Here is a 128845-nt window from a genome sequence, read left to right on the forward strand (position 1 = left end):
TGTAGAAGAAAATTCTTGCCACTCTGTTTTTCAGTAAGCAATGCCAATGTCATTGTGGTACGTACAAGTGGGATGGATCAATAGTCATTTGATCAGGAGTGCTGACCAAGGACATCAAGGGTAGGGAAACTTTGGCCTTCTACATGTTGCTGAACTACAACTCCCAACCGTCCCAGCAAGCATGGCCAATTGCCAGGGATGATAAGAGTTGTAATTCAGCAGCATCTGTAGGTTCCCCACATCTGAAGTACGTAAGTAATGAGAGTAGTGACATCGTGGGAACTGTGTGACATGAGACTTGGTACTTCATTCTAAATGAGAGGTAGCTAAAACAGAAAGATCTATCCTAGGCCACAAATGAATCACTTTTTGATCATGTTTCATACCAGCCATGTTGCCCACGCATGAAGAAACAGATGAGCCACCTTGCCATTCTCGTTCCAAGGAATAATACAGCACACATGGTGAGGGTTTAAAGTGCACACTTTTATTTTCTATTACAAAGGCTAAAAGAAGCAAATCTGTCTCATTAGGAACAAGAAAGTTGTTAGAACATCTACATTATTATCTTGGATACTAGACCTTCTGAAAGGTACTATGGATTTCTTTGTAATAGTAAAGCGTGGTATTCTTAAAATATAGTAATACAAAGACATTTTGAAGGACTCTCCAACTTATTACAAGATCAGCTTAGAAATATAGCATCTCCCTTCACTGGCTTTCCCCTATCACTCAATTTCTTAGGGATGGCCTGGTTGAAGGCCTGGTTAATCACTATCCCATTCAAACCTACCCTTCCCTCAACTTTGAGGATCTGGGAAAGGAGTCCTACCTCCTTTTTTGGAGCATTTTATAATACAGTGACTGAACCAATAACTTTATTTTATGTTAAGAAAGGGGCATTGCCAAGCTCTTTGTAGCACAGTTTGTTCAGTATTAAAAAACATAACCAGTGACCTAATTTCATTATAATTCTCAGATGTGTCTGCCCTCCTGAAAATCTTTCCCTTGCTAGGTCATTTATGGTAGTTATCCAAATGCTTATTTCTTTTATTCAGTTGTTCTGGAGCAGTGGGCTGACACCCTTGATTACTGAAGAACTGCTAGTGCTATGGATACAGTGAGATGCTATAGCACAAAAAATAATCCCATCCTATTTATATAAAGACAAAGGGGGAAAGATAAACAGAGGACAAAGTACCAGCCCCTGCTCTTGACAACGTCCATTTTCTTAAGAAAATAATCAAAAGGCTTTCTTTAGCACCTTATTTATTAGATGAACATTTCTTTCCATGGAATGGGCAGATATTTACATGGGTGAGTTCACCACTAATTGGAATAATGATCCCCTGTCAGGATAAATAATTCTTTTTCAATGCAACAGAACTATTCCTCCCCCCAACATCATTTTGTTTCAATAAGAGATGCTGCATTTCCCTAGCTAGAGTCCTTTTCCTTAACCCTCAATAAAAAAAGATTCCTTCAATACCACATACATATATAATATTATATAGAGTGATATATTTAATACCTGTGTATATATGTTTTATGGAAGGGTTACATATATACACACTAGAACAAGTCCAGTGACAAAATACTGCAACACCACATATCAGGTTATCATATCAGGAAAAAACAAAAGTTGATTCTCACTGCAATGCCCAGGAATATGTGTTCCCACCCCTATAAACTCTGCTTCCATAAACCACAAAAGCCCTTTTCTCCCCCATCAAAGTAGTCTTGATTGGAGTAAAAAAGGCTGCAAAGCAGTTTATTTTTTAATTAAAGAGGAAAGGAAACATTTCCCACCCCATAATCTAAATAAATTCACATATTATAACTCATGGTAGAGCATACACTTATATAGTTACATTTCTAGATGCAGATAGTTTAAGAATTTTAAACATCCATTTTCTTATGTGTGTTTTCCTCTGTCTGTCCCAAATAGGTTAACATTTCAACTCCAGAAGCTGGTCAATTGCTCTCATCAGTGTTTTGAGAAATAGGACCAACAGACTGAAAGCATAATGGCCAAGCAGACAACAAACACAGAATGCTTATGTGTGGGAAGGGGAGTGATTTGGCTCATTCAGTTGCAGTTGAATTTCTGTGGCTTTGCTTAATCCAGTGTCAAATTAATTAAGACTACTAAACTGGCAAGACAGCAGAAAATGACAACTCCCTTTTTATCAAAATTTAGGCCAATGGAAGACACATAACATGATATGAGTGGTTTTGTTTCAAATTCTAGAATAATCAAATCAATAAAAGGGAATCATAGCTTTCAAGAAAAGTATGTGTGGATTATTCCATGGAATGGTGGTGATCAGGGTACATGACTACCATTCATTGGGAGTCAAACACACAAAAAGCTATAACCTTCTCCTAGTAGATAGCAATGAAAAGTACCTACATCTCCTCTTTAGGAATATGAGTTTTTCGTCTAACAAAATAAGCCTATTTGAAAACAAGTAGCTGATTTTGCTTATAAAAAGAGCAAATATCTTTAAACTGGTTTTACAATAGGTACAAGTGGGTTAATAAGTGTGAAGGCCAGATACTGACAAAAATGAGTAATGGGGTATCTGATCATCAGTTAGAAAGAAAATAAAGCAACAAAAGGTTTCAGAGAACCCTAACCTAGTGATCTTATGTTCCCCTGCTCACTCTACTTCCCCTTCCTTATCACAATTATTTGGGCCTCTTCATGTCTATAGGGATAGCTTATATTATCTTAATTAATATTATTTAAGTAGGAAAGGGTAAAAACTCTTAGTTGGACAATTTCATAAAATAGATAGTATAATCAAGACTGCAGGTCCTAGATAGATACATCTCAGCATGAAACCTCCTCATTCAGATCACACATCATCTGCTTGCAAAACATAAAGCAAATATTCCAATACTGCATACTAATTTTTAATACACATATTAGTGCATTTCCTCTTAGACCCAAAAATAGAATTGCGCCAACTTGTTCAGTCACAAGTGCTGAGCATTTTAGCTTGCAAAAATATAAGTTGTGCACATTTTAGATCACCTGCATTCTGATCCAGAACAGATGTGTCCGACACACACATCATGCCAAGTGTCATAAAATGAAAGCACTTTCCCCCCCTTCTCCAGCCCCTATTTCACAGAACGTTTTGTTTAATGTTCCCATCATTTTTTGCAGACGTTTACAGCCCAGTGCTGAACATGCTTACCCCAAAAGCAGCCCCCATGGCGTTCAATGGAACGTAACTCATAGAAAGCATGCTTTGGACGATAGCCTCTGGAAGCTCACTTCAAAAGGTGTGTTAAATAGTACTGATATAAAAGAGATCATATTGCCTTCTAGGAACCTTGTCCACTGTCAGAGAGGGGACAGAATGCTGATTTAATGTGTTCTTGTTGCTGGAGGCTACTTGTAGATAATATATTCTATTAGTTTTGGAAATGAAACATTCATATGCAAGGAGGGTTTTATTCTCCTTCTTTGTAACCTTGGTTTAACCAGTTTCTCTTGTGGAAACATTTTAAACTTCTCTCTTTGCATTTAATTCTATCTTTGATTTCAAGTGTAGTTACATTTTTTATTATCTGAGTGGCACCACATATTTTACATGGCAAAAAAAAAAAAAATGGTTTCCAACCTGACTCTGCTTTTTATATGGCAAACATTTTTTAATCTAAACAACTGGATTCCTTTTACATAATTTCTGTCCATTTCTGCTATCATTGCTTTTTGGTCTTTGCAGACACACACATCTATCCAATACAGGGAGCGGGGGGCACCACTAAGGTGGAACTGACACACTTTCAGTAACAACCGAGCAGGCTCTCTGCACAACCTGCAAACATTAATTTTTCTTAAGCACATGTCAATCCTCAAAAGAGCATCTTGGTTTTAGGTGTCTCTACGGAGAGGTAAAGACTACATTGTGCAATTGCTCCAACTGTAGGAGGAAGAATCTTCAGTGTTATGCTTAAGAAAGGTCCAACACAATAATCTGTTATCAATTTGCTTTTTGGGTAACAGAATAAGCTATATGGGAAGGCAGGGAATATACTGTTGCCTCCATCTCCAAAGGCAACGTAGTGATAATCTTTCTAGCTGGACTAGAAATGCATTGTCCTCCCTCACCTGAGAGGGATTGGAATGGGCAGAAAGGAGGAGGTAAGTTTTAATCTCAGAATACACAGAGAAAAAATATGATCTTATTTTTTACTATTGCCTACAGCAACCACCGGAGTCACCTCAAAACTTTAAAGATAGGTTGAACTGGGCTTGTTTTAAGTTACTTCCTTATTCTTCTACACCATGATTTGGGTGTCTGTGGAGAAGAAGCACACAGCACTGCACAGTCACCAACACTGAACAAAACCCCACTTGCTCATCATTTCTCCACTATCTCTCTATGTCATGTCCATGATGCTGCAATATTCCAGCAACCAGGCACCCAAATAAAGTATCCAGGGGCTTGGGCACCAAAGTGAGAAGCCCCCTCCCTCTTATTTACCAAACACCGCAAAACAGTATCTTATTATTATTTTTTTTAAGTTGAAAAGTGGTAGATTGAAAAGTTATGTTTAAAAAGGGAGCAGGGGAGATAGAACAAAAGTCTAGGAGCATCATGTTCCCTGGCTATAGATGAATCAATTCAAAATCCCATTCAACATCAGTAAATCATCTTGATTATCTTACAAAGAAAGGTTTGTGGAACAACAACCAGTCTCTTTGTCACTGCCCTGCTCCTTCCCTTCCCACATCTCTGGTTCTGAAAACCTGCCTGTTTTCTCACCACCCTCAGTAAATTATATGCTATCCCGTAATAGGAAGCTGTATTTGCCAAAGTCGTCATCTCTGGGGCACAGCAGCATATCCTTGCGGGCTTTGGCCAGCTTCTGCTTCATGACTTCCCTCCGATCCAGCCACTCCGTCAGTTCATCCTGGCCATGAGCAGAGCGACACTTCTCCCCTTCAGGGCAGGATTTTGTCTTCTGGAATCTGCAGGAGGACAACACATGGCTTAAGAGACTTCAACCATTTCCCTCAGTTCTTCAGTATCTGACACCAGAAAACTAATTTCAAACTACAGAGGGTTTTTTCTAGGAAACATAGCAAGGGCCCAAGGCAAAAGAGGGATACTTTTTTGGCAAACAAGCCAGCCGGGTCGGTTGTCAGGTATGATGGGAGCTGGAGCTGAGCAACATCTGAACTGTAACTGTTGTTTAAAGGTATGATAACCTTATTAAAGCAAACATAAGTCTTAAAGAAACAACAGCAAACTTATCATGCCTTTATAGTTTATATTAAATTATATATTGTTACTTTTATTATCTCCTGCCAACCTAGCAGTTTGAAAGCATGTCAAAGTGCAAGTAGATAAATAGGTACCGCTCTGGCGGGAAGGTAAACAGCATTTCCGTGCACTGCTTTGGTTTGCCAGAAGTGGCTTAGTCATGCTGGCCACATGACCCGGAAGCTGTACGCCGGCTCCCTTGGCCAATAAAGCGAGATGAGCGCCGCAACCCCAGAGTCGGTCACGACTGGACCTAATGGTCAGGGGTCCCTTTACCTTTACCTTACTTTTATTATAAAAGTGTGTCTGGCCAGTTTTGTACCATGTCTGAATTTCACCAGCTATTGAGATATAGTTAAAGATGTTGGTAAACAATGTAGTACAGACATCTGGTGGCAGCAGTTAGAAAGTGAATTGGCAGTGGTAAATAAAAGCTGGCTCTCCGCCTATTAAAAATAAATAAATAGATGCGCCTCTCCACCTATTATTAATAAACATTTAACCTGAAAAAGTAAATAGTAGCTGTGCTGCCCCATAAGAAAATTCCAAATCAATATTAGGACAATAACTCTACCAGGCCAACCAAAACATGACAAAACAGTACATAAGCTTCTGAGTCCTTCAGAACTCTTCGTAAGGCTAGACGGCAATGGGGTGAGGAAGAGCTGAAGCCAAGGACTGTTCTCTTTATTAATCTGGAGTTACATATTGACTGCATATGTAACCAGATGAGAAGGGGGTAGTTTTGTGCACAGTACCTTTCACACAGCCGGAACTCCCCCATTGGGAAACGGTAGTTCCAGCAGCTGGAGTCGTTCTCCGATGTGAAGACTTTTTCTTTATGCTTCTCTGACTGAATGTGTTGCTGCCATTGCTTCTTGCTGTTGCTGTTCTTCCCACAAAGCCAGCAATGGTAACCCATCTAGCCATCAGATAACAGGAGAACACAGTTCTTTAACTTCCTGCTGTTTCACTGAACAACTGCTCCATAAAAGGGTTAGAAAGGGCTCCTCCAACCACCTCCACGCCTAGTGTTCAATAAAACCAATTTGCCCATGACTTAAACATTTCCACTAATTAAGCTGTATAGAAATAGCTCAGATAAGAATAAAAGAAATCTATTGTTCTATGTGTTTCATAATTTGATCACCAACTAGATTTTCCTTTACTATCCACTTTCCAAAATGTTTTGCAACTGCCAAAGATATTCTGGGTTTTGTGGGGGGAGTGGTGGAGAGAAAAGGAGAGAAAGGGAAGAGGGGGAGGAAAAAAGGGGGTGCATGTGAAAAGTTGGGTGCAAGGGGCTGCAAAAGAGAGGGAGTAGGAGGGATGGCAATGAGGATGGTGAAAACAGGTGCAAAATGGGGCTGCAGAACAGAACAGAAAAGTAACTTCAGAAATGGGGCTGGGAAAGTGCCTTTGTAGTTGCATGGGATGGGAAGGAGAAGCTCTTGGGGGTTAATGTGGGGAGAATGGCAGGGGGACTGATAAGTGAAACAGTGAGCAGGGGCACAGGGGTGTGTGGGGGTGTAATAAAATAGAGTCAACATTAAATCCTTCATATATTTCACTACTCATACAAGGATTGGGTCTTCCCAAGACTTCATGTCATTCCAGCAAAATACATGCAATTAATGAAGTGGCCCTCCATTTCTTTTTTTAAAATGGTACACTGTCTTCATAAAAAAATCAATATTTATTATTTGTTTGACTTAAATGCTTGCTGCTAAGAGCAATGGCGTAACGTACAAAACAATACCTCTCAATAAAAATCATTCCAACAACCCATGAAGAAACCCAGCATAAAAACAGCAAAATCTTCAGGAGCAGCAACATTCCACCCAATGGGCCATCAACCAGCTTATGGATGGCAAGCGACAGATTGCGCAAGAGAAAGATGTTACCATGTCAGCATAATCAGTGGGCATCTGGATCTGCTTCTCCCCTTCCCGTGATGTCAGAGGTGTCCCCTCACCCGGCTTCCCAGGATTGTGTTTTTTCAGCCACATGTCGTAGGTCTGCTGCATATCCAAAACTGCAATGAAATATCAGTTTGAGGAGCCTCCTTTCCATCATACCAAGCACAATATCTCCAAGAGGAAAGCTTTACAAGCTGCTTTATACCAAAATCAGAGCAAGAGCTCATCTAGTTTGATATTATCTTCGCATTCTTGTAGCTCAGCCCTTCAGCATTTCAGATGGGGGTCTCTCTAGAAGCCCTACCTAGAGATGCCTGGATTTGAACCTGGGACCTGCCACATGCAAAAGACGTGCTCTGCCACTGAGCCAAAGCCCCACCGCAGCTGAAAGGACTTACAAAAATACTTTTTTCTTTAAGGCAGGTGTTAGGAACTTCAGGCATGGGGGCTAAATGTGAACTTCCAAGGTTCTCTATCTGGGCCCTGACTCTCTCCACCCCCCACCCCTAGGCTACCCCCCCCAACCCAGCTTCAACACCCCCCTGGGTGTTTTTGGATGGGTGGAATTTGTCCTTGGACTCTGATAATAGCTCTCCTTTGTCTAGATGAAGAATAGAGAGGGGTAGGTGTCTGAGTGTAGAAACTAGACCACCGTACAAAGTTAAAAGCCACTTTTGCCTCTGGCCCTGCTCATTACTGGAATGTGGCCCCTGGAAGGCTGCCCAGAAGGTGAGATATAAATGCGACAAATAAACAAAATAAAAATAAAATAGCACAAGGTGCAGGACACTGTTTCAGCCGGCAGAGAAGAAGATAGCTATACATGCGTGTGACATTTTGGAATACAATTCCAGCCCACAATGGTGCGGTTCCTATTTAAAGCAGACTTCTGTAAACTGCAGGTATCGGTGGATTGGGAGTCAAGTCTTGTGCATGCACTCCTCCCTCCTCTGCTCTCTGGAGTCATCTGCACCCCCTTCCTGACATTAACCATAGTTTTAGGGAACTATGGTTTGTAAACCAATTTCAAGCCACAGCTTTAATCCTATCCATGTTTAGCTCTACTCAGACCTGGAACCTCTTCATAGAGGAGCAGAGCACCTTAGCAGATTTCACTGCCAGCAACCCTGCCAGATTCAGAACTCCTGGCCCCAGGACCAGAGCTCATAACACCAGTAGCCTAGATTCCTGAATAATTCTTGGATTCCATCCCTCCACCAATCATCACCCCTGGAGCTCCAATAATAGAGGAGACAGAAACAAGACAAGAACATGCTTGGCTAACAGCATGTTTGGCTATTCAGGAGGCAGGTAAGTGCCTGAAAACAGGGCCTGGCAGAGAAAGCCAGGCAGGAATGGAGTCTCCCACTGCTATATAAGCTCTCATTCTTAGCTCCCTCAGAGCTCCAAACTCACCTTCCTAAACTGGGGAAAGAGACAAGATTCCCAATTATTTTATACATTGGTGTCCTCATAATGCAGTACTTCAATTAGCACAGGGAAGGAAGGGGAAATTGCTCTGGAGAGGGGAAGGAAGGAGCAAGTTTCACAAGACCAGCCCTTGGTCTGGAAACTATGCTTTTCAGGGAGCCAGACTTACATCTTCACTAAGCCACAGTGGGTCCATCACTCTCAAGGTAGCTTTCCTAAAAACGGGGGTATGGGGAACTAGAATGGAAGAGAGATTTCCCCCTGCTCCCAAACATACATTCCACTCACTCTTATTTTCTTTCATGAAAGTCCACATCTCTCTCTCTTCAGGGCTGTGAGCAAAAGAGCAGTTTCCAACATACTGACACTTTCTGCCATTTTGGGCATGAATGCATAGCTGCAAAGAGATAGAAAACACACAAACACCAACCTTAAAAAAGAAGGAAAAAACCCTCCACCCTCAAAAGAAAAAAGGATGAAGTAGCCAAGAATAATGCCAAGTCAAACAAAAAGGGGACAAGCAAGCTTTGCGAATTAATTCTGCTTCAGGCTGTATCTGCAAATCTGTGACTAGGCACTGATAACAACATACAAATTTGTCTCTCCAGCTTGACAGGTGATAGCCTTCCAGCATTAAGGTAGTTGACCCCCACCCCACCCCAGCAACAAAAACCTGTTCTTTAAAGCTCAATCAGAGCGAACAGCAATCTCTGGAAAACCTGAACTGACGTTTGCTCCAATTGAGTGCTAAAGAGCAGGTATTCACTGCAACAAAACCAAAACCAAAAACCCACGCTCAGACACAGAGTTTTAAAGTTTTTAAGTGTGGATAAGCCCTGAGATCTGTAGGATTTAAATTTGCAATTATTGTTTTTTCGGTACAAGTTTATTCTGGTTTTTATCACTGTATATATGTTGAATGCCATTAAGGACTCTGTGGTGACAGAACCCACCTCCACCTGAAAGATGACAAGCAAAGAAGAAGAAGAAGAAGAAGAAGAAGAAGAAGAAGAAGAAGAAGAAGAAGAAGAAGAAGACGACGATGACGACTGATATACTGGGGGCTTATGGAGGTTATTCAACAACCCACTGTTATTCTGCGAAGACTGCTGTGGAATTGTTCCTGTGCTTTCTGCCAATTTTCCAGGCCCTCCTGAGGCTAGCAATAGCTGCAGCACTTCTGGATGAAGGCCTTCTGAGTTTCAGGTGCACTGCCAATCAGTGCACCTGGTTATCAATAAGCCATACAGACTGCAGCAATTTCTTCTTATGGATCACTACTATGGATCAATTCAGAACGGTTGTGTGATCCATAGCAGGATTAGGGTGGTGGTGGCATAGTTTCTCCCCTCACTCAAAAAGCAGCTGTTGTGCATAGCACTGCTAGTTGCTGTGTCACAGGGATTGGAGTCATGGGCTCCTCCCCACCTGCCTCTTATTCCAGAGTATCAGTACCACAGACTTGCTTTCTGCAAGTCCTGCCATGGCCACACACCACTTGTCTCACACTTGCCATTTCAGCAAGGTCTTCAGACACTGCCATCTTTCCCCTTGACACAGGGTACAAAGGAAAACCTACTACTCTTTAAGTCCACTTTCTCTCTTATGTCTGTCCTTGTGTTGGACAAGCGCTCCCAAGAACTGCAGGTGCATTCTAGCACATGGAGCTACACAGAGATCTGCTTTGAAATGGAAGGCTGCATCACGGAATTAAGAATAGTACACCTTCAATATGCTACATTCAAGCATGTTTTCAAGCAAGAGCATGGCATCACAGTGATGCTCACAGAGGGGAGTCTGAGACCTGCCTGCCATACCAACGTATCAGAAAGTTACTCTGGACCACATCCTCTCCCCGTTTCTGGAAATGGAGACAAATCAAGGCCAGATTTCTTGAATACCTCTCCAAGAACCTCCTAGATTGCAGAGTTGAATAGAAAACACTAAAATATAAATATAGGAGGAGAACCGAAGAAAAGCTTCTCCTCCAAAGACATACTGCTAACGTTTTCCCTTTCCCTCATATCTCCCTTTTCAGTTCTTGTTTCTACCACAAAGCCTCTTCATTTCTTGAAAAGACCACAACCTGAGCAGGCTACAGCACAACTGCCCATTCCTCACCCACAGTGAAAATCATGCTATGCTCTAGGAGAATGATTTCCAAAGCAATTGTTTTTAACGTCTCTTCCTCATCCTTACTCACTCATGGAAACAGAAGATGTTGGCTTTGTGCTCAAAGGAAATAGACAACAGACACTCGGATTAGAAACAGATTTAATGAACAATTCCAACAAAGTAAACAAAAACTATTCCCTTAGCCAGGGGTGGGGAACTTGTGGTCTCCAGATGTTGTTGGACTACAAATCCCATCATCCCCTGACCACTGGCCAAGAGTTGGAGTCCATTGGCCGGGAGTTGGATTCCAATAGCGTCTGGTGGGCCAGCGGTTCCCCATCCATGCACTTAGCAATCAACAGAAGTACAGCAGTAAAATTATTCACTTCCTTGTAGCAACCGTTTTTGAAGCACAGTTATTTCCTTTTGCAACAAAATACAAGTCTTTTTAAAAAGGGATTGGATGATTTTTATAGAAAACTCTCCTAAAGCAAGGAGGCATTTGACTCTAGGGGCACATGAAAAGCCTAGATACAGTGGTGCCTCGCAAGACGAAAATAATCCGTTCCGCGAGTCTCTTCACCTAGCGGTTTTTTCGTCTTGCGAAGCAACCCTATTAGCGGCTTAGCGGATTAGCGCTTTTAGCGGTTTAGCGGCTATTAAAGGCTTAGCGGCTTAGCGGCTAAAAGGCTATTAGCGGCTTAGAAAAAGGGGAGGGGAAGCGGGAAAAAATCGCAAGACTCGCAAGACATTTTCGTCTTGCGAAGCAAGCCCATAGGGAAATTCATCTTGCGAAGCAACTCAAAAACGGAAAACCCTTTCGTCTAGCGGGTTTTTTCGTCTTGCGAGGCATTCGTCTTGCGGGGCACCACTGTATGAACATTCATGTGCGAATATACACACGTGCATGTATTGCTTGCTCATTATTTACCAAATATTGTTGGTCGTTTTGAGTCTTCCCTCCCCTTAGGAAAAAGGGATACAAAAAAGTTTTGCAACATGTTCACCCACAACTGGGTTTAACATTAAGAGCTCCTCTTGATAGTTTTCTTCTTTTTTGAATGAGCAGTGCTTTCCAAATCCTTGAATTGACTTGAAGTCACTTCATCTTCAAGCCCAGGAGCTAGTGCCACACCTTCTCTGGCAGTAAACAAACTGAGGAATGTCACCAGCTTCTTTTCACACACACAGCACTCTGAATTAGAGGAGGGTAACCCAAGGTGAAATGCTATACCCAATTCCAGAGCCAACCAGTCTTCCATGGAACAAGGATTTTAATTAAAACCACCAAATTTGCATGGGTGATTTCAACGGGTGTCAAAATATTCTTTCATTATTGCACCACTGACTAATCTTGGCCTTCAACCAGCACCTGTTTTTTGTCTAACAACAACTCTGCTATTCCCCTGTCTAAAGAGCTCTTCCTCCTTTGGCTTCTGCATTCTGGCTCCCTTCTCACTCCATACAGAGCTCAAGTGTGAATGGAAAGAAAAGGCAAGTCACCTATAAGAAAAGGTCACACGACATTTGGGGCTTCTTAGAGAAAAGGCGAGTAAGATACACGGCAGATATAAAGAATGATGCACGGTGAGAAAGTGGATAGAGAAAAGTTTTCTCCCTCTCTCATAATACTAAAACTCAAGAGGCATCCAAGTTTCTGGGCAGCCAAAAAAAGGGCATTTCTTCACATTGCACTTACATTCGCCTGGCACCTTCATTATATATTTTTAGGCACCAGCTGATAACCTTCCTCTTTAACCAGGCCTTTGGCTGATTAATATTCTACAGCCTTTTAAATGTGTCTGTGGGAAGGGGGGGTATTGTTTTGCTGTTTTGTTTAAATTGTTTCCTCATTTTTATCCTTTATTTTATTCTGTGAACTGCCCTGAGCTGAGTAGTAGTAGTATGTATTATAATAATAATAATAATAATAATAATAATAATAATAATAATAATAATAATAATAAACTAGGGAATTCACGCCTACGAAAAGCAGTGGTGGCCATAAGCTTGGCTGGCTTCAAAAGAGATAAGTTCATGGAGGAGAAGGCAATCAACAACTAATAAGCAGGATGGTGATGGTCTACCATTGCTGCCAGAAGCAGTTTGCCTATGTATACCAGTTCCTGGGAAACACAAGTGGGGAAAATGCTACTATGCTCAAGTTCCGCTTGTGGCTTCCAATAGGCAACTGACTAGCCACTGTAAGAACAGTGCTGGACTAGTTGTGCCTGATCCTGCAGGTTCCGATGATGTTCTTATGTTAAGCGCCACCTGCAAAACAACAGGGATACTCACATCGTATTGCTGAGGGAAGTTGCGGATGGAAGGCAATGGTCGGACAGACACCCACTTCTTCTTTGCTTTGGACATCACAAGCAGGACACGGCGCTCCTTGGTCCAACTACGAGGGGAGGGGGAACCAAAAAAGATGCTCAGAAAATGTTCCATTATGAGCATTATGAGTCTGGCTTTCATGACAACTGGTGTACAGTGGTACCTCGGGTTACATACACTTCAGGTTACATACGCTTCAGGTTACAGACTCCGCTAACCCAGAAATAGTGCTTCAGGTTAAGAACTTTGCTTCAGGATGAGAACAGAAATCGTGCTCTGGCGGCGCGGCGGCAGCAGGAGGCCTCATTAGCTAAATTGGTGCCTCAGGTTAAGAACAGTTTCAGGTTAAGAACGGACCACGGGAACAAATTAAGTACTTAACCTGAGGTACCACTGTACAGACTGAGCTAATGAATCCAGAATTCCCTGCTAGAAAGAAGGAAAGCTCTGTGCCACGAACCATGTGGGCAGGGTGAGGAGGACAACACACAACAACTGATCGCCAAATTAAACTGTGTGAAGCAGTAGCAGATAAGAAAGCCTTACGAGGCTTTCTGGTCCTGTACCACATAGCTTGTATGATTTATAGACTAAGGAAGAGTTTTCAGAACTGCGTGTCAGGGCACACTAGTGTGCCATTAGAGAGAGAGAGAATTAGGCCTTGAAAACTTAAGCAGCTACTATGTCCAGGTCTGTGGCAGTGTGAGAAGGCACCTTCCTAAAGCAGAGTAGCAATGCCTGAATAGGAGGGAGACTATCTCTTAAGCGCCACAGAGGAAAGATGGGATATAAATCTAATATCTAAATAATCATTGGTGGCATCTATCTCACTATATCCTTATTTGTTTACCCTTGCTACTCCTCAAGAGGCATCTCAAAATGATTTACACTATAACAACAAATATAAAACTTGGCTACAGTCATACCTTGGTTTTTGAACAGCTTAGTTCTCGAATGTTTTGGCTCCCAAGCACTGCAAATCTGGAAGTGACTGTTCCAGTTTGCATACTGTTTTTGGAAACTGAACAACCGATGGAGCTTCCGACTGGTTGCAGGAGCTTCCTCCAGCCAATCAGAAGCCACGCTTTGGTTTCTGAACATTTTGGAAGTCGAACGGACTTCTGGAACGGATTCCATTCAACTTCCAAGGTACGACTGTATATAAAAACAATTTAAAAAGCAATTGTGTATGTAAACAATTTTGAAAAACAACCACTATAAATATAAAAGCAGTTGAAAACAACAACAAATACACACAATCCATTCAGGGCCAGGACAGGCACCAACTAGGATAAAGATTTTAGAAGGCTTATTGAAGGTGTGTGCAGGCACTGTGCATACCTTCTGAGTGGGGAGGCAGCAGACAGCACCCGTTTCCGCCTTTTTGCCAGAATATGATCATTGACATAACCCTGAAGGACGGACTAATAATGCACAAGGATTCCCCAGATGCAACCTGTGCTAGAGCTGTCAGGCATGGGGGAATCCCTGACACATTGCCTACTTAGGGAAGCAACCGTGCTTCCTAGGCAAAGGAAAGGGTAAGACGTTGGGAAGCAGAATCAAAATGGGCTGGCTTCAAACTCCCTGCCCATCGCTTTACAAGTTAATCAAGCAATTATAGTAATCTTTTTTAGTGCAAAGCTGAAGTATACTGTAGTGATCAGGTGGGATTGCTATGAGGAATTATAAATATAGAGTAAGCCATCTGTGTCAGCAATGAAAGCATTGCGTTGACTGGGTTTAAACTATTTTGATATGATTCTTGATCAATCCACACCTCTGCATCCCTGTTCCATTTCTCTTTCTTGACAAGTCACGTCCTGCAGGCAGGCATCCTGGGTCATCAAAGATAGTGGGCAGCTTCTTTTGATGTAGCTTTTCTGATATGTTAATCTTAGGATGTTAATCTTAGGGCCAGGAAACAGATCTCAGCTGAAGGTGATAATGATCGCAATATGTGTGCTTAATTAGTTTTGGTAGTTTAAATTTTCCCAACATGGGGTTTATTGAAATGCTCAGAAGAAGTCTGATTGGTTCTTACGAACATTCTGTAAAAAGTTCTTTTGTGAATAAAACGACCTGGGCCGTGGGGTAGAGGGAGAGAGATTATTATACGCACCCTTCCCAGAGTCTTGCTGGTTCAAGCCTCTGTGTGTATTCTTATTAATCAGAGTTCAATCCTTCTTTTACTTTGGGAAAGCCTCAGTATACCTCCATTTTTAAAATGGGGGGGGGGCACCTGTCCCATTATCAAAACTTTGGGAAATTGTATTAAAACAATACAGACCCATAAGTAATTGGCCCATAAACTCTGCATCATTTTTAATCTCCCTTTTCCCCGTGTTTTTTCTCCACACAGCTTCCTCCACAGGAGTAGGTATGCCTGGCACTGACTCAGTTCAAAAATGACCACAAATACATTTTATAGTCTACAAGGAATAAAAACAAAACCCTAGAAAACCACAGCAATCGTTTAAATAAAAGCACGCCACAAAATCTATGGTAGGAAAACATTCTACAGGCAGTAGAATAGGTAAGGGCACCTACCAGTGGCGAGCTTTGGCACTACAGTACTTGAGGTCCTTGTCTGGTTCTACCACCTGCCCATTCCTCCAGCACTGGCCACAAACAAATTTCATTTGGAGGTCGAAAGTGCTTGACATGGGAGTCCTCGCAGAAGCCTGATATTGGGAAGGAGGAAGGAACAAAGTTGGTGGAGGGAGTTGCTGCATTCACAAAATTGGACAAGCTAGATTTACTAAGACAATACACATTTTTACACGTATGTTCTTTTATGAGAACTGCAGAATAAAGCAAGCGACAAAACAAGACTGCAAAAACAGATCCTAACAGTAAGATAAAATTACATTAGAATGGATAGTGATATATAAGTAAATAGCCTTTGCTGCTAATTTACAGACAAAAATCCCGTTATTTGAAAAGGCAAAGGATATCATATGTAAGGGACTGAAGATAAAGATAAAGCGCTCTCTTCTTTCTCTCTCTCTCCACAGACTCTGTTTCATGCTATTAAAGAAGCTAATAAGCCACCTACTTCTGTTTTCTAGTATTGTGGGATGCGGTGGTGGAGATAATGAAATGGCAGAATAAAAAACTCGCAGTAAAAAAACAACTCTTTTTATGATCCATGCTGTTGAATTTACAATTGCATTCCTACAGGAACGGGTTTTTTTTTTTTGCCAGTATTGGCCACTGGTTCATCACAGTACCTAATCAATAGATTGGGCTCTAAGGGCATAAATTGGGCCTATATGATCTTTACAGTCCTGGGCTTGGACTCACTTCACTTCCTGCAGGGGTTGCAAACATTGCACATGACACACCCAGTCTAAAATGAACATAAATACACAAAGTAACCCTGAGGAACGTAAGGACTCCTGGACAGTTAAGTCCAGTCAAAGGCAACTATGGGGTTGTGGCGCTCATCTCACTTTCAGCCCGAGGGAGCTGGTGTTTGTCCACAGACAGCTTTCCGGGTTGTGTGGCTAGCATGACTAAACCGCTTCTGGTGCAATGGAACACTGTTACGGAAACCAGAGCGCACGTAGACGCTGTTTACCTTCCTGCTGCAGCGGTACCTATTTATCTACTTGTACTGGCATGCTTTCGAACTGCTAGGTTGGCAGGAGCTGGGACAGAGCAATGGAAGCTTACCCTGTTGCGGGGATTAGAACTGCCAACCTTCCGACTGGCAAGCCCAAGAGGCCACCTGTGTCCCTGAGAAACATAGCAGTGGCATAGGATTGGGGGGGGGGGGAGCCTGCAGTGGCGGTTGCCCTGGACACAAAATTGTTAGCGGGTGCAAAATTACGACACCCAGTGCTGCCTCAATACAGCTGTACGCTTCCATTGGTGAGGTCTGTTGAAAATGGCTTCTCCATGTGAACCAGGAAGGGACCTCTTCAGACAACGGAACAACTCTTCTTTTCTTATCTCTACAGCTGTGGTCTCATGGGTGACATGGACGCTGTTAGGCAGTTTAATGTGCATATATAAACTATATCATCTTTTACAACATTGGGGGCAGAAAATATTACTTGATGGAATTCTCTGCCTGAGCAACATATTAAGAATGATACTTCAGCTCTGAATGACTAACAATTTGAGTAGAAGAGAAAAGAGCTGCTAATAATTTAAAGACAATTTGTGCCAACTTAGAATTTGGAAAGAAACAGTGGCAGGAGGGAGAAGTCAGAGGCTGAGATATATGGAGAGATGGTTCTCCCAGGACATGAGATCACAGATTCATGCAATTGGTGGTGGTAATTTAGTGTAGAAAATGTGTGTTAGTTGGGGGAGGAGGAAGAAAAGAGGGTTCACATTGTTACGGTTCTTGCCACCTCTATAGGAAAAAAGAACACTGAACACAATACGCACATACAATCCTCATTCCTTTGACTGCAATGTTAGGGGGGGAAATGCTGCGTTTCTTTGTAAACAAACTCATGGAACTTAAATTAAAATAAAACACACACACATACACACAACAGGGATCTAGGACAAATGAGTCACTCGGGGTGCCAAGTGTTTTAGGAGTGCAAAACGCAAAGAATGCTGATATTGAGCAATTTGTTCAGCCACACTGTTTTGTGTAGGATTATGTGGCATCAACTCAAAACAAGCTCCACTGAGTCTTTATTCTCAGATAAGGATAGCCACCTGAATCAGGTAGCCAGAGCACACCAACCGAGGCCAAGGAAATCTCCACAGAGAGTGGACCCTGCCTTAGACCAAGCCTAGAAGGAGGGTTTAAAGTTTTACATGTGTGTAATTCTGGAGAGAGCTTCTAAAGACTCAGGTGCCCTGGGTAAACGCACCAGGCTGGTGTCACAAGTCACATAAGTACAGATTGTACCAATCGCCATGTTGATCACTGCGAGAACAAATCGAAAAGCAGGGCTAATCCAGATTAGTGCAGGAGGTATGGTGCAAAAAGAGTAACTATGACAAAACACAAACTCCTGGAACAAAAACAGCTATTCCTATTAGCCAAGCCTACTAGACACCTATTTCTACAGTGTTAATTAGCCATGTGGAAAGCTGCCATCAAGGCCCTCCCACCAAATAAATCCATATAAGTCATTGTTGCAGATGGAATTCATCCCTTAGGTATCTATCTAATAATCGCTGCCTCCAGTCTTTTCACACCCTCATCAAAGGCTTTGAAAAGCTCCTTCTAAACATTAGAAGCTTCCAAGAACATGAGGCAAGCACAAACTGAACAGGTCTTTTCAGGTGAGTAGCCCAAAGCTGAGAAGCATATGCATCCTTGCCAGGTAAATACATCTTTGCAAAGGTAAAAGGAGCTAAAAGAAGAAGCCAAAGCATCAACTGTGCATGACTGTATTTGTAACAGCAAGACACATACCTGACAGATTGCTAATAAATTAGTCAATGTTGCATGGAAATTAGAGGTTCCTAAGCATGCCATGAATTAACTCAGCCCAACTGGCTTCAGATTAACAGCTGCATTGTTATGGGGCCAACATTACAAGATCTAGTTGGCAACTAAACCATACCGGCCACATGATTAAAAGCTTTGGCACAGCAATGCTTTGATTTGTTATTCCAAGTAAGGCAGAAGGCATGCCACAACGAGAAAGAGAGCAGTGGATCAGTGGTAGAGCATGCGAATAAGATCACCAACAAAATGTTGAAGTAGGGTGAGCTTCTTTCAGAATTCCAGCCAGCCAGCTATGATTTCTTTCAGGATATTCCATTCCATTTCTCCCTCCCTCTAGTTTTCATTCTTCTACCATCCCCGAGTAGTCACTGAGTATGCTTTGGGGAAATATCTGTAGCTCAGTAGCAGGACATCCGTTCTGCCTGCAGAAAGTCCCAATTTCAATCCCTGGCATCTCTAGGGAAGACTGGGAATGCCCCCCAATGGAAACTTTGGAGAGTTGCTGCCAGTCCGTGTAAACAGTACTGAGCTAGATAGAACAATGGTTGAAGGCCAATTCTAGAAATGTGGGATGGGTCTGATTTCACTTAGATATGCAAGAGTATTCTCTCGTAACCTTTCCCTAACTCTGTTAACTCTTCTCCAGCTGTTCCCAATTATTCACACATATTTAGTTGCCAAAAAAAGCAACTCAGCCCGGCATTATTTACTGGCGGTCCAGAGTGAAGCTGGCTATACAGAATGGCTGTTCCAGGTATATCCAAAAATGAACGCATTCAGGCATTGTGCAATTAGTTTCCAGACAACTTCACAGCTTAGAAAATGTCAGGTGATTTTGCAATCTGTGAAAGTAGCAAGACAGCATGTCATCCTGTTATTTAGTTTTTCTGAACCAAAGTCATCTTATCACAAGAGCAGAGTGCACACAAATAAGGGAATTCTGGGGAGACAGAACCCACCCCCCTAATGTGACTCTGCATCATCCCTCTCCCCACAGAAGTTCCCCCACTCCCTCTCCATGCAAGAGTTATTTAGCTGGAAGCACAGCTGAATAAGCATTATGCCAAATTAACCTGCTTAGACTGGAGAAAAAGAAAGGCAAAAACAAACTTTCCACTCTTGGTTGCTTAGCCCTCTGCACCACTGAACTGTTGCTACTTTCTTTGAGAATTAGCTAAAAGCTGGTAGGATGGTTTCCTCAGCTTGGACAAAACCACAGTGAACCCATCTGGGACTGGTTAGTTATATTTGAAATCCCCTTCCATTTCAAAAGCTACAAGCATGCTATACATCAGTGTCATGCAGGACCCTGTTTAATTAGCAGGGTATCAGCAACAAGCATGTTCTGAACATGCCCACACAAACATTTTTTAAAAATCTTCATTGCTATCAGCTGTGCTTTTCACAGCAGCATTTCTTACTAACTGAACATTTCTGACATAGTTCAAGACACCCACTAGGCTCAGAGATGGTGGAATTTTGACCCTCCAGATGCTACTGGACTTCCAACTCCCATCATGGAGGATGGATTGAATGTTTTATTTCACAAAGGGATTGCCAGATTCAGAAAAACAGTCCAGCACTTCTTCAGCATCCTTGGCTTGAATGTAACCCCAAATATTACATGTCCGCAGATATTAGAAATGAAGGGATCCAGGTCTGGAAGGCTGCAGCCTCAGAGAAGTAGGGTGTGAGCTGCCCAAGGCCACCTTCTCCCTTGTATACCCAGCCATGAGGGGTGGGGGACTCTTAGCCCAGCCTCCAAAATGGTCTCATAAGCTGCATGTGTTCCTCATGCTTTCTGAATGCCTCCCCCACGACATGGAGATAGGCTGTTTCTCTTGTCAGAGGAAAAGGCCGCTCCTCCCTGTCTGCTCTAGGTGATACTAGGCTATGCCTTCACTGTCCCAATTCTGCTTCTGCTGCATTCCTCCACCATGGCACTTAATAATTTACTACTCCTACTTGTTCTTTCTCTTCTCATTGGGAACATGTCCCCTCCACCTTCAGCATGGAAGTACTTGGGCATCATCACACCCCTCAACTGTCCCAGGGACATCCCGGAATTACAGAAGCCATCCTGGCTTCTGATTGGATCCTGGGATGTCCCGTTTTGGCTCAGCGAGAGCGCAGCCCCAAAAGACACATTTTGGGGGGGGCATGCTCTCGCACGAGTCACCAAAAGATGTGCATCCCAATTTTCCTCTATGGCATGTCGGAGGGTATGAATCAAAGCTTGAATGCTGAAACAGCAACACCTCCCTCCTTTCCCCAAACCAAAAAAGGTCTGGTCAACACCTTCTACCAGACAGCTCCTTCCCATCCCTCTGGTCCTCAAGCTTGCTTCTTCCCCAATGCATGGATAATTGCCAGGATGTGCATGAAGCACACTGTCAAGAAAATGGTTTTGTGTGCGTGCAATTTTCTAAATCAGAAACAGAGATGTGTTTAAAAAAGCAAAAGGGAAGAAAACTCTCAGCCCCACATCATGAGACTGGACAATGCAGACCATTAATGGCTACATGTGGGCCAGCTTAAACCACCATGGAAGTAAATGGTGGTGGGAGAGCATCCAGAGTTTAATTTGTTTCATCGGCTACCACAACACCCCAACTGCCCTCCTCCCCAGCTCTTGCCTGAGCCTTCCTTGCATCTGTACTGCCTCAATCCTTCCACCCGTGCTCTTCTCTGAAAAGTGTGATGCAGCTGCGCAGTTTGGTTATTTGACCCCATTGTTATAGTAGCATGAAGCCACAATCCTGTACGTGCTGGACAAGCCATAACATGTCCCTTCTATGCTGAAACTGACTGACAGAAGGAATAAGAGACACCAAGTGGTAGGAAATATTATTTCACATTTTAATCTAACAACTTCTAAATGATGGGTCTCCCCTCCCCTCCCCTCCCTTTCTCTTCTTACTAACCACACCTTCTGAAAGGCATTGAAGGTCAAAGAACTTAGTGTTCTAGTTCAAGAGCTGTTTTAATCCAATGCCGGGGCTGGGCTCCTTTTGTTACTCATCAGCTAGGCACTTCTCCAGGACTCCAAAATGAAACCCAGGAGGAGGGTAGCAGGTTATTATCGCACAGTAGTACTTTCAAAGCTGCCACTTGGAAACCAGAAGCTATTCTTTTGGGAATTATGGGATCAGAACTACAGTGGTGCCCCGCAAGACGAATGCCTCGCAAGACGAAAAACTCGCTAGACGAAAGGGTTTTCCATTTTTTGAGTCGTTCCACAAGACGAATTTCCCTATGGGCTTGCTTCACAAGACGAAACGTCTTGCGAGTTCTTGCAAGTTTGTTTCCTTTTTCTTAAAGCCGCTAAGCCGTTAATAGCCACTAAGCCGTTAATAGCCGTGCTTCGCAAGACGAAAAAACCGCAAGACGAAGAGACTCGCGGAACGGATTAATTTCATCTTGCGAGGCACCACTGTACCTAAACAGTATAGAAATTGTTTTATGTATGCAACCACAGCTGCAAGAAAGTTATTTGTCCAAAAATGGAAGGAAGAAGAGGTCCCAACGAGAGAAGAATGGATATACAAGTTAATGGGACTAGGCAGAAATGGCAAAACTTACTGGGAGAATAAGAAATCAAGATAGCAATTTAACAATTTTTTAAAGAAAGGAATGGAAATGGTTTACTGAGTATTTACAAACAAACTGTAAACAGATTAAGACATTGGCAGGATTAATGTAAAAACCTGTAGTCTCTCTCTCTCTATATATGGGATATATATGGGAATACAGTGGTACCTCAGGTTACATACGCTTCAGGTTACATACGCTTCAGGTTACAGACTCCGCTAACCCAGAAATAGTGCCTCAGGTTAAGAACTTTGCTTCAGGATAAGAACAGAAATTGTGCTCCAGCGACGCGGCAGCAGCAGGAGGCCCCATTAGCTAAAGTGGTGCTTCAGGTTAAGAACTGTTTCAGGTTAAGTACGGACCCCCGGAATGAATTAAGTACTTAACCCGAGGTACCACTGTAGATATATGAAATAATATGTTGAGATAATTTGGAGTATGTAGGAAGATGAAAAGAAATGTAAAGAATCATAGAAAGAGGAGGAAGGGAGTCAGAGTTTTAAATGTTAAAATTATGATTGAATAATTGTTGTAATTTATATAAATGAAAATTATAAAAACTAAAAAAATAAAAAGCTGCCACTTGGCTTTTGAACCTCATCCTATAGATCAACAGCACTGCCACGAGCCATTATCTTCCAAGAATCAAATCTGATCCCCGTTCATGGTTCAAAAGAGTGCTCTTAGCTGTTGTTGTTTAGTCGTTTAGTCGTGTCCGACTCTTCGTGACCCCATGGACCAGAGCACGCCAGGCGCTTCTGTCTTCCACTGCCTCCTGCAGTTTGGTCAAAGCTCTTAGCTACTCATTACTATATTTTTTCTAAGGTCCATGGCTTCTGGATTTTGCTTCTGTGCTTTGATTTTGTCCCAGGGCAGGGGGGCTTTCTGGGCATAATTTCTTTTCTGTTACTTTTAACAACCACAAAGAACAAATGAGATAGCGCTGCCTCTAACAGCGTCACGCTAGATGCCGGCAGGCATGATCAGCTGAAGGAACCGAGTGGGAAGGAGAGAAGTCAGAGTAATAGTTGCAGCAAACCTCGTGATCTCCACCCAAAATAAGCCCACGCCCCACGGGCTGCACTGCAGTATGAAGAGCCACTCGCCCCTACAGCCCATAAACATCCTCCTCCCTTCCTTGAAAGCTGCTCCATTCTGGATCCTATTTTGGACATGTGCAACATATTCCAATTCATCCTTGCTGAGAAGTTAGTGCCACTGTGCCTAATGGCTCTTGTTGACCACTAGATGTGTTTAGGAATGTGGTCTTACACACAGAACAACCCTTGAGCTATTTTCGCAAAACAATTATTTCAATTTAAGAAGCTCCTTCAACATGTTTTAACCCCTATGATATTCCAAGAGAGAGAGAGAGAGAGAGAGAGAGAGAGAGAGAGAGAGAGAGAAGGAAGTTTAAAGCAAGGAAGGGGAAGAAATACATACACCATTTAATAATACAAATATCAAATATACTGGAGTAGCAGCCAATCTCACCCCTCTCTTGGGGGGCCACTATACAGAGAGAGTCACTGCTTATTGTCTCCAAGGCACACAAAAGAATACAGAGAGAGTTCTGGTAGGTCAAGCATCCTCTTCTTCATGGTAGCGAATCATATGCCTCTGGGAAGCCCACAAAGAAGACATGAGGACAACAGCCCTATCCTCAGCAACCGATACTGAAGGCAACATAGTCATCAAGACTAGAAGCAACTGTTAGCCATATCTACCACAAACCTGTCCGTTTCCCTTTAGAGCCAAGTTGGTGACCACCACCATATCTTAGGCTAGTGAATGCCAGAGTTTATCTATGCACAATGTTCTCTGGGAATTTCTGTGTGGGCGGAAAAAATAGGGAATGCTCGTGTACATTTTATGTACACAAGTACAGAAGTAAAGTACACCTCCTGGAACTGGAAGTTCCTAATGCTGTCTACCTTTGATCAATGAATGTGTGTTCTCATGAAACACAGCCATTGGCATTGGATCTTTGAAGTTCCTTACCATATTGCTGTTAGTCTTGCTGGCATGTGCCTCCATCTGTTGCCAGTACTTCTTGGATTCCAGTACAATATCTTCATGGGTCATCCCTGGAATTATAATAAAGTCTTCTATTAAGAGCTTCCAACTTCCAGAATCTTTTCAGATTTTTTAAAACAATGGTTTTACTTGTAGTGCTTCAAAAAGGCAATGGACCAACAGACTTGGAGATTCTCCAACCACTCTTGCCAAGTTGACAGTTACATCCATTGATCCACTCTAGAGCTTTTCTTTTTTGCAAAGTGTAGACTATTAAAACCTAACACCACAAATCATTCCCTCAACTCTTATAATTCATGTATGTAAGATTTTAATATACTAAAGGTACAATCCTATGGTCCCTAGAAAGGCATCTCAGGAACCATAGATACTGCAGATTTCCATCCTCAGGATGAGCCAAGTGGTACACTTACCGGAGTACTGCTGTAGCAGCCAAACTTTGAGCTCTATGAAGCTGTGAGCAAAATGGCAGCTGTCTTCACGCAGGCAGCCGTAACGCACCTCATGCCGGCACACATCAAACTGAAAGTGCTCCTGGAACTGGCGGATCTTGGAGTATTTTAGTGAGGTGGAACGAACAATGTGAACTAGACACCTGCATCGAGGAGAGGAATGTTTATTCATAAAGACGCTTGTTTTAAAACAGCAGTGATATACTGCTCAGCCTGAGCCAGCCCATCCATTTGCAGCACCTTCTGCCCCCTGATTCTACAGAGAAGAACCTCAAATATGGACTGCAATGTTAGCCTGTCAAGAGACTGCCATAAAACATGCCCGCCGGTCCCTAATTATTTGCACCTTTTGTGGATTTTCATTATAAGCCACTTTGGGGAAAGGCTGGTTCCACAACTGAGGTGCTTATGTGTGGTGGTTAACAGGATGGCACCACGGTGAGGAATGCTGCTTTAAATGATCTGCTAGATGACTGTAGCAGCATGAGCACAACCACATGTCAACTGTTTTCCATGCTGCTAAAGGTAATGCATTAATATGGATTTAATGATCCTTATCATAATAATATAGGATAGACCAGGAGTATTCTCAGAGGGCATTACTAGCGAGACCATCAGCCACAGCTCACTGTTGAGCAACTGCTTTGCATCCCCAGCATCTCCAGGTAGAGACACTCTAGTGTGAAACCCTGGAGAGCAGTCTGTCAGTCTGTGTAGAGTCAATACCGAGCTAGTTAAAGGTTTGACTTAGTCCAAGGCAACTTCCTATGACGAAGCCCAGCCCACTTACTTGTTATCATAAAAGCTATGTTTCGCAGCTAGGTTGGAGCACACTGCTGGCGAGTCCTTGGTCCCTTTGCTGATTATCCGGGGTTTGCTATCAAAGCAGATCTGCAAGCACACCATTAGAAAAGGGTTTCAGACTCTTAAGTCCCTAGAAATTGATTTAAACAATCATTTCTAAAGCACTTCCAGTGCACTGTAATATTTGCCTAACAAGGGCTGAAATCTGAATGGTTCCCAAATGGAACCCTGGAGAGCCCCTGACATTCAGTATCGACAAGACTGGGCAAGGTGGTCCAATGGTCTGATTCAGGGCAAGACAGCTTCTTGTGTTCCTTTATCATGCTCCTGGCAACTTGTGATTATAGGTAATTATTATTATAGACGAGGAATTAAGGCTAGGAGGTTGCAACTTGCCCACTCAACAAGTCCCGATCTTCCAGGACCCAGCCTAACGCTCCATTGACTAGAACACAGTGGCTTTCTGCTAAGTTATTTAGCGAGAGAACAGGATGCTTATTGTAATCAAGCCACAACCACACAGTGATGTTTCCAATTCATGTTTCTCAGCAGTACTGGGGGTTTCTGGAGGCCAGCTCAAGGCTAGCCACATAGCAACTAGGCAGTAAATTCCAGAGAGGCGCCATTTTCCGTCACTTTAAAACAGAGCTGCAACCCAGAATGGAGTGTGAGAGAGAAAGGGTAAGCAGAATTTTGGTGTTTTTATGCAAAACCAAAACTGATAAATGTCAGCACTGGACAGTATTCTGGGTGAAAGGCTCAATGGCCCAGTTATGTAACTAGACAAGGAGAAAGATGCAGTGGAAGGACATCTTGCCTGCCTTCTACTCCATACCTCACAGAGAAAGGTGAATATGCCCTGGTGTTCCTTCAAGATCCTGGCAATAGTCAGGCTGCCCCGCTTGACTCCGCCCAGCGGGTCAAAGAGGAGGTCACGATTGAGAGTCCCCTTCCGCTCCTCTGTCCACACGTCGATCTCCTCCTGGTGGTACGCGAAGGTGCAGTTATCCCCGTACTTACAGTCCTGCTTGTTAAGCATATCTACAAAGCAACAGACACCACACCACCACACAAGGAATGGAGGCTGGAATCAGAACCAAGCTCTCTTGCTACCCCTTCTTCTGTTTCCTTCTCTCCCCTCCCACTCAGCCCCAAGATCACAAACAGTTAAAAATAGACCAATGAGTTCAAAATGTCACATCTTGGTGTAGCCCAGCCTTCCCCAACCTGGTACCCTCTGGATGCTGTTGGGACTACAACTCACATCACCCTGAACCATTGGCCATGCTGGGTGTGGCTCATGGGAGTTGCAGTAGAACAACAACAACATCTGGAGAGTACCACATTGGAGAAGGTTGCAATTAGTCATCATAATAACTCAAGCCCCTGCCATCTTTACTAATGATTAACTTAACCTCCCCAAAGAAACCTGCCTGACACCTGCCCATTTTGCCGTTAAGTCAGACAATTTGATTTTCTTAGTATGTTAATTTAATCATTTTTTCTTGGCTGATGGCAATTGTGTTTTTACGCTGCCCTTTTAAATCTTGCTGCTTTGGGTGTGCTTTTGTATATCTTTTATATATCTTTCTTGTTTTATTACTGAACTTTGAAAATTTTGTAAGCCGCCATGCTGGGGAATCAATTGAAGGCAAAGGTAGAAATCCCTATAATAATTAAAGTCTGTACACATTCATGAAGGAGAGGGTCGGTCAGTAGGAAACAGGTCATGGCTACAGAAAGCAGCCTCTCTCTCCCCACGCCATATTTCACAGAACCCTCCTTCTGTATGAAGCAGTCCTGTCCCCGTCCCCCCATGCACCCTTTCCCTTCAATTCACCTTTGCACAGATAATAAGATCCCACAAAGTTTGTCTTGGTTGGCCGTGGTCGGATTCTCTTCCAGGTTTTATCTTCCGAGTTGCAGCGCCGGCCCAGCAGTATATCCCGCTTGCACTTGTGTTCCAGACCTTCTCGATAGGTATAATCGCCAGCCTTGGGTCCTACAAAAGGGGAGACAAGGTTAACAAGAGCCCAGTTTTTCCTATAGCAATTCGTCCAAGTCACCACAAGCAAATAACCTGTTTTGGGATAGCAGATGCGACAGGCTTGTTTGAAGATGTGAGTGGACGCCAGCGGATTCTTCACAAGCAGAGCTGTGTTGGGCATCACTGACTCTGGCTGACACATCAGCAACTCTACCACTTTGGGTACCGTTGGGTGACTTGGTCCACTGTGGTTTGCCTGGAGAGAGAGTGGGGGGGGGGGAATTGCAAAGAAAAGTAATTGAACCCCTCTCCTGAAGTTCTTCAGGTCAACCTGCATTTCAGAAAGAACAAGCCAAAGCGCGCAGACTAAAGCCCTTCTCATTGATGACTCTACGCTACATGCAAGGAGAATTACTCTGACTTTCGTGGTCAATCCAAAATACAATATTGAGCGTTCCCATGAATTCTAGGCAGCGCTGCAAAGAAGAACTGTCAAAGTGTTGCCCTATTGTGCCATTAGTGGAATAGACTGGATGACATCTGGGTATCAATTATATTACTGACTGTTACACTGAAGGTGCACCTGAAAAGCTATTTCCTTCTTATTTGAAAGCTTATTGGAAAGGTCAAAGAGTATCCTACAATCGTCCAATACACTTTAGTTGCCTATGTGGTTCAGCTAAAGTGTCATATATAGCTCAGGAGGGGGGAATAACTTTTTTTCTTATACATAGCTGTATCATGGTAATTGTGAAAAATAGTGAAATTAGTTTTTTGTAACAGATTTCATTAGCTTTCCAACACTGTTTTAACATTTTAAATCACATACTTTGTTGACATTATATCTTAAATTAGAAAAGGTGGCATCAGCCATCTTAATGACAGAATAAAGAGCTCAAGCAACCTGTCAGAACGGTCTATCACATGAAAATGCAACCAAGATATACACCTTTCAAAAAATCCTAATGAAGTTTTGCCACCTTACATGATGGTAAAGGGTCCATTTTCAGCTCTTGGCCCACAGATTATTCTATCTCCCAATCCAGAGAAAAAGAGAACAACTACTACTCACCAAGGGTGGTGGTTTCTGGGTACCAGCAGGCTGCCGTGGTTCTTGTGTGCTGGTTTCCTCTGAACAAGGAGAGAAAAATCACAGGAGAAATGAAGGCAGCTGGCCAGTGTTACAAGCATGATTGCCAACTAACCGAGCACTACCACATTCAACAACCTTCTCTTTTCTTAAGTTCCCAAGAGGCAACAGAAACCAAGTTCCACATTCTTTTAGCACTTGAGGCAGATAGTTTCAATAATTAAAAAAAAACCCTAGATTTAAGAAAGAAAATCATAGTAATGCTCTTGCACAGCCCTGCCACCCAGGTCATTACCATGAGGTCTGCACAGGAAAATATCCCAGGGGGTTCTCTCTCCAGTGTTAGTTTCAAATTACTCCAAAGAGGCAGTTCTCACCAAGAGGAAAATTGTTTTCTAGTGGTTTAGATATCACTGGCTAGAAAAAGACTCTTTTCTTCAAATTTGCTTTGGATCATACAGAAACATACCTCCTGCTCCTTCATCCTCTTACATGTTAATCTTGTTATTCAGTCAAGTAATTCTTTAAGTTTCCCTTAATCTATAATGCAGCAATGAACTAATACTGCTGCTGTTTGGTGCGAACCACATGATGGGCACTATACAAACCAACACATTTATCCATTTGCTTATTTATTATACCCAGCCTAGTTAGAAAAAAGAAACTTTTGCAATTTAAAAGTGACAATACAAGGCTGGGACATTGGCCAATAACTGATATGAGTAGGAGAGAGTTAGATGGCAGTGGAGGAGCATGTAACATAAGCCTAGGGCAGTTGATGCTTCACAGAGATATGCCTAAAAATTATACGGAGTTTTGATGTAGCATTGCTCTTCCTTTCTCACAAGATAATGTGACTCTAATAGGCCCCACACCTACCAACAGTAAAGGAATCCAGCGCATCTAGTGATCCCCTATTGGTTCCAAATGCATCCAACACATCAAGGCGGGACTCTGTGTATGGGAGCAAGTCCAGCGAATCCAGTGAGTCCAAAGGGGAGCTGCCACTGCCACCCACAGGCGATTCAAAGGCATCCAGGACAGATGAGGAGGAGAGCTGCTTAGTGGCATCCATCACAAGGCCAAAGGAAGCAGGAGGGAGCGGTGTGGAGACTGGAATGCTGGCAGTCACCACGGGAGGGAGCAGAGGAGTGCCACCTGGAAACACAGGGATCAGCTGGGGCATCTCACTAGACAGGTTGGCAGGGATGGCACCTTGGACCAGGGACTTCAGCAAGAGAGATAAAACATGATACAGTTAGAGGGGAAGAGATGAAATACACCAGATACACAAGGTAGGTAGCACAGGGCACTATGACAGACAGAATTGAAGACTAGTTTACAGTTACTTTCTCCAACGCAGATGCATTATCAACCAGTATCTGGGTAATAATAATAATAGTTTATTTATAACCCGCCACTCTGGGCGGCTTCCAACAAAATATTAAAATATTGTACAGTAATCCATTAAACATTAAAAGCTTCCCTAAACAGGGCTGCCTTTAGATGTCTTCTAAAAGTCTGGTAGTAGTTGTTCTCTTTGACATCTGGTGGGAGGGTTTTCCACAGGGTGGGTGCCACTACCGAGGAGGCCCTCTGCCTGGTTCCCTGTAACTTGGCTTCTCACAGTGAGGGAACCGCCAGAAGGCCCTCGGCGCTGGACCTCAGTGTCCGGGTAGAACGATGGGGGTGGAGACGCTCCTTCAGCTATACTGGATCGAGGCCATTTAGGGCTTTAAAGGTCAGCACCAACACTTTTATTCACACAGACCATCCTCTCTTTTGGGGTGCAACTCCTGCCTCCCCCACTGCAGTTCAGCATTAGACAGGCATCAAGATTAACCAGGTGGTCAGAGGCATAAGTGGCATTAACTGGATTGGGGGAGCGGGGAGGAAGAATGCAACAGGTGAACAGATCCAGTAGGGTACCAGAAAGAAGCTTCAGGGAGCTTCAGGGAAGGAGAATGTGCTCAATGTTGACCCAGAGCATTGGTATATCTAGGAAAGAACCATCTACTCTGATTAGCACAGTTGCTGTCTAACACGGACAGTTGGTCTTTCCTAGTACATGCCTAATACTTTCCTAATACTTCTTTCAGGTTGAGGTGTCAGGGATTGAACCCTGGATTTCCTGCATACTGTACACAACACATGCTCTGCCATTAAGCTATGGACTTCCCCATTCCTGATATCAGAGTTTTCTCTTAGCCATGATTTGAAACGGATGTTGGGGAGGAAACCCTGGACAACTTCAGCCACTATCAACATCAATGCCACTGTATCACTTAATTGCATGTAAGACTAGTAGAGAACAATTCGGACTCCCAAAGGCCAACGTGTGTGGACAGGGAGACCAGAACTCTGCTTCCAATTGCTTAACCACAGCTAGACAGTTGGGAGTTTTAGATGTGCACACACCCTTTCTGTTCCCAAGGTGATAAACAATGCCACATGGAAATGTATAATATACTCAGGTCTCACGTTGGCTCAGATCTCGTCAGATACTTAGAAACCAAAGGGAGGAGTTTGTGGGCAGGGAAGAGAAACCAAAAGGAGGAGGGAGAAAGACACAGAACTCTCCAGTGCATGAGGAGAAGAGTGAGGGAAAGTCAGAAAGGAGTGACTGAAAGCAGAGACGTAGATGGATAGGTAGACCTAGGAAATCCACTCTTACCAGAGGGTATTGTGACCCATCTGCAATAGAATCCAGAATGGAGTCCAGTTCATGCCCAAGAACTCCTCCTTCAGTGAAGTCATCAGCACCCTCAGACCCTGGCATGGATGCAGCATCAGCAGAAGGGAGCAGGGTGGCGGCAGGCAGTGAAGTTGGTGTGCCTTTCGTATCCAAGTCAGTTGATGGAAAGGCAGGGTCCTCACTCACAGAGACATTGGGAGGGGTGACGCACTGGAGACCGAGAGAGCTGTCTGCAAGGCAAATAACTTGATCACATCCAGATGGGAGCACACACACAGATCCCAATCCAGTAGCAGAAATTGAAGCTCAGAGACCCTTGCTCTCTGAACTATAGGAAGCTACTGTATGCCAGCCCAGGACGTTTGTCCAACTAGCCCAATATTGTACACTCTGGGGGGCAGTGGCTGTCCAGGGTCTCAGGCAGAGGTCTCTCCCCGCCCCTCATCACCCACTATGTGATCCTTACATAAACAGACAGACAGAAATACCAGGAATTGAACCACAGACCTTCTGCACTCAAAGCCTGTACTATACTGTGTCTCCCATCTTCAAAATATGTCTTTCAGTATCTGTCAGAGTACAATCTAAAGTCATATTTCTAAAAGTTTCTTCAGCCCTGTGTATCATGGGAAAAGGGTATCTCCTGCAGTGGATTTCATTTACACGTGCTGGGAGCTTCAGCATACATTGGTTTTTCTGTCGATCCACACAGTTCAGGGGAACAGCTGCAAACCCAGTGCAACGTTCCCAAAGCTGGCTCAGGGAGGGAAGTTGCAAGAGAAAGAACTTACTTCCGCCCTCCCCTCTACCAGAACATTTTCTGTCACTCAAGTTATAGTCCTTAGTGGCAAACCAAAGAGACAAAAATTGCTATGAGCCAAAGGAACATAAAACCAATCACCTGTTTCAATGTCATCCACAGAGCCCAATCCATTAGAAACAGTCTGCAAAGAGAAAGAATATACTATTGTCATCCCTCTGGCAGGGTGGGGGGAGTTGCTACTCTCAGCATTCAAATATTTTCTCCAACTTTCACAAAGAGTTATTTCAGGGCACACAGTGATGTACCTAACTACAGGAGTTTGCAGTTTTTTCCTCATGCAAAGTGTTTATTCACTTTACTGACACACATACTGGTCTTTGAAACTAGCACCAGCTACACCAGAAACTAGCAATTTCCTCTCTTTCACCCTTCCCTCCAGACTTCAGGCAAGCTTTCAACTATTAAAAGCACAAAAAACTTGGGCATATGTTCATCTGGTTAAATTTTCTTTGGATCCCTTTCCCGTTGGGTTTATTTTTTAAAAAAAAACACCTTGAAATACTGCTCAGGCCATGTGAGTTATGTGACTAGTTGGACCGACAATCAGTGCTCTACACAACTGACTGACTTCATGACTGTCACAAGGGCCATTAGCTAGCCAGTCAGCACTCTCTACAGTTTTTCAGATTCTGCTAAAATTCTGGAATGCAATCAACTGCACTTAAAATTAAACATTTCTAGGAGGCATCATTTCTTGCAACACTGGACTTAGGCAGTGAGTGCCAATAGTACTCTAGCCAAGCAGGATCACTGAGAAACATGAGGGAGGTACCGGCATACTTGGTGGAATCCCAGGGTTTGAAGAACAATAAAACGCTTTAAGCGGGAAATGGGGACAGGGAATGAAATGAAGTTTCACGAAGAGGTCCTGGCTGGCTGGCATGCTGAACAGCAGCACTTGACACTGCAAAATGTTGTTTCAGGTCTCACTTGCACTATTTTATCAATAAAGGCTACCTGATTTGGTAAGGCAGAAGACAGGCCATTACTAAGTAGAGAAAACGTTTCCAATTCCTGCTGCAAGGAAGAGAGAACAGTGGTAATCTACAGGATTCTGACACAAAGTCACTTCCATATTAAGGAGCAGGTAAACATACAAGACGGCACTGACTGTGTGTATACATATAGATAGATATATGTATTGCACTGTACATGCACCCTGTACACAGACCAGAAATTGCAGCTAAACCTCACTTCCCAGTTTTATACATTCAGTACAAGGCATGCTTATATAATAGTCAAATGGGACAATCTACTTGCAGGTTACATGCTGTTCCCAACAAGAACTGACTACAGTACTGTGTTTGGAATATCGCATCATTTGCAAGTGGATAGTCTTATTTTGGATTATATCCTGGGTGAAACTAATAGTGCTAAGTTTTGACAGGAGAGGAGGTAGGTAGTCACGTTCTCTAAGGTCTTCATAAATAGCCAGACAGTATGATTCTGTTCTGAGCTGGCTAGCTGAATTAAATGTCATTTCTAATTAAATACCATTTATAATAGTGGCAGGTGCTCTTAAAATAGAATACAGTGGTACCTCGGTTTTTCGAACGTCTTGGAAGTAGAACGTTTCAGTTTTTGAACGCCAAAAACCCAGAAGTAACTGTTTCTGAACGCTTTTCGGAAGTCAAATGTGCCACGCAGCTTCTGTATAGTTTTCCGGAAGTAAATGCTTCGGTTTTTGAACGTTTCGGAAGTTGAACGGTCTTCTGGAACTGATTACGTTCGAAAATCGAGGTACCACTGTACTCACCATTCCAACCTTCTGGTTTGCCATAAGCACACACATTATACACACATTTACACACAACTGTACACACCAATTAGTACTCCCCCCCAAAAAACCATGGAGGCCTTTCAGATGCTGGTGGACAACAACTCCCATAATCTCTGACCTTTGGCCACGAAGTCTGGGAGTGATGAAAGATGGAGTCCAGTAAACATCAGGAGGGCCACACAGGATCCCCAAACTAGGCCTGCTCAACTGCACCAAGCCCAATTCTGAGCACTGGCCATGAATGGCGGTTCACCAGAACTCAACACTTCCTATTTCTGTTTTCTCTTTTGAGGACTGCATAAACATGGGAGGCTACCAAGCACTTCAGAGGTTACCACACATTGTTGGTGAGCTGAATCACATGCTGTGCAGCCTTGGGCTAGAGTGCTGGATTTGGATGCTGGAACCCCAAGTTCACATCCCTGCACAACCACCTTGATGCTCACTAGCTAGCTTTAGGCAAGTCACTCTCAGTCAAATGTATCCCAAAGGATTGTTGGGAGGATGCAATCACATAACCCTATATATGCCAACTGAAATAAACGTGGGACATGAATACTATACCTGAGGCCTCTTATAGGCTTTCCGGACCCTTAATCCCAGTTTCTGTGCAAGCTCCTGGCCAAGTTGTGCTACACTTTCATCCTTCAAGGAGAAGACAATGAGCACATTTGTAGGTGTACAAAGTGTTTCACTCAATTCTTTGCAAATATAGCCCCCCCCCCCTTATGTGGGGTTACGTTCCAGGCCCATCATATAAGTGTAATTGTGTAAATTTCGTAAGTGAAATTGCATGAATCCTCTAAATGCCTATTGTTCCCTGCTCCCAAGCTCTCTCTTGTGCCGCCTCTCCAATCCAGACCAAAATATCTAGAGGTGAGATATGAGCAGAACAAGGGACAGTGTCTCTGCAAGAGGGGACATAATTGTGAAGTTTGGAACTTAACTGGTTAAGAAGTTCCCAGGATGCCTCAACATTCAGACGTCAGCTGTAGAAGCTGGGAGGAGTCTGGGAGGAGTTTCTGTTCTCTTCTCCTCTGGTCGTTGAGGGAGAAAGACGTAGCCGGTAATGGCGGAAAAAGGAGCCCAGGAGATTCCTGGGGGAATGTCGGAATAAAGAGCTGAAAAGGACAAACCTGGACTCTGTGTGTGGTTTGTCTGGAAGCCGGGGGCTAAGTGAAAGGACGTGACAGTTTCACCGCTGTGTTTATCTCTGCTACTGGCGTGAATGAAGAGCTGCTGGAGACGGACCAGAGTCTCGCAGGGAAGTGTGCCGGGCGGCCATGCATAGCTAATTGAGGGCCAATAAGTCAATTGGCGAGGATCAATAAACCAATTTGCCACAATAATGGCAGGGAAGCTGGGGGGGGGGGGGAGAGAGAAGCAGCACTTGCAGTAAGAGAGAGCAGGGGCTTTCCCCCAGAAGCTGTCATAAATAAAAATATATTTGCAAATCTAAGTGCTAAAGACAATAATAGGCTTTCATATTTGTGCTGTAAACTGCATGCTCTATTTATTAGTTTGCTCAATGCTTGGAAGATTTGTAGATTCCTTTTTATTGCTCTTTGGATCAAAACAAAAGATGAGAGAGCCAATGATAGAAGAGGGGAATGGAAATCTCGAGTTTGATTGTAATTTATTTTAACACATTTATGCACTTTCCATTAAAAAGTCAATGACTGTAAATGTGCAAGCCACTACTTACATGCGGGAGGGAGAGCAAGCAGCGGCTGTTACATTCATATGCTTCCTTGTGCCTCCCTAGCTCATTCAAGCAGCGGGCTTTCCGGAATAGCGCACGGATGTTCTCCTTGTTGAATCCCAGAGCCTTCTCACTGTCTTCCAGAGCTTTCTCATGCAGGCCCTTTTGGAAAACGAGACTATCATAACCATAAGAAGCTTGATATAAACGGATCCTACACCTCTCCTTCCATGCAAGATCTGTCCAACCTAACTCATTTCTCTTAAGTTCTGCTTGTACAGAAAAGAAAGGGGGAGCAAAAGAACAGTGTGTCAGGTTAATACCCACAACAATGGATAATTCTTCCCCTTGGTGTATAGTGCCTGTAGTCAGATCCCTGCCCTCACCCCCTAAAGGCAATGGAATGAATAGCACAAGTATGATCATCACCTGATGACTGCAACATCAAATAAAGGCAAGTGAGCCATGACATATATTGATATTTTTTTTAACCAATATTACTTTAATGCAGTTTAAACCTGCTTATGCGCAAGTCATCAAATGATGGAGAGATCAAATAAAGCACACACGTGCACAAGCTAGCCCCAAGACTACTCACCATGGCAAAGTAGCAGGCAGCCCGATTGACATGCAGCTTGCATAAGAGATCCACCGGAATGGCCACCTCATCTGAAGCTGCATATTCGGCCACATTCAGCCCTTCGACATACTGAACCAGCGCTAGCTTGAAATCCTTCTCTCTGAACAAATCATTGCCCTCTGCAAATAAGTTTCTCACCAGCTTTTGCAAAAAAGCCTGTAGGAATAAGAAACGAAGAAAAAACACTATGCCATCCCGTAGTGTCCTTGCTACAGTGCCAAAAAGGCATCAAAATCACTATATACGTTCTCTCAGAATATAAAGGAGGCACATAATTCGAATAATCCTAGAAAGTCACAATTCCCTGTGGACAGGTTTATGAGAAATAGCTTGTCTGCTGAGAGAAACAGTGTTCCTTGGTTGGAAAGCTTCATCATGGCATGGTACGGTGAATGTGTCTGGAGGAGTGGGGAAGAGTACAATGGACAAGATTCACTCATGCACATTAAGCCATGGTTTATGGCTTAGCATGATGTGTGAACGCAGCACTCACCTGCTTTTTCTTCATCTAATCTCAATGATATTGTGCTTCACAATATTACTGTCTGCTATGCAGTGTTCCAATGTCACAACACAGTGTGGACAGGACTTGACCAGAAAAATAGGACCTAGACCAGTCACAGTACATTTTTAGAGCAAAAGAGTTCCCTAGACTCATAGCTATGGTTAGAGAGGGGACATATGTCAAAGGTTTTAGGGCAGATGCCCTGCCAGAGGCAACAACTGAGTAAGTAAGTGGGCTTGAGTAAATTCAAGTTTTCCCATTTTTAAAATAAATATATATCTCAGGCAAGTATGCATAGCATGCTTGTTCAATTAAAGCAAATTTGAGTATCAAAGCTAAGCTGTACTCAGACCCACTGAAGTCAACGTATTTAAGTAATTTAGTCAAACAACAAAAATATTATTGGAAAGTAAATGCCCACGATGTTGATAGTTTTTTACATACTCATATTTTGAGAACTGAACCAATTGGAGATCTCAGTAGCAGGAGGATATAATATTAGAAGTATAAAAATCACCCACACAAACCCAGCTGATAATCCCAATGCGATTTAGAATGGCATCTCCTGAATCCTAGCCGCATCCATCACTAGCATGTGGCCCTCAAAAACTTGCCCAGAAGGAAATATGGACCTTGGATGGACCTCGGGCTGAAAAAGCTTCCCTATCCCTGTTCTCTAAGCAACTATGCCCACCCAGCAGCAAGAAGCAACTACAGTGGTGCCTCGCAAGACGAAATTAATTCGTTCCGCTAGTTTTTTCTTCTTGCGAGTTTTTCGTCTTGCGAAGCACGGTTTCCCATAGGAATGCATTGAAAATCAATTAATGCGTTCCTATGGAAACCGACTTCAGACCAGGTCCGGGAACAGTCTGTCCCCCGACCTCTTCTGAAGGCTGGGGGGGGGGGGGGACAAGGGATTTTCTTCCCACCCCCAGCATTTTAAAAAACCCCGGGACAGCGGAGGGCTTCTCCGCTGTCCGGGGCGATCTTAAAATGCTGGCAGGCGGCATTTTAAAATTAATGCGTTCCTATGGAAATTAATTAATGCGTTCCTATGGAAACCGACTTCAGACCAGGTCCGGGGACAGTCTGTCCCCCGACCTCTTCTGAAGGCTGGGGGGGGGGGGGACAAGGGATTTTCTTCCCACCCCCAGCATTTTAAAAAACCCCGGGACAGCGGAGGACTTCTCCGCTGTCCGGGGCGATTTAAAAGCCCTCCGGGACAGGCAGGCAGGGGGGACAAAGACTTTCGCCCCCCGCCTGCCTTCAGAAGAGGTCCAGGACCTCTTCTGAAGGCAGGCGGGGGGCGAAAGTCTTTGCTCCCCCCCGCCTGCCTTCAAAAGCCCTCCTGGGACAGCGGAGAAACACGCTGCGTTTCTCCGCTCTCCCGGGAAGGCAGGCAGGGGGGAGCAAAGACTTTCGCCCCCCGCCCGCCTTCAGAAGAGGTCCAGGACCTCTTCTGAAGGCAGGCGGGGGGTGAAAGTCTTTGCTCCCCCCGCCTGCCTTCAAAAGCCCTCCGGGACAGCGGAGAATCGCGCTGCCCGGGGCGATTTTAAACCCGCTGTCCCGGGTTTTTTTAAATGCTGCTGGGCGGCAGCGCTGCCGCCCGGCAGCATTTTAAAATTGCCCCGGACAGCGGAGAAGTCCCCCGCTGTCCCGGGGTTTTTAAAAAACCTCTCCGCCCCCCCCCCCCCGCCAGGCTTCGGAAGGCTGCTCCGAAGCCTGGCGGCGGGAGGAGGTCCGAGGACAGTGGGGAAGACGCGCTGCGCTTTTTCCCCGCTGTCCCGGAGATTTCCCTATGGGCTTTCGTCTTGCGAAGGAAGCCCATAGGGAAATTCGTTTTGCGAAGCGCCTCCAAAACGGAAAACCCTTTCGTCTAGCGGGTTTTCCGTCTTGCGAGGCGTTCGTCTTGCGGGGCACCACTGTACTTCCCTTTCCCTCCCTGCCGTCACCACCCCAGTCACAAGGACTAATTCATCAAGATAACATTGTATATTAAAATGTCATTTGGTACTTCTTTTTTTTAAAAAGAAACTCTTAAAATTACCTCATAATCTTCTTGGCTTAGGGGTAACGTGGACCTAAACAAAGACAAAGGGCTTCTGAAGTACAGAAATATACATATATATACATCACTCTAATATGTGAAGCAGTATAAATGAATAATATAAGTGGAAATAGGGAACCTCTTCTTTTTTACCTGTGGGCATTGGCATGCGCACTTTTCAGAGATGAGTTTGCAGAATGCACTTAAGTTTTTCATGGCCTGTACTTTAAACTATGTGTACTGCATTATCGCTTTGGCTTCAGCCGTTGCACACAAATTTACCTGTTGCTGAAGAACACTTTGCTCATGTTTATATATACACACACACGCACAAAACCTTTTGCACAAAAATCCACATTATTTGCTTGAGTATGTGTACAGTGGTAGCTCGCAAGACGAATGCCTCGCAAGACAAAAAACTCGCTAAACGAAAGGGTTTTTTGTTTTTTGAGCTGCTTCGCAAGACGATTTTCCCTATGGGCTTGCTTCGCAAGACGGAAACGTCTTGCAAGTTTGTTTCCTTTTTCTTAACACCGTTAATACAGTTGCGACTTGACTTCGAGGAGCAACTCATAGAACGCGGTGTGGTAGCCTTTTTTGAGGTTTTTAAAGACTTTGGTGATTTTTGAAGCTTTTCCAAAACTTTCCCGATACCGTGCTTCGCAAGACGAAAAAATCACAAGACAACAAAACTCGCGGAACGAATTAATTTCGTCTTGCGAGGCACCACTGTATATATATATGTGTGTGTGTGTGTGTATATATATATATGTGTGTGTGTGTGTGTGTGTACGCGTGCACGTGTAACACACACACACCACACACACACGATTCTTTGGGCAAGAAAGCAGGCTTAAAGACAAGATAATCAAAAAATTGGCTGTGCTTCGGTATCAGTTTATATTTCTTTTGACTTTCAAGGCAGTGAAAGTGACTAACACAGGAAAACAAAGCCCTCTGGGTAACGTACTACCAACTATGGTATTAGCCAGCACAACATCATTCCTGAACTATCATAGATGGGAACTTAAATAGAGGGAAACAAATAAATTGTTTCAACTTGCTTGGGTGGCAATTGGCCTATTGCCATCCAAAAGTCCAATGTTTCCTGTGTTGATAAAATGTCCCCTGCATTGCTAGGTGGCCTCATGGAGGCAATACTTTCTCCACAGCCAGATAACAACCCAAACACACAGTTTGGTTTCTCTGTCTAGGAAATGATAACACTACTTGTTTTCCACATCACAGGCATAGTGTCCAGTTCAATAAATTATGTCTGTCAAGTATTTTCCTTCAATAGAATGAATCAACATTCTTCAATATACAAATGGAAAAGGTTTTGCCTAGGTTCCCAAGTGTATCTAGTTTCCATGGGCTGCTACGTATGTGAAAAAGCTGGGTGTGCACCACAGATTTGAAGGGAATTTGGCTCCTCTATCACTTATAATTGTACTATTGTACAGTTGTATGAACCAGAAGTGACTATCGACTGGAGTGCAAGTCTTAACCCTATAACCATAGACAGTTGGCATGACAATCCATTTACTCTAGAATAGTCTTATTAAAGTAGGAGCCTTCCAATCTGCAGCCTTACTCTAGAAAGTTAAGACTGCAAACTTCTGTTACAGTGGTACCTTGGAACTCGAACTGCTCGTTTCAGCTCCTGAATGCCAAAAACCCGGAAGTGCCCCGGTTTTCAAACGTTCCTCAGAACACAAATGTCCGACACGACTTCAACTGTGCAAAAACCTAGCTGTCGGCCAATCGGAAGCCACACCTCAGAACTTGAACGTTTCAGAAGTCAAACGGTCTTCTGGAATGGATTACATTCGCGTTCCAAGGTACCACTGTATTTCACAATTCTCCCTTACAAAGGTAAAAAACACAGTACACTCAACTCAAGGCCAAGTATACGTTTCCATGCAACAAGTGTTACTTATGTTATAGTGGTGCCACAATTTTGGAAGCTGTACAAGAATTGTGGTTTGATTTCTTATAAGTTTTTCTTAAATTGTTTCTGCTGCTATTTATGAAAGTTATGCTTTATTGTGTGAGCTGTTTTGGTCTTCATTTGAAGGGAAAATAAATTATATAGATTAAAAAATAAATATATTAAAGTAAGGATTGCTCGATTTCACAATTAATGAGAATAGAAATAACACAGTCTCTTAACTTGTTCACTTACTGGATGAACTGTAGTCCCTTCTCTATCTCTTCTTTACGTTTTTGTCTCTCCATTACAGTCACTGCAGTGGGGGAAAAGCATATATTAAACCTTTAGAGTTTGAGCGTACCCCACGATACAACTTTAACAATAACATAGGATAGTTTTAACTAGAGGTACCTGGGACTGTGCAAGTAAAGAAGGGATGGGAAACCTGTGGTTGTCCAGATGTTGTATGAATCCTCCAATGTTTCCTGAGCACTGGGTGTGGTTGATGAGAGCTAGAAGTCCAACAACATTTGGAGGTCCACAAGTTGCTCATCTCTGCTGATAAAGCATGCATTCCAACACTGAGGAATGGTCTCTCACAGCTGCTGCTTCAAATGTTAAACCCATTTAGAAATGTACAGTGGTACCTCGGGTTACATATGCTTCAGGTCACATACGCTTCAGGTTACACACTCTGCTAACCCAGAAATAGTGCTTCAGGTTAAGAACTTTACTTCATGATAAGAACAGAAATCGTGCTCTGGTGGCGCAGCAGCAGTGGGAGGCCCCATTAGCTAAAGTGGTGCTTCAGGTTAAGAACAGTTTCAGGTTAAGAACGGACCTCCGGAACAAATTAAGTGCTTAACCCGAGGTACCACTGTATAGAGAACAGTTCCCACCCTCAAATGGGCCTAGGGACCAATAGAAGAGTGCAAATACTGTTATTAAACATAACTACATGTAAGTGCATATTACAGTAGCCACTCCCCCCCTTTTAAAGCAAGGATAAAGTTTGCTTGATCCACACTGCCCCAAAATGGCCTCAGCTGATCTGCTACCATTCCAGCCTCAATGAACATCAATGGACTGGAGTCTGTACAAAGGAACAAAATCCTGCTTTCTGTTGACACATTTTCTTCCAAATAGATGTATGCATTACCTTTTCAACATTCCATTTTCATACATCCCCAAGTTCCCACTTTTTAGAAAGCAAACTTGAAAGGCAAGCTTTGATTTCCAGGATACCATAGAAACTACCATCTTATGCATAGAGATGTTACTCTACACAATTCATGGCAACACAGATTCTAAGACCCATCTAGCTACACTAGGTTTTTCCAATTTTGAAGATGCAAACCAAAATGAAGGCTGTGAATTATTTATGGTGGTACAACTAGGAACATGAAAGATGAAGATGAAACCAAGCAACCAACTCAGTTTAGGAGAAAAATTCAGAGCACAAAAATTATGTCATGATTCAGTGCGCTGTTCTGACATTTCATATTAAAAATACAAAACAGGAAAATTTGCTCTCAGCTATCTTTAGCTGTGCTAGGCAAACTTAAAAGTATTTTTCAGTTGGTCAGGTGCAACACAAGATGCGCTGAATCTGCAGCAGAATTAGTATTCCAAATTGCTGGAAACCGGGTATTTTTATCTGCTGAAACCAAAATGTCATCGCAAAAAGGAGAAAGTTCAACACAGGGGGGAAAGTCCAAGTGAGATTCAGCACATCCCATAACGTACAACACAAATTAAGACTAAGCTCTGAGTGAAGTTTGTAATGCTCCATCAAGCTTTACTTTGTGGGATCAGTTCTGGCAGCCTGAGGACTTTGACAAGTTATTTGTGACTATGCCTCCAGTGCTGTCTTGACCATTGTCTTTCAAAACTGATTAAAGCTAGCCGCAGGGTGGGCGTGACTGGGTGGGTCCAGGGTGCAGTGAGGAAGTGGTGCCTACAAATACATCCCAGTCGCAAGGTACTCATGAGAATTGCGACAGTGCAGTCACAGGCATTCTAGGAGGAAACTGTTTAGATGCATTCCAAACTGAGTTCGGATCTGGGTTCGGGACACAATCGGCCATGGTCACTCTGATAGGGGAGGGACAGGAGGAATGTGACCCTGCTGCTCCTGCTTAAACTCCTGATTACAGGTTTCAGTATCATCGGCCATGATATCCTCTTGGACCATTTATGGGAGATGGGTATTGGTGCACTGTTCTGCAGTGACTTTGGGCTTATCTCCAGGGATACTTCCAGAAGTTAACACTGAATATGTGATTCTCAGCCCCCCTGGCTCTTGAGTTATGGGCTGCTGCAGGGCATTATAGTGTCTCCAATGCTATTTAACATATATATGAAGCCACTGGGAGCAGCCATTAGAAGATGAAGAGTCATCAGTACTCTTATGATACCCAAAACTTTTTATCCATAATATCTGAATTGGAAATGGCTGAGCAGGCCATGGACCAGTGTCTGGAAGAAGTGGTGGGCTGGATGAGGGCTAATAAACTGAATGTGAATCCAGGCAAGACAGTGTGTGTAGAGGGTGGGGTTGGGTTCCTAGGTTCAGTGAGAATGTGTCCCGATCCAGGATGGGGCCAAACACTCCCTGAAAGAGCAGCTGCAAAGTGTGGAGTGCTTCTAGATATATCTCTATCCCTAGAGATGCAGGTGTCTATGATGAGAGCCTAACCTCGACTGTCCATGCATTGGTACTTCAAGGTTGGATTAGTGCAATGCACTCTATGTGCGGGCTACCCTTGAAGCTGGCCCTGAGGCTGCAGCTAATGTACAATGCAGTGTCTACGGTAGGTTGCTTGTGGAGATAAACCACTAGCAGCATATAGCACTTTGTTTGCAGGATTTGCATGGGCCGCCAATCTACTACTGGGCCAAATTCAAGGCTTCGGTACTAACACATACAACTTAGGACTAGGTTGCTTAAGTGACCACTTTATCCCTTATACACACAGTGGGTCTCTGTGTTCTGCAAGAGTGTTTCTCCTTCAAGTGCCCAAAATAGCAGAAACGTGTTCCAAAGTGACTTGGAGCAGGGCTGTCAATGTGGTTACCCCTGTTTTGTAGAACAGCATTCAAGTTTAGATACAACAGGAATCTACTATCTGTACACTCCAGAAACAATTGAAGATTTTGTTATTTCAATAAGCTTTTCCAGCTGGGTGAAAAGGTCTCTGTTCATTTTGTACTACTCGTGTTTGTGAAAGGTTAATACTGTTTTCAAAACTTTTTAAAGCTGTTTTTGTGATAATGTAAGAGATTATTCATAAGTTTACTATTATTTATTAATAAAATCAGCCAGCAAATACATAATCCTATCAGAAGTCATAACTCTACATAAATTTCCAAATAAAAAAAACTGTATTTGGGATTCTTATATGGCAGGTGATACAAAAGTTAATGCATCTTACATATAACGTTGCCCACATATGCACCACAGAACTGTCATCTAAATATGTTGATGTCCTTGTCTGGAAATGCATTTTTGTAAAGGTCCTTCTCAAAGGAGTAACAATTTATTGTTAAATTTAAGCAGACTTTAAAACATCATGGGATTGTTTAACTATAAAATATATTTTGTAACCATGGTATTAATATTGGTTGGTTATATTGTTATTTGTCTGTCAATCCCTTTAGACTGCCTTAATTTTTAGAAAGGGGGAAAAAGCAACACAACACTGCTGTGAGGGATGGGAAGAAGTCTGAGGTTGGTTTTTATTTTTTGCACAAATATTTAAAATCATCTTGAGTACTTCTGCTGGAGTAGCGCACCTGGTGGTATTTTGCTTCTTAGGGTTTTTTTAAGTTCTCAAATGGGGTAACATAATAGGGAGCAGGAAACAAATGTTTCACTTTTAATATGTTACAGGCACTAGCCAATAGCTACTCATGACATGCCTACAGTTTAAACTAGATGGTGCAGAATGATTTTGCCAATGGTCTAACTCAGTGTAAGACAGCTTCCTATGTTCCTATGTACAATGGATAGTCATTTTATGGGGTTTTAAGATCCACCTAATTATTCCTCTAGCTGGTTTTAAATTGGTTTTTTGGTTTTTTGCTGCTGTGTATACTGTTCTTTAGATTTCTTTTATTTCCAGTTCTGTATTATTATTGTTGGTTTTCATTGTTTTTACTGTTTAAACTTTGGATTGTTTTTGTATTTTAGACTGGATCTACAAACTGCTCAGAGTTGGTATACTGCAGAGTAAAAGCTTAATACTGCTATAACATGCACTAAAAGCTTAAAATGAGAAATGAAACAAATGAAAAGGGACACATTTATTATCATGGTTTCAAATCTCATGTTTTCTAGACTCCCCTCCAACCCTGAACCTTGGGAGTTAGTAATACAAAGCTTTTATAATCCCATATGTTTGGAACGTTTCACCGATTAAGCGATAAGGAGACTCTACCGAGAAAATGTACAAATGGCTTGGCAGACTCACAACAGGTTCGTTGCATTCATGCAAATTGTGGTGTTTTGCTTTGCATAAAGAAAGCTGTGAGGCTTAGTTGCAGCCCTCAATATCGCACATTAACAGGGTAGCAAACCCAAATGTAAGATTACTTTTACAGCACACATCTCCCTAGCGCTTCTGTCTCCCAAATATTTACATGCACCGTAAGGACCTCTGCAATATGAAGGGAAAAGGAGGGAGGGAGGGAACAGATTCTCTTTTTCAGGAACGGTTTCAACACGTTTCCCATTCCCCTAGTGTTCATTCTCCCAGTTTTCAACATATTTTGGTTAGCTATCATACTATAATGCAACAGGCGTATAACAGACATTAGTAAGCCTTTTCGATGTGGATTGTACCCTGTTTATGCGCATTGGCGGCATCTTCCGTCTTGTTGATTTGCCTCTATTGCTCTCCTCCTTCAAATACGGCCCTCCTTTTCATTACCCCCCCCAACCCCCATTAACAGCCCTAAAACACACATGCACATTTTTCTGGTTTAATTCCTCTAGAATTGACCCCATTCCCACCAATCCAAGGCCTCCAAATCCCCGGCCTCGGTTAGCAAAAGTAACCGGCGTTAGCTGTGCCTCGAACGCGGAAAGAGACAAGGAAGGAGCCGCCTGCCTTCTGCCTTCGGAAGCCACGACACACAACTTGGTGCTGCTAAGCTCACAACAAACTGTCACGGGTGGTTCCAGACTAAAAAAAACCCGCCCAAAAATGATTTTAAATGAAACATTTCCGTTCTGCTAAGCAACGTAACTTTTACAAGCCATAGATTATAAAATGCCAGACGAGGCAATAGCCAAACCTTTTTTTTTTTTTTACTCAACTCCCCCCTCGTCCAAGATCAGCCTTTCTGCAAAGCTTCTCTTCACTGTGACTGTGTCTAGTCAGTGCTTTTGAGCAAGAAAGCAATAAAATAAAATAAAAATTCTAGAACCGCAGAGCCGAAATGAAACCGTGAGAGAAGTCAAAAGGTTTCTGGGATCGCCATTCAGTTCCGAGCTCCCGCTAGTTCCTCCCAAAAAAACTTCCCAACCTCAAAAGAAGGAGCACAGGGAGGAAGAAGACATTTATCTTTTAAGAATTCGACCCGGAGAGACGGCAGTAGTGTGACTTTCGCGTCCTATTTAATTCTGGTTGGGATTAAGCAACATATGCAGTGAGAAATATTTCCGTTACTCATCTGCAAAACTGAGCAATATTGCTTCAGGGGTATTTTGGCCCATCTTCATACCCCCAACCCAGCCACCCTCCTCCTTCCTAGCTTCCTTCCTTCGCAGAAAAACAACAAAATAACCAACTCACCTCCTCTGCTTGGGGATTTCCCCCTACACCCCGCCTTGATAAATGCTATGATATTACTAGAGATATTATTAGAGCATTATTACGGTTAGTAATAATACTAGTAATTGCTATTTAATTACAGAAGGCAGCATTCTGTTCCTAGAGCTGCTGCCGATACAGCTCCCTCCATGTGCCTCTTGGTCTTTTTTACTTTCATTTCCAGGTCTCTCCAGCTCAGTCTCACCAGCAAGGCAAAATGCTTCCTTGGGATCCCTCCAGGTCCTACAGTCCACTGCTTCATCGACACCACACACATAACACCAGCCTTCCTAGCAGAGATTTAGGCTGCAATCCTAATCTCATTTACCTGAGAATAAACCCCATTGAATTCCATATGGCTTCCTTCTGAGTAGATATGGTTATAACTGCATTGCAATCTATGATGGTAAACATCTGAGCAAGGATGTTTACAGTGGTACTTGGGTTAAGTACTTAATTCATTCCGGAGGTCCGTTCTTAACTTGAAACTGTTCTTAACCTGAAGCACCACTTTAGCTAATGAGGCCTCCAGCTGCCACCGCGCCACTGGAGCACGATTTCTGTTCTCATTCTGAAGCAAAGTTCTTAACCCGAGGTACTATTTCTGGGTTAGCGGAGTCTGTAACCTGAAGCATCTGTAACCTGAAGTGTATGTAACCCAAGGTACCACTGTAATAATAAATGAGCGAAGGAAATAAACCAACAAAATGTTATTATTATTATTGTTATTTATTATTATTATATTTGCAAATATACAGTTAAATGCTTAATCTACCTGTGCATTTCCCTCTTATTTCTCTCCCTAATTATTATTCTGTTAATCTGTTGTTCAGATTCACTTGATTATACAGGGTACTAGGTAATTGAGAGGCAAAAACAGTGCAGTTTTTTATTATGACAAAATACAGCAAAATAGCCCCATTGGCTATTAGTTATAGATAAGCAATATGCTAATATGCTATTCCCAATGCCCAAGGCTGTGGAATTAGTTTGAGTCAAATTTAGAGGATATAACAATTAATTCCACCTTTCATGCCATGGTAGGGGATGGAGATGGAGAGAGTAGGTTTCGCAAGACCTTTCAGCAGCTTTCAGGACCATCAACCATAGGGACTGGGCCTTTGAGGTATTAGCCACTCTATCCATTGTCTTTTTCTTCTTTTGATCCTTTCCTCCTTTCTAGCTGTGCATAGCACAGTCTTCCCTCTCTCTTTGTCCAACTCCTATACATGCCTTTGCACTACTCATGCAAGGGAGTAGGTGCTTGTCCAACCAAAAACTGGCATTTCAGTAAAGAATATTCCAGGCAATTTATCAACAGATAGTACCAGACTAAGGCTACAGTTCTAGACCTGCTTACTTGGGTAGACATGTATAGGACTGTACTGTAAACTACTTTATCCATCTATAAATGTGTATGAATAATTATCAGAGTAATATAATAACTAAGTCACCTGTAAAAGGTGATTACTTGCAGTGATAGATAGATAGATGATGATAGATAAAAAATCAGAGTATATAAATAGAAGTCAAACTTGATAGCGTCCCAATAAGTAAAGACAACCAATTTTAGGAGTGAGTATAAAACAAAGGATACTTAAAAATGATTAGGGAATAAATGTTTAACCAGTCCAGCAACTGATGAGGAAGGTGTCAAATTAAACATATATTTATCAATTTTAATGAGAAAAAATTTTATCCTCTCCTTTACAGAGTTGACCACAGAGTTAGTCAACACTGAAATTGAGAGAGGAAAAAGAGGTAAATTCACGAAAAACAAGAACGTGTGAAGCTAGTCAACATAATAACTGGGGATGTTGTTGATCAAGTTGTCCCCCAAATCAGAAGGAAAATCAACAAGCAATACTTTTTCTTGCTGATGATCGGTTCCCCCCCAGTTTTGGGGGCTGTTGAGTTTACTCTGCTTAGTTTTATTTATGTCTCACTCTAGGGTATCTTGAGTGATTGAAAGGCAACCAATAAATTATTTTAATAAGGCAATAAACTATGACGAATGAAATAGAAAGCCCTGTTAAAACTGGTGGGCTGCATATGTGGTACATATCTGTATCAGCACCCTTCATAAATGAGATTTCCCTGGATTCTTTTAGGTAAGCAATTGACTCAGGAAGTGCAAATGTTAGCCTCTGCTCTGTCTTCTCTCCACAGGTGGACCAAATAAATTCTGACCTTCCTCGGAGAATCCATGTCTGTCTTTATTGACTGGGGGAAACCCTGCAACACCCTGACTGTTTAAAGTGATATGATACGGCTTTAAGTGTATAGCTCAGATTGGGCCTAGTTCACAACACACTGAAGCAATAGTGTCGTTTTGTAAAAGTCTAAACTATACCCTCCAACATTTCTCCGATGAAAATTGGGACGTCCCATTCCATAATGATAATTTTACTTTTACATGTCTCACTGGGTTGCCCCAGCCATTCTGGGCAGCTTCCAAATGTATAAAACATAATAAAACATTAAAAAAAAAACCTTCTCTATACAGGATTGCCTTCAGGTGGCTCAGAGGTTGGATAACTCGAAACCCTCCAACATTTCTCCAATGAAAATAGGGACATCCTAAGGGAAAGTGGGACATTCCAGAATCAAATCAGAAATCAGAATGGCTTCTCTAAATCAGGAAGGTCCCTGGAAAATAGGGACACTTGGGGGGGGGGGGTCTACTAGACCAGAGGATTTTCAGAACAAATTCTTTCCCCCCCCCCACCTTTTTCTAAACTAAAAAACTTCAAACGTTGTAATTTTTTCTCATAAAACAGTTTCTTAAAGGTAGTTCTTAAAGGCACAGGAATTCTTCAAGAAAATAGGTAGCAGTCGTACTAAAAACAAAACAGAACCATATAATCGTATCCAAACCCGTTACACACGTCTGACCCGCCGCTCCAAGCAACAAAATAGTAGGGAACTCAGCCTCTTTCACTCCACCGCAAAGTTTTGTTTTTTAAAGGGGGAGCTCGAGGACACTTCTAGTAAAAAAAACTACAGCTCCCAGGATGCTTTGCGGCAAAGGGGGAGCCGCGTCGTGCGACGCGAAATTGTGACCTCTCCCCTCTGTTTCGGCTCTCGCACTAACAATTGCCTGGGCGCCTTTAGGAGGAAGGAGGGGGCAAAGGGGAGGAGGCAGGCAGGCCGTGAAAGCCCCTTCCTGCGCAGGCGCGGAAGACCGGGAAGGCGAAGAGCGAATCACAGCGTAGGAAACAAAACTGCCGGCTTTCAAATCCTCCGCCTCCCATAACGCCATCGTCTTCGTAGGCTTGGGGCTGCGGTAGCGTCTGCAACGTGACAGGCTGGAACCCGGCGCTTTCGCAGGTAAGCGGCGGCGGGGTGGTCTCGCGCGAGGAGGGGCGGGAGTTGGCGGGCTGGGTCTATTAGGCAGGCTCGCCGGTGAGAGGGCGCCGGGTGGGTTTGTTAGCGCCGCCTCCCCGCTTTCCGCCCCGGCCATGCCAGGCGCGGCGCGTGGTGGGAAAGGAGGAGGCACTTGCGCGTTGCCCCTCGAGATACACGTGTCCGTATCTTCCCACGGGACATACACCGTGCTGGGTTCGCCCGGCGGAGACGTGGATCCAAACCTCCCCGCTAGGAGTGCCTTTTTTACCAGCCCAAAACTCTCGGTCCCTTCCCTGTATGACGTCACGCCCTCGTTGGCAGTTTTAGGGCCCACTCGGGTGAGCCTGTTGTGTAATTTTGTTGTGCTGTTGCGTTTGTGCGAAGCCCGTGCATTACGGAGCGAGGGGCTCGAGTCACCTCTTTGCTCACCTTCTCTCAGTTCCACTTACTTTTCTCAAGTGAGCATCTGCATGGGAGGCTGCTTACGTAGAAGAGCGAGGAAGCAGACGGAACTGAGTCAATGAAGGCGAGCGGTGTGTCTAGATTGGCTAGGCGATGCTCGATGACTGAAATAGCTTGCAACATGAGGAAATACGTCAGCTTCACGCATTTTCCTTTTGCTTCAGGAGTAGGGTGATAAAGGCAGAAAAACAAAAGGTTTTAAACAGGACTTTTGTTTGGGAAGTGATTATTCTAGTGGAAACAAGTTGACAGTCTCTTGACCTGTGTAACAAACCACTAGTTAATAATAATATTGAAGCGTTTTGGTACTGAAGAGGTGGTAATAATGTGCCTTTAGCAGCACTGATAGTCACTAAAATGTTTATCAAAACAGGAGTGGAAAATTAAATACAGTTTATGTATTTTTTTTTAAAAAAAAACATGTCTTGTCTTCTACAACAGTCTGAACAGAGAACTAGCAATACCGTATCATTAATGGGGAAATCCAGTTAAAGTAAGACAAGAAAAAAATGAGTTAGAAAGCTTGATAGTCATGGAGCCATTGCCAAAAAGCTAACTTTCTCCCCTCCCCAACTACACTTCTGATAGTGGTGAGATGCTAAGCCAAGCCTCTGTCGGTAACTCAGTGGATGGGGAGGGAATGATCTTTAAATACAGTGGTACCTCGGGTTACATACGCTTCAGGTTACAGACTCCGCTAACCCAGAAATAGTGCTTCAGGTTAAGAACTTTGCTTCAGGATGAGAACAGAAATCATGTAGTGGCGGTGCGGCAGCAGCAGGAGGCCCCATTAGCTAAAGTGATGCTTCAGGTTAAGAACAGTTTCAGGCTAAGTGACGAATTAAGTACTTAACCCGACGTACCACTGTATCATGGTCCCAAATAGTGCAAAACTGAACTGGAAACCCGTGATGAGAAGCCCATAGGTGGGACATAAGCGCAACAACACACTGCCATACCTTTTCCCTAGCATATTCACAAGCATACTTTCTTCAGTACTGGAGACAGAATATTGCTATTGTGACAAGTAGCCACTGGTAACCTTATCTTCAATGTATTTATGTAATACCTTTCAAAGTCAAACAAATTGGCATCAGTCACTACATAGTGAATCCATAGTTTAGCTATGATGCGTTTGAAGAAGTACTTCCTTTGGCCTGTCCTGAATTTCCCATCATTCAGCTTCTTAGGATGATCCTTGGTTCTAAAGAAAAGGACGGCAGACTCCACCCACTAAATAAATCCATGCTATCCGGTATATTGTTACAAAAGTCCAGTGCCTGCCTCTCTCACTGCCAAGCGGTGGCAGGAGCCCATGGGGTCACAGGGACACACACAGGGTCTTTGTCCCTTTGGAGAATAGAAGACACGGCAGAGACTGTTGTGCTTTAAAAATATATATGGTTTATTTGCACCTTCGGACTGCATGGTGGGAGTCCAGATCTTACAGCAGGCATCCCCAAACTCGTCCCTCCAGCTGTTTTGGGACTACAGTTCCCATTATCCCTGACCACTGGTCCTGTTAGCTAGGGATGATGGGAGTTGTAGTCCCAAAACAGCTGGAGGGACGAGTTTGGGGATGCCTGTCTTACAGCATGGCCAATGGCATTGTAGGCAACCTTTCCTCTCTCCCTGGCCAAGATGGATCTCTCCCCCGCTCTTCCTCCTCATTCCTCCCAGAAACCTCTGCTCAAAAGCACACCCCATCAGCTTGGCAACCCTTCAAATCAGATCCCTGTCTCTGTTCACACCTGGGAGGAGGAGTTCTCCTGCCAATTGCCCTAGCTTGGCCAGGCTGGTTTGCATAAGTCAGCCCAGGAGTTTCCTCAATTCATTCAATTTATTCATTCCTAGGGTTTAGACAGGACCCCCCCCCCCCGATCTATACCATCATGTCCCCTTTCACCTTTTCCTCCTCCTGAACTAAAGAGCCTCTTTCCTCAGAGAGGAGTTACTGCAGTCCATTGACCATTTGGTTGCCCGCTACAGGATATTTTCCAGTCCTACAATATCCTTTTTGAGGTGAAAGATAGGCCCTGGCCAAAACTCTAGCTGCAGCGTTTTGTACCAGTTGAAGTTTTCAAACAGTTTTCAGAGACGGCCGACATAAAGTGCCGTATGTTAACTTTGCCTAGAAGTGAAAAAGGCATGACAGTGAGGAGAGCTGTTTTCTCCTGGTAAGAGTACAGCTAGTGCTTCAAGCTGAAGCAGCACAAAGCAGTCCTGTCGACTGCTACTAAATGGATCTCTGAGAGCAAAGTTGGATCCAGAAGAGCTCCCAAATTGTGAACCTGCTCCTTTATGAAGAGTTGAACCTTGTCCAGAACAGACTTTACACCTAACCCTGGATTGAGTCTCCTGATCAACAACACTTCTGTCTTATCTGAATTGAATCTGAATTTATTAGCCCACATCCAGTCCCTCCTTAAATTCAAGCAGTGATTCAAGATCTCCCGCAGCCTCTCTAGAATCAAATGGGAAAGAGAAAATTGGGTGTCCTTAGCATGCTTATTGGTTTATTTTTATTTCAAAAAATTTATACACCACTTGATTGTGAAAATATAAAAGCCCACCTCAAAGTGGTTGTGCTAACACCACACTCCAGATCTCTAGAGCTTCTCTCCCACTGGTTTATGTCAGAGTTGAATAGCATGGGTCATAAGATGAAGCCTTGTGGAACTCTTGAGGGACCAAGAAAAAGGCCCTGAGGTGAAAGTACCAGTAGATAGCACAATGAAAATGTCAACCTAGTGTGCAGTGGCTATGAAAAAGGTGATTTCAATGCTAGGAAAAATTAGGAAGGGAATTAAAAGAAAACTGCCAATATCATAACACCATTATACAAACCTATGGTTTAACCATATTTGGTTCTGGTTGCCTCACCTCAAAAAGGATATTGTAGATTTGGAAAAGGGTCAGAAAAGGGCAACCAAAATGATCAAGGAGATGGAGAGACTTCCCTAGGAATCAATGTTGATTATGACAGATGCTTAGTATATTATTTAATAATACAGGAAGATTTGTGTGCTGGATCAGCCTTTTAACAATTGGCATTCAGTGTGTTATGTGGCATACTGTCTCAATTTAAAATTGAAAGATCATGCTCAAGCAACATTTTAAATAAGAATTTGGATTGAAATGGGGGGGGGAGGGGAGGTAGTTAAATGTGACACCTCTTGTTTAAAAATAGCATGAAGGTAATCTTCATTTTAGAAGGTGGCAAACAGATGCAGTGCTTTGGACATGAGTTCTGGTGCTGAGATAAGAAATAAGTGGCTATTCCTTCCTATCTAAAAAAGTGATATTAATATAGAACAGTAATAGGTTTGCTTTGCCTAGACCACACATTCCACATTTTCTGGTTTTGTGGCTTGCACAATTCTAACTCTTGCAGACCATGTCATCTTTGGTGCCAATTTCTACAGCTGTGCTTAGAAATTAATATAAAATAAATTATTTTAGGGTAACTTCCCTCCCTGCTACATGATAAAGTGGACTTTTGAAATTACCCAACATGGTCAAATTGCCAGGAAACATAGCAACCAGTGATTTAATTACGTAGTTGGGGTTTCACAGTACTTGAAGGAGGTGTGTGTGAATCTGAGTTTATGATATGGTTTATCTCTGTAGATCGTGGCCTAAGTATAAGATTGAAATGAGACCCTCCATGATGAACTCCATGGTAACCTGACACAAGCCTTACTCCAGCATCCTGAAATCAGGAATATCCTGAGTTCACACACACATATCTGATTTTAAGGATTAACACAGGCAAATTTAACTGTCAAGTGCAGGATACTCAGCTCCTCAGTGAGATCCATCGGCACAATGATAAGGTGATGTAAAGGTTCAGGTAATTGCTCACTGTCACAAATCTTTCACCTTTTTGTTAAACAGACAGGAACAGGATAACCAAAGATGAGAACTAGGCAGGAAATTCCAGAAGTAACTATGGAAATTATAGAAACCACTCATTTCACAACCCCCTCCCTTCTCCACTGGCATGCCTTGGCAAAAAGGGTATTAAAAAACCATTAGATGCAAAGGTTAGGTAGCTCTCACAGCTCCAACAGGACAGCACTTAACCCAGCGATCCCTAGGACTTTGCACACGTCTGCTTCACTTTAAGGGCATGTATACTTTCCTCTCTCTCCCCTCCTTCTAGTGTGGGTTTATAGCAAAATTGTCATGCCCATGCTTCTGTAGGCCTTTAGAATAGTTGGGGAATCTTACTCTTTCATCAAAGTGTATACATATTGTCATTTGCTACCTGCTTAGACTGTAACTTTGCCGTCTAAAGCAGCATTTTTATATATTCTATCACTCCTGTGTTATATAATAAACCAAGCTTTTATTTCTTTGTGTAAGAGTTTCTGGTAGGCATAAGACTAAGGGTTAACACACATCCAGACAAGCACACCTCATAACTCCAGCAAAAGATCCTAAACCTCTCAGCAGTGTGTATATGAACATACATGAGTGCTGGTGGTCCACATGTAAGTCTAGGTAGCACACATTGTAACATGGTGTCCGTTGGATGTTGATTCTGGGAGCCCAGCTTCCGTGGTTCTTGCTGACTTGCAGGGGCTTGTATCTTAGAGTAAACTGTGTTTACCATTGATGGTCCTGAACTATGAGATCTGTGTCTCCAATATAGCCTTCGTTGCCCATGCCACATTCTACATAGACACTGTTTTTATTGTTGTCACTTTGAGACACCTTAGTGCAAAAATGTGACAAATAATGATGATAGGAAACCAGTGCCCTTAAGTAGGGAGAAACAAACTTGGGAATAGCTGCTAATCTGTGTCATCTAGCTTTGGCTCCTTTTCATTTCCATTAAAATCCATAGTGTTGAATCGTCAAGCTGTGTATGTAACATTTGGGCCATATCAGAGTTCCTTGTTAGTGGCTGGGATTGAACCCAGCCAGAGTATGTGGTCAGAGAAATGCTTCCTTCCTCCTCCAGATACTGCTAATGAGAGCAAGCGTAGGCAGGCGTTATAATGAGGAATCTGATTGCCTATTTCAAACTTGTCTTTTCCCCAATTTCCGCATTGGAGCTTTTCCTTGCTCAGGCTTTGCTAGGTGTGCAGAAATCAGGAACAGGACTTCAGAAAATCAACCTTTTGTGAATGAGTGTGGAGCTGATTTTTTAAAATTATGGATATGGCTGCTTAGGTTCTGCTAGGTGATGAATATTGCCCTTCTACTAATTTGAGTTTGACATGCTTGCCCCAGTTTATCATCAGCCTCATGCAAATAATCCTCTCCTGAAATGTGCTGATGCTGAATATTAAACCAAACTGCATTATTTATGTGGAACTTAGCAGAAGCATGGCGGTACACACTAGCAAACTATGCTTTGTAGCCTCTTTTCAATAGCTGTTTCCTAATCCGCAGCTCTTAGAACTGGCATGTGGTGACTTGGGTAAATTATTGTTCTTTTATTTTCGCCTGCATGTGACAGGGCCTGTTTGCTATCCTCGCAGGCAGTTTTCACCCCAGTGTTAGCCTGTTCTGACCTCTTTTCTCGTGGCATATAATATAAGGTAGGCAAAGATTATTAGTCTACTGAAATAGTTGTTTTGCAGGAGCTTGTGTGATGGTTTAACCCTTTGCTCCCTTCTCTTGACTGTTTCCTTTTCTCCACGAGCACTTAAGGGGTTAAGCCTTGAAAGTAGTTATCTATCAAACAATAAATTCTACATATAATTGAACAGCACGTTTTCACCCCATTGATGGTATATGCTTTCTCTCCTCTTTTTCAGCACCCTTCCCAACTGGTAATCAGTAAAGGTTGACACAATCCAAAAAAATGGCATCAGAAGACATTTCTAAGCTGGCAGAGTCCTTAGCTAAAACTCAGGTGGGCGGAGGGCAGCTGAGCTTCAAAGGCAAGAGTCTGAAACTCAATACCGCAGAAGATGGTAAGAGGAATAGCACTGCTTTGGATGTTTTCCCAGCATCAGATTCTGGAAAAGTCTGGCCTGATCAAATATATGTGTGTGTCCCGTCCCCGTCCCCTTAATCTTTCTAAAATGGCAGATTTGCAGGAAACCCAATCCTTCCTTGATTTTGGATTCTGAATTGCAGGATGAATGTGTATCTGTGCTTCACAGGCAAATTCTTTCTGGTGGTCCCTCTAGAGACCCAAACAAGGAGAATGATTCAAGAGAGATTCTCCAACCACCCTTAGTACATACCTAGGCTGCACACACACCCCTTTCTCCAGAGTATTTTTTGTTTTTGTTTTTAAATTGCACAACTGGTACTGTTAGCACTGTTAGATCTCAGCTTGGGGGGAAAGTAATATTCTGCTTATTCTGTGCAGCCGAAGAGGTGATTAAAGAGATTGAGGAGTTCGATGGCCTGGAAGCACTACGCCTCGAAGGCAACACTGTGGGGGTGGAGGCAGCAAAGGTCATTGCCAAGGCTCTGGAGAAGAAATCTCAGCTCAAGGTGAGCATTTCAGTGGATGATGGACAGCGGAAAACTCATTATCTTGCAGCTTAAATTCATTGACTGCTTGACTAGCAGATAAAACAGGCCCAGGGAGATCTGTGACATTCACAAACATAAGAAAAAAATCAAAACTGCTTTAGCAATTTTAAATTATAAGTGGTATTCACCACTGTGCTTCCTGTGATTGACTCTGTTGGTTAAGTGAACCTGTGGGTCTCCAGATGTTGGACTCCCATCATCCCCAGCCAGCCTGGCCAGTGCTCAGGGATGCTGGGAGCTGCATTCTGCCATGATTTGGAGGGACACAGGCTCCCCACCCTTGATTTAAGGAAAAGTTTGAATTGGTGGAGCAAATACTGTTTGAAACCATTTTTCAAGCAAAGTTTACTATTTTTGCAGAGAACAAAATGAAATATGCTAGGTCTTACAGTAGCAGTTATGAATTCTTCAGCCATTCTCTCTCCTGCCCTCAACCCTCTGACTACAAAACAACCGTCTGACTATTTTTTGAGTGGGGGGTGGTGATTGCATAGATAGACCCTATTTTTAAAAAGACATTGCTTCCTGCCTTCTTTATGAACTCTGAAGTAGCACTGCTTCGGCTGTAATTACTAAGCTTGTGTGTATATGCGGTAATATTTTTAAATTGGTGTGCAAGATTATACTGGATATTTGAACAAATTCAATTCCAAATGCCACTCTGCATGCCTCCTTTGGAGCATGGTGATTTTATTTATTTCACAAAATTTATATACCACTTGATTGCATGCAACAACAACCCTCAAAGCAGTTTCCCAGAGGAATAAAGCAATGAAACTACCAGTAAAAAACAGTTGAAGACAAATGTTTTAAACATTTAATGAATAATTAAAACCAACAATAAGGATTAGTTTACCAAATTTCTAATCTGCATGGATTATTGCTATGTGCTGTCAAAAACCTGTTATTATAAAAAACTACTCTTGAGCAAAACATTCGATATAAAGCCAATGTAGCTCTCCATTATGCACACCAAGTGAGTGAGTACAAATACTTTGACTAATCATGGTAGATTACAATGTACTTTTATTTTTAAGCATGTATAAAATATATATATGTCTAATTTTAGAGATGTCATTGGAGTGATATGTTCACCGGGAGACTACGATCTGAAATTCCCCCTGCTCTGGTAAGTGTAAGACTAGGTCGCTAATATTACCAAATGCCATTTTCATTATTTCTTATTCCATGCTCTTATCATGATATTTTTCTGAGGCTAAAGTGTAGGAATGGCTTTCTGAGCTTGATGATCAACAGTGGGAGCAATATACTGTTTCTGTTACAGGGACTTTATGGCAAAGGTGGGGAAGCTTTTTCAGCCCAAGCTTTTTTACCCTTTCTGGGTAACTTTCCGAGGGCCACATGCCAGTGGTAGGTAGAGGCAGAGGCAAAAGTGGGTGGGGCAATAAAGTTAGAAATTACCTTTGTACAGTAGGCTAGTTTCTGCACACAGTCATGCACACCTTGCTATCCTCTATCCATGCAACCAAGAGGCACTGTCAGAGTTCAAGGACACACTCATTCCAGGCAAAACCACTTGGGCTGCAAAGCAGAGCCAGTCAGGAGTGTGGCCTGAGGAGAACTTCGAGGGTCTTAGGTTCCCCACCCCTGCTTCAGGTAGAGACAGGGATGTGATTAATGAATGACCAAAAGGAAGGTTAAGAAGAGTTGTAATTTTAAGCTTTGAAACTGGTTGTCGTAGATGAATTGCCAAGAGAGATCTCTGTTGGGCAGAAATTGAGTAATGTTGGAATCAGTATTTTAATGGTAACAGTTTAATAAAACATTAGGGCATTATAAGGAGGGCAGAGTGTCATCAGTGGCTGTTTCCTCAGTCCTCTTTGCTCGGTGTCGCAACATATCTGTTGCTGGAGAAAAGGCCAGGAGGGAACAGGAACACAGCATCCAGGTAGATGGGTGTGACTTGTGTTGCCCCTCCTTGGCACAGGCATGGCACATAGGACACGAAACAGGGCAGCTGCCTGCCTGCCTGCAACTTCTCCATTTTATGAACGAGAAGGAGCCTCTCAAGGCTGCTAGCGGGTGATGAGTGAAAAGAGACGGCAAGAAATGGCTGCAGGGCAGATCTCTGTCCTCTGTAGTGGACGGGGGCATTGTGTCAAATTTACCTTTTGTTCATCTTTCAGATCGCACTTGGAGATGCCATTGTTTCTGCTGGCTGCCAGCTTACAGAGCTGGATCTGAGTGACAATGCCTTTGGACCAGATGGAGTGCGTGGGTTTGAGGCACTTCTGAAAAGCCCTGCCTGTTTCACCCTACAGGAGCTCAAGCTAAACAATTGCGGCATGGGCATTGGTGGTGGCAAGGTAAGGGCATTTCCCGGATGGGGAATCCAGTCTTCACAGCAGGGTGAAATCTGAAACCCCCACTATTGGGGCTTCCTGCCTATCCATCACGTGATGTCACCATGATGTCACATTTCCCCCTTAAAGTGGAACTTGAATTCAAGTGGTACTGCAAAAGGAAGATCCCAGCGGGGTTGTGTGAAGTCACTTCCTGTCAGTTGATTGACACTGTCTTCAAACCCTATTTCTGACAAGTGTTGACTATTCAGAAGCTTTGATTTAGAGCTCTTGAGTAGAACCGGTTCCAGAAGGGCTTCTGTTTGCCAACAAGTTTTTTATTGCTTCAGATTGTTGTCTGCATTAAAAACTCTACAAGCTGAACAGGGTGGGCAGGCTTCTCTTTTTCTAGTAAAAAAAAGTCTAATGTTTGATGGATATTTTTAAAAATATCTAAAGCATTCCTCTGCCTGCCATAGAATGGGGTTGTTGTTTTTTTGAGAGGGATAGGAGAGCCAAGACCCTAATTTGGGGACCTGTGTCCTTATCTCACACACATGGAAATCTGAGTTGAAGACACACAACAGAGTCATTGCATCTTACTAACCTACATTCCCCTCATGATATTATTGCTGGGAATAGCCTTCAGTGGTGTGTAATATTTCCTGCTGAGTGCCTGCATTATGTTTGTTTGTTTGTTTGTTTGTTTGTTTGTTTGTATAGGAAGTGGTAGCTTAAATGTGTGCCTTATAGGAATGGAATCCCTCAGGCCAAAATGACATTATAGTAGCATAAACAGTCTGGTATTATTATCATTTTAGATCTTGGCTGCAGCTTTGAAAGAGTGTCACAGGAAATCAAGTGTTCAAGGCAAGCCTTTGGCTCTGAAAGTATTTGTGGCTGGCAGGAACCGCCTGGAAAATGATGGTGCAACTGCTCTTGCTGAGGCATTCAGTGTAAGTACAAAAAGCAGGACTTTGAGACAGGAAGTTTGCCCTGACATTTGTTGCATGGGAACGGATGCTTTTAGCCATTGGTGTTAATGAACATGCATATTCTTCCTCCAAAGTGTGTTGTGGTGCCCTTTAAAAAAACGAATTCCTTTTGCTACAATGCTACTATCTCCTGCATTGAATGGTATTAGTAGTGGTCAAGTTCGTTGCAGCATCAGAAAAGGCCATTTGAGGCAGCCTAAGTCACCTCTGTTGATACTGCTGCAAGAAGCGGCTTGCCAGGTAGAGTGGCACCACTGTGCTAGCTTGCCAGGAAATGGGTGCTCTTGCTTATCAGGAGGGGCAGAGTGGAAAGGAGGTTGATGCGGAGCAAACACACTGGCAGAATCAATCTAGGGTTCCTGCTGGTGCTTTTGCACCACATTGACCTCCCTGCTCCATTGGCCCTCCCTCCTGGTAAGCAACAGCAACTCACCTGCAGTATTTCTCAGTTGGTGGGCCAGGGACCACTAGAGGACTGCATTCCACTTTTAGGTGGGCCTCAGTTCTTCTTACTCACCCACCCTGCATTCCGGCTGTGCTGCAGAATTTTTGTTGGACCAATGCCAGCACCAGAAACTCGCCACATGCAGAGTAAAAGTGGTTGGGAGAAGAAGTGTGGAGGAAAGAGAGATGATTTCACTCTGAAGAAAAAGAGCAAGAGGAGGCGTTGAACTAAATTAGAAAGTGAGACAAAAACTAATATTTGTAAAAGTAAATAAAGCAGGATGAGTAAGCAATGAGACAAGAAAGGAAAGTTGTTCTGGGTCTCAACATTCTGGAATCAGGAATGCGCTTAGGCTCTTCATTATGCAAATTAGCCAATCACTTTTGATCGCTAAATAGTATACAAAGGGTTCAGACAGAATACCCCAAAACAATTGTGGAAGATGGAGAGAAAAGGATCTGAGAACACCACTCTCCTAGAATTATCACCTATGACACGAACTTTATTTGCTTTCCATTCTGTTTTTGCCCCTTCAGGCTATTGGGACTCTGGAAGAAGTTCATATGCCACAAAATGGAATCAACCATCCAGGAATTACAGCCTTAGCTGAGGCTTTTGCTGTCAATCCCTTGCTGAGGGTGATCAACCTGAACGATAACACTTTTACAGAGAAGGGAGCTGTGGCTATGGCAGAGGTGAGCTCTTTTCGCTTAAAATTAATCCCCCTTGATTCTAACAGTGACTTGGGCCAGGAAATCCTGAGAAAGTGTAGCGGGGGGAACACTTTCCTTAGGATTAAGTTGGTCTCGTGTGGTCTTGCACGGTCAAGTAGAATAGTGAGTGGAATAATGTTCTCTATTCCATTCAGACCCTCAAGAAACTCAGGCAAGTGGAAGTGATCAACTTTGGTGACTGCCTAGTACGTTCCAAGGGTGCTGTTGCCATTGCTGAAGCTGTTAATGAAGGACTCCATAAATTGAAGGTATTGGCTACAACTTAAATCTTTCAAGATACTGTATTTTGTTAAGCTGCTTGGGAGAAATCTGAGTGATTAAGTGAGATTTCAAATAGGAAATACTTTTTTTCTCTTTTCTTTTGTCCATCTCCCCATACCGTTTAATTCAAAAACCCTGAAATAGGGATTGACAAAATACATGACTACTCATTTTCATGCCTATGGCTGAGATCCATCTTAAAGCTAAAGGCACCATTATGAATTGATGCCAAAACATAGCCACTAAGCATGAATATATTACAAGCCACTTGGCGTGATGGAAGAACGACATTTATTCTGATTGAGAGAAATGTAAGTGTTTTGCATCCATTTGATATGAAATTTGGCTTAGAGGTAGTGTACTGAATCTAAAACTACAAAGAGTCAACATAAACCTTCATCTAGGATTTATTTCTGTGGTTCTTAAAAAGAAAACCAAGCACTATTTGCAATCTCTTAAACAAGGTTATTCATAATTCAGTCATTTCTCCCCTAACCTCATCACTACCTTTTTAAGGAAGCTTTTTTTGGATTCCTGATTTGGTACTTTGGAATGTGAATTGTAGACATACCTGGCTTGAACATGCAAAATATATGTCCAATTTTTAAAAAAATATTTCTCTAAAACCATAGCTTCTGTCTGTTTAGGAACTCAACTTGTCTTTCTGTGAAATCAAGCGAGATGCTGCTCTAATTATTGCTGAGGCTACTGAGGACAAGTCGGAGCTACAGAAGCTGGATCTCAATGGTATGAGGCTTAGGATGTCCGTGTCAAAAATCTTTTACTAGAACTCTGTAGCTGGATAATTGCCTGGTTCATTCAGGTCAGCATGTGAATACTGTGTGCCTCAGTTCCCTCTTTTCCCCAACCTTCTGTTTAACCCAACCTTTCCATAGGTTCTCGGTCCATTGCCCACCCCACACACTTGCTTCTCCAATCCTGTCTCTGAGATTCCTGTCCTTTAGCTTCCCTAACTACCGTAATTGAATCTCATATCAGTTGGCCGTGCAATGCTATTGTAGTTCCTAGAGCCTGTGCAGGGTCTTAGTCCTAGCCAAAGTGATTTTCTCTCCCAGAAGATGGATAGGAAACATTCTGACATATTGTTGAGCATATATTGTTAGGATCGTCCTACTCACTTGTAGGACCCTGGCAGAGTCACATGCTTGACTGGCATGTTCTCTCCCTCCTGGTCGGTCATTCGGGAGCTTCAAAAGCTTTCTCCAGCCTGAACATCACAGCGACTGATACCAAAAGGCATTAGCACGCTTTAGGATCCTGCAGAGTGTTAGCAGTTTACGTAACAGAACTCAGTAGCACAACATTTTGGCTAATCTACTTTATTTACATATAATACACTCAGAGCCTTCTGACTTAGCTCCTTCCACTTTCTCACCAGACAGCAAAGAGAGAGAACAAAGGACAATAGTCCCACATCACGGAACACAGTAACACAAAACATCCTGTCTCCGCCACTTCCCACACTGTGGAATGAAAACATACACCGTCATGTGATAGACAACAATCCCATGACGGCAAACATGGAGCAAGAATCCTAACATATATAAAGTTCATGAATATTCTATATCACCACTACCATTTAGCCATTTTGTGTCAGAGACTTCACTACCAAAGTACAATAGACTTGCTTTTTAAACACTCTTCCACATAGACCCAGCAAACCCAACTGAAGTGGCATTTCCTTCAGAGCACGTCTCATGATTGGGCATTAAAATATTCAAGTTGTTCATATAAAGATAATACTGAAGCAATAACCGTTTCATTCCCAGCAGTTTGTATTGCTAGACAAATGCCTTTATGGCAGCTGTAGAGTTTTTGTTGGGTGCATGTGGCACAAGAAGCTCAGTCAAGTAGTTAAGCTCACAACAGAAAACAGTTGTTTAGCAGAGTGGTCTTTATGGGGCCAACACCAACATACACCCCTTTACATACACACACAGATGGTACAAGTAGCTTTCTCCCTCTCAACCCAGAGAGGATTCTTTGTTTCAAAGTCATTGCTGTGTCAAAGTCCACAGCCAAGTCCTAAGCTTGGTTGCTGCAAAGTCCTGCAACTGATAGGGTTCTCTGAGTTCTGAAGTCTGGCAATTTTCCAACTTCTTCCTCAGACACCTTCAAAGTCTTCCCTTAAATCCGTAGTCCCAACTTCAGCAGTTCCTGAAATCTCCTCCCACGACCCACAGAGTTTTGCCCTTTTCTGCGCAAAATTACTTGCCAAATCTGCCCGGTAACACATATGAGAGAGTCACAGGATGGCTGCAGGTGCGTTGTGGGGATTACAGTCTTTGCTGATGTCTGTCTTGCCACAGGGAATTGTTTTGGAGAGGAGGGCTGTGAGCAGCTCCAAGAGATCCTTGAAGGCTTCAACATGGCAGAAGTGCTTGGATCTCTGAGGTAAGATATATGAAGAAGCTATGGTAATCAAGGAACTCTTTCTCTAGTGAAGCTGCATGCAAGCTGTGCTGCTTGTGAAATGGCCATTTCTCCAACAGTAGTTAAGCTCGGGCTCCTAATTGGTTTTGCTGTTTTTATAACAACCATTCTAGGAGTGTTACAGCGGGATAAATCTGACTCAGGGGCCCTGGACATGCCCATCTCTTGATCGGTTGGCCTGAGTTTTTCGTTCCTTAAAACTTAAATTGTATGGACCCTCTTTGGAAATGGCTCATTCCTTATGTTAGTTAGTCATGATTGGCTAGTTAACCATTGCCAGGATGCATAGCTTCTATTCCCGAGAGTGAAAATATTTTTCGGGTAACACTTGTTGCTGCTCTTTTTGGTGGCTTAGGGGTTTGTGCTCTGCCTTTCTGAGCTCCTTTAAGAAAAAGATTTTCTAAGCCATTTTACTTGGTTTTTGCTTGTGTAAAGATACAAAACTTGCTTTGTGACTACAGTTTTCTAAATGAGGCAAGAAAAATATGACGATAAGTTTAGGTTGTATTCCACTAAGTCAGAGTAGACTAATGAAAGCAATTGACATAACTAATTCAAATCCATTGATCTCCGTGAGTCCACTCTGAGTATGATTGGATCGTATACCACCAGTTTTCTAGGAACTGTACAAAGATTAAATGTCAAGTGCATCTCTGTCCACGAGGTAACGGTCTAACATTCACAAAACAAAAGGAAAAGGGGATGGGGTAGGAACTGGAAAACAATCAAATTCAGTCACTGATGAAGGCTCTGGGGAAACAATTTATTATTTATAAACCACCCACGCATATAGCACATCAAGGTGGTGTACAGAAATGTGTAAAAATAGAATAAAACATAAAATAGCATTAAGAACAATACAGTGATGGATGATATCCACTCCTGAGATCCAACTGCTGCTCCTTGAATGGACCACTAGGGAGAATAGCCACTCCTACAAGTGTGCTTCCTTCCATCTTTGCCACTAGATCTTCCTCTTATTTGTATTTAGGATTATTTAGTGTTGATTGTTACAAACTGACTGGCAATAAAATGCTTGTATCTAGTATGAAGCAGCTATATTCATAACATTCTCTCTCACACTTGTCCACCTAGTGATGATGATGGAGAAGACGACGACGATGATGAAGATGACGACGATGAAGAGGAGGAGGAAGAGGAGGAGGAAGAGGAAGAGGAGGAAGAAGAAGAGCCAACTCAGTTGCAGGAGAGAGGCCAGGGAGAGCAAGAATCACTGACGCCTAAAAAAATATTGGAGGCACATGTAAGTATGAACAGATCCCGTTACTTTCACATAGAGGGAAAATAGCTGTGGATGAAGTGATATGGGGTGGGAAAGTGTTCTGTAAGATTTCCCCTGCCATATTTTTCATTGTCATTTTTCCATTTCCAAATGCAGCATTGCATAAAATTAATTAAAATGTATCGAGTGAATACAAGTCAAATTGGGCTACTAAGCAAGAATTTCGATTCAAATATTTTTAGCTACTGGAAAAACTTTTGAGTTGTTTTTACAAACTTTAAGCACTACAGCCCTGATTCACAGGTCACATTAAACCACAGGTTAAAACAAATTGTGGTTTAATGTGAGCAAGTAGCACTCTGAAATGGACTGCTCTAAAGTTGCTGCTGTATCACTGTCTTCCAGCCTAATCAGAAGCCCAGGTTCAGATGATAAATCAAGCCAGACTCTGGCTTGTTTCAGCCATGGCAGGAGAGGAGCACTGCAGAAACATTTGAGCAGTATGCATCAGTATTCTGCTTGTTCACATTAAACTATAAATTGTGGTTTAATGTGAATGGGGCTAACAAAAGTTAGCCTACTAAATTTAAAGCAGAAATGCTAAATCAGACTCTAGTCTGAGGACTAACTCTCCAGGGACCACATGCCTTCCGAGGGCTAGGACTGTCAGTGAGTGGCACCATCCCACACACTTGGACAGATGCACAAACAGTACACACACACACACAGCTCTCTACCCCTTTCTTCCCTGTGCGCTATCCCTTTTTTGTCCATTGGAAGGGATAATTCAGGAACAACTGAAGCAGCTCCCTCTTCATCCCAAACAACAGAGCGGTTTGTGGGGGAAACCCCATCGTTTTTCCTTGCTTTCCCACAATTCTCCCCCACAACTGAGCAGTGGTAAAGAGGGAGCTGCCCTTGTAGGTTTCACTGCGTCCAGGTGTTCCAGTTGCCTTGAGGCAGTGGCTTGTAACAGAGAAAGGTTTCTTTGACCCTCATTTTTCCTGAGGCACAAGACTTCAGTGATAGGAAGATATTTTTGCTGTGGCCTTAGTACGTTCGATGGAAAGGCTCAGCAGGGCAGATTTAGGGTGTTGTAATATAGCATTAGGCTCTTCTCCACTCATTTATTTATGACGACCTTCCCTGTTGCCGCAACTCTTTTTTGGGACCTGCCTTTCCCTCCACTTCTCATCTGCAGAACTAGAGTTCTGGCGCTTGTGAATTTTCTGGGGAATTACTAGGGCACACTAATTTTCAGGACTGTCTCTTCCAGGATTCTACTCCAGTGGTTTCTCCTTCTCTCCCTCCTGTGGATGTTGGCACTTTTCTTGCTTTTCCATCTCCAGAGAAACTGTTGCGACTAGGCCCTAAATGCTCCACCTTAATAGCGCAGCAGGTAAGTCACAGCTGTTTTTCATGAGTCGTGGGGGGTTGTTGTTGTTGTTGTTGTTGCAAAGCTACAGTTTGAGATTGGTCTTTATTAGGTGTTTCAGAGGATTCAGAGTACAAATACTTACATAACTTCAGGAAGGCTACAAAATATGCTTGAGTATAATTAGACTTAGCTGTTTTCTTCCCCCTGAAAATCATAATAATACTATTTATACCCCACCCATCTGGCTGTGTTTCCCATGCCTGCTACTTGTTGAACTAGCTGGGGATGCAGGTGCCATGCATGGGCTGCAATTCCAGGCATAATGGCCATGGACTAGTTCTTCTTTCAAGCAGCAAAAATACCTTGCCGTTGATTCTGCATTTTTTGATTCTGGAATTACGTTTCTTCTAGACAGACACATCTGACACAGAGAAAGTTGTTACGGTTTTTCTGAAGATATCTTCTGTGTTCAAAGATGAGCCAACAGTAAAATCAGCAGTGAATGAAACAACAGGTGAGCCTGGGAACTTTGGCCAATAGAATGATGGCAAAGAGCAGGCTATCAGGCTCAGTCGCTATGGCCGGGGTGGCTAACCTTTTTTTAGCTGAAGGGCTGCATTGGCCAATGGTCAGTTGCATTGACTACAGGGTTCAAGAGGGCATGACCAATTTTTAATTATTAGTTTTGGTAAGAAAAGACACATTTTGGGGGTCTTGAGGTGGTCATAAAAACCTTTTTGGTATCACAGCAGGGAGCCTATGGGAGCAGTCAGTAAAAATTAAGTATTTTTTTATAATGACCAATTTTTTGGGTGAGGGATATTGTGGGGGACACAAAAATCCTATAGGAAGAGCTATATGCAGCTGCAGATTAGCCACCATATGAAGATACCAGCTAAGTTCTGTGACCCACCAGGTTCTTAGTGTCTTTCTTTTGGCCACCTGCCTTCAGAACTGTAAAGCTTGAAAGCCTCTTTTCCTGAAAAATTGAAACCTGTTGTTCTCTTTTTTCAGATGCCATGATGAGAGAAGCTTTTTCATCAGCTACCTTCAATTCTGATGCTTTCATTACCAGCCTCCTGATTCACATGGGTTTGCTCAAGGTGAGAGGAGAAGCAAATGGCAACTGTGAGGTGTGGTCTGTATAAGCAAACCGCACCCTTGTTCCAAAAATCAGAGAGATTTAGAAGACCAAGATAGCTGCTTGTGGAAGATGTTCTTTCTCTGTGACTATATAAGGCTTCTATGCATATCTGGTGATAAGCGATAACAGAAATCTGTTCTCAATACCAGATATTCTAAAATGGAAGTACCCATTTCTGCTCTTGGCAAATGGAAGGCACGTGGTAGGAATGGAAAGCAAATAATACACTTGCATAGACAGGGCCTTGATCGAGTACCTATTGTGCTCAAGCAACAGCTAAGTGTGAAATTTTACCTTCTCCTCACCCATCTATCCCAAATGCATCCATTTGAGGGCTTTTTCTGCCCTTTAAAAAGGGTATAAATGATATGGCAGCTGGATGTCCTGTAAGGCCAGGAGGGACACTGGGCACATGCTTTCATTTCTCAGGCCAAAAAGAAATTGTCTGGGCTCTGAAAGGCCCTAGGGTAGGTAGCCATTAAGGGATGGGAGAGAAACAGGGGACACTGGTATCTGAACTGCACCATCTCAGCCAATTTATATATTCAACACAATTTAAATATACTCCTTGATTGTAAAAATCAGCCGCCTCTTGGTGGTCTCTGAACGATCCCAGATACTCATTTGTATCTCATTCATGTCTGCTTGTACCTTCCAGAGCGAAGAGAAGATCAAGGCTGTACCAAGCCTTTATGGCCCTTTGATGACTCTGAACCACATGGTCCAGCAGGATTATTTCCCTAAATCTCTTGTGCCAGTTCTCTTGGCCTTTGTTACAAAGTGAGTATTGCGCCTTTCTCCATAAGAAAAATTAGGAACACTAGCTGCTCCCAGAGAACAGAGACACATCATATTGCTGGATCCAGCAGAAAGCTCTCAGCACAAGACACGATATTGCAAAGGGCTTAAACGTCAGCCATAAACTGTAACGACAGCTTACTTTTTTGCTGAAAAGCCTTTTTTGGTTGGTTGGCTGTTTTTTTTAAGGGTGATAGATATCCAGCCTTGGAATCACACACTCATCTGGAGAGGGGTTATTCATTCATTACGGTTGATTTATTAATGCCCCTCCATTTGTTGCCTATGTGAATGGCCTGAGGGACCTGAGAGAGAGGATCTCTTTTCCAGAGCCATTCACAGTACAACCTTGTTCTGATGTTTTAATGTTAAGTATTCTAACGATTGTCACAATACTGTGGTTAATCAAAACACATATTTTATCATAAGGTCTCAATAATCCCCTTGAGGTCTGCCTTTCAAAGAGCAGAATGACATGAGAACTTTTCATTAACAGAGCCTCCCACGGGGAGTTCTGAAGGGCTCAAATTTTACTCCTTAACTGTAAATGGCATGGACGATGCTGGCAGATTTGTTTTTGCCAAAGGGGAACTTAATTCTACTACCTTAACTATAGCTTCTGTTTATCATCCCTTCCTAAAAATACCCTTTCAAAAATACCCCTTTACTCAGCCTGGATAGCTCAGTTGGTTAGAATGTGCTGCTGATAATGCCAAGGTTGCAGGTTCATTCCCATATGGGACAGCTGCATATTCCTGCATTGTGAGGGGTTGGACTAGATGATCCTCAGGGTCCCTTTCAACTCTACAATTCTGTTTCTAAACTGATGTCTTTTCAAGAAGGTGCAATAATGTTAGATGGTGATTTAAATAGGATTTGTGATGTTCACATGGATAGAAGGGGTTCCACACCTTCTAAAATGAAAATGCAAGCCAAGGCCTTTTGCCAAAGTGCTACAAGGCTTTAATTTCATTGATGCTTGGCGTTTGCTTCATCTGACCCCAAGAGACTTTAGTTTCTGTTCTCACCCATATGAACAGTACAGTTGTATCCATGTTGCTCTTTTGTCTTCCATTGAACCTCATAAGATCATGCAAGCGGGTATTGGCAGTCAGACGGTCTCAGACCATGCCCCAGTGTGAGCAGTAATACAAATATTCAATAAAGTTGTACTGTCCTTTTCTTGGCAATTACCGGTACCCCCATGCTGTTGCAGCACCACCTAGTGGTCGACCACATTGTGGCAGAATTGAAGTCATATTAAACAATGGGAAATGAAGAGAGAGAGAGAGAGAGAGAGAGAGAGAGAGAGAGAGATAGATAGAGATAGATAGATAGATAGATAGGGTGTGTGTGTGTGTGTGTGTGTGTGTGTGTGAGAGAGAGAGAGAGAGAGAGAGAGAGAGAGAGAATTGTCCTGGATAGACTTCTGTCAGTGCAGAACTTCTTTGTTCCACGCCTCACTCTTGCTACAGATTGAATCCTGTTTCTGCCCCACAACCCCATTTTCCTGCGGTACACTTTGCTCTGTACTCCATAGTTACACCAGAATAATCCTGATAGGCCAGGGGTGCCTAACCTGTGACCTTCCAGATGTTGTTGGGCTGCATCTCCCATCATCCTGCATGGACCATAGGATGCTGGGAGTCCAACAACATCTGGGCAGCCAGTTAGCCCCCGCCTCCCGTTTTAGACCATGGGGCCTACATGTACATGGGACACATACAAGTGTATCTGACTGTTGCATTGTGGGAAATCTTGAGTATTTTTTAAAGCACCTAGTGATTGCAGCTGCCTGTGGCAGATTCCAGGGCTACGTAACTGAACTCTTTGTCCCTTTTGAGAATATCTGTTGTTCCGAGTACAAGTTCATTAACATTGATCCCTTCTCCTATTTCCATTTTATCTTTGCAGACCCAATCATGCTTTGGATTCCTGTTCCTTTGCCCGCCACTTGCTCTTACAAACCCTCCACCAGCTGTAATACACAGGAAGCTGTTTCCCTCACCTTATAGGACTGCCGTCAGAGTGCTTGAGATGGAGAGCAGATAAAGACAACGGGACTTGCGGACAAAACATTCTGCCTCTTTTGACACCAGGATGTCTGGCCACCTACTGCTACCTAAAGCTTTGAGGAAGTCTGCCATGTGCTTTTTTAAAAAAACGTGTTTGTGGTTTTTTTGAGGGGGCTGTGTGTTTTTAAGCTCTCTTTTTTCCAAAGTGAACTCTGCCTTTCCCAGTGTAAATACTTTGTTGTTTTCCCCCATTCCCCTTTCTCTGAGGTTAGTCTTCCCTCAGCTTTTCTGCATTTTGTTTAGCTGAAACTTCTGTTTCCAAATTCAGGGCTTTGGACTCACTAAATGGCTTAAATTGAACTGTTTGTCAGAGGACCACCTCTCATGGGGTAACAGAAAATATTGACGCTAACTTTTTTACTGCACTGTCCTATGAGCTTTGGGGGAGCAATTCTTCCAGCTCTAGGCCAGCACCAGGTATAAAGCAATGTCACTATTTTTGCTGTTTCTCAGAAATTTAGGTTATTATATTGTGTGGACCGTGACATATATTCCTAATTGGGGATATTTCATTGGTTGTTGGATCACCATGAGTGAGCCTTCCCCATTAGTCACTGATGTTTCTCATTGAAATGACTGATTCTGGTGGCCTGCAAGAAAACTGCTAGTAATATTTCTAAGCATAAACGCTCTCAATTAAAATAGGTTTGGTTCAGTATAAGAAAAATCAGTATTGACTCTCCTCGGAATCATTCTGTTCATATTTTGTCTTATACCTTGAGTAAAGAAAGTGATTGTGTTTGGATTGTTAGAAGCAGAGATTTGACTCATTGGACAGTGCAGAAATGGAAATAAGCAACCCTTCATAAAATTCAACAATACCGCCATTTTTAATTACTTTTTAGTTCGAATTTTGTTGTCCAGGTTATTTATTTTAAAACACATTACCTTGAAGCCAAGCTTGAATCATTAAAAAATAAAGCGAATAACATCTATCCATGCACTGTTGATTATCAAAAGAGCAATTGTGTCATGAACTATAGGCAGGGGTTTCTTCACAAATACTATTTCATTAATATATATGAAAAATTTCTAAAGATGGCAGTTGTGTGGAGCATATCCCAGAAAGTCAGACAGCAGCTATGATGGCATCTTTGTGTGCTTTCCCTCCTCTGGTCTTCAGAAAAATAGGAATCTCTTGCATAATAAGTGATATAGATGGATCCCCTTTCAGGTTCAGCCAACAAAGCCACTAGTTTACGCTAACATGAATACCCAAATAATATTTCTTTCCTGGTATTGTTGTAAAAGTTAATAAAAGCTGACTTCGTTTCTTTGAAAAAATCTTCACAAAGGAGGAGACGGGCTTGAAAAGATTTCTTCCATCGGATTCAGCATTTCTTTGTGGTCATTTAAGAAACGTTCTCATCCACAGCTGTGAAGGGTTTGGATGCCATTCACGACACCTGGTCATTTTAACAAATAACTAATATCCTGTAAATATCAGAGGCTTGCATAGGCTGGTGTGGATGAAAATCTGGATGGGACAACAGGAGTGCAGTCTATCTTCTCTTGAGGCCATTGGCTGGCAGCTGTCATATAAACATGCTGGTTGTCCTCTTCTAAGTTCTCATAGACTGGCTCTGTGGTCAGCTTGGACTGGGCAGTGCCTTGGCGTTGGGAAAGCAGCCCATCTTCATCATAGTAGCGCTGGAACTGGAAGGGTCGGATCCGCCACTTGTAGAAGGCAAAGAGAGCCAGGGCCATCAGTGCTAAAAGTGCGGTGGTGATGCCAATTCCCAGAGCTAAGTTGTGCTGAGCTGGAACTTGGGCTTCAGTGCGCCCTGTAGCACATTGCTGGGCTGTAGGAGCCACACACTCCAGGAGGTTCTCGTTCTGGGGAATAACGCAAACCCTGTAATCGGTCCCTGGTTGCAGATGGTGAAGTTCAATCTCAGTTAAAGGTCCAATCACTCGCAGTATGTGCTGATCCACAGAAGACGTGTAGCGCACTTCAAACTGGTCATGATCCCCAGAGAAAGACCAAGTAACCACCAGGGCAGTGTGGTCTTTGGTTCTTGTGTGAATGCTACTAATATGGTCAGAGAGGCAAGGGTCATATTTCTCCAGCATGTAATGGGTCTCATGAGTGGTTGGTCTTGAAGTGGGATTATTTTGTGTAGTTGTTCCTGCGACAGAGAACATCCTACTGGTAACAAAAGTAGTGAAAACAGTGATTGGAAGGGTCATAGCAGCTTGTAGCAAAAGTCGTTCACCGGGTAGAGTAGCTATCGCAGGCATGGCATTTGTAGAGGAGCTGGTGGTGGCTGAATCAGTCTGAAAAGGCGGACAAGTCAATTTCTGTAACTGGAGGGGAAAAGAAGGCAAGAGAGAAGTCATCTTCCAGTATCAACTATAATGTGTGTCACACTTGCCCTCTCCTTTATAATGTCTAAATGAAGGCTCTTCGTTTTAGTACATGACAACTAAGTGCAACGTACAGAATGTTACAGCTTCCTAAGAAAGCTCTTATGACTTCAGAGTTGAATTTAGCATTGCCACTACTTCCTTCAGTGACCCATTTTGCTGCAGAGAATGCTTAAAGAGAAATGAATGTGGTTGGATGACAACATTGCCTGTGATGTACACACTCATTTATTCTGCCCCATTGTTGTCTGCCTCTAGCTAACAGGCTTTGCATATTCTTGAAGCATTATAAAAACCTACAAAACCTGTTTGCCAGAGACTAGTGGACACACCCCAAGCAAGTTACCACTTTCAACTCTGGGGAAATTGTCTTGTGGCCCAGCTTTAGACTATCTCTGTCTGTTATACAAAGTACCGTAATCAAGGATCAGTGCCCTCAGGTGGCTAAAATTTTGCCCTTGAACTGTAATAATGTCCCTTGCTACCCTGGATGGCAGATGGAGAAGGGTGTCTGTTCCCACCCCTCTTTCTTCGACAGTTCTATTTGCAAGGTGTTTCTGGGGTCTGTCAGTGTGATTCAGATTGTTCGTTACCTCTACATTTGCCAGTTGTTGTCCCTGAAGGGCTTCCGGGGAACTGCATTCCACTGGGCTGCGATCTTTTCTTACCACTTGCTTCTGCCAGGTGCGAAGCCAGATTAAGTTGCAGTCACAGCGCCACTTGTTCCCAGTCAGATACAAAGTCGAGAGATACTTCAGTGACGACAGAGGCGACAGCGACTCCAAACTATTGTTCCTCAGGCTCAAGACCTCGAGTCTGCGTAGCCGTTTGAACGTTGAGCTGGTAATGTTCTCCAGGCACAGGTTTTCTAAGAACAGCTGCCTCAGAGAGCTGAGCTTCCTCCCAAAGGCGAGAGATGTCAGCTCCTGGATTGGGTTGCCACTGAGATAAAGGCTGGAGAGAGTGGCAGAGTTGCGGACGGCAAGCGGCACACTTTTCAGCCTGTTCCAGTCGAGGTAGAGGATGCGCATGTTGCCCGGGAGAGCTCTGGCTGACATGTTGGCAATAAGGTTAGCACTGAGGTGAAGTTTGCGTAGTTGCTGGAGACCACCAAGGGCCTGGTCTGAAAGTTCAGTCAACAGGTTGTGACTCAGGTCTAGCAGACTCAGTCGCTTCAGAGAGGAGAATGCACCTAGGCAAAAGAGACAGTGGAAGTAAGAGCTGCCTTGAGCTGAGAGCTAATAACTCCATCCCACTTCTGCCCTCCCCAGGGTGGTAATGATGTGCAGGGCACATCTGTGAACTGCTTTCCAGCACAGGTGAAAAGTGCTTAAGCAACCAAGTGCTTAGGTCTAGGGTTCCTTCTCTGGGTGTGTGTTTATACTTGCTTGTGCTCAGATTAATGAATAAAGCTGTTGCTATATGGGAGGCCTATATGGGAGTGTGTTTGACAGAACTTTTGAGAACCAGACATCACATGGTGCTAGCAGTGGGATTTGAACATGGCACAACAGAAACTAGCCAACCATTTGGTCCTTGCAGAACTGTGACTTGAGATGCAGCATATAACTATTTTAATTAATAAATAAAAGGAATATTACTGGCCTGTTTCTGCTTTTCATGGTGCACATTTGTGTCTGATGATATCTAGTTTGTTCCCAAGTCTCCCCCCACCTGACACCTCGGGATGATGCCAGGTTAACTTGTCTTTCCTCATGGGCAAGTTGCACTAGTTTGCTAATATTCTGGTTTACGGTGTGTGTGGGTGTGTGTGTGTGTGTGTGTGTGTGTGTGTGTGTGTGTGTGTAATCTCTAGAGATATTCAGATTTAACCTCTTGGTCCCTCCTGCAATATTGTGGCACTGAATGTGGTCTTGTGCTCAGTGGTGTCATCAGCACAGGACTTTCAGGCCCAACTCAGCAGAATGAGCCCAATCCAGGGCCCAACTCAGCAGAATGAGCAGCAAGAACCCCAAATGCATTTTGAAGCAACAAACTAAAGAAGGTAACCATTAAGGGCTGAGTCCAAAATTACAGGACTTCATCCTTGTTTGTGTTAGAATTTAATTTTATAAAATTTGCAGAGAATGTCAAGAGCTCTCTCCCTTCTTCCACACCAAGAGGAAAATAATACTCTTCTTTTGTGCCATAAGGAATACAAAAGGCAACAGGAAGGGCACCAGAATAGGCTATAGGCCACCAGAATCTGGCCTATTACACATACAAAAATGAGCAATTCATTATCAGTAGCAGTAATACCATGGGCCTACTTTATTGCTGTTGAAAGGAGATGTTTGCCTCAACTGAATAGATCCATATTGAATTTATGCTGAAATACCATATTTTTCCATGTGCTGTATAAGACTAGGGTTTTTTCCTTTAAAATGTCAAAAATTAGGGGGCGTCTTATACACGATGCCATCTCCCCCCATTTTCTTAAATCTGAGTCCCCCAAAATAAGGGGCGTCATATGGTAATTCATAGCGCGCTTGAACTAGCCAATTTCAGTGAAGTTACTCCACATCAGCTTTGTGCTCAGCTTCTAAATTGGTCAGCTGCTGGTATATATCTAAGTCTTATGTGTCCACTCATTCATCCCAAATGCATCCTTTCCCTACAATTCATACCCTAAAACTGTTGGGAATGAAAGTGAGAGGGATAATCACTACCTTATCTATCACACCCATCTATAAATACCTGGTGAAAGGTAAGCAATCCGATTGTGCTCCAGGTGCAGAAAGACTAGATTGGTCAGGTTTTCAAATGCCCCTTCTGGGATCTCTTCGAGGAGATTGTTGTCCAAGTGGAGGTGGTATAAATTCTTCACACCGAGAAAGGTTCCTGCTTCAATCCGGCGCACTTGGTTGCTCCCAAGGAAAAGTGTGGTGAGCTCAGGCAAATCTGGGAAAGAGGCTGCCAGCAGGCTGCCAAGTTGATTGAACTGCAGATCAAGCTCCACTGTGGCTTGTGGGATGCCAGCGGGCAGAGAAGAGAGGCTGGCATTGGAGCACCGAATAAACCAGTCTGTGAAAGAGCAGCTGCAACCGATGGGGCACTGGGAACGGTCCAGGAGCTCTGGGCTGGCAGTGATCCACAGTAGTGACAGAGTAAAGGCCACACACCAGCGCTGAGCCATAATGCTGTAATTTAAAGCAGGCTGAAATAATTAAATACACTTCAGAAACCAGCAGGTAGTCTGGGATGCAGCTCTGCTCAGCCAGAGCCTTTTCTGATCAATTGCATGATGCAGATGTGTCAGAATTATATATGCATCCCACCACGTCTCCCCAGCTCAAAAGCTTACATTGCTGGGCACTAAGGGGCTTTGGCAAAGATGTGTGAAGTCACCTTAATGCTGTTCAGTCTTCATACTTAAGGTTAAAATAGACTTCCTTGTGCTGTTCTGGCAATTGTCTGAGCCCTAGACCAGGGGTGGTCAATGTGGTGCCCTCCAGATTGTGTGGGGTTGTTTGGGGGGGCAGGGGCGGAGCAGACTACAACTCCCATCATCCCTGATCATTGACCATACTGGCAGGGCCTGATGGGAGTTGTAATACAATACATGTTAACTTCCAGTGTCCTAGACAGATGGGACAAGAAAGGAGCAAATCTCTTCACCCCTTCACAACCCATAAAAGCTTTTATAGTGGAACAATGAGATTTCTCTGCAGTTGACACTGTCACTTGGATAGGCCTTCAGGCAGACTCAGACTGATCATCACACTTTCCCCTGGTTTCTCTCTAGCCATCATCCTTGCTGTCTCTTTGCTGGCAATCGCTTGTGGAACCACCAAGCTTTTCAAGGCAAGGGAGAGCAAGAGTCACTTGGCCTTCCGTGGCTCTCCCCTACCACATTAGCACTAACTGACATACTCTCCAATTCCCTCTTACCACAGTCCTAGGTCTTCTTGGCTTAATCCTGTCCAGTGTCCAGTAAGTTAAAAACAACAACCCAGCAACAGCAGGGACATCTGAATTAAGGGGGAAAGTGCGGGCTGCTATTTTGATACAATGTGTGGATGCTGCAGAACATTTCCATGCATGTGCAGGACAGAATCTTCTAGCAAGTGGATGTGTCCATAGTCCAAACCATATGCAGGGCACAAGCAGCAGAGGCAGATTTGGGGCTTCCAAATTTCAGCAGTGCCCTGTGTGACACCTAAATCCACACAGCTCCCCGCCTCTGTTCTACATCATTGTTGTGGTGCCCTCTCAGCTGGGTACCTAGTGCAGGCGAACCGGCCGCGCTCCTCCCCTAAATCCGCCTGTGGCACGAGGTTGGAGAAGACTCTCCACCAAAAGCTGATGCCATAATGCATTTATTAGTCTCTAAAAGGCTGCAAAATACTCTTACTGTGCTTAAAACAGCTTAGTAGCACAGATACCCCTCTAGAAAGCAGTTAACTGGCCTCTCTGGAAGCAAACTGTGAGGGTGTTGGGGCTTCCTCCTTTTGTTTCAGTCAGGGGTATAATTGACAGCTAAAAATATACTGATTCAGCAATCTGGAAAGCAGGAAACACTGGCATAAGACCTCTTTGCCCTTGATTTCCCTCCCTCTGGTGGTATTTGAAAAGTGTCTGCTTTTAAATTATCTCTGATGAGTGTTGTGGCAATTTGAGCATAAGCTACTATTCTCTACATGGGCATGCGATGAATGGGCTCTGTGACTTCAGTCCATGTGGCCAAGAAACACAGGAAGTTGGGGGTTTGTTTTTTGCCCTGACAAATAGATTTATTTGAGAGAGCAGAGTAGAAACTTGCTCTAGCTTATAAATTAAAATGGCGATTTTTGGGATGTGACATTCTGCATCAGATAAGTGGTTCTTACTCAGTTTTAAAATACCTTTGTCTATGCTAGATTTCAGGGCAAAGCCTTCCAAAGGCAGCCAATATGCATAAATAAAACACAACTGAAACATACTGTTCCACTCAAATAAAACCATATGGAAATTGTGATTTTATGGATGTGAGTAAAATATAAATCCACACATGGAAAAACTATAGGGAGAAGAACCGGGAAAGTCCCCAGGCATGCTCTATGATTGATGTATAAATTGCCCAAGATTCTCCTGTCCTAACATGCTATATTTGCTATCTGACTCTACAATACATGAAACAGCCACATCCCCTGTCTACATAATGACAACAGCAGGGATGCCCATTAGGCGGTTTTATACGGAAATGCACATTTTCTAGAAGAGAACTGGTGGCCCTTGTGAGGTTGCTGAGCTAGTTGGAGGACCTAGTTGGAGTCCAACTTCAGACTGAGAGCCACAGGTTCAGATTGAGAGCCACAGGTTAAGGGGCTTTTCAGTGATGGAAAAGCAAATAGCTTTTAATTCTCTGTACCACATTAGCACTAACTTTGATCAAGAAGCAGCAGTCAGTACCTAATTTCCACTTAATTAATGCTCATCCATGCTAGTTAAGCTCTCAGAACCGGGATAGGGATTTCTGCAGATGAAACTCACATCAGTGGCAGTTCTGGTCTTGAAATCCTCCATGCATTTACGAGTGAGTAAGCTCACACCGTGACTTGCTTTCAGGTTACTGTGCATAGGGCTGCACTGTTAGGAATCAGTGGAGGTTGGTCTATTATGGCAAATGGGTCACTGCCCCACCAACCTTAGTCTGCCCTCAGCCAGCTCCTGCCTGCCAGCCTTCTTTCTTACATCCAGACCAGAAGGAGGCAGTTTCCTCCTCTTCCTCAGTCTCAGTGTGGCCTCTTGCAGAACTCAACAGGCTGGAGGATGGGGGCAAAATGAGAATTAGTTGGTTCTGCCATTGGCTCTGGCTCTACCTATCTGTCTTTATGCCTTCCACCCTATCTGTTCCAATGGGCACCAGACACCACTATTAGGAATACTAGGAAGATTGATTCAGTCCAGCAAGCATGTGAATTAACAAAAATGGTGAATTTTGATTAATTGTAGCAAAGCGATAGCCAGGTTATGCTTTTACATAGTTCTAGATTTGTATTCAGTCATTGGAAGGGGGTAGCAACCATTTTTCAGAGTGATTCAATTGTTCATGTTTCATAATATATTTTAAGTGAGATTAGAAACCCGTAAAAGAAATTATGATGAGAGTGTCCTGTCATAAAATACATAAAAATAACATAAATACAAAACGGCCCATTATGAATGGAGAGACCTGGGTCATTTTTCATTAGTGATGTAATGAACATTAATCAATACATGCTAATGACATTTGCACAACCACAATACACGGTACGCATATCCTTTGGGCAGATGGTTCTTGTGCACACACCATCATCAAATGTCAACCTGAAAATAATTCAAATACAGCATCATGCACTTTCTGGGAGGAAAACTCACTACTGTTATTTCTTTCTCACCCACACTTCAGTGTGGGTTACAACACTAATACTGTGGTCTCAATTGCTGGGAAATGCAAGGCAAGTGTGCCAATGTAAAGACCTGAGATCCTTCAAAGTAAAAACAGTCTATTCACTGCATTCTACAATCAGAGTCTCTCATTCATCAGGGGATGGTTGTACCTATTTGGAACATACATATTGGTTTCACAATTAAATCTGGATACTTCTTCCCATTTTTGCTATGCTACATAGCCTTCAACAATCCTCACTGCCACTAGCCTGCAAAACACCCCAAAACCCACTTAAATTTTATACTCTATGATAAGGAAACCCCTTTGCTAAAACAAGTACAGTATCTCTTTAGGGGCACAAACTGGATTCAGGCTTTTATCATTCTCACGTGCTGCTCCCTGTTGTGCGGCTCCTGCATCCTCATCAATTTGAGCCCTGAGATCCCTTACCTGCTGTGTTGCTTCTTGCTAAGCTGTCTTGGAGCTGCTTTTGGATTGTACAGCCAAGTAGCTGGCTTCTCTCACTGCTCTTTCATACGCTTCCCTTCAACCACAAAGTCTGATATAGGAAACTGGGTTGAACAAGTGTTTCCTTCTATTGTTTCTAGTGAAAATGGTCCTGCAGCCCCCCACCCTATTAAAAAGCGACCCAGTCCACCAGATACTGTCTTAAAACACCAGTAGATAAGGCAGTAAAAAGGAAGTGGCGGAGTGGAATCAATATTTCTTTATTTCTCTTTTTCAGTTTCTGAAAAAAGGCAAATGTTTATGAAATAGGATTCCAACATTTTACATGTGTTACCATCAGAATGAAAAAAAATATATATAAATAGAAATACTATTTCTTATTGTTTGTTAATTTAAAAAAGGGAGGAAAAAACAAGGGTTCTAGTAACGCTGTGCATTACTTGCATCACAAAATGTTATTGTGTTATAGTCTGCATGTTATTCCATGACCCAAGCTATGTACATCATGAGTAAAACTAATATTAATAATTGATTCTACCACCAATATTACACTCATTTCCCACACCAATATTACTTTCAATTCACGTATTACATAAACCCCTGTGACAAACATTACCAAAACTGGATATTATAAAAAATACTGAGATGTGGTGAAAGATGCAAAGGAAGATACTGGGAGAATGATCCAAGAACACCTTTACAGGACGATTCTATGTTAGTCTACTCAGAAGGAAGTCCTATTGAGTTCCATGAGACTTACCATACACCCAGATACATGCCTGCAACCAATTATTATAGTCATATGATTATTTAAGTATATGGTATTAAACATGAATGTTCAGATTTTGGGAATAATCTACTGTTTGCTTTGTGCTTTTGTTTTTAAATTATTTTTCCACTATTGATCACTTACAAGGCAAACATACTATAACCATAACAAACATCAACTCTAACAAACACTGGAGTACCATGACATTTTGTGTTTGTACATTGTGCCATCTTGGGATTCACATGTCTTGAACTGCCTTGACCAGGGACTCTATCCATAATAACAGAAGCAAGACAAATGTGCTACAACACTGGGAATAATTAATTTGCTCAGGAAATTTAAGAACAGAAATGTGAGTGTTGCTGGGTGCTTTTGATTAATAAATACATGGTCATCCCATTGTTGTTTAAGTGATATACTATTTATTTTTAGATTTTAGAGTAGGGTTAAACATAGTGTTAACATGGAGATGAGAAGTAACATAATTCATATCTTTTAAGATCATGCAACTCAGACAGAACCCCAAAAGGAAGAGCAATGTAGAAAGCAGTAAGGGTAAAGGACCCCTGACCATTAGGTCCAGTCGTGACCGACTCTAGGGTTGCAGCGCTCATCTCGCTTTATTGGCTAAGGGAGCCGGCGTACAGCTTCCGGGTCATGTGGCCAGCATGACTAAGCCGCTTCTGGCGAACCAGAGCAGCGCACAGAAAAGCAGTTTACCTTCCCGCCGGAGCAGTACCTATTTATCTACTTGCACTTTGACGTGCTTTCGAACTGCCAGGTTGGCAGGGACCTTCTGATCAGCAAGTCCTAGGCTCTGTGGTTTAACCCACAGCGCCACCCGCATCCCAGAAAGCAGTAAAGAAACCCCCAAACTGCTTATAATAGCCCTTCTCCAAGTGGTACACCAACGGAAACACATCTCACGTCTAACCCCGCACTTTCCTACGGAATAGAAAAACCACAGATCTGTCACCCATCTTACAGCCTCAAGAACACAAAAATAAATAATATTAAATTAGAAGGACAACAGCAAACACCCACTCAACGCAGAAATAGCTCATTCTACTTTTTGAAACCGAATAAGACAGCTCTGCCGAAACAGAGCCTCAAAAAATTAGTTACAAACTCATAAATGTTCCTCTCCACGGAAATCTTTAGTAAAAGGCGAAAGATTTATGCGATCTGAAGAGAAACCAGAGTATACTGAAAGACCTTCGGGCGCCTCTACCGGAGATCAGTCAACAGCCTCGCAGGTGAGGGCGAATACCTAACGGACCTGTCCAAAGTAATCCCTTGAGTAAGCACTAGATTTCCAAGGTGACAAGGCCAGTTTAATAATCGGGTTCAAAACAAAAACATTAATAAAAGTATTTAAAATTTATCATCTATGGCCTTCCGCGCAATGTATGATGGGATATGCAAATTAAGCAGCACCGCCCTCGCCTCCGAGCCGGCTCTGCTTTCACGTGACGTCTGCACTTGTCGCGAAGGCTGCCGGTTAACGATCGCCACTGCGCATGCTCAGACCTCCGGCGATAGTTACAGAAATGGGGCGGGGACGAGAATATGAATGAGGTCATTTGTTCAAGGAAAAATTGCCTCCGCTCAGAGAAGTCTGTGCATGCGTGCAGGAGCAGATTTGTACAGTATATATTCATATCAGCACCGTTCACTGTAAATATGCATTTGATGCACGAATAAAAATACTATTTGCGAGAGAAGGCTCGTAATTATTTGAGGAAAGTGCAGTGTAAATAAAGAGAAGTGGGGAGAGAATTAAGATCCAGTGAGGTGTAATGGTAAATGCGCATAATAGGGCCACAACCTTAAAGCTGAGAGTCGGGGTGTGCCGGTCACCTCTGCTGGCTTTTCTTTTTAAGCATGGGGCTTAGCGTGGAAAAGCTCTTTTTGCTACCCTGAACATAGAGGCCACTTCCAGGTGACCTCTTTACTAGCATTCCTCCTGATTTGTTATATGACATTGCCTCAAGTACCGGTAAACGGTATCGCCCACTCCCCAGTGCATATTGTCCCTGTGGTTTTCCTTATGTCTGATCGGGCAAGGGAGACGAATCAACTTTCCTTGCACAACTTAAATTTGCCGTCAAAACGAGACTGAATCCCATCCACAAATGGCAGTCTGGAATCATCCAGAGTGGTAGGGTGCTTCCAGGTGGGTGTATATTGTGGAATGAATGCACCTCATGTATGCACATTTTTGCAACACGCACCCAATGTTGGCATGTTAGCCTGTTGTTTTTAGCCTACTTCCATATTGAGCATTTAACCTGATTTGTTTTCACAGCCTGGGAGCCTGGGTTGTGTATTGAGCGTTCATTCTGATTTGTTAAGAGGCAAGTTATATCACATTGCATCAAACCAGGCTTATCCCATCATTTTCAGTGCATTTGCTTACCACAAAAGTCTGATTTTTGTGGGGAAAGTAGCTTTATTGCAGTAGAGTGCCAAATCCTTTTAAACTGCCATCTGAATTTTGCTGGTATCTGTTTGACTCAATTTTATGGGTAGGATTCAATCTGGAAGTCCTTAATCTTGATTTACCCTTTCTGGGGGAAGTATGATAAATGAAAAACTGTTGTCAATAACCCATTTGCAATACAGCACCTGAATGACCCCCTCCCCATTTACAACACAAACTACCTGGAAGCCCTGTTATGCTAAGAAATTATATTTTTTATATTTGCTATAAAGTAGTTGACAAAGACTGTGTAACAGAAAAGAGTCACGAACTGAACTAAACACTGAAGACTACAGGAGAACAGCCAAGGATCACATTATAAATGAGAAAGTTCTGATTTGTTTATTCACCATGGTTCTATTTAACTATTAATTTCCTGGATTTCCTCCACAAATAGTACATCTGGGTTCAGAGAGCGAAAAATGTAGGCTACCAATGACATGTGAGCACTGCATAAAATAAAACAAAAAACACCTCACAATAAACACTCATTTGGAAGCACCCTGAGTGGGAGGAGAGATGGAATATAAATGTGAGTAAATAAATAAAACATGTGAGTAAATAAATAAAACAGCGTTCCGAAGTGGGGCGGCTGGGGCAGGTGATCCCGCCCCCCCTCCCCGCTTCGGAACAGCGTTCCGAAGTGGGGCGGCTGGGGCAGGTCTTCCCGCCCCCCCTCCCCGCTTCGGAACAGCGTTCCGAAGTGGGGCGGCTGGGGCAGGTGATCCCGCCCCCCCTCCCCGCTTCGGAACAGCGTTCCGAAGTGGGGCGGCTGGGGCAGGTGTCCCTGCCCCCCCTCCCCGCTTCGGAACAGCGTTCCGAAGTGGGGCGGCTGGGGCAGGTGATCCCGCCCCCCCTCCCCGCTTCGGAACAGCGTTCCGAAGTGGGGCGGCTGGGGCAGGTCTTCCTGCCCCCCCTCCCCGCTTCGGAACAGCGTTCCGAAGTGGGGCGGCTGGGGCAGGTGATCCCGCCCCCCCTCCCTGCTTCGGAACAGCGTTTTAAAATGCTGGGGGTCGGGAGCGAAGCGCTGCCGACCCCAGCATTTTAAAATCTCCCCGTGTCCCGGGGAGATTTAAAAATGCTGGGGGTCGGCAGCGCTTCACTCCCGACCCCCAGCATTTTAAAACCTTCCCGGGACACGGGGAGATTTTAAAATGCTGGGGGTCGGCAGCGCTTCCCTCCCGACCCCCAGCATTTTAAAATCTCCTCGGGACAGAGACTTCTCTGCTGTCCCTTGGAGATTTTAAAATGCTGGGGGTCGGCAGCGAACGCTTCGCTCCCGCCCGCCAGCATTTTAAGATCGCCCGGGGCAGGCGGGGGGAAGGCAGGCGGGGGGAGCAAAGACTTTTGCCCCCCGCCGGCCTTCAGAAGAGGTCCTCTTCTGAAGGCCGGCTGTGGGCGAAAGTCTTTGCTCCCGACCGCCAGCATTTCCCTATGGGCTTTCGTCTTGCGATGCAAGCCCATAGGGAAATTCGTCTTGCGAAGCGCCTCCAAAACAGAAAACCCTTTCGTCTTGCGGGTTTTCCGTCTTGCGAGGCATTCGTCTTGCGGGGTACCACTGTATCCTGTTTAGAAAATGTCAGTCAAGCGTAGTTGCAACTAACTTTTGCTGGATTGGGCCCTTGAAATCTGGAGTGTCCACTGGCAAATTCTTAAGGTCAAACAAATAAACTAAAATCTGGTTGGTTTTGTTTTTTAAAAATATATATTTTATATAGTTTTCAACACTACAACAACAACATATCATGTTACCTAAAAGTTGAGCAACTAAAATTTGGTTTTTGACACATTGTGGTCCAGGAACATGCTAGAAGTGAGTCCCAGACAGAAATTTGAGATGGCTAATAATAATAAACTGTGATAGGAATTTTGAGGTCTTAGATATATGTTAAATGTTCATAAGTGTACCAACCACGTACATACATAGATCAGCACAGGAAGCCCAACCTGGAACCATTTTGATTCCTAAACTGACCAAATGTTTTCTCTGCAAGGTCAAAATGGGAAACCTCCCCATTGTCTCTTTCCTCACAAATCCTGTCTTAAGGACACATTTAAGATATGAATAGGGTGTGAACCTGTGACCTGGCCCAGGAACTAAGTATCACTACAAAAGAATGGCCGGGCTCCCCAGGCAATCCAATCAAGTAACCTGCCAGACAGGAGATAAACAAGGACAGGAGAAAAACAATATTCAAATTTCTGTTTTAGACCGCCTTTTCTGTGATGTAGGTGTGATGTATCTGAGGGGTGGTCTTAGGTTACATCCCTTCTGTGGTGTATGTATGATGTTTCTGGGGGTGGTCTTGATCCACAGGGTGGCAATTTCAAAAGTCTTTATAAGGCCTTGCACACCATTTTTCGGGGTCCCTCCTCTCTCCTGCGGGTGAGGGGAGCACCCTGTTGCAACAGATCAATAAAGATCAAGCTTACTAGCTGTTTTGCTTCTCAATATTCTCTGGTTGGCCTCTGTTATTCTCTCCTACCAATAGGAAACCTATGTAAGGACTTTATATGGGCTCTTGGATACCCCATAAGGGAAAAGGGCAATTTTTGTTTACAACAAAACCTTGGAATCCAAAAGGTTTTTCCTTTGTTTTAATTTGCATTTAATGTACTGGAGCAAATCATTCAAATCAATAAGGATATTTGGAAATTTAACTTGCTGTGTGTGCATATATGCGTGCGCACACACACTGAGAAACTGCTTGCAGAGCAAGGACTTCGTCGCCTTCATAAATGAGAGGCTGTGTAATACAGGTTGGCCTATTTGACAGCTTGAAGGGGGGAAGCGGCGCTCAGCAATTCTGCTCCATGAGCTTCCTTGTTTCCGTCTGTGGAAGGGCTGCAGCTTGCCCAAGTCTAAAGGTATTACAAAGAGTCCAGTGTTAATGCAAGGATGAACAGCTCTTGATGTGCGTTTCCATTCCCAGCCACTGCAATGGCAGGCAGAAAAAAAGAGGACTGATTAGCTTGTATGAGAATCCTGGATGGTTTTCACTCCCTCTGAAGGTACGTAGCTTACGGGTAATTCCAGATTCGCTTTTGTCACCTAAGACTCAAGTGGCCTTGACGGTGCAGAGTGCCTTTCATTGGCTTTGACTGGTGGCCCAGCTGTGCTCACATCTAGACAAGGACAGTCTTAACTACTGTAACTTCTGTTGCATTTTATCGGCTGTAGGCTGGATGACTGCAGTGCATTATATATTGGGCTTTCAGGCATTTATAGCCTCTATTAGAGGGTTAGGATCTGTAAGACCTGTCTTTTATCTGTATAGGTATGTTTTTAGGTTTTTATTGGTTGTGCTTATTTTAATTGGCTTTAATGTAAGTCACTTTGGGTCACTTTTGTGATGATAATAAATTCTCCCTTTGTAGGCTGAAATCCTGACATTTTCAAAGGACATTCTGAATACAGGGCTTCCGTTGGCGGAAGCATTCATGAGATGTGTTCCGAAATTAACCATGTCCCTTATTTTTTTGACATTCAAAGCAACAGTATGGCAGCTTTACAGGCATTCCCAACAGGTGTGTGTGTGTGATCATTTCAACCCTATGGCAAATAAACCAACATTCTCCCTTCAGTCCCACAACCTTCCATAATGACAGTTTCCCAAACTTTGTGGAAAATTCTAGCTTTCCAGTGCACCATAAGCAGCAAAGGAAATTATACACAGAAAACAAATTACCTCATGTACATGGAGTTACTTGAGTAGTTTGAAATAAAATGAAGGAGCTGTTATTTCCAAATCTACCTTATGAGCGGTAAAGCAAGGCCTTCATCAGGCAGATAAATATTGCCAGGGCAACCCCCTCAAAAGGGGGTGCAATGTGATAATTGATCAGCTGACAAGTCCATTCTCATTCCCACCAGACTGCTGGGGTGAGCAGAGAGGTTTTAAACCCAACAAGAGGTTTACCTTGTTTTTTGTTTTTGTTGCCAAAATTGGTGGGGTCTTAGGGGCCCAGAAAAATTTGCTAGGAGGGACAGATCAGGCTCTCAGACTGAGGGTTAGCCTAAAATAGTCTAAAATATGCCCTGTGATTATGTAGAGTAAATGCACTGAAACACTCTCCTAAATAAGTGCCATTGCATATATGACACAATTCCTACATGGAAGACTCTTGCATCTAAGAATTAATGTGACTACAAAACGCCTTGCAACATGTGTGGGATGTGAATTAATTACAACAACAACAACTTTACACACAGTTCTTACCCAGTGTGCTCAAGGGGGATACCTCTACACACACGATAAATAAACATATTGAGTTTGCAATCCATATGCTGGTTTCATATTAATTCCTAAACAGAAGTACAATTTTTAAATGTAAAAATTTAAAAGGTACTCTGTGAAGGTACTCAAGAGACATGTGGATGTGCTTTCAAATTATTCTGCATGCTATTTTATTGGTGTACATAGAAAACTCCTCAGCTGACTCCTAATTTATAGGTAGCAGCAACTGATAAATTAAAGGTACCGTAATTGCAGGTCTTCCTTTTTGCTGCTGCTTTCCCTGCTTCCACCCTCCGTGTGTGTGTGTGTGTGTGTGTGTGTGTGTGTGTGTGTGTTTGAGAGAGAGCAAGAGAGCGCACACACACCACTGTTGAACAACAGCTCAATCAGCTCTTTTCACTGCAAATGCAGATACCAGGAACGTTTACAAGGTTCTGATAGTTTTCACACCAATATTTCTTTTATTCTTCCCAACTTTATGTAGCCTTATCCAGGTAAGGAACTAGGGAAGTTAGTGGGCACCTTGGGGAAGGGGAAGCATTTTGTCAGTTGTAGTCGGGGATAATTATATATATATATATATATATATATATATATATATATATATATATATATATAATAAATGTACCAAGCAAGTACATACATAAATGTATAAACCACATGTCTGAAACCCCACAGAAAAAAGTCCTAAAACCATTTTGTCTCTCCCAAATGACCTCAAATATTTCTCTGCAAGGTCGAAGGAAATGGGAAGTCTCCCCATTGTCTCTTTGTTCACAAGTCCTGCCTTAAGGGCACATTTAAGATATGAATCTGTGACCTGTGACCTGGATTCAGAAACTGAGTAGTTATCATAACAAAAGAGTGGCCAGGATGCCCAGGTAATCCAATCAGGTAACCTGGCAGACAGGATAAAAACAACGCACTCAGATTTCTGTTGTAGTCCGCCCCTTCTCTGATGTATGGAGGGGTGGTCTTGGGCTCTAGGGTGGGCAGTTCAAAAATCTATATAAGGGCTTGCACACCTTTGTCCTGGGTCCTCCTCCTCTCTCCTGCATGTGGAAGGAACACCCTGTTGCAACAGCTTTAATAAAGATCAGGCTTACTAGCTGCTTTGCTTCTCAATATTCTCTGGTTGGCCGCTGTTATTTTCTCCTACTGATGGAGAACCTACAAAGGACTCTGTAAGGGCTCTTGTGTACCCCATAAGGGAAAGGGAGCAGTTTTTGTTTACAACACCCTTTTGCTGCCAAATAATAGGAAGCTTTCTGATTAAAGGAATAGGGACACTTCATTCCTAAGTGGGTATTTCTCCACAACATGATTGTATGAATTAGTTGTACAGTTCAAGATGTAAAATCTGTTCCTAAGTCTAATAAACTTAGAAGCAGATGTTTTAAGTCAGCATTGTGCAATGGGGTGGGTGATGTATTTTTAGTCTTTAAGTATTTCAACATTTGATGAATAATTTGGGATGCTTTGTGTCTAGCCAGCTGCACTGCAGACAGAGACAGACAAACTGGTCATAGTAAACATGTGACTCAGGAAATGGAGATATTGAGACCCAATACCACCAAGGACATGAGACAAGCTTAGCACACATTCCAGAGAATCAGGGGAACGTTAGCCTGACCTCAGCTGCTTTGGCCTCTTTGAAGTAAAAGAAGGATATAAATATTGCAGCCGGGTTTGTATCAGGCTGCCTACTGGCACAGAAGGAATAAAGAGAGAGATGGATTAGAAGACAAGGCTTCTTAGACTTGGCCTAGGGTAGGGATGGCATATCTTTGGCCCTCCCTATGTTGCTGGACTCCAGTTGCCATCAGCCCCAGCCAGCAAGGCTAGTGGTGAGGGATGATGGGAGTTAGATACCAAGGACATCTGAATCATACTGTGCTCCTCTGACAGGGATGGCTGTGGAATCAGCCAAGTTTGGAACTGTCCATAAAAAATGCCGCACTTAAAGCAGTACCATACACCTTTGTAAACTCCACTTTCATTGTAATTAGTCGCTTAAAGTACAGTAGCTTCTTTGTCTTAAAAAAATATGCAGTTCATAACACTTCCAGGTTACAGTTGTGCTCATCACTGGTATTAAACATTCTGTTTATTTTATGTGTGAAGAATTTATTGTAATTGACAGTTTACTGAGCGGAAGTAAGGAGAAATATTTTATATTTCCACTTAGCAAGAGTATCCCTTAGGAAATCTACTTTTTTGTGTTATTACTTGTAATGGGTGAGGTGTGGAAAGAAAGAATGAATAAATGAAGTGGTGTATGTATGTAAAGACTCTTGTATTCTACAGAGAAAGGGGTCTTCAGGGAGGAGTGAAATATTAACCTTGGCAATAGAGGAAAATTGACAGGCACAGAAAATAACCAAGACACGCAGATTTGAGGGAACAGGCAAAGAAAAATGAAAATTCACAAAGAAGGTCGCGCAAAAAGAAGGCGAATGAAGGGAAAGCAAAGAAATGAACCTCTTGGCGTCAAGTGATGGTTTCATTTTGTTACATTATGTAAAATAACCTGCACATCAGTTGAGGTGGGGTGGGCAGAAGAGAGGGCTATATACAGTATAAATCAATTTTAATGCCCTGTAAATTAAAAATTACTGATTTTTGCTTTGGGCTTTTGTGCCCAGTTTATGTATGTTTCAAAATCTTCAGGGATTTCTTCCTCCATTTTAATTTTGTCTAAACTGTGTTGATTTGTGATTCCAATTGCACACACCCCTCCTCCTCCATTTCCTTCTCTCTCTTGGTCTCTCTCCAAAGCCCCTGCTGTTCTCTTTACTTTGGCTGAGGGGCCTCCCTAAGGTAGGTCAGATTCACTTCTAACAACGGGAGCCTTAACATTTGTCTTTTAAAAACAGCCATTAAAAAATACACAAAGTGAAGAGCAGTGAAGGAAAAGCAGGAAGCAGCAGTATTAAAGAGCTAACTTGATTAAAGTTGTATTCTCAACATCAGATTGCTTTAATTGGTCTTAATTCACAAGAACTGTGATTTGCTTCCAGTCCAGGACCAACATTGCAAATGAGGAAGAATGAAGGTTTCTGGTATGGAAAGTGCCTGTCTTGGATATATTAAGGTTTGGGTTGGGGGGGGGGAGGCAGTGTATCTTAAGATCACTTGCTCAGTTTATATCCCTTTTTATTACATCACAGGGACAATATTGAGGTCATCCGTGTAGAGCATTTTTCAAAAAAATACAGTGGTACCTCTGGTTAAGAACTTAATTCGTTCTGGAGGTCAATTCTTAACCTGAAACTGTTCTTAACCCGAGGTACCACATTAGCTAATGGGGCCTCCCACTGCCGCCGCACGATTTCTGTTCTCATCCTGAAGCAAAGTTCTTAACCTGAGGTACTACTTCCGGGTTAGCGGAGTCTGTAACCTGAAGCGTCTGTAACCCGAGGTACCACTGTAAGTGGTTTTGTGCATTCAGCATGCACACCCAGTGCACAAGTCCATTTGTTTAACTGTTACTAAAGAAGTACGGTGGGAACACATGCTGAGGATTTGCCTTGTGTTTTCTAACACCTTATTCAAACCATTTACCCATCCAGCCTCCCACCACTCCTCTGCCTCCAGCCAGTCCACGACAGCAGCAAAAAGTTTAATATTGCCTTACGACTTGGCTTTCTTGCATATTCCCTACTCAGCCGCTTCCCCAAGATGTGGACCTCTGTGCGCCTTCTCCTGTTGTCAACCCTACTCACCGGAAAGACGGTTGCTGAACGCTGCCCACAAATCTGCCTCTGCGACGGCATCAAGCATCAAGTCATGTGCTTGAACAAGAACCTCACCAAGGTGCCCATTAACATCCCTCAGGTCAGTTTGTGGGAAGCAGTGAGGGATATGCAACACAAGGTTTGCACAAGTGCACTTCTATGAAGCATCCATAGGGCCCTTTCCTCTGACATCCTACTGGCAAAGTTCAAACTGGAAAGAGTTTTGGGGGGAAATTGCCTTGTAAAGTGCTGGATGCTCCTTTATTATTCAGCCAAGGCTGGAATGCTACCTATCAGAGATGTTTAATGGGTTTCCTGCATTAGCAGTGGGTTGGAGTTTGGATTTGGATTTGATATCCTGCTTTATCACTACCCGAAGGAGTCTCAAAGCGGCTAACATTCTCCTTTCCCTTCCTCCCCCACAACAAACACTCTGTGAGGTGAGTGGGGCTGTGAGACTTCAGAGAAGTGTGACTAGCTGAAGGTCACCCAGCAGCTGCATGTGGAGGAGCGGAGACGCGAACCCGGTTCCCCAGATTACGAGTCTACGGCTCTTAACCACTACACCACACTGGGTTGGAGTTGATGAGCCTTGCCATTCCCTTCCAACTCTATGAGTCTATGAAACAGCTCCAGTTTCTTTAAAAGTTCTAGTGAAGCCATCTAAGGTCTCTCTGACCCAGAGACTTTTTTTTAAAGAACAGCTGCTGCCTCTAACAGATTTCTAATATTAATACTATGTCAGTTCATCCATTTACATCATATCTAATGATTTTATCAGACATTCCCTAATCAATCATATACCTCGAGCCTTGCACTACTGGAAAGAACAATCTCAGCAATTACAAACAAATAATAATACACATACATTTTATACCTACACTATTAAGACAGTGAGATGATTAATTATGATAGCATTAGCACCTAAGATTGGCCCTAGCTACATCCAAAACCTGTATACCTCACCCATGCACCATATTACAATTCCACCCCAAATGGATAAAATAGGCATTGCCCCCCTTGCACACATCCTGCAGTTGGACTGAGGTTTTAGCTAAAATAATATGCCACTTAAACACAGTCTTATATTGGACTTCCCCATAAAGTGGAAGGGCCACAGCTCAGTAGTAGTGCATCTGCCTTCCATGTTAAAAGTCCCAGGTTCAATAACCAGATAAAGCTGGGAGAGACTCCCTGCCTGAAACCCCAGAGAGCATCTGCCAGTCAGTGTAAGCAATACTGAGCTAGATGGACCATTGGCCTGACTCAGCATAAGGCAGCTTCTTATGCTCCTAAATCATAACAAGCCAAAGAAGTCATCATATAGTTATGACAGACCAAGCACTTTCAGAAATCCAAGAACCCAAGTCTCTGTTCCAAGGTATTTTATAATAGTCAAAATCATATCACAGATTATACAACTGATAAAGTACCCCCTTTATTAAAGTGTATTCTATAACCACCTTCTCAAACAAGTTGTTTGATGTGGCCTGAAAATATTACCCACTCCTTTTTGTACAAACTGCTTTATTTGAAGCTACTGATACCCTGTGGCTACCCAGACCTGAGACTCCCAAAACTCTGGTCTCAAGTAGACAAATTCCCACTTGGTATCAGGTCCATGCAACTATACATTTATGCTTTTCGCATCTGAAAAGGTCTCTCAATCTTTTCTGGGATTGAATTTGAAGTCTGTTGTTGTGGATTCAAAAGGTGAGACCTATGGGGAAAAGTCATTTTCTATATCTACTCCATGTATGGAATAGTTAATAATATGCTAATTCTCTATTATAACAAAGACACCAGGGAGTGAGGAGTTGACTTTTCATCCAGAGACAACATTATTCCAAAAGACCATGAGCAAGACAATTAGTTGAGGATAAAGCTAATGTTTATCTGTGTAATCAACAGGTCACTCAAAGACTTGACCTCCGGGGTAATGAAATCAAAGTCATCTCTGCAGGAACTTTCTTGCCTATTCCATACCTCACCCACCTGAAACTTCAGAGATGCAAGGTGGAAAGCATTGAGGAAGGGGCTTTCAGGGGATTAGGACGGCTTGTCTACCTCAATTTAGCTTCCAACAATATAGCATTCATCTATCAAGAGTCTCTAGATGGCCTCTCCTCCCTCCGGCAGCTTATCCTAGAAAATAATAGCATTGAGGAAATAAAGCCAGGGGCTTTTAGTCAACTGGGCTTCCTCACCTTTCTTAACCTGGCCAGAAACTCCTTGGTTTACCTACCAGATATGGTCTTCCAGGGACTTCAGTTGATCAAGTGGATTAATTTGTCCCACAACTCACTCAATGTGCTTGCCAACGAGGCCTTTGGTGGATTATCGACCCTTAGGAGGCTAAGCCTAGATCACAATGAACTTCAGTTCCTTCCTAACGAGGCGCTCTCTAGATTGTCTGGCACAGCCCAGCTAGACCTCGGACATAATCCCATCACTTATATTGGTGAGGAGGCCATTGAGATGGCATCCCTGAAACAGCTCTTCTTGGACAACATGGCCCTTCAGGAAGTCTCACACAGAGCTTTTGTCAAGAGCCCCCTGCTGCACACTCTTGACCTGCATGACAACCAGCTGTCCGTGTTGCAGCCACAGACGGAGATGGCCCACCTCAAAAAAATTGACCTAACAGGGAACCCTGTCCTTTGCACTTGTGAAATGCGCCCCTTCAAGGAGTGGGCTGCGAAAGCAAGAATACACGCCGATGTGGTATGTGCTGGTCCTGCTGCCGTCAGGGGAGAGCACCTGGAATCCCTGAGGGCAACAGATATGAAGTGCAGAAGTCACGCATTGGGTGAGGAGCTGCTGCCTAGCCTGGCCACAGTCACCAGGGAACCAGAGAAGGATGCTGTAAGGTGTCCACAAGGATGTACTTGTTCACCAGATTCCCAGCATGCAAACTGTGTCAGGAGAAACCTCCAGAGTATTCCCAAAGGCTTTCCAAGCAACACCCAACTTCTGGACTTGCGCCATAATGAGTTCCACTCGGTACCTCAAGACTCCTTCCCTGGCTTGAGAAACCTGACCTCACTCCATCTGCAGAACTGCAAGATTGCAAGGCTGCAGCCTGGTGCTTTCCAGGACTTGAAAAACCTCGTCTACCTTTACCTGTCTAACAACAACATAGATTCTGTAGATGCTGATGTTTTCAAAGGGCCTGCCCAGCTTGCATATCTCTACCTGGACCACAATGGATTCAACCAAATATCCAAAAGCTCCTTCACCCTCTTGCCGAATCTCTTTGCCCTCCACTTGCAACACAACTCCATCGGTCAGCTGACCGATAATGATCTGGCTGGGCTGGAGAAGCTACGCTGGTTATACTTAACAGGGAACCGCATCACTCACATGTCTCCCAAGGCTCTGGGACATGCCAAGCTGCTGGAGAAGCTGCATCTAGACGAGAATCATTTGCAGGAAGTGCCCACCAAGTCTCTCAGAGGGCTGCCCACGCTTAGTGAACTGAAGTTGTCCAAGAATCCCATAAAGTACATTGGGGATGGCGCCTTCCTGCCAGTGGCAAGATCTCTGCAGCACCTGTATTTGGATGATATGGGGCTAGAACAGGTAAGCAGAGGTAGGGAGGTTGGAAATTAAGACCTGCCTTCTCTTGCCATCATATTCCCAAGAACATCCCTTTGCAAATGTTTCTTTGCTTAATTCTATTAAATACCAAGTTCTCAGGTGTCATAAGAAGAATTTGGGAAATTGTACAAATGTGTTAGGAGGCCCTATCCAAGCTGTAGGCCCTATCTTGCCACCTTCCCCAAATACAAGCTTCACCTGAAGGGGATAAACTTAATCAAGTCAGACTTGCATTGGTTCATCTAGCTCAGTAACCAATTGACAGCAGCTCTCAAGGGTTTCAGGGGTTTTCCCCAGCCCCACTTGGCAATGCCAGGCATTAAGTGCAGGGCTTTCTGCATGCAAGGAAGGTGCCTGCCTCTGAGCTAATGACCACGAAATCTGCTCTTAGGCCTTTAAGAGAGATATGAAATGCATTTTCTAGCAGGTGTGGCTTTTCCACACATTGCAGTGGCGACAGGAGAGGCTATCTCTACTCAAACTCTCTCTGCTGCACAGCTGTTCCATTTCATCTCATGGCTCTTGCAGGCCGAGGGAATGGCCATTGCCCAGTTATCAGGACACAGGCTTCTTATGCAAAAAGGTCCCAGGTTCATTCCTTGACATCTCCCGCTATGACTGGGAAAGATGCCTGCCTGAATAAAACCCCAGAGCGCAGCTAAATGAACCAGGGGTCTGACTCAGTATGTCAGCTTTCTAAACAGCTTTCATCCAAACTACCTGCAAAATGTATAAATATGATCCCGGGGGTTATTGCTGTTTTTCTTTTGATTAAAAGCCACCATCAACTGGATACTTTTCAAAGGGGCTGGGAGAACGTACAAAGCAGAAACCACGGCAGATGAGCAAATTTAAAAGTTATAACTATTATTTCCTTTATTCAAGCACCCTTATAGCTATAAGTTGAAGATGCTCAGATCTGGTAGAGCAATTCCATTTCCCCATCCGAGTTTTTTTCCTTAAAGTAATATGGAACAACCATAATTTGATCAGTCTGGGGTGGGATGTGGAAGCCAAAGTGCCTGGATAAGTAGAAGAGCACATTCCAAAGGGTTATGATGGGACACACCAAGTGGGTCAATGTCACCAGAAGTTTCAGATAACTGGCCTAGATCAGGATGCTAGCGTAGAATTTACTGCTGATGTCATTAAGCGTCTGACAGCCAAACTCGTTCTGTGTTTGCAGATTTCCTCTGGTGCCTTCACTGGCTTGGGCCCACAGATAAGAAGTCTGTATCTTGAGAAGAACAAAGTGCGCAGTTTGCCGAACTTGCACAGCTTTACAGCGCTGGAGGTCATCAGCCTGAGTGATGTTCCTTTCTCTTGTGACTGCCAACTTCTCCCGCTACGCAAGTGAGCTGCTAGTTCCCACTACTGCACAAGGGCTTGTAGAGCAGCAGTGGGCAGAACGTTTGTCTCTCTTTCTTATTTGGCAGGGCTTCAAACGCATCCTATTAACATGCTCAGACTAGCACTCTTGCCAGCCATCTCAGCAAAGTGATTATGGGCACTGTTCTAGTTTCTGTTGCCTAGTCACAAAATTGTACAGTAATTCAACATGTTCCTCTTTATTGCCAATAAACCAAATAAGGGATGGGGTTGGCCCAAGAGCAGCAAATACGAAGCAACTCTTTCATTATACCAATTCACTTCAAATGCTATTGCATCTGCTTTCAAGCCAATATGCTTTAAGCTGACTCAAATGCTGCAGTGTATCTAGACTAAAGCTAGGTAGGAGATAGGCAACCCAACACAATCAGAAAACGTGGTTCATTCGTTCATGCGTCAAGCTGATTAGCTGAGCTCCATAGTTGCCTAGGCTGACTTAGATTTTTTTAAAATTAATTTTTAAATTAATTCATTAAATGAAATCATCAAGTCTCCATACCTTCCTTTCTCCTCCTCTGTGTTTCACAATAACTGAAGGTCCTCTTGTATCAAGAAGCAAGCTCTCAGAAATGTAGGAAAGTGTGTGACTGTGAAGATACAAAGGCTTAGCACTTAGGCTGATTATATCAGTGTTTCCCAACCTTTTTTGGGCAAAGGCACACTTGTTTGATGAAAAAAATCTCGAGGCACACCACCATTACAGCCCCGTGACGTCAGCGCGCAGCGTCACGCCGGGAGGGACGCACGAAAGTGTAACTTTCCATTTTTCCCCCTCCCCCTTGCCGGGGAACCTCCAAGCTTTGGGGGTGGGGGGGGAGGAGGCAGCAAAGCGAGGGACTGAGGGACTCCTCCAACGACAAGGGTTGGGGAAGAAGAGAAAGGGCTATTCCGCTCCAGTCACGGGAGGGGAATATGTACTGGCCCAACTGGTGTGCGGTCTTCGGAAAGCGGGGTGCGGGAAGGAAGCCTAGGCTCGGGGTCCACCGACCTCGGCGGAGAAAGGCAACAACCGGAGCTGATGACGAGCCGGCGCGTGCGTGCAGCGGCTGGCCTCGAGCTCGGGAAGCTGCGCGCGGCGATGTTGACGCGGGGCGCGCGAGAGCTTGGGGGCGGGGCGGGAGAGAGAGAGAAAGAGTTGGCAGCACCAGGCGCTGTTACTTATTGCGCTGCGGACGCTGCCAGCAACTGCGGTGGTTGTGCGGCGGCCGCCGCCGCAGAACGTCCTCATCAGTCAGCTGAGCTGCCTGGCGGCGTAGGGAGCCGAGGGGCGGGGCTTCCTTTCTGAAGGAGCTGAGGGTGGGGGTCCTCCGGCGCCTTCGGCGAAACGGTGCCGGCCCAGAGCGCTTCTAGGAGGCTGCCTTTGTGCGCGACGTAAAGCCCTCTTTCCCTCCCTCCAGCCCCGTGTCACATGTGGAATAAATAAAAACTGTGGCTGCATTGTAGCTACATCCCGGCCTCGGATCCCCGCGGGATTTGCCTAATCCTTTGGAAGCCCCCTCCCCTCCCTGGCCCCCCATTGTTCTGTCGGGGGTCCCGCGCCCCCCTCTCGCCTGTCCCCCGGGCTTTGTTCTCGATTTGGAGAGGCGGCGAGGCTCAGCTCCGGCTCCGGGAGAGGGAGGCTGCCTTCCAGCCCACCGTGCGCCCCGGGAGCCTGGACGGCGGGGACGGGAAGGAAGGCGCTTTGGGGGGCGTGGGGCGCCGTCCCGCCGCCGCCTCTCCCAGCAGCCCAGCAGGTAGGGGAGGGCGCGGAGGGGCGCCCGGCGCGGAGCTGGGAGCCTCCGCGAGGCCCCGGCGCGGAGCTGGGAGCCTCCGCGAGGCCCCGGCTCGACGGGGCAGGATAAAAAGGCAGCGCCGGCTCGCAGCGCCTCCCCGAGCGCCCTTTGCACTCCGACCGGCGGAAGCGGAGGCTACGCGGCTGCGGCCGCCCAGCCTGGCCGGGGATGGCGGGGCGCCAGGTACCGGCAGCCCTCGAGGGGAGGCGCCAGCGGCGTCCAGGGACCGCGGCCGCCCGGCCTGGGAGGCGGTGCGCCAGATGTTGCCGCTGCTGGAGAGCCTCCGAGCCCCGGGAGGCTGCGCGCGGCGGCGTCCAGGCGCGCTGGGGGATGCGGGAGCCGAGGGGGCGCCCGCGGGGGAAGGGAAGGGGAACCCCCCTCCTCTGCAGCGGGGCCCGAGGGCCTTGATCCAGATGGGTCGTGGCGCTCCAGCGTCTCCTCCGGTGGAGAGTGGGCGACCTCCGGTTGGGGGGCAGCAGGGGTGCCAAATGGATTAAAATATTGAGGGGCGCCCAGGTAAGCCCCACTCCAGGATAGATGGATTTCTATCCTCCGGGGGTCCTCCGGCGCCTTCGGCGAAACGGCGCCGGCCCAGAGCGCTTCTAGGAGGCTGCCTTTGTGCGCGACGTAAAGCCCTCTTTCCCTCCCTCCAGCCCCGTGTCACATGTGGAAAAGGGGGCTGGATCCAGTGACGCAACTCGGAAAACTGTTAGGGAAGCCAGAGCAGGAAAGTGAGTGGGAGGCGGCATCGCCGCTTTAACCCACGTTTCCTTTTTGAAAGAGAAACCAGTGTTTCCCAACCTTTTTTGGACTCGCTCGCGGCACACCAGGCAACATCTCGCGGCACACTAGTGTGCCGCGGAACACCGGTTGGGAAACACTGGATTATATTGCCTCACTTCTTCCTCCTTTTCAGGTGGCTTGACAAGCTGAATCTTAGAGTGGGAGCCACCTGTGGCTCCCCAGCAGAGGTACGTGGCCAGAAGGTGAAGCTCGTCACTATCTTCCAAAGCTGCCCAGGCTGGAATACAAAGAAGACAAAACGAACCAGTTCAACTAAAGCCAAAGCCAAGGCTGGAAGGAGCTCCAGTAAGAAGAGGCAGCAGCAGGCTGGGAATATACGAGTCAAGAAAAGCAGGAAAAGCAGAAGCAGGAAAAGCAAGTGGCTGAAAATACGCTTCTCCACTAATAGGGGGAGAAAGGCTTGAGAGGGGGCACATTTTTATGGCCTGTAAATCCCTCCATACTACAAAAGGTGCATTTTCAAAGGAGTACTTGATAATTATACCAAAAGTCAATCTTAGATGTTAAAGAGGCAGGCAAGTAGAGCGCTATGCTATAGCTGTCTGTCTGTACAATCGTGCACTAAGCACGGTTGAAATCTCCAAGATGCTTGTATTGTATAGGCAAATGTGCACACTTAAATATTCTATAGTTTATTCTGCTAGTCTGGAAGTAGTGGCAGGTACCGAGTACTCCTCTTGTCACCATGATTTAGCCAGACATGTCCAGCACACTTTCCAGGCTGTCTGTATTTAACAAGGGTTTAAAAAGTATTAAGAGCTTGCCATACATACATACATAATGTAAAGCTTTCTCAAGGTTGCTGAATTTTTCGCCCACATCTGAACTGTGTGCTGTTTCTGCATCTTTGCTAAATTGTATAAGAACCCCCAGTCTCAAGTAGGAGCATTTTGTTGAAGTAGAAACAGCAGTTTCTGTTAGAGGAGATAGTTAGAAAGTTGACTTTGTGAAGTATATTAGTTATTAAAGTCAATGCTCTTGTGATGCTTTTTCTAAGCATTGGAATATTTGGGCTAAGCTACAATTTGGCTAAGTCTTTGTCTTCTGCTGCTCATTGTATTCAGTTTGCCAAATTTACGCATTGATGTTCTACTATGCCAATAGCTTTTGGCACTATTTACAGAATTTTGCAATTCAGAGTTGAGGAATTTGTTGTGAATTCTAGCATAGCTTACCACAGAAGAGCAATAATTGGGTAGTGCTAGGAGCTCGCCATCTGTAAGCAACCAATGCTCTTCCCAAGGTTAAACTGCCTCTTATCTCTGGTGTGTTCTCTGGAGGCGGCAAACATTCTACAAGAGACAAAATACGGGGGATTTGACGCAATAGCAAAAGAATGTGCATTGAAAGAACCATGGGATAAGATGGTTCCAAAGAACCAAGATGTCTCCAAACAAAAATGAAATCAAGCGTTTCACAGCAGGAAACAAAAGCAGCCGTGGGGGCAAGTTGCAGCACAGCAGATTTATAGCCTTTTTCAAAAGCAAGTTCCTTTGCTTGCAAAATGACTTCTTTCTAAGCGTCGCTGCTAAAGTTAGCAGCTGAAAGCCGCATATCAGGAAGCACCTTTTCACTGTAAGAAGCATCAGACAATGGAACAAGTTGCCCAGGGAAGTAGTGAGATTTCCTCCTAGGAGCTTTTCAAAACTCCAGGATGATGGAAAAACACGCTTAAGTAATGGGCATGATTTAAATCCCAGGAAGCTGCCATTGCAGGGGGCTGGCCAGTATTTATTCCAACCATTATTTCACAAGCTTAGCAGAATGAAAAGCGTTACTATTAATGTTTTCTCAAATGGCAACCCCTTCTGGAGATATACCATGGCCCATCTGCTCTCATGGTGAGAATTTTAAGACTGGTCCATAGTGGCAATGTGGGTGCTCCTGTGAATGTAAATCAGGTAGTTGTTGCTTCACTTCTCAGAATAGATTCTCATAGGCTTAGGCCACTTTTAACCACACCAGGGACCATTGCTGGACTATGGCTGTCATCTGTATGGTCAGGGATGCTGGCAGCTACAGCAACAAAACAAGGAAGGAATTCATATTCTTAGAAGGAAGTGCATTGTCAGTGCAATGTAAGAGACAAATCTTAAATGTCACTCTAGTAAAGAATAACAGGAGGTACCACAGCTTAATGACATTGAAATCGAAACAAAAACTCCCCCACAGCTTCAGGGATGTTTCCTACATGTAACTAAATGCACAAAGAATTATTTGTATGTGAAATATAATTAGAAGCAAGCTCTTTTTATATGGCTATGTAAGTATCACAAACAATAAAGCTAAAATATAAACACTTCAGTTACAGCTCTAGCGTGTTAGATTTACTTTTATTCTTTTTTACATTTATAAAAATGAGATTTACTTTCATTCCTGATGTTAAAAAGCACAGACTTACTTTCTGCAAGGAGCAAGTTGGTAGAAGATGGGTAGAGTCTGTACAAAAACATACGGTTAGATCAGGACTCTTCCCGTACAGTCTACACATTTATTGTTGAGGAAGGAAATGAAAAACCACCTCACCAGAAGCTTGGGAATGAGGAGGCCGACAGGGATGGTCCACACTTCTGGACTATTTCAAGTCCCCACCCAACAGCTTCTTTCATTTCAGGCCAAAGTGGGAGAAACACGCTGACTTTGGGGCCCATCAAAATGCCCAGTCAGAAGAGTGACAAGGATGCTTGATAAAGATGGTTTACATTAGGGCAATGCAGAAGTTAGATCAGAATCCACAGACAGATCTCTGGCTGATTTGCAGAAGACTGACATAGAATTCTGACTCCCAATTGTTTAACAATGGCAACAACAAAATGATTTTTTCTACCTAAATTAAGCTTCTGTAAAGAGCTCAGCCCAGTTCTGGTCACATTCCTAGTCTCAAAATGTGCTCAAAGGGACCTTATTCTTTAATTCTTCCTATCTGTCATTTGCACCTGGCTATGGTTGTTACGTCTTTTGAGTTTGCTAGAAAGAAAAAGGCTCAGCAGAACCAACATGGTTCTACCCGCCCTGCTTTAGAAACACAACATGCCATAATAGCACATTCCAATCCCTTTAGATTCCAGCTGTCACACTTTAGGTAGTTTGGGAATAAATGCAAATAGCAGAGGGGAAGGAGGGAAGAAACACAATTTGGGGGCAATGGCAGCAGAGAAAGAGGAGTTGAGTCAGAAGAGGAAAACTAAGTGTCATTCCATGCATTATGTTCCTAGCACACGTCTATAGTGCATATGTTTAAAGAGATTTGTGTGTTCTGGTTTGGAAACACTTTCTCTAATATTTAGTATTATAAAAGTGAAAAGGATCATACTTTTGGTGTCGTGGTTATGACCTGTCTGAGAAGACAAAAGGCAAAACAATCCCCCCTGCAGACAGATGTACTTTAGAACCAACAAACAATGCACAAGTTGCTTCTGTATGCCCTTGGCACCCCTATTTTCTTGACCAGAGAAGACCAGAAAAGACTCCAAACACAAGGTATTCTGACTGAGTTTATTCAACGAAAGGGCAAAATAAACACATGAAGTTTTATTTACAGAAAGGGTTGCAATACATTTTTCTCCTCTCATTATTGTCAAAGAATTGATTCACTCTGTCATAGTACGGGGGGGCGGGGGGAGAGTGTATACTCCTACTCCTCACAGAGGAAAATGGGATGCTCCAAAGTGTATTGGGCTCACATATAATTTGATTTCATGTGTCCTGTGCCTTCTTAGACTCTGTGGCCAAAATGGCAGGAAGAAACAATGTAGCACAGAGGAAGAGAGAGATAATTTGGGAAAGCAGTTCCCAATACAGTGGTACCTCGGGTTAAGAACTTAACTCGTTCTGCAGGTCTGTTCTTAACCTGAAACTGTTCTTAACCTGAAGCACCACTTTAGCTAATGGGGCCTCCCACTGCCGCCACGCCGCCGCCACTCAATTTCTGTTCTCATCCTGAAGCAAAGTTCTTAACCCGAGGTACTATTTCTGGGTTAGCGGAGTCTATAACCTGAAGCGTCTGTAACCCGAGGTACCACTGTAGCATGTAATGGATGTGGTTCTCTACTGTATTGGCACTTATCTAGATTCTGGCTCAACTGATGCAAGTTTAGAATGACTGGAAGCACCAGCCTACAGGGATCTGAAATGGAGAAGTTCATCCTTGGCTCCTGCCATGCTAGTCAGAAAGGCATAGTGGGCTTGCCTTTTTACATAATTAAGTGGAATTTGTTTTGAGAGCTTTTCCTTTTTTATTTTGAGGTGATCCACCAACTATGAAAAAACTACAGCTTTATAAACTGTGGTCCCTGCCCCCGCAAATGAGGCCAGCATTTTCCTAATTTCTTCAAAGACTGTGGCAAAAGAACATCAAGTCACTTTGTCGCATGAAGCTTTAGTCTACATCTTCATCCTTCAAGCAACTGATCAATACTGGGCTTGCTGGAGCTTCTGGTTCCATGACTTCATCCTTTAAGCAGCTGGGCAGCACAGAGCTTGCTGGAGCTTCTGGTTCAATATCCTTATCCTTTAAGCAGCCGCCTGGCATAGGACTCAGTGGGGATTCCGTGTCCATATCTTCATCCTTTAAGCAGCTGATTGGTACTGGTAGCGGTGGGGCTTCAAGTTCCATTGCTGAATCATCAAGAATTTCTTCTTTCACCTCCACAGCAACAACTGCAAGAAACAGAGAGAGGGGCTACATTTACATCGCAGGACACAATCCTCAGAGCATGCGCATACACATGCAAGAAATAAGCAATAGCAAAAGCTTGTGGTAAATTGCATCCATATGTACCAAGGCTGGGAGACCTGTGACTGGAGTTTCCTACAACAGAAAGCAGATTCTGCACTGGAAATGGTGAGCAGGAAAAATAGCTAATTTACACAACCACCACCTTCCCATCTCCAATCCCACTGAAGGAGGGACAGCAAAAAAGTAGGAATAAGTGACACCCCTTTTAACTTACTGTCATCAGAAGCTGGTTTCAGGGAGGTCTTGCTTGCAGTTTGTGTGCCCTCCTTTGCTTTAGGGGCAGCCCTTTTCCTGGCAGCCTGTGCTTTCTTTTTTACTTCAGGGGCAGCCGTTTTCTTTGCTGCTTGCTTGATGGAACGGGCTTTAGCAGTCATCTTCTTCCCTTTGTATACAGAAGAGAGGCAGTTATAAGAAAACCCACCATTGTGACTGTTTTGCTTTTTATATTAACATCTTGTTGTGAAGGGTTGTTGTTTTTTGGTATGGCAGCTGCATTCAGTCAAGTGAGCTCTCAGTGCAGCTGAAATTACTCAAGACACTGGCTGACTACTTCAAAGAGAGCTAGAATTAAGACTCATAGGAATCCCGCAAGATAGGTTAGGCCACTCGGTGAACTTAGCAGGATGCTGAACAATCAAACAATTCTCTAAACACACCGTTACAACACTGACACAAGTGCTACTGATAGTCATTATTGTTTAGTTTAAACGACAAGGTGAGCTTAATGGCTGAGTGAGGATTTGAACCCCAGTCTCCTAGATCCTAGTTCAGCATTCTAACCATTACACCACACTGGCTCTCATTTGTTTAGTATATTTAGTTGGCCAGTTCGATAAGAAATGTAAGGCGTTGGCCATCAGGCCAATGGTTCACTTAGCCCACTACAGTCATCTGATATTCAGCCGCAGCTCATTTCCCACCATGTTAACAGAGATCCTTTTAGTAAGAGAAGTTCAGGGTTTCAAACACAATTGTTGTAGCCACAATTCTTGAAGAGCCATAGCTCATGTTCTGCACAAACAAGGTCCCAGATGCAGTCACCTGGTACCTCCTTGTAGAAGGATCTTGGGTATTCGGCTGGGGAGGGCGGGATATAAATAAAATTTATTATTATTATTATTATTATTAGTGCAGAGAGGGGCCCTATTTGGCGTTACCTCACAGCAAGCCATTCTCACCGGCAGCATAAGAAAGGCATGGTCCTTTAAGGCTCAGGTTGGGTGACAGAGGGACAATGGGATGATAAAAGGGATGGTGGGAACTGTAGTGCAACAAAATTGGAAGAATCACAGGTTCATCATCCCTGTCATAGAGCCAAGTCATATGCGTGGTCCATCCAATCGAGAATCCCAATTCTAACAGTGACAGCTTACAGTGATTCGCAAGAATGCATGGGACCAAGGCACAAGCTAATGATGAGGAAGTCCATTTCATGCCCTGTCAGACAGTCCCATCATCCACATTTCAAGCTACTCCATTTTGCGATGCCATCTTCACAGAAGATAGTCCAGGCAAATGTTCCACCCTCATCTTCTGTACCTTAATGTTCCTTGCATGTGCACTGGTAGTTCTGGGCAGCACACTATCTGCAGCAAGCTTATGCCTTAGTATCAGACCTTGCAATATTTGCTTTGTTATTAAGATGAATCATAGAGACAAGGTTGTTCCAATTGCCACTCACTTTTCCTTCCATATGGCTTTCGCTTCTTCTTCGGCACCTCCTTAGCTGGCACTGGTGACATAGGCTCTGCCACCGAGGAAACAGATCTGCAATCAGAAGCTACACAGGACACAGGAGACGTTAAGCAGTAGATAAGTATAAAGACACAGCTGCATAAGCAGGAGGGTTCATGATTAGTTCCCAGTTTAACAGGCTCAGAACACTTTGTATAAAAAGATAAGAGGAGATGGAGAAGGACAGTTTTCTGTCTAGTCTCCCACAAGCCCCCAAGTTTGCTACCTTTGTACATTTTATTCTGGGGCCTCACAATGATTTCATCTTGTAAAGAACGTCAGTGGCTCAGAGTAAGGTAATTCAAAGGTAGAGGAACAAAGCCAAAAGGTTGCTCTAGTCCTCACTCAATGAGCTGCATGTATACGGAGCTGGTATTGAGAGCAGAATCAGTTTAACGACCATTTCTGCTTGAAAACATCCTCCCTCCCTCAAAATAGGGGGCTCCTGTTGTTTTGAATTCAGCTTCAGTTCCTCATCAGCTACTGAACCTGCCCACTCTGGTTCCCAGCCTTTAACCTGTCCAGGTTTGCTATGCAATAAAGACATAGGGTGGGTCAGGTGGAAGGTACCTCTTTCTCGTAAGAGAAGTAAAAAGAAGAGCAATAGGTCAGATTGCCACCAACACACCTTGAGTGAAACTGGTGATGCTGGATGAAAAGAAGATACATTCTCTTACCTGGTGCTACTGGGGGCTGTAGCTGGTAGCCTATCAGCTCACACCAGCCCACAGGATAGATATCTGGGGACTCACAGTCCACCCACTGGTCATATTCGCTGTCCCAACCATCAAAGTGTATCCTGAGGAGCCGATGTACCACTCGCTTCACTGTGGCCACACAGATAAGCCTGGGCTCCATCAAGTCTACTGCTTCTAGCTTGGCACCCATCTTGAAGCCATGGTTTGGGCAATCCTGGGAAAAGGAGCAGCACGATATACCCAACCTCAAATAATAATATACTTCCATGAGGGCTTCCTTCCTGCCATTTATTTATTGGAGGCACTCAACGTTCTTGTTCTCAGAAATCCAAATTCTGCATGCTGCTCTCTGATTTTAAATTTTTAAGTGTATGCACGCACGCACACACCCAGAGCGAGCTGTAAATTTTTTTTATTAAATAAATATTTTAATAAATAAATAGCTAATTCTACTGGGGAAGCTTAGCAGTTCAAGTTGAGGGACAGTATGAGTGTCCAGACATGATATTTGTAATGAGGTAAGGAAGGAATTTAAACCGGGGGGGGGGGGGGACGGGGACGGGGACAGCCCTACAAATTTAAGTTAGCAGTACCAATGCCAAGGTTATAAATGAGAGATTTGACTCTGCTGCAGAGTGCAGTCTTCTTGATCTCTTTTCAGCAAAGCACACTGTCAAGGGTGATCATTGAAATTCTACGTACGAAATGAACCTTACTCCCCTATCTAGACTAAAATATCCCAGACATTTGGACCTTTCCACTTAGGGAAGCCATTCACAACCCTTGATAAATCTGATTGCCATTTTCTGTAGCTTCAGGGAAACACTTTACACAATATTTCATAAGTATGCTTGCATCTGCAATGTACATAATGGCATTTCTCATAAGGCCATTTGCTTCTCAACAACAGAGCCACTAGTTTGGGGTGATGCTGGTGCCTTTGTGAACTTGCCCTTCCACATGGTACTCACCACGTTGAACAGATGTGCTGGTGCAGCCTTTGACTTGGTCTTCTCTAGATAGGTTGTCCAATTGAAGGTCTTGGCATCATGCCCTGAAGTATGAAGTTGGGGGGGGGGAATGTTACTGGAATGAAACACCCCCCTCATAAACACCACAACCAGAAGGAGCAGGAGAAGCATGCAAGTTATTGTCTATCCCCTCGCACATATTTGCCCAAGAAGCAGCCAATGCCAACTACAGTGGGGCAAAGCAAAAAACAAAGTTTGCTTTCCAGAGTGGAGATCAGACAGAACACAATGCAATAGCTATTCAGAAAACCAAGTGGTTCTTGTTTCCAGAGGAGTGCAGAGGCAGGAAAGGATGAACACCAGCTTTTGTATAGCCCTCCGGTGCCCCCAAAAGAGAAGCATGGAAACGGCAAGATTCAGAGGCAGGCATTCTATTCAGAGCAAACGCAGGAGGATAGCAAGGCAGAAACTGAATTCCAGCCAAACTCCCAATTTTCTTGGGCAGGAACAACAAGAGAGATCGCCATCTCAGTGGCAAAGAAGAAACAGAGTATGTCGGTTTCACACTTCTAGTCTAACGTAAGCAAGGCTTTCTTAGCATTCTATTTTGCAGGGAAGGAGCTCAATCTGCCACAGAAGCAAGGAAAGAGAAGGAGAGCTTGGGGTCCTCACCTTTCGGAGGCGTAAGTTCAATGTTGTTCTGCTTACAGAAATTGACAGGGAAAATGGAGTGCAAGGAAGCATGGTAGCAGAACCAATCAGAACCATCCTCAGAGGCTGCGCCATCAATGCCGATCATGAGATAGCCATCTAAAAGGACCTGAAAGACAGGCCAGGGGTGAGAAAGCGAACCTGAAGGTTGTTCTAAAGTATTTCATAATAGCAGCTTCTAAACTCAACAGAGAGAAGAGCTGGAGCACTCTATGGTGTTAAGTGCCTAAATATAACATACTTGCCTCTTAATTTTCTCACTCATTTATTTCTAAAATATTTATAACTTGCTTTTCTTTCAAAAACCAAGATCTGCACTCACATGTGTGTGTTTTGAACATCCCATCAACACTGTACAAGCATTACTAGATTTTTAAAAAAGCAGACTCATAGCACATAGCCGCTATTTTGTGACTTGTTGCCTCCAACATTTTCTCAAAATTCGAAATCTGCCCACTGGCCCAAATCAGTTGGCTCTAAGGTATATAAACTAGAGGCTTAATTTTTTTATTTCGTAAAAATTTATACACCGCTTCCTTGTAAAAAAACAACCCTAAAGCAGTCCCTTTCTTCCTTCAAAGTCTAACTCCCAATTCCTTGAAAGCGTTGTGCTTGGCTGAAGCAGCCGCTCCCTCTTTTCAAACCAGACCGGCATACCTTACGGACAGTAGCCACACAAATGTTGCCCATATTCAAAGGGTCAATGGCTTCCAGTTTCATGCCTTCCTCAAACCAGCGACCTTCTGGGTAGACAGCGCGCACCTGGAAGAGATTACGGATGAGAAAGAAGTTGGTGATAAAGAAATAAAACACATGCAGGGACATGTGTGGGTAACTAGAAAGACTGACCTTGGTGACTGGGGCGTAGGAGTTCAAATTGCTTTCCAGCTTTGCTGGCTGGCCTTGAGGAAGCAGCACTCTTGTTCTCAGTTAATTATCTGATACACGAGAACAGCAGTGACCTACGTCACAGCATGGTTGCAAGGCCAAGTAGGATAAGCACGATAAAGAGAAAGACAACATCTCCCATTGCTTAAGCTTCCTGCAAGGTCTAGTCCTTCAATAGTGGAATGACTCTTTCCAACCACAGAAAGTCTTCCCCATATTTTTGCTGCAAGCCATCCTTGTTTTGCTTTCAACTCACGTAGGTCCTGTATCCTATCCCCAATAGCTCAACATTGTGATTTGTTTATTCATGTATTGTCTTTTAAAGAGCATCTCAAAGCACAACAGAAAAAAGACAGCAATCCATTAAGCAGTGTTAAATCTTTGAAAAACAAAATGCAGCAGCAATTGAGGGCAAATTAACAATAATACCTCCACTACTACTACTGCTACTACTTTATTTATTTGCTGCCCATCTGACTGGGTTGCTCCAGCCACTCTGGGCGACTTACAACAAATTATAAAACCACAGTAAAACACCAAACATTAAAAACTTCCCTATACAGGGCTGCCTTCAGATGTCTTCTAAGAGTCAGATAGTTGTTTATTTCCTTGACTTCTGACAAGAGGGCATTCCACAGGGTGGCTGCCACTACCAAGAAGGCCCTCTGCCAGGTTCCTTGTACCTTCACCACCAAAAGGCCCTCAGTGCTGGACCTCAATGTCTGGGATGAACAATGGGGGTGGAGACGCTCCTGCAGGTATACAGAACTAAACTATAAAGAACTAAACATCAGAAAAAGCCTGGGAAGAGGCACTTCAGAAGGTGCTGAAACACCAACAGTACTGGTGCCTGTCTCAGTTCCAAGGCAAAGTGATTCTATGGAGAGCCACCACAGAGAAGCGCCCCCCCCCCCCGACTGGTTCATAGAACACTGAGCTCCTTGGGCGCTACAACAGCTAGTCCTTTGCAAGGCAGGAGAGAGATTTCAAGAGCTCCATAAACTACCAATCCCCCAAATGGTGCAAATCCCATCTCACTTGGAGACCAAAGAAAAGAAAGAGACCATAAACCTTTCCCACCTTCTTGAAGAGATATGGAACAGCATCACAGTAGATCTTCCGGAAGGTAGGGTGGTGTGCCATGTCATTAGATTTTTCTTCCAGCAAAGACATAAAAGGATATTGAAAGTAAGAAAGAGTGAAACAAGACATCTCAAATTTGCTAGTTAGCCCTCATCTTTTGGCAAGGAAAATTATTCTTCTTCCATTTAAAAATGTATTTGCCACAGCATACATTTCAAACATTCTCATCATCTTAAAAACCGTCAAATAACACATCATGTGCTCCAATCTCATTAAAAGGAAGGAATACATTATATCTGCAACAATTTGAAAGGTTAAAATATATACTTCAAGAAGAAGAGTAGTTTTTCTCCTATGTAAATCCTCACCCGTTCTCTTTATGCTATGGCCAACCCTTCTAGACCAGCCAACAGGGTGGATTAAGGGGCTCCACATGTGGCACCAGAAATCATCAACGCTGTCCCCGTCTTCATAGAGAAGCCTCAGGCGGCCACCAATCACGGTGTCCACGACAGCCACACGTATCCGAGAAACACGGGTCTTGTCCACCACTTCCAGTCTCATGCCTTGGCGGAAGGGATACTTCATGTTCTCAGTCATCTGAGTAAACAAGAAGAGAGATGCTCTGCTGCCTTCCATGTCTGCGACTCTCCACCACAGAGATTGCGCAACTCTCTGCACTTTTACGCTTCCTCCTCTAGAGTGTAGCCTTGCAGTTCTTCTTAAATATGGGATGCCACATGAATCCAAAAAACCTCCAATTGCTGATGCCTCCATGTCAACATAAAAGCATTTGGCCATCCATTCAGACTGGATTTTTTTCCAAACACTTTCAGTAGCCCAGGTCATACACCCATAGTTACTGGTTTAGCATGACTGCAGACATGGCTCCCACTTCACTCCTTCTCTAGCTTGAGTGGGAGTCATGAACGATGGTCCTTGGCTTAGTGATACAGCTGAATAATTTTTGGCTTCTGGACTCATTTGATTGAGTCCAGATCTGAATCCCCAGTTCAGATGCAGTATTAAGCCAGGGACCAGGGTTTGTTGGCCCTGATCATGAAGCAGTAAAGCAAGAGTCATCTCTGCATTCATGCTAAACCATTAGCTATTATTTACCATGAAATGTGAATGCTGCCATTGCCACTTTTGTGTCGCCGAGAGCATTTAGATAAATAAAACCACAATCTAACCTGATTTATTAAATTTGTATCCTGCCCTTTCTTCAAGAAGCTCAGGTCAGCATACATGGTTCTTCCTCCCCTTATTCTCACAACAACCCAATGAGGCAGGCTAGGCTGAGAGAGAGAGAGAGGCTTGCCCAAGGTACCCTAATACCACACTGACTGTTTTGTTGTGGGGAAAGTCTCAGTCAAAATTCCAGAACCTTCCTTGGGTTCATATTCTGTGTTAAGGGCTCATACCCCACATCTCTGGCAGAAGCAGATTTAGCCAACAAAGTGCTGTAAACCAGGAGGTGGAGCTACGAACCAGGAAGAGACCTGAAGGCAGCCCTGTTTAGGGAAACTTTTAATGTTTGATGCATTACTGTATTTTAATATTTTGCTGGGGTGGCTGGGGAAGCCCAGCCAGATGGGCAGGGTATAAATTGTTGTTGTTGTTGTTGTTGTTGTTGTTGTTGTTGTTGTTGTTGTTGTTGTATTAAATTGCAACTCTGGCATGAACTCTGGCAAACCAGACTCTCGTGTCCCCTGCACAAATCTGCCATATGTGGATACAGCCATACCTCGGGTTGAAGTTGCTTCAGGTTGAGCGCTTTCGGGTTGCGCTCCTTGGCGACCCGGAAGTAACGGAACACATTACTTCCGGGTTTCGCCGCTCGCGCATGCGCAGTCATAATGACGTCATGCGCATGCGCGGAAGCAGCGAATCACGACCCACGCACACGCAGGTTGCATTTACTTCAGGATGCGAACGGGGCTCCGGAACAGATCCTGTTTGTATCCAGAGGTACCACTGTATAACTGACCTACTTTACAATGCTAGTGGCTTCTTGAAAATTAATAAAATTATTTAATAATAAAAAATACAATGTGACGGGGGGGGGTACCCAACTAACTCATACCCAGAGTGGACCTATGGAAACAAATGGACCTAAGTCCATTGTTTTCAGTGGGTCTCCTCTGAACATGGCTAACGTTCGGTATTATCTGTTGTAAAGATTACTGAGATAATATATAAGAAGCACTCTGAACTTTAAAAAAAGCTCTAGAGGAAAAAAATATATACAAAGGATTATTATTAAACAATGACCTTCTGCCTGATCCTACCCATATTTATTAAAAGCAGATCCAACAGATTGCAGTAGAAACACAGGTGCAAATAACTGCAACCTTGATATCACCTAGAAGCAGTAACTCACTGGGTCTCCCCCAAAAAGGAAGTCTCCTTGCCCCTAACAGCCTAATATACCGTCTCTAGCCAAGGCAGCCTTGTAAAAGGGGGGAGGGAGAATGAAGTATAACACTAATTACCCTCTCACAATGAACATTCTGAAGAGACTAATCAACCCTGCTTAGTGATTACAACCCTGCATCACTGGTTCGTGCCTGTTTGCCTCTTTAAATGTGGAAGCTAAAATTGCAAAAGCTCTTCCTCAATCCGCCATCTCACTATTCAGAGGCACAGATTATGAAGAAAAATCCCTTCCGGCCAAAGATCCCTTTCTAAAATGTGCCAGCAGGGGGCGCCCCTCTCCCTCCAGCAGCAAATACAGCTAAACTGAGTTTTTAGGTGAGCTAGTGAAGGCAACAGACCAAACAGCAGGGTTTTAATTGCTCTTTATTTAGTCTTTTAAACTGAAGGACATCATGTCACGGATGTGGGAGATTACAGCTAACGCATTCTGTTCATGTCTATCAAACAATGCACTGGGCAGAACCCAAACACTCTGAAGAAAATTCTACCAACTTTATGCTATGCTGCTTATCCCAGACACGGCTCAGTCCTGAAACACATTGTGTGTTTCAATGCACTGCATTCACATCCACAGTATGCATTTAAAGCACTGCCATACCACTTTAACAGTAACTTCTCCCAGGGGTTCGTGGGAACTGTAGTTTGTTAAGGGGTCTGGGAGTTGTAGCTCTGTGAGAGGTAAATATCCTAAAAACTCTCAGCACCCTCTCAGTTCCCAAATTCTGTGGGGGAAGCCGTGAGTGTTGAAATGCTATAAGAGGGCTATAAATGTATGGTGTGGAACTTGTAGAAGGGTCTTTCCCGTATCACCAGGCCTTCCAGACAGAGGTGAGCTCCAGCATGGCTTGCAGCCCATATTAAATCTGAATGGGCTACTGCAGCCTCCAACTCTGTGGTCTCTGGATGTTTGGACTACAATTCACATCCGCCCCAGCCAGCATGAGCAATGGTCAAGGATGATGGGTGGTGTATTTCTACACATGGTGAGGGCACCAGGTTGGGCTACTGGAAGAATGGATAAGCAGAAAGGCCTTGATTTTTCCCTCTGTGTGCAGGGGGGAGAAAGATTTGTTCCCTCACCTTTATATGAAAATCCACAGGGATAGTCCTGGCTCCCACAAGCTTTTTCATGAGGTACCCCTTCCAGTCGGTGTACTTTGAATGGATGGCTGTACAAAGAGGTATAAGATTGCCCAGGTAAATAATACTTTTATCTGAGAATTTTGTTTTTATCCATTATGACTGTCTTGGTTGTATCTGTATCGGTGTCCAATACAGTACTGTTGTTTTATTATGAAAGTATGATTTTTAACTGCTATAAATTGCTCTCAGCATTACATATGTGGTTGAAGGCTGGGATAATGATCGTCATATAATTAAAAAATAAACTCAGCACGCCTTTCATTCCTGCAGAAGAATGAAAAGCAGGGTTTTCCTCATCTTTCTTCTTCTCTGGTTAAACTTAAAGCCTCCTTTCAGTTTACACTCACCCCAAAAATTACCTGCAGCAACTTGCTTTGCTCCTTCAAAACACTGTAGTCTCTCAACAAAAGCATCAGCAACATCTAAGTCTCAACATACTACCACCCTGAACAGGCTCTAGATTTTTGATGGAAACTTTAGAGGTGACTACAGATCACCTTGAAGTGCAGTAAATTTCTTTACATTTTGAAGGGAAAGTTCTGCACTACAAGCAGTTAAATTATACGACCTGCAATAACTACTTATTTTTATTTATTTCATTTACCAGTTGCTTTTACAGTAAAATGTCTCAAAAGTTTGTTAGGGTCCAGGCTGGTTCATCTGGGGAGAAATGGTCCTTGAGGCATTGCAGTCCTGAGCCATAAAGGGCTTTAAAGGTCATAGAATCGTAGAATTGTAATGTTGGAAGGGATCCTCACGGTCATCTAGTCCAACCCCCTGCAATGCAGGAATTTCAACAAAAGCACCCACGACAAATGGCCACCCAACTTTTCAAAAATGAGGGGTGCTAAAAAGTTGTAACATGACTTGGTAATTCAAAAGACATTTTGGTTAAATTAATATAATTTAGTTTCGCATGGTACACAGAATGTGTATAAAATTGCACAGAGGTACCGTATTTTTCGCTCTATAACACGCTCCCAACCATAACACGCACATAGTTTTTAGAGGAGGAAAACAAGAAAAAAAATATTCTAAAAAAAACAGTGGATGTATGATTTTTGTGGTTCATGCTGTGGCCACAGACATGTGATCTGACGGTGAGTTTGGGGTAGGCCAATGCAAAAATCCTGAGGATCCATGTGGATCCGTGCTTTGTAACCACGTTTTTGCACCACTGCGGCCCCAGGCAACAGTGGGTGCGTGATTTTTTTGGTGCAAGCTGTAGCCATGGACATGCTATGTGATCTGATGGTGAATTTGGGGTGACCCAGTGCAAAAATCCTGAGGATCCATGTGGATCCGTGCTTTGTAACCACGTGAATGAAGGAACTGTCAGTAATGTATGGTATCTCCAATACAGTGATGAAGGAAGGGGGGGGGGGAGCTCACACTTGTCCTAGGCCAGGGGTCTGCAACCTTTAAGACAAAAAGAGCCACTTGGACCCGTTTCCGAAGAAAAAAAAACTGGGAGCCGCAAAACTCGTCATTATAAAAATAATTTTTTTGTCACTTTTTTATTATTTCTTTGTTTGACCCCTCAGAATTACTCCTCCTCATAGAAATAAATGTTAAATTAACAAGTTACCTTTTTGTGTGTGTGTGTTCTTCACTCCCCTTCAAAACAGTGACCAGCGTACATGCCCCCTTTCAATGCAGTGACCAGCGTACATGCCCCTTACAATGTAGCGGGCGGGTGGGCGGGAAGGTGACGTCGGGGCGGTGCGTGACTAATGCACGCACTGCCCCCATGCGACGTCACAGCCAGCACAGCGCCTGCCACAGTGGGGAGTGTCGGGGCGCACAATGCGCCTCCTCCCCTCGCTAGTATCCGCCCCGGAGCCACGGCGAAGGTGTAAAAGAGCCACATGCGGCTCCGGAGCCGCGGGTTGCAGACCCCTGTCCTAGGCAAAGCAGCCAACTCCTATAGGCCTAGGTGCCTTCACCCCCTCCATTAAATATTTGAGGGAATCATCCTCCCCCCCATGCTGATGGGCATTGCCATTCATATAAGGTACCAGTGTGCATGCACTTTGTCTTGAGATCATTGCAGTCTGTGAGATGGGGCTTACCTGTACCTGCCCCCCCAATATTTTATTGAAGTTGGAAGAGGGAGGGAGGGAGGGAAGGAAGAGAGAGGGGGAGCTCACATTTGTGCAGCTGCCTTGCCTCGAACCGAAGCAAAAAGAGGAGGAGACGCAGGGACACGAGCCTTGTAAGCCGCTTTGTTTGAATTTACCGGTGAGGTGCTGGGGGAGGGACGGAAGGGGATGCCCTCTTTGTCCCTCCTTCCAGCTCATTGTAAAGAAAGCAGAGTAAGAGCCACTTACATGTGTGTAAGGGAGAGCCATAGAGCAGGCAGACACTGAGAAAGAGAGGCTGCCTCCCTTCTCCCACCTCGCCAAAAAGCCATAGAGCAGGCAGACAGGAGGAAGAGAGGCTGTCTCCCTTCTCCCACCTTGGCTTTTACACGCTGCAGGCAGCTCTTGCCGGCTTCCAAGCTGCCTCCCTTCTCCCACCTCACCAAAAAGCCATAGAGCAGGCAGACAGGAGGGAGAGAGGCTGTCTCCCGACACTCAGCTGTTGCCGGCTTCTCAGCGAGCCAAGCGGAGGAAGAGAGGCTGCCAAACAGCCAGCAAGAGCGGCTCCTCCTGCCTGCATTCGCTCCATAACACGCACACACATTTCCCTTTACCTTTTGGGGGGGGGGGACTGAGTGTTATGGTGCGAAAAGTACGGTAATTTAAAATGATTGCCAAGTACTTGTGGTTATACGTTAATATTTTTTATTATCATCATCATTATTAGGCATTACCTCACACTTTCAGAAGGTAAAATTAAAATTCTTTGGTTTTCTTAAAAGCAGTTTATGTGTTTTTTCATCATACATACTAAGCTAAATGTTGTCCAATCACAAAAATAATAGCAGATTTGAATTCCTCACACTCAAAAACATATTTTTAAGACTGCTTTCTTTTGCAAAAAAATTTACCCCCCAAAATGACACATCCTAGTGGGACAGTCATCTAGAACAAGGGGTTGTACTATTTGGCCTAGAAAGCCCTGCTCCCCAATACACCCGTTTCTCGTTCATCTCTGCTTTCTCAGTCCCCTAAACAAAAATTGTCATATTGTAAGAACTCTCAAATTTACAAGCATACATGCAATTTGATAACTTTTTGCTAATGTTCCCAATGTATTCCAACCTGCAGCATTTAGGATTAATGGGCATGATCCAACTTGAGAAAAGGCAATGATGCAAATTGTGAGTTAAATAAACCCCCAAAGCTGGGCAAGACTCAAAGACACTTACACTGGGGAGGCACCAGGATTTTGCTGTTAACAGCACACCAGCCAATAGGGTGAACGTCCACAGTACCCAAGTTGACCCAAAAGTCACTGCTAGAGTCATTCTCAAAGCCTTCATAACGTAACAGTGCCTTGTATCCTGCAAGGATTGATTTTTGGAGACAGAAAAGGAAAACAAGAGAACATTTTATTACGTCTCGAACACTGTCACCCTCCTTTTCTGATAACTATAGCACTAAGTTCCTTCAAGACAAACTCTGTTCTCAGCGTATGGACCACTGGATGCCTCCAACCACAGGGCTTCTACCACTTGTTTTAGGAAGCTGCTCCACAGCCTGAATAACTTTGCCAGCTGGAAAGATAGCCAAGTGTCCTAATTCAGGTCCCCAAATCTTTTACAGTTATGCCCTGTTACCAAGAATGCTCTCAAGGCCCATCTGGAACCCTGGGTTGGGACACAGCACAGCATGGCAAGTCTGGAAGCCTATTCCACCAGTGCTCTAGCAGAATGCTTCCCAAACTGTGGGTTATGACCTGCAAGTGAGTCACAGGCTTTATTATTTTTACTGGGATGTCTTAAGCCAGGCACAGGCAAACTCAGCCCTCCAGATGTTTTGGGATTACAACTCCCATCATCCGTAGCTAACAGGACCAGTGGTCAGGAATGATGGGAATTGTAGTCTTAAAACATCTGGAGGGCAGAGTTTGCCTATGCCTGTCTTAAGCAGTGGTAATAAAATAGGCAAACATGCAGTTAAAATGCATGAAACTGATGGCTGCCGAAGACCTGAGGTCCAAAATTCATTTGACAATAAATCAATGGGTCACCTACCATGCCAGGTAAATTTGGGCTTGTGAGTTGCCATACCAAAAAGGTTGGGAAACCACTGCTCTAGCTCTTGCACTGCCAAATGAACTTCCCTAGCAAACTGAGATCTACTAATAAGGCCTTGGTACAGATTCCAACTACTGTGGAGGTGAGCTTACTCTCTACAATAAGCAGGGCCTTCTCTGTTGCAGCCCCAATTCTTTGGAATGCTCTCCCACAAGAGGTGCATGCAGCCTCCTCTCTGCTGTCCTTTTAAAATACAAGCTAAAACCTCCCCTTTTGAAAAGGAAAAGAGAGCCTTTGCTGTGTTGCTAATTCTCTGTTCTGTTACTTCTCTTGGGCTGCTTTTATCAATAATGCTTTTAATGTAAGTTTTCAAATTTTTTGCGCAATAGATCTGAAACCTGTTTGAATAGCTGCATATCAGTGTTAAAAAGTAAGTACTGTACATAACGTTTTATAATGGTGTTGCTTTTATTCCCTTTTAAATATGTTGCCTGCCTCAAGTCTCCAGATGGAAGCAGATGTACATTCAAATAACAATAAGGAAAGTAAATTACTCTTTTCTGTTATCCCCCTCAAGAGACCCACCTGCAATCTTAACAACAGAGGCAATCCAATACACACGACTGGGGAGCACAGCATCACTGTTTAACACTTCTACCTTCATCCCTTTTATCACATCGTCCCATTGATCATAAAGAGGCACCTGATGATGGAGTGGAGAACAGATTGAAGCAGAAAAACAGGGAGGCATAGAAAGAATAGCAAAATGTCAGAATAATTTATATTTGATTGTGTGTATGTATGGATGTGATATTGTGCACACTTGTGATGAGCAGGTGAGGGAATTGCTTTTAACGAAGAACTTTGTGCCCTTAACTCTGTTAGCATCCGTTTCTCTTGCACCTTTCTAGTTAAAAATGTGATTGTGGGAGAAAAGGGGGAATTACCTCCAACACCAGATGGAGAGTCTGAAGTTGGCCATTCTCCTGTTCATCTTCACAGCCATGAATAGAGCATTGTTAATCATACAGTGTAGGTTTCTCATTATTGTAGAACAGCTTATACTTATTTTATGGTCATAGTAGTTTGCACTAGTTTTAATGTTAGCTAACAATTTGTTTAAATGTTACCCTTTCTGGCAACACTAAATTTAATTGTTCACATATTTTTAAGCTGATTGCCAAATCTAATTGGGATCCGTTTGCTGGATAAAGGTAAAGGGACCCCTGACCATTAGGTCTAGTCGTGGCCGACTCTGGGGCTGCGGCACTCATCTCGCTTTATTGGCCAAGGGAGCCGACGTACAGCTTCCAGATCATGTGGCCAGCATGACTAAGCCGCTTCTGGTGAACCAGAGCAGCACACGGAAACGCCGTTTACCTTCCCGCTGGAGCGGTACCTATTTATCTACTTGCACTTTGACGTGCTTTCAAACTGCTAGGTTGGCAGGAGCTGGGACCGAACAACGGGAGCTTACCCTGTTGCGGGGATTCGAACCACCGACCTTCTGATCGGCAAGCCCTAGGCTCTGTGGTTTAACCCACAGCACTACCCGCATCCCATTTGCAGGATACTATTAAGATTTTTATCATTTGGAAATCATAGCACACAGTTTACAATATGGATATTCAAAGTCATCTTGATTTGATATTCTTGTTTAAAAACAAAATTTAAGCTACTCCCAGCACTTTCCTGGGGACCCTTCTTATCTTATCAGGAGCCTAGGTTCTGTTGCAAGACAACACATATGGGCTTGATGGAAAGTAGGGAGTGCTCACATGTTTGAAACTGCCAACAGGCGCAGCCTTGCATCCATGGTCCTGAAGATACACTCCCCAGTCAAAGCCAACGATGAGAGCTGGGAGGGGACACAAGAGACCATCTCAACACAGAAGGTTCAAGGTTGGCAAACAGATTCGCCACAACAGGACAAGGACAGATATGGGGACATCTTCTATTGGAGCATCATCCTCTTGGTGTAAGACACTGTGAGTTTCCGAAGAGCTCAGACGTCTTTATCCAGCAGAAAGGAGAAAATAGCTAGATCTATTATAGAGAGCGCAGAACAGTCTAGACGTTTTTAGACTTATCAAAAAACAGAGACTAGTTTACAAGGCCAACAAGTCTGAAACGCATCGCCAAAAACCAGGAAGGGGACGCAAGTCTCTCTCTCTCTCTCTCTCTCTCTCTCTCTCTCTCTCTCTCTCTCTCTCTCTCTCTCTGACATGCAGGCACTCCTTCACCTTGCATCCACATCTATATAGCAGTTATACATTCATTCTTCTCTTTCAGCTGGCATATTCTATTCAACCAGAAATACTTTTGTGCATGGTTCTGATGAACTTCCTATCCGCCTTGAGGTTTGAAGCAAGCAACAGCCTCTTACTTCCTCTGCCCACTCACCAGCACTTACCATCCTGGCCAGTTGGCGTTCCATCTGCCAGTTGCCCTGTGCCCTGCGTATGGAGAAAAGCCCCGATTTTTGCAGACCAGGCTGCCTTGTGCAAGACTTTGGCTTTTTTCGTAGGTGGTTTGCCCTGTGAAAGTGTGACAAGACAAAACAAAACGATAAGGAGATGTTAATTCCCAATAGCCTTCCAGTGACACAAATCTGGCTGCCTGTGATGGATTTGCAGGTTAAATGGATCAAACCAGAAGGGCAGCTTTAACGAGTACAAGAAAGTCTTGTGGCAGCGAAACGGCTTACAAGTAGCTTTCCTAAATGAGAAGTAACTTTGTTATCTGTATCTGAAGAGATGTGGCATGATATTTCAAAGACTGTTGCTTCTCTCATCAGATGTAGCTGACAAAATTACTCCTGGCCTAGGAAAGCTCATGCGACAGTGTGTTTTGCAGTTTTCTAAAGGTGTCAGAGAATTCTTTTTGCCATTCAAATGGAAAAGGAGCGCAGGGCAGAACCTTCTACTACTTTTACAAGACGACGACAAAAACAACTATTAATCTTTCCCTTGCCTTTTATACATGTGCTCAGAGTGGTCGACATGATTTAACAGTTGGAAAATATGGAACTCTGTCCCTGAAAGCCTCACTACAAGTTATGGAGAAGGAAATGATATCAAGAACAGAAAGAACGAACTTATTTCCTAAAACCTACCCAATTCCTTCATTTTCTTTTGAGGAAACCCTCTTCTCCTCAAACTCACTCTCTTATCTTTGAACTATGTTGCGTCCTGTCAACTATTGGGCCGTCCTTTTTCTCCCTTCTGGTGCTTCCTCTCATACAGGAAATGCTTGCAAAAGATCACACTCTTTTTATTCTAAATTTTGAAATAAACCACCACCCCTGGTGTCATATTCACAATTTCTTAATTGTACAATATTAGATTCCAAATAAGGCTTACTTATACAAGATTGTGTGTTTTTGAGAGATTAGTCAATCTGGAATAACCACCACTCTGAGGTTTTTTTCATTACAATCACTGACAATGTTTGCTTTTTAAATCACACTCCACAAAAGCAAGCATTGGAAAGGGCCTCTTCAGTAACCTGTTTGCAAATATGAAACAGCAGTTACAAGGGCTACTGTTCTGTGCTAAGTGATCTTTAATATGCTGGTGCATGTGGGTGTGCAATTCTATGGGGAAAGCATGGCTTTTCCAACCTCAAGTCTCCCCTCCCCTGCCAAAAGCTGCTTCCAAATAATTTGTTATCCCGTGTGGCTGTCTGCTAGGTGCCTCCTAGCACCTGAAGTCCCTGCTTCATGGGAGAATGGCTTTTCGAATATCCCTGGCACGCATCCAGCACTGCTTACTGTTATTTTCATGCCTCGTTTGGCAAACAGCAGCCTCGTTAAGTGGGCCTTGCTCACCTGCAGCCTTGCCAGGATGCTGGCCTTCTTGGAATTTGAAGAGTAGCTTCTGGAGCAGGAGACGCTGCAGAAACGTTTGGTCTTGGAGAAGAAGGCATCTTTTGTGCCCACAATCCCACACATCTCACAGACAGCTGAGGGGGCACAAATACAATAGGCCTCAGCAGCAGGAAGCAATTCAGTTCCACCAGAAAAGCCCGAGGCTACCAAGGGGGAAGATTAAACTTAAGTTGACTAGGAGCCACCTCCTCCTCCAAGCTAGGAGGAACTGTTTATGTCTCACCCACCCCCAAAACAAGGGGTGAACCTAGGGGGAATTCTAGAGCCAGCTGGCATGTAAGAAGGGCAGGTAGCAACAAAGGGGGAAGTAAAGGGTCACTTGTTGCTACTGACACAAACTGCTCTTGTCCTGGCATTTCAACCAGTGGATCAGAAGGAGAGAGCAGAGCCCATAGTGTGCTTTAGGATCCCAAAGAGAGACACCTGAAGGAGTTAGAGAGTGCCAGTTATCGCACTGGCCACTAGGAGCATCAACCAAGTTGGATAAAAAGCACAAAGCTGACAGTACTGCATTGCATTGCATAGTATTGACTATAAAGCAGAGAGATAAACTACTTCCATTAGCTGGGGGCATGGCGCTCAAGAGGGAACCTGTACCTCCAATAGCAATTGCATGGGTTGACCCAAACATCACACAAGCACACCCTATGAGGCTGCCCAAAAGCACCTCTGTATGGCAGTGCTCCAACACAGGAAATGTGTAACAATGCAGGTAAGACTCCTGATTGCAGAGTTTTGTCTTGAAGCCAGAATTTGATAACTTAAATAAATTCCACCACAAAAGCTGTGACCTAATGGATTGGAAATAACCTCTACTCCACCCTCTCATTTTGGACACAAAGGATGGCTAGCTTTTGGGTCCTCTGGGTATATGCGCGCGCACACACACACTTTCTCTCTCTCTTTCTCTCTCTGCCACCATCTTCTCTCTCTCCTGGGGCACCCCACTTTCTCTCCTGCCCATTCCGTTTTCATACATGCACAGTCCCATAGCTCACTTCCCCTTCCTTCCTACCCACTTGGTCACTCTACTTTCTAATTCTTTTAAATATTTATTGAATTTCATAACAATTAATGACACAAATCTCATTCATCATGTTATTTACAATTATTCTCCCTCCCCTCCTCTGGACTTCCCTCAAATCCCCCTCTGCTGAGTTATTTATTTAGTTTTATTTATCGTATCCTTTCACAAATTCATTTGAATAACAGATATTTCCGAGAAATGATAAGGGGTTTTATTTTTGTGTAGGCCACTCTACTTTCTGTTATGCTTCTCATTTGTCAACCTGAGCCTTGAAAAGCACACAGAGCAGAAAGAGAAAGTGAAAAAGATTGTCATTCTTTCAACTTCCTCCTTTGCTTCTATGTACTTTTCAAGGGGGAAACCAGAAAGCATCTAAGCCACCTCATGATGGAAGGGAGCAGAGAGCAGGAGGCACCACTGCACCCTTGGGCACCATGTTGGTAACCCCAACTGCATCTAGCTCCATTGTGATACCACCATTCCACAATTTTCAAGAAAGGTTTGTAGCTCATCATGAGGAATTGCTAGATATGGTCTGGTACACTCAGCTGTGTACATATAACCCACCTTGTGGGAGCTGCACTGGTCCTGTTTCATGATTTTCAGAAACACTACCCCCAAATGTACAAGTCTGGCCCTGCACACGTCTCCTCTCAACACAAACCTTCTTACTAAGGAAGCTTAACACCAGGAATACGATAAGAACAAATTATAAAGATTGTACTTTAAAAAGATGTTTATTTCTCAAATGGATTTTGAGAACAAAATTTGAATTTTTCTGGGCAGAAGCTTTGCTTGTGAAACAGTATAGAATAACTGAATTGTTTAATTTCATGTTTTTTAATAAGACATATATTTTCAGGCTGTATTGTTTTAAAGCTACCATTAAAAACAAGTGCAAAAATTCAAACACAATTTTATGTTCAAATTATAACATACAGTATTTCTACATACAAGTTTCCATAACTGCACTGAATTCATGGAAAATGTATGTCAAAATCTTTAACCAAACATTTTTTAAAAAAATAATAATAGCTGGTTTGAAATTGTTTTCTTGGGGGGGAAAGGCCCCTGTAGATTTAAAAAGTGGGCAGAACTGCATGAAATTTTGAATTCTTCCATCTTTACACACCACTGTTTTTTCATGCAATACCATATGGCTAGGCATACTCCGTATATGCAATACTCCCTCACCATGTCTGTATGAGATAATATATCACACACACTCTCCCTGTTAAAAAGCTGATATTATATTTATTTTTGGCTCATCCTCTGAATGTAGAGTATTCCATCAACTATCTCTACCCCCCCACTCTAGAAAGAGTAAAGCTGCTTTGTATTCAATCATTTTCAGCCTTCCTTTGCCACAAAACACCAGTACCTGGCTCAGAACCACTTTCATCTGGCAATCGGCTGGTAGGTTTTTGGGCCTGTGGAGGCAATGTAGGCAGTTCCCCAGCTTCTCGATCTGCTGCTTCATTCTCACTAGAGTCTTCCAGGAAGGAGGTACTGCCACTCTCTCCACTGCTGCTGTAATGCCGGCAGCTTTCATAACCCCCAAAGAGGTCCAAGTCATCATCCACTTGCTCCTCATTCTTCTGCTCCAAGGATGAGGACTTGCAATGGGCTGGAGACTCCAACTAACAGCAAAACAGACCGGAGTATATTTGAAACACCCACAGGCATGATTGGTGGGAAAGAGGCATTCAGTTCATATATATCAGAGGCAAAATCATTTGAGCAGGCTATTAGCCAAGGAAGTGTTGGTACTTCCACTAATGACGAGGTCCCATACTCCCTCAATATGCTCCCCTTAAAATATTACATATTCATTTAAAATACTCTGTTGTTTCCTTTAAGCCAAGCAGCTAACAACAACAACAACAAACAACTAGAACAATTTAAAACTAACACATATCAAATATCAAGTGAAAATATTTTTCAGACAGTAAGTGGAAGAGTAAACTGGAAGAGCTGCAGAAAAGGACAAGCAAATTATCAGATGCTGGACTAGACAGGCCTTAGGTCTGATCCAGCAGAGATCTTCTTTGGTTCTTAACAAAAAGAAAGTTAATTGGACAAACAAATAATATCCGTTAAAATTCCAGGAGAAGGGAAGCGTTTTCAACTGGTGCTAAAAAGGCAGAGTCAAGTCCAGCCAAGTTTATTAGGGAAGGTGGGATATATATGACTAACAACATGAAGATGCATCTCTGTTCATTTATCCTGTGCTTTAAAATCTTTAATACTGAAGTCATGATAACTCTCAAAGTTTTAGGATTGACTTTTTGAGGTCTTTAGTGAGCACCACATAAATTACAATAGGCACAATGAGAAAACAGTGATGTGGTAGTAGTGGGCAATTGCACAAAAAGAAGAAGAAAAAGTAAAACTGATGTACATTCTAAGGAGTACACAAAATCAAGCTAGAATAATGGGGGGGGGTGATATAACTGTATATCATTTCAGTCTTCTTTGACGTTTCATAACTTCAATCTTTGCTAGCATTTTCCATTTTTTCTTTCTTTCAGGGAACACTGTCTATGTTGATGCATCTTCTCCAGGGAACTCCTGAGCATCTGCTGTGGAATTTCTGCATATTGCAGAGGATTCTGGGGAATTCTCAATAGTTTGTCTCAAGTCCATTTGAAGCTATACCCTGGCCCATTGGGCCTAGACGCCACCCTGACCCAACTGACCACATGAAACATGCCCTGCACCTGCCCCTCTCCTAGGCAGTGCATTATATGAGATAATCCATAAGTGCAGACATGTTACCTTTCAGGATTGCCAGAATTGCTAAAATTGCCCAGAGGGCCAGAACACACTTTTAAACCCACTGACCTGTGCAATCCTTCTACACATCAGAAATTTAGGGGCAAAGCAGACAGGATGTTAAACACAGTTGGCAAAAAAAGAGAGATAACTGTACATCTAGTTCCCCCTCCTACTTGCTGGATTCAAGCAATGTTAGGACACTGTAGGCAGAAATGTATGAGGGAAACCCCAGCGAAGCAAACAAGTGAGTTAAGCAGACTTTGGGGGTAAGTGGCCATGACTATAGCCCAGCTCTGTAAACAGTGAAGCAGAAAGAGATGTTAAGCATCTTTGTGAGTTTAGCAACATACTGAGGAAGCCAGTGCAGTCAAACATCCTACCACCTTGGTTTTTCTTTCTAATTCAAGAAGATTGCAATGTCAAGCAGGCAGCAGATACCCATAGTAAAGGTAAAGGTAAAGGGACCCCTGACCATTAGGTCCAGTCATGAACGACTCTGGGGCTGCGGCGCTCATCTCGCTTTAGTGGCCGAGGGAGCCGGCGTACAGCTTCCGGGTCATGTGGCCAGCATGACTAAGCCGCTTCTGGCGAACCAGAGGAGCGCACGGAAATGCCGTTTACCTTCCCGCTGGAGCGGTACCTATTTATCTACTTGCACTTTGACGTGCTTTCGAACTGCTAGGTTGGCAGGAGCAGGGACTGAGCAACGGGCGCTCACCCCGTCGCAGGGATTCGAACCGCCGACCTTCTGATCAGCAAGTCTTAGGCTCTGTGGTTTAACCCACAGCGCCACCCACGTCCCAATACCCATAGTAGCCCACTACAATTTGGGGTGAAAAAAATCTGGCCACATCCAGTAGAGATTACTTCAAGCAGATTAGTCCAATCTCAACCACTTTTTTGCAAGTACAACCATCAGGACATTTCCCACCTAATGTTCAATGCATGTTTATGGGAGAATAAAAAAATAATCTAAGCTACAGCTTATGAATATAAAACCCCAGCAAATAGCTATTATAGACTAAGTAGTTATTCAACAGGAAGGACATATGTTATTATTTTTTGCATACTTGTTGTGAGGGATCAAACAAAATGCTGTATTGATTAAGTCCATTTACCCAGCAAGCCACCAAATCACTACTGAGTTCATGAAGTTCTTTGCCTACAATATGATTACTCATCCAGCCATAATGCACCCTACAGCTGGAACCACCACACCATAAATATCAAATTCCATTTCCTGTCTGAGCTCCACCCTCTTCCACAAAGCATTCCTTTAATCCCAAGAATCTCCAGTTCTACACTCCTAACCAATTAGCATCTTCCAATCAATGTTGCATTAGCAAATTCAACCCTTATTCACATTTATTGTGTGATCAGATCCTACAATACATTTAAACTGTAAGTTGCCCCACTGTGTTCAGGGGAACTTGCTCTTAAATTTGCACAGGATTACAGACTGGTTCGGGGACGTGGGTGGCGCTGTGGGTAAAAGCCTCAGCGCCTAGGGCTTGCCGATCGAAAGGTCGGCGGTTCGAATCCCCACGGCGGGGTGCGCTCCCGTTGCTCGGTCCCAGCGCCTGCCAACCTGGTAGTTCGAAAGCACCCCCAGGTGCAAGTAGATAAATAGGGACCGCTTACTGGCGGGAAGGTAAACGGCGTTTCCGTGTGCGGCTCTGGCTCGCCAGATGCAGCTTTGTCACGCTGGCCACGTGACCCGGAAGTGTCTCCGGACAGCGCTGGCCCCCGGCCTCTTAAGTGAGATGGGCGCACAACCCCAGAGTCTGTCAAGACTGGCCCGTACGGGCAGGGGTACCTTTACCTTTACCTTACAGACTGGTGAACTCACCAACCTTTGAGCCCAATCTGGAGAAACTGTCATGGGCAGCATGCAACAAAGCACACACCAAAACTAATTCTACTGACTACAATCTAATTTCAGTGGGAGGATGGGGCGATGTGGGGGCCAAGGAAGACCTATCCTGGTCCAGCCATGGGCACAAAACTGGCGACTCCTGAACTATACTGATGGTGCTCAAACAAATGCCAGTAGCTGGATGTTATTGGTATGAGCTTTCATGTGCATGCACACGAAAGCTCATACCAATAACAAACTTAGTTGGTCTCTAAGCTGCTACTGGAAGGAATTTTTTTATTTTGTTTCGACTACGGCAGACCAACATGGCTACCTACCTGTAAACAGTAACTGGATGTTACTCTGATTCTATTGATACTTAACTGTTCACTATGCAACCTGTCATTTAGTTTTAATAGCAGCCGGTTAATTTAATAAGCTGATTGATAAGCAAGAAGCAGCGACTTGCACACAGAACAAAGCCAGGAGGTAATTAGCCAATATGCTTCCAACAGGTCTAGGGCTGTCCCACATACATCTTTCAATACTTAAAAGAAACTTACGGTACATGTGTGCAGGATCATTCACATAATAACATAGTTGGGAGCATCAGTCACATGGATTCAATTGAGGGCGGGACCAACACTTTCAACACTCAGAAATTTCAGTCTATTTTTATTTTTTGTCAAGGGCAGCAATACAAAGTAAATATAGCATTGATACTAGAAACAATTTATACTGAGGAAAGCACAGAAGGAGTAAAATGCATTTTGGGGAGGTGGTGAGCTTTGTCCCACATGTTGGTTTTCTAAAAAGAGAAATAACAGTATATTTAAGTAACATTTGGCTCCCATCAAAAATATATTTCCCCTATAGGAAAACCTATAGATTTTTATTATTATTTATAATTATAACCAATAAAGAAAATATAAAACGCCTAGAAAATAACCTCTATAACCTAAAATACACTTGTGTATCGACTCATAAAATAACTATATATAATCTGATTTGTAAAAAAAAATAGACATAGCATTGCAAAAACCACCTTTTGATTGAGGAAGTAACAAGTATTCAATGAATTGCTTCCAATATCCATATCTATCCATCTATCTATCTAGACTAGGAGCAACTGTCTTTGAAAGTAAAAGAGAGAAAAAGACAAGCGAGTTAACTTTCAAGGAAGCTTATTTGATACCGTTTAGGGCTAAAGAAAAGTGCCTTTCGTTGCACACAGGGGTCCAGGCACGGGTTGTGGGGCGAGCTCCTTTTAGTGGGAAGGGGGCACGCACCGTCTATGAGGGAAATATTTCCGTTTTCACGTGGAACACCCCCTCCCCGCCCCTCGCCATAAGCGGAAGGCAGGCAGGTGGGACGTTATTACGGCACCAGAGCAAGGAGCCGCCTCGCCGCTAACCGAGCAAAGCAACCACCACCACCGACTTACCGGGCCTCCTTCCCGCTCCATGGCTCTCCTCTTGCCCATGCAGACGCCGAGCAACACCACCAGCGACAAGACGCGGCCGGGCGGCGCGCGCTCCCTTCCCCCTACCGAGCGCACGAGTCGCCAATAGCCGCGCCGCCTCCGCGCGCACCTCCAAAGCGCATGGGATCGTTCGCGCTCCCGCCGCCGCCCAATGAGCAGAGAGAGAAGACGCGGCGCCGGAAGAGCCAGAGAGGGAGGCGTGCGGCGTGTAAACAGCCTTCGCACCACAGCGCGCGCGCGGTTCTGGGAGTTGTAGTTCTTAAGGGGCGCAACGAAGTTTAACTTAGGCTGTAGACCCGTTGGGGAGAAAAACAACAACACATTCTCTTCATGTTCTCAGTGGGGTGTTTACTGTCCATAGAATGCAGACCATGTGCCCAGTCCGTTCCTTGCAGGGAAAAAGGCACCGCCTCCCAGGCCATTATCAGTCGGCCCTGCAGGTAACAGCAGCCCCTGAGGGAAGCCCTCCAACCCGCCAACATTATTTGGAGAAGGAGCGCTCGACGCTGCCTGCTCTCCTGTGCCAGCAGCTGCCCGCCAGGCAATCCTTAGTAAAGGCCACGCTCGCCCTGCGTTATAAGGATTGTGCCTGAAAAGCGAAGCGCCGCCTGCATTTTGCATTCCCGACCGCTCGCGTTCTGACACGTAGCGAGCGAGCGAGCAGGGCCCAGGTCTCCCTCTATATTGCCTCCCACAGCCCTTTGAATGTGGGGCTGATCACTGCT

At 43.8% G+C, this 128845-nt stretch overlaps 5 protein-coding genes and 1 non-coding gene across 14 annotated transcripts; 2 read left to right on the forward strand and 4 right to left on the reverse strand.

The window, feature by feature from the left end:
- Nucleotides 1–465: 465 nt before the first annotated feature.
- ZC3H7B (zinc finger CCCH-type containing 7B) lies at nt 466–49337 on the reverse strand. 5 transcript variants are annotated; one of them, XM_028747324.2, is made up of 23 exons: nt 49306–49337; nt 40854–40914; nt 38669–38702; nt 36075–36272; nt 35480–35638; nt 34339–34419; nt 32952–33011; nt 32073–32115; nt 31151–31401; nt 29356–29704; nt 28459–28517; nt 27480–27642; nt 27240–27401; nt 26235–26440; nt 25386–25486; nt 24557–24738; nt 24108–24193; nt 15638–15771; nt 13049–13154; nt 8924–9032; nt 7190–7320; nt 6044–6207; nt 466–4990 (listed from the first exon to the last, which is right to left on the reverse strand). In XM_028747324.2, exons 2-23 carry the CDS (start codon nt 40904–40906, stop codon nt 4798–4800), a joined length of 3024 nt encoding a protein of 1007 aa, XP_028603157.2. In that variant the 5' UTR covers nt 40907–40914; nt 49306–49337; the 3' UTR covers nt 466–4797. The 5 variants fall into 5 exon arrangements, with proteins under 5 accessions (XP_028603157.2, XP_028603159.2, XP_028603156.2 ...); XM_028747326.2 differs by lacking the exon at nt 49306–49337 and adding an exon at nt 46400–46610 and having other exon boundaries at nt 32952–33008; XM_028747323.2 differs by lacking the exon at nt 49306–49337 and adding an exon at nt 46400–46610.
- A 250-nt stretch (nt 49338–49587) lies between these two features.
- Nucleotides 49588–71496, forward strand: RANGAP1 (Ran GTPase activating protein 1). Of its 2 annotated transcripts, none has more exons than XM_028747333.2 (16): nt 49588–49747; nt 55999–56157; nt 56562–56689; nt 57801–57860; nt 58879–59058; nt 59856–59990; nt 61011–61169; nt 61343–61456; nt 62117–62216; nt 63800–63884; nt 65019–65187; nt 66443–66565; nt 66956–67058; nt 67559–67647; nt 68347–68468; nt 70401–71496. In XM_028747333.2, exons 2-16 carry the CDS (start codon nt 56046–56048, stop codon nt 70468–70470), a joined length of 1749 nt encoding a protein of 582 aa, XP_028603166.1. In that variant the 5' UTR covers nt 49588–49747; nt 55999–56045; the 3' UTR covers nt 70471–71496. The 2 variants fall into 2 exon arrangements, with proteins under 2 accessions (XP_028603166.1, XP_077791060.1); XM_077934934.1 differs by lacking the exon at nt 49588–49747 and adding an exon at nt 50085–50103.
- LOC114605763 (leucine-rich repeat transmembrane protein FLRT3-like) lies at nt 71368–79917 on the reverse strand. 2 transcript variants are annotated; one of them, XM_028747330.2, is made up of 4 exons: nt 79731–79917; nt 75626–76085; nt 73522–74120; nt 71368–72868 (listed from the first exon to the last, which is right to left on the reverse strand). In XM_028747330.2, the coding sequence occupies exons 2-4, from the start codon at nt 76062–76064 to the stop codon at nt 72005–72007; spliced, it is 1902 nt and encodes a 633-aa protein (XP_028603163.2). In that variant the 5' UTR covers nt 76065–76085; nt 79731–79917; the 3' UTR covers nt 71368–72004. The 2 variants fall into 2 exon arrangements, with proteins under 2 accessions (XP_028603163.2, XP_028603162.2); XM_028747329.2 differs by having other exon boundaries at nt 75626–76068; nt 79731–79916.
- Nucleotides 79918–81606: 1689 nt separating this feature from the next.
- On the reverse strand, nt 81607–81722 carry LOC114606069 (U5 spliceosomal RNA). Its single transcript, XR_003708765.2, has one exon. It is a non-coding gene; the product is annotated as a U5 spliceosomal RNA (small nuclear RNA).
- Nucleotides 81723–89988: 8266 nt separating this feature from the next.
- On the forward strand, nt 89989–101851 carry CHADL (chondroadherin like). 2 transcript variants are annotated; one of them, XM_028746533.2, is made up of 5 exons: nt 89989–90057; nt 90906–91074; nt 92886–94556; nt 95761–95927; nt 98652–101851. In XM_028746533.2, exons 2-5 carry the CDS (start codon nt 90919–90921, stop codon nt 98941–98943), a joined length of 2286 nt encoding a protein of 761 aa, XP_028602366.2. In that variant the 5' UTR covers nt 89989–90057; nt 90906–90918; the 3' UTR covers nt 98944–101851. The 2 variants fall into 2 exon arrangements, with proteins under 2 accessions (XP_028602366.2, XP_028602364.2); XM_028746531.2 differs by lacking the exon at nt 89989–90057 and adding an exon at nt 90066–90299.
- Nucleotides 101852–102020: 169 nt separating this feature from the next.
- On the reverse strand, nt 102021–128282 carry L3MBTL2 (L3MBTL histone methyl-lysine binding protein 2). Of its 2 annotated transcripts, none has more exons than XM_028746529.2 (17): nt 128082–128282; nt 123386–123644; nt 120918–121051; nt 119502–119625; nt 118867–118946; nt 117674–117791; nt 116258–116392; nt 112882–112970; nt 109731–109962; nt 109360–109436; nt 108049–108153; nt 107353–107500; nt 106681–106763; nt 105689–105923; nt 104959–105024; nt 103492–103659; nt 102021–103198 (listed from the first exon to the last, which is right to left on the reverse strand). In XM_028746529.2, the coding sequence occupies exons 1-17, from the start codon at nt 128118–128120 to the stop codon at nt 102918–102920; spliced, it is 2373 nt and encodes a 790-aa protein (XP_028602362.2). In that variant the 5' UTR covers nt 128121–128282; the 3' UTR covers nt 102021–102917. The 2 variants fall into 2 exon arrangements, with proteins under 2 accessions (XP_028602362.2, XP_028602361.2); XM_028746528.2 differs by having other exon boundaries at nt 104959–105057.
- Nucleotides 128283–128845: the final 563 nt, after the last annotated feature.

The sequence above is a fragment of the Podarcis muralis genome, chromosome 10 (assembly GCF_964188315.1).
Source record: "Podarcis muralis chromosome 10, rPodMur119.hap1.1, whole genome shotgun sequence".
Taxonomy (NCBI): Eukaryota; Metazoa; Chordata; class Lepidosauria; order Squamata; family Lacertidae; genus Podarcis; species Podarcis muralis.

Bases quoted from the DNA above. Each gene is read 5' to 3' on its own strand.
- ZC3H7B (XM_028747324.2), bottom strand. From the start codon at position 40,906: ATGGAGAGACAAAAACGTAAAGAAGAGATAGAGAAGGGACTACAGTTC. The intron at 33,012-34,338 runs GTATAGTATTCA...TCTTCCTTGCAG, and splicing joins AAGCCTATAAGAGGCCTCAG to CAGGAATTGGAAACGTTTTC. The intron at 25,487-26,234 runs GTATGGAGTAGA...GTGTGCTTGCAG, and splicing joins TATTCACCTTTCTCTGTGAG to ATCTGCTTTGATAGCAAACC.
- RANGAP1 (XM_028747333.2), top strand. From the start codon at position 56,046: ATGGCATCAGAAGACATTTCTAAGCTGGCAGAGTCCTTAGCTAAAACT. The intron at 56,690-57,800 runs GTGAGCATTTCA...GTCTAATTTTAG, and splicing joins AGAAGAAATCTCAGCTCAAG to AGATGTCATTGGAGTGATAT. The intron at 66,566-66,955 runs GTAAGTCACAGC...CGTTTCTTCTAG, and splicing joins CCACCTTAATAGCGCAGCAG to ACAGACACATCTGACACAGA.
- LOC114605763 (XM_028747330.2), bottom strand. From the start codon at position 76,064: ATGGCTCAGCGCTGGTGTGTGGCCTTTACTCTGTCACTACTGTGGATC. The intron at 74,121-75,625 runs GTATTTATAGAT...TCTTTTGCCTAG, and splicing joins GATTGCTTACCTTTCACCAG to GTGCATTCTCCTCTCTGAAG. The intron at 72,869-73,521 runs GTAACGAACAAT...TTTCCCCTCCAG, and splicing joins AACAACTGGCAAATGTAGAG to TTACAGAAATTGACTTGTCC.
- CHADL (XM_028746531.2), top strand. From the start codon at position 90,277: ATGAGGAAGAATGAAGGTTTCTG. The intron at 90,300-90,905 runs GTATGGAAAGTG...TTCCCTACTCAG, and splicing joins AGGAAGAATGAAGGTTTCTG to CCGCTTCCCCAAGATGTGGA. The intron at 91,075-92,885 runs GTCAGTTTGTGG...TGTAATCAACAG, and splicing joins TGCCCATTAACATCCCTCAG to GTCACTCAAAGACTTGACCT.
- L3MBTL2 (XM_028746528.2), bottom strand. From the start codon at position 128,120: ATGGGCAAGAGGAGAGCCATGGAGCGGGAAGGAGGCCCG. The intron at 116,393-117,673 runs GTGGGTCTCTTG...CAATCCTTGCAG, and splicing joins CTCTGTTGTTAAGATTGCAG to GATACAAGGCACTGTTACGT. The intron at 107,501-108,048 runs GTATGCCGGTCT...CCTGTCTTTCAG, and splicing joins GTGTGGCTACTGTCCGTAAG to GTCCTTTTAGATGGCTATCT.